The following is a 144,179-nucleotide window of genomic DNA, read 5'->3' on the forward strand; positions in this document are numbered from 1 at the left end:
CTCTCCCTCAAGACAAAGAAACGGATTGTGGACTACAGGAAAAGGTGGGACGAACAGGCCCCCATTAACATCGACGAGGCTGTAGTGGAGCAGGTCGAGAGTTTCAAGTTCCTCTGTGTCAACATCACCAACGAACTATCATGGTCCAAACACATCAAGACACATTTTGTCCCCTCAGGAGACTGAAAAGATTTGGCATGGATCCCCAGATCCTCAAAAAGTTCTACAGCTGCACCATCGAGAGCATCTTGACCGGTTGCATCACCGCCTGGTATGACAACTGCTCGGCATCTGACTGTAAGGTGCTACAGAGGGTAGTGCATACGGCCCAGTACATCACTGGGGCCAAGCTTCCTGCCATCCAGGACCTATATACTAGACGGTGTCAGAGGAAAGCCCAAAACATTGTCAAAGACTCCAGTAGCCCAAGTCATAGACTGTTCTCTTTGCTACCGCACGGCAAGCGGTATCGGAGCGCCAAGTCTAGGACCAAAAGGCTCCTTAACAGCTTCTACCCCCAAGCCAAAAGAGTGCTGAATCAAATGGCCACCCGGACTATTTACATTTACAGTCTCCATGGAATTTCCAAACACATATCCTTTGTGTGTGCATTGTTTGTACTCAACATGTCAAGGTTATTTATGTGTTTATTTATCATCCCATAAATTCTTTGTAAATTCTCATTCTTTTGGGGTTAAGGCTGAACTATTATGACTGCAACCTGGACTCAGGGGTAGATATAACATAGTAAATACAAATCTGGACACCCAAATTAGCATGATATATTACGTTTGGTATGGTTTGTATTAATTGGGGATGTCCATCATCCATTTCATATGATATGTTACAAATTACAATTCATAATATGTTATTGCAATTACAATTAGTTGTTGCTAACGTTAGCTAAGTGGCTAATGCTAACATTAGCTAGGTGGCTAACGTTAGCTAGGCTAGGGGTTAAACGTCCAAATCAGTAGAAATCCACTTTTCTGAGCTGAAAGACGATGGCCAGAGCCTACCCATGATGTTGCACTACGATTTAAGTCAATAAGTCATTGTTTAATCAAAGTAGAATATATTTGTGCTTGAATGCCAAACCCGAACTGCCCAATTCGTGCAAATCCGTGTGAATGCCGTATCTTTCCCTATGATATGACATACAAATAGTTTTCAGCCTATATTTAGTTTCAGGTCTGGGTTTTATTTGAATGTTACCACCCACCAGCGTTGTTTATTAATCAGAAACAGCTGCAAAGTTCTTCCTCTTTGTGACTGAGATGAGCCAAACAGCCTTGTGTCCTGGCATGAGCCAGGGAGCAAATAAAAATAAGGTGTGGTTTTTGCACCTCCTGTTTTTAACCAGAAAATTACAATAATTAATTGGATAATTTGTACATTTTCACTTATTTTTAAGGTAGTCTGTAAAAAAAAAAATATATATATATATATATACACACAGTATCTGTCAAAAGTTTGTAAATGTTTCAAATGTATTTATTTTACCTTTATTTAACTAGGCAAGTCAGTTAAGAACAAATTCTTATTTACAATGACGGCCTACCCCGGCCAAACCCAGACAATGCTAGGCCAATTGTGCGCCGCCCTATGGGACTCCCAATCACGGCCTAGTCCCAATCATGTGATTCAGCCTGGATTCAAACCAGGTACTGTAGTGACGCCTCTTGCACTGAGATGCAGTGCCTTAGACCGCTGCGCCACTCGGGAGCCAGCTAGACTGACATACATTGTAGAATAATAGTGAATCTAGAGGCGAAATAAACACACACCTATTTAGGCGAGGTGCTGGCTAGCGGAGTAGAACACTGAAAAAAATATTATAATAGTGAAGACATCAAAATTATGAAATAACACATATGGAATCATCTAGTAACCAAAAAAGTGTTAAACAAATCCAAATATATTTTATATTTGAGATTCTTCAAAGTAGCCATCCTTTGCGTTGATGACAGCTTTGCACACTCATAGCTTTCTCTCAACCAGCTTCACCTGGAATGCTTTTCCAACAGTCTTGAAGGAGTTCCCACATATGCTAAGCACTTGTTGGCTGCTTTTCCTTCACTCTGCGTTCCAACTTATCCCAAACCATCTCAATTGGGTTGAGGTTGGGTGATTGTGGAGGCCAGGTCATCTGATGCAGCACTCCATCACTCTCATCCTTGGTCAAATAGCCCTTACACAGACTGGAGGTGTGTTGGGTCATTGTCCTTTTGAAAATGAAATGATAGTCCCACTAAGCGCAAACCAGATGGGATGGTGTATCGCTGCAGACTGCTCAAGTGTGCCTTGAATTCTAAATAAATCAAAGACAGGGTCAACAGCAAAGCACCCCCACACTATCACACCTCCTCCTTCATGCTTCACGGTGGGAACCACACATGAGGAGATTATCCGTTCACCTACTCTGCGTCTCACAAAGACACGGCGGTTGTAACCAAAAATCTAAAATTTGGACTCATCAGACCAAAGGATAGACTTCCCACCGGTCTAATGTCCATTGCTCATGTTTCTTGGCCCAAGCAAGTCTCTTCTTCTTATTGGTGTCCTTTCGTAGTGGTTTCTTTGTAGCAATTCAACCATGAAGGCCTGATTTACGCAGTCTCCTCTGAACAGTTGATGTTGAGATGTGTCTTTTACTTGAACTCTGTGAAGCATTTATTTAGTCTGCAATTTCTGAGGCTGGTAACTCTACTGAACTTATGCTCTGCAGCAAAGGTAACTCTGGGTCTTCCTTTCCTGTGGCAGTCCTCATGAGAGCCAGTTTGATGATTTTTGCAACTGCACTTGATTCTTGAAAACTTTCCAGATTGATTGACCTTCATGTCTTAAAGTAATGATGGACTGTCGTTTCTCTTTGCTTATTTGAGCTATTCTTACCATAATATAGACTTGGTCTTTTACCAAATAGGGCTATCTTCTCTATACCAACCCTACCTTGTCACAAATGCATTAAGAAGGAAAGAAATTCCACAAATTAACTTTTAACAATGCACACCTGTTAATTGAAATGCATTCCACGTGACTACCTCATGAAGCTGGTTGAGAGAATGCCAAGAGTGTGCAAAACTGTCATCAAAGCAAAGGGTGGCTACTTTGAAGAATATAAAATATATTTTGATTTGTTTCACTTTCTTGGTTACTACATGATTCCATATGTATTATTTCATAGTTTTGATGTCTTCACTATTGATCTACAATGTAGAAAATAGCAAAGATAAAGAAAAACCCTTGAATGAGTAGGTGTGTCTAAAATGTTGACTGGTACTGTGTATATATATATACACTGCTCAAAAAAATAAAGGGAACACTAAAATAACACATCCTAGATCTAAATGAATGAAATATTCTTATTAAATACTTTTTTCTTTACATAGTTGAATGTGCTGACAACAAAATCACACAAAAATTATCAATGGAAATCAAATTTATCAACCCATGGAGGTCTGGATTTGGAGTCACACTCAAGATTAAAGTGGAAAACCACACTACAGGCTGATCCAACTTTGATGTAATGTCCTTAAAACAAGTCAAAATGAGGCTCAGTAGTGTGTGTGGCCTCCACGTGCCTGTATGACCTCCCTACAACGCCTGGGCATGCTCCTGATGAGGTGGCGGATGGTCTCCTGAGGGATCTCCTCCCAGACCTGGACTAAAGCATCCGCCAACTCCTGGACAGTCTGTGGTGCAACGTGGCGTTGGTGGATGGAGCGAGACATGATGTCCCAGATGTGCTCAATTGGATTCAGGTCTGGGGAACGGGCGGGCCAGTCCATAGCATCAATGCCTTCCTCTTGCAGGAACTGCTGACACACTCCAGCCACATGAGGTCTAGCATTGTCTTGCATTAGGAGGAACCCAGGGCCAACCGCACCAGCATATGGTCTCACAAGGGGTCTGAGGATCTCATCTCGGTACCTAATGGCAGTCAGGCTACCTCTGGCGAGCACATGGAGGGCTGTGCGGCCCCCCAAAGAAATGCCACCCCACACCATGACTGACCCATCGCCAAACCGGTCATGCTGGAGGATGTTGCAGGCAGCAGAACGTTCTCCACGGCATCTCCAGACTCTGTCACGTCTGTCACATGTGCTCATGTGCTCAGTGTGAACCTGCTTTCATCTGTGAAGAGCACAGGGCGCCAGTGGCGAATTTGCCAATCTTGGTGTTCTCTGGCAAATGCCAAACGTCCTGCACGGTGTTGGGCTGTAAGCACAACCCCCACCTGTGGACGTCAGGCCCTCATACCACCCTCATGGAGTCTGTTTCTGACCGTTTGAGCAGACACATGCACATTTGTGGCCTGCTGGAGGTCATTTTGCAGGGCTCTGGCAGTGCTCCTCCTTGCACAAAGGCGGAGGTAGCGGTCCTGCTGCTGGGTTGTTGCCCTCCTACGGCCTCCTCCACGTCTCCTGATGTACTGGCCTGTCTCCTGGTAGCGCCTCCATGCTCTGGACACTACGCTGACAGACACAGCAAACCTTCTTGCCACAGCTCGCATTGATGTGCCATCCTGGATGAGCTGCACTACCTGAGCCACTTGTGTGGGTTGTAGACTCCGTCTCCTGCTACCACTAGAGTGAAAGCACCGCCAGCATTCAAAAGTGACCAAAACATCAGCCAGGAAGCATAGGAACTGAGAAGTGGTCTGTGGTCACTACCTGCAGAACCACTCCTTTATTGGGGGTGTCTTGCTAATTGCCTATAATTTCCACCTGTTGTCTATTCCATTTGCACAACAGCATGTGAAATTTATTGTCAGTCAGTGTTGCTTCCTAAGTGGACAGTTTGATTTCACAGAAGTGTGATTGACTTGGAGTTACATTGTGTTGTTTATGTGTTCCCTTTATTGTTTTGAGCAGTGTATATACTACCATTCAAAAGTTTGGGGTCACTTAGAGATGTCCTTGTTTTTGAAAGAAAAGCACATTTTTTGTCCATTGAAATAACATAAAATTGATCAGAAATACAGTGTAGATGTTGTTAACGTTGTAAATGACTATTGTAGCTGGAAATGGCAGATTTTGTATGGAATATCTACATAGGAGTACAGAGGCTCATTATCAGCAACCATCACTCCTGTGTTGGAATGGCATGTTGTGTTAGTTAATCCAATTTATAATTTTAAAAGGCTAATTGATCATTAGAAACCCATTTTGCAATTATGTTAGCACAGCTGAAAACTGTTGTTCTGATTAAAGAAGCAATAAAACTTCTTTAGACTAATTGAGTATCTGGAGCATCAGCATTTGTGGGTTCGATTACAGGCTCAAAATGGTTAGAAACAAAGAACTTTCTTCTGAAACTCGTCAGTCTATTCTTGTTCTGAGAAATGAAGGCTATTCCATGCGAGAAATTGCCAAGAAACTGAAGATCTCGTACAACGCTGTGTACTACTCCCTTCACAGAACAGCGCAAACTGGCTCTGACCAGAATAGAAAGAGGAGTGGGAGGTCCCGGTGCACAACTGAGCAAGAGGACAAGTATATTAGAGTGTCTAGTTTGAGAAACAGACACCTCACAAGTCCTCAACTGGCAGCTTCATTAAATAGTACCTGCAAAACACCAGTCTCAACATCAACAGTGAAGAGGTGACTCCGGGATGCTGGCTTTCTAGGCAGAGTTGCAAAGAAAAAGCCATATCTCAGACTGGCCAATAGAAATAAAAGATTAAGATGGGCAGAAGAACACAGACACTGGACAGAGGAACTCTGCTTAGAAGGCCAGCATCCAGGAGTCGCCTCTTCACTGTTGACATTGAGACTGGTCTTTTGCGGGTAAAATGGTATAATTCCATGATATGATAGCATTGCCAACCCACTCCCCCCATTGCCCCAAGATGAATGGCTTTGGCCACTAAAGTATTTCTTCATTACACACTTCACTGCTTTGTTTGGTGTAACGTTAGCTAGAAACCACAAGTGTCTATCCAGATAATGTAAAGGCGCCCACACAAGAAAATTCAAGGAACTTATAGTTGCAAGTCATTTGCGGCGTGCATGATCGTGAGCAAAGTCATTGTAGGCTATCATTTCACTTCCCATGTGAGAACTATGAGCACAGGCTGGCTTTGATGTACCGAAGCCTGCCAGCAGCCTAGCTACCAAAGGTTACACTGTGTCCATTACAATGTTGAAAAACGCATATCAGCTATCTTTCAACAGTTATCCATATTACCGTAGCATCATCTCATAGAAATAGATCATCATCATCTATTTCTATGGCAGATTCGTGGCCGCAATTAATGGAAGATACCAAAACTTTGGATATAACAGTAGATGGTGACGTCTAAAATAGGCCAGTGGTTTCCATCTGTTTAAATCCAGCTCCAGAACCAGCCATAGAGCCAGCTGTCTAATCTTTTGAATACGGTGTAGTAAAAAAAATATTAAAAAAATAAAAAAAGATAGGTTAGCAAGATAGCTAGCTAGATAAGGTTAGCATGCTAGCTAGCTACACTGACAGCTGTCAGTGGCCTATTTGTTGATGTTAATCAATTCCACGTGGAAATTTTCACACCCGATTTGTGAATATGTATAAGTAGCCTTCGTCATTCTTCGGAGGGGGAACCTAAATGTGCGTTTCCTCACTATGACAGGAAATTACATCAAAATAGAGATGACAACTTCCTCTGCGGGGAGTCCTTTAAGGTTAGGGTTAGGAGTTAGGTTAAATGGTTAGGGCTAGGGGAAGGGTTAACTAACATGCTAATTAGTTGCAAAGTATCTCAAAAGTAGTTTCAAAGTTGCTAATTAGCTCAAATGCTAAAGTTGTCCTTGATGAGATTCAAACACGCAAGCATTGGTTTGCTAGACATTCATGTTATTTGTCATAAGTAACCTTCTGTCTTATGTAACCGTACCAAACGTAACATATCATACTAATTTCAGTGTCCCAGATTTTCATTTACTATGTTATGTCTAGTCTATGAGACCAGGCTGGTGATTTACAATAGCAGGCTTTGGTCTTTCATGACTGCACTTTTTAGAACTGGCTTTTTACTCTCTGCCATTCTTGATTTGGTGCCATTGTGGTTAGCCTCTGGGCGGAGTGGCACCACTTGATTGATGATGCTGACAGAACGTTTGTACCAATAGACAGAGAGGGCCCTAACAGCTACTAATCGTTGTTGATGTCCCTATATCCAACTACTGTCCTTCATTCTGTAAATTCATTGGAATTGATCTAGACTTAAAAATATAACTACTTTCAACACATTAAATCATTTCAATGTCAGATATGATACCACAAATTGTTCAACCAAGTGTGAAATAAGGGAATCATTTTACAGTAAAGCAAGCAGAGAGATCACTGTAACATCAAAGCTGTTCTCCAATAAAGTCTAAAAACATTCATTTACTTTTTTAATAAAAAAATAAATATATTATTTAACCTTTATTTTATTTAACTAGGCAAGTCAGTTAAGAACAAATTCTTATTTACAATGATGGCCTACACCGGCCAAACCCGGACGACGCTGGGCCAATTGTGCGCCACCCTATGGGACTCCCAATCACGGCCGGTTGTGATACAGCCTGGATTAGACAGCTAAATTAGACAGCTTGAATTATTTGCCTTCTGCTAATGGAAACTATTTAACAAGACATGATATACAGGCAGATGTGGAGTTCCCTTACAGAAAGGAGATCAAATTAGTCCTGCTCTGGCTCTTTGATAGCAAGCTTGTTGGTATTAAACACTAAAATGGCCTACTTATGACATGATTAAAGACCAGAATACTTTTATGGTGTTTTTTCTTAAAGGGTACATCTGTATGATTCTAAATAACTTTATTACCTTTCCTAAGAAATTTACTGTCACTGCATTATATGAAAAACAAAACACTGAAGGCAGACCACAGAGAACAATTTGTCAATCCAAGGCCCTTAAAACTACACTAGATGAATGGGCCTCAAAGTAGGGTTTGGGGGTTGGCTAACAACAACAACACCACTCTTGCCTAAAAAGAATGTGAAAGAATGTCTTTAGCCCCCGCTGTAGTCCCTGGAGAAACTTCATGGTTTCACTCACACAATGATTAACCTAAAATACCCCCAGGAGCTTAACTTACACAAGCATATAGAACATACATGGCAACTATGATGGCTAGTGAAAGTTGAGTGTTCTTAATGGGGCTACTGTAGGAGGAAGACTTGTAATGCCGCAAGACCTACAATGCCGTGAAAAAGTATTTGCCCCCTTTCTGATTTTCTCTATTTTTGATACTGAATGTTATCAGATCTTCAACCAAATCCTAATATTAGATAAAGGGAACCTGAGTTTACAAAGAATAAAAACAAAGTATACTTATTTTATTTATTTAATTAACACAGTTATGCAACACCCAATTCCCCTGTGTGAAAAAGTAATTGCCCCCTTACACTCAATAAGTGGTTGTTATTCCTGTAGTTGTTGATCAGTCTCTCACATCGTTGTGAGGGGAATTTCAGCCCACTCTTGCATGCAGAACTGCTTTAACTCAGTGACATTTGTGGGTTTTCAAGCATGGACTTCTCGTTTCATGTCCTGCCACAACATCTTGGGATTAGGTCTGGACTTTGACTAGGCCATTCCAAAAATTCTAAATTGAATTGTTGCTTTTTAGCCATTTTCATGTAAACTTGATTGTGTGTTTTGGATCATTGTCTTGCTGTATGACCCAGCTGCCCTTCAGCTTCAGCTCACAGATGAATAGCTGATATTCTCCTGTAGAATTATCTGATACAGAGCAGAATTCATGGTTCCTTCTATTAAGGCAAGTCGTCCAGGTCCTGAGGCAGCAAAGCATCCCCAAACCATCAGACTACCACCACCATGCTTGACCGTTGGTATGAGGTTCTTACTGTGGAATGCAATGTTTGGTTTTCCACAGGAAAAATGGGACCCATGTCATCCAAAAAGTTATACTTTTGACTCATCTGTCCATAGAACATTCTTCCAAGAGTATTGGTGATCTTCTAGGTGTTTTTTTAGCTAAATTTAGTCAACTTTTTGGACAAGGGTCCCATTATGCCTGGCGAAAACCAAACACTGCATTCCACAGTAAGAACCTCATACCAACGGTCACGCATGGTGGTGGCAGTGTGATAATTTGGGGATGCTTTGCTGCCTCAGGACCTGGACAACTTGCCTTAATAGAAGGAACCATGAATTCTGCTCTGTATCAGAGAATTCTACAGGAGAATGTCAGGCCATCCGTTTTCCGCCGCCCTCAACATCCCCCATCAAACATGATCCTAGTTTTTGGTCATGATTCCATTTTTGATTATATCTTGAAGACAGTAATACAACTTTATTTCAATGCCAAACACTATGCTTTGTAGGGTTTGTGCAGTCTTTGTTTGGTCAACACACAATTTCTTTAAGCTAGTGCATGCAATGCACTTGCAGAGAAATGACAATTTTTATTCAATCTTTGTGCCTCCATGAGAAGGCCATTTTGTTCTCTGCAGAGAGGGGTATTTATAGAGGCAAGATATTCAGCGAAGGAGCTTGATCCGCTCTGTGTTCTCACTCCTGTGGAGCAGACAATTTCACTTTGCAGCACCATCCGCAGCTCCAGCCATACCATTCCATCAGCATAAATGCCTCAAAAACACTTACACACAAAGTATACAGGTGAGAAAAACACTACTTCAGTGGGACTAGGAATGTTTTTTTTTTGTTTTTTTGTGCTCCTGAATTGTGACTTCTATTTTCTTTTCAGAATTTAATATAAATAAAGACCTCTGTGAAGACTATTCGAATGGAAATTGTTTTGGTTTAGTTGTTGCGTTTTCCCGGTCATTCAGTAGAATGGCGACACAGAGGAATTATTACAAAAACAGCCTTCAGGCATACCTAAGTCTAATGATAATGGCACTCTCATTAATAATGGGGTGCACATTTATAAGCAGTCTCTTTAAATACAGAACATCTCAGAATATCAGGACTAACCATGGAGAGGAAAGGTTCATTCAAACAATTTCACCTGACCAATTCTCTTGTATGAAATAATCAATATCCCACACTTAGGCCTCTACAATAAGAATCGCTTTACAGATACAATTATGGTTGTCCTCTCTCTGCCAGAGCCACTGTCAACTGTGTCTTTTAATTCTGTAATCAGTTGCCAGCAGGACCCACTATCGCCGTCTGCAACCCGCACGCCAGTCAATACAGACATCCCCAAACACACACAGGCTGGTTTTTGTCAAATGTTTTATTGAGTATAGACATCTGGGCTACTGTAAAACATGCATTATCTCTGGAAGGGGGAGAGGAGCAGGTCGCATTGTCCCTGCTGTCAGCTGTGTCAGGCATGGCACCAGTGATGGAGATTAATGAAGTATCAAGAGAGTAATACGCTTCTTCAAATGCTCCTACCAAAAGCTGTCAACGTTTAGTGGACCTGTTCTTTGGCAAGGGGGACTGTATGGAATTCTCCTGAACCAAAAACAAACAGGGATAATGTGGCAGAGTGGGCAGTAGGTAGGACTGAGCCGACCTGGCAGGTATCAATCACAATCTCCAGCTTCATTCTGTCTAAAACAAAGAAGACGAATTATCTAACGGCACAGTCCATTCTGGTAGCCAACAGACTGTGACTGAGTCACTTCTTAGTCTTGGGCTGGTTCGGCGTGTTGAATTTGAAAAAGATGACGTCTCCGTCCTCCACAACGTAGGTTTTTCCCTGTTGTCTGTATTTCCCCGCTGCCTGTAAAACAGAGAAACACAACACCTAATTAATGACAGTAATGAAAAACAAGAAATAGCTATAAATAGCAAATTAGCAATGAACACACGTGATCATCTCACTCTTTCCTGAAAACAGCATACACACACACAGTCATGTTTTATTCATGGGGTGACTAGATTCCCACTGAGTGAATAACCCTCTTCGCTGTCAATTTCCATTCATATGTACAAGTAAAATGTTAATAACGCTCTTCATTATAGCAACCTCAAACTTCTCAAGGAAACAAAATAAGTTCCAACATTTCTTTTGTATACATTAGATCTGTTTGTTCCCCTTCCCGGGCAAACTCAAAATAATTGACTTGAAGTGCTAATACGGACGGGTTTATGCATTCTGGTTCTGCACAAGGCACAATTAATTAGAAGAATCAATGTCCCTTTAAAGGCTCAGGAGACCATTTAATCCAGACTCTATAGCACCAGAAACACTGCTTGGAGAGGGAGACAGGGGGGGGGGGGGGGGGGGGGGGAATCAATGGCTATTTGTGATTCCAGAGTATGTATTAAACCAGACACGTCTAACTGGTTCATTTGCACTTGAAAGCAGCCATCTGGAGGAGCAGGCTTGGCTTAAGCAGATATGATTCCTAATAATGTGATATCCCTGTACGCTGGCCTATTCAAACAGCCCGTTCCCACAACTGACATGAACTAGCATTGGCCTTAATGCTGCAGTCAAAAATGCTCCGTGTCCATATATACACGAGGGAACGGGGATTGGAAAGAGAGCATGCAACAGGACCTGAGGCTCTGATGTCAGGCTTCTATAACAATCATGTTCAAACCCCTAGAGCCCTGCACATTTCACCCTCTACTGACACTTTAGGAACTAGTAACCAGCAATACATGACAGAGGATTTATACACATTTTACAAAGAGTTGAGGTGAAATATTATTGAATTATTCAAATGTTTTGGTCATTTCCAGATCCCTATAGGGCTAGTAATGTAGTGCATGAATATCTGCCAGACAGAGGATTTGGAGATCTACTGGGTGACATTAGGAGTCAGTATGCCAAGCTCTCACTACTTGCCAGTGCTAATCACACATCTCCTGCACGGGATTTAGGAGGGATTACTGTCTGATACTCATCTAGAAACTCTGTGATCTCCACATTGTCCACATCCCTAATTGTTTAATCCATATATTCCATTGGTGAAACAAATACTTACTGTTACTTTTAGACCTGCTGCATTTTAAACAGAACCCAGGCCAATTTCAGGTTAAAAAGTATCCAATTACCACATGGTTTGATGTCATCAACAGCTATTGGCTGGTGGTCAAGTTTGATCGTGTTTGAAGCTTAAGTACCACGACTATCTACATAATAGGACTGTGAAGGGCTTTGTACCCACTAATAACAGATGCCAGTCAAGGTTCTGGAGGTAAACCAATAGAGGCACTTCCTCCAGACACGTGCTAACCACTGACACGGACAGATTCATGTCCTGCTGTGTCAAGGGCAGGACCATACAAGACAAACCAACAGCATCAGACACACTAGTCACGGTGGGTGTCGGGAAATTGCTACAATCCATTGTGTGACATGGAACACTTTGGAATGTTGTTCCTTGCCCCGAGCTTTCTTCTGAAAAAAGAAAACGCAAGACCCAATAGCATTAACTCAACCAGGCGGATGAGAGGTGTTGTAGATGAGGCCAATGTCTTACAGTTACCCTGAGCATTTCCACACACTCATAGACTGAGAATAAAAACGTTTAAAGATCCAATGCAGCCATTTTTATCTCAATATCAAATCATTTCTGGGTAACAATTAAGTATCTTACTGTGATTGTTTTCAATTAAAATGGACAAAAAGAAACAAAAATAGCTAGGACTGTTGGGGAGTGGTCTGAGTGGGGAGGGGCAAACTCAAAACTAGCTGTTATTGGCAGAGAGATTTGGAACTCTTTCTTATTGGTCTATTAACCAATTTACCGCCTGGTGATGTTACCAGGCAGGCCAAAACTCAATCCTAACAAAACAGGCTGAGATTTCAGGCAGTCTTTTCAAACAGCTCTTACACTAAAAGGGCATTATCATCATTTTCACAGTATTATTCCAACCTCATAGTGTGGAAGTATATACAACCACAGGCAAATCAAGTTTTTGACTGCACTGGGCCTTTATGCGCTCAGCGACATAACCTGCTGTATTTATCGCAGAGCTATTGTCTTCACAAATTCACCATGAAGTACAGTGATTATATTTGACAGAGCAGAGCCCATTTAAAAGCCACATTCCAGTAAAAAGGTCAAAACAAACATTGGCAGTTATAAAAGAAGATATGCAGGCCACACTTATGTGCTGTTCATCCGTGAAACAGTCCTTATGTAAAAAATGTCACACTTTATTTAACTTGCCCCTTTATATCGCTGTAACAGTGCTGCTACAGTGGCTTGGGGATTTGGCGGCAAAGAGTGTAAAGCTAACGGTCCGCTCTATAGATGTGGCTGGTTAACGCCTGGTGGGGTACAGAGAGCTTCCTCTGAGCCGCTGGTCTGAGGTATAAGAAAGGCCTACCATGAGCCTGTTAGAGCAGATTGGGATAAAGATATGCGCAGCAGGAGTAGAATTGCAGTGTTTAGAGACGGAATCAGTTGGCTTGTCAGGTGCGCTGGCGGAGTGTGTGCAGTAATTTCTTCCCCTGAGTAAAGGTGAAGAGCATTTGCAGTGCGAGCAGTGTGGTGACTGTCAGCTCCACTGATCACAGGAGACTTCCCTCATCTCCTGGCGCACCCCGACGGCTCACCTTGACAGCGTTCTCACTGCCTCCCTCTTTAAAATCCTCAAATTTCATTACTTCAGCCATAATGAAGCCCTTCTCAAAGTCCGTGTGGATCTTGCCGGCTGCCTGTGGAGCCTTGGTTCCTTTCTGTCAGGAGGAAGAAAGAGAAAGGACACACAAGGTAAATTAATTGTTTTGGAGAAGATGGATTACAGCACAGGACTGACATGCTGTTTGATAGGGGGATGGTGTAGTGAGCATGGCTAGGGGGTGTGTTGGGGGTTATTCTTACCTCGCTCCTGATTTTTGGATAGCACTACACACAGTTGTGCATTGGTAGAGCAGCCTTGAGGCCGATAAGGAGTCAGAGCTGCTATCAATGCCCACCAGCAATTTCTGATTCCCATTCCAGGGTGCTATTGATTTCTGTCCAAGCAATCTTGCCTCATTGTGGGTTGCTACTCTGGCCTCAGGTCATCAGAGAGCGAGAGAGGCCGTGTTGCAGTGGGAGAGACACTATATTGACCTGGCTGTATCATACCTGACCATTTTGAAATAGAAACGTTCACTATATTTTATATACAGTGTATACTATCTGCATATGTATTTGTAGAATATTATACCGTCCTCCCCTTTGTCGTGTTTGAACTTCTTCAAAATGTTTTCATAGCACAGCAGATGATTGAAAGGAAATGTAAAAGTTCCCTTTATGGAATATACATTTGAATTTAAACGGAACTTACATTATAATGGAATAACCATGGAAAATATCAAATTGGTTGTTTTAGATGTCCATTCCGAGAACCAAAAACAACTGTTTTCCCTAACTGTTTTATAAATTCTTTCTACATTAAATCCCATTTAGCACTAGAAGTCACAACTGTCTCTGATAAAATACGCAATTTATATGCATTGAAATAAAGCTGGGGGAAATTGACAAATGACCCAAATAAGTGACATCCCTGCTCTGCATCATTATGACTTGTGCCTGTCGACCTGCTCTCCCTCTCTCTCTCTGCTCTGTAGCACTGTGCCTCGAAACTGTTGAGCACCTTTAATTATGTATATAATCAGGTTGGGGTCAACATATTTCATGCCAAAAGAATGATGTGTATTTAATGACTCCAATACATTACCATCCCTATGCAATCTCATTGACGGAGTGCTTGTAAGTTTAACTACCATTAATCAGCATCAAGGTTTGTCTAGGTGGAGAAAAATAGATTAGGGGATGATTTTGTCCTATGCCACACTACAAGAGGTACACATCATAGTAGTTAACAGCTATGCAGAGCAGCCTGATAGATAATGGTCACCTCGAGGCTGCCTAATAAAGCATGCTAAAGGGCTTAGCAGCACCACGTTACAGAGTGTAGTTTTTACAATGTAAGATGTATTGGGTTAATATAGCTACTCACTGATGCTTACCAGACTAAATGCCTCTCACACACAATCAAGGCTAGCTGTAATCAGTTATGTCAAAAGAGACAAGCCCATAGGAGAGAAAGGCTTGGAGGACTTCTGTTACTTTCCTAAACACACTGAGGACATCACTCATGGCTGGGAGGAGGTGGCTCATATATTTAACCACTATGTCTCCCAAATAAAATGTTGCGTTTATTGTCCATCTAAAACTTTAAGCTCAAAGTGGTCTTTTTCTTAAGAACATACTGTACATACTTTCAGTTGAGTTAGTTGTCTTAAATACTGCTCACGTTACTTACATGTGATTAGGATTGACCAATGCATCGGTATGCTACTCCTGAGAGGTAGAATACATTATTAGGACGGCCCTTAATCCTTTTATTCCCTCTAAAACATTTGCACAATACCAGTGTGCCGAGCCAACATCTGTATCGATGTCAATCCTCCTGTGATTCAGTGTCACCCAGGCTCTCGGCGGGCTCAGTAAACTGAGACACAGGGAGGAGGAGCCCCCAGTAGGGCCCACAAATGGTCAAATGAAAAGCCACATCAATTTCAGCACAGACAACCCCGTCACACAGATTAGGCAGGCACAATGCTAGGGCCCCTTATCTCCCGCGGCAGGAGGAGGGCAGGCAGATCTGCGCTGGATGGAAACATTCTCAGGACGTAATGGGCAAAATCAATTGTTGCCCTCCTCAATCAATGTAGCCCCCCACTTTCACTGTTCAGCAGCTCACCAGTAATTGAAGTTATCCTTGGCCTGTAATGACTAGCTAAAGCAGGACCATGACAAAGTTGAAAGTGGCTGATATCAGGCTGGATGCCAGCAGGGTGGAACGGTGCGCGGCGCGGCCAGCCGCTGGGACAGGGTCTTACCCGGATGGTCCACGCACGGACCTCGTCTGGTCCAGCTGTGAAGAAGTACTCCAACTGTAGGGCTCCATAGCCAGCCTTGATGATCCTTGTCAGAACGCTGTCAGAATAAGCAGGGTGAAAGCAATATCAATTTTCATGTTGTTCACGGTGCTGTAAATGCTAGGTCATTTAGGGTATTTTAGTATTGCTTTGATTCGTAGCCACCTCTCTGGCAAGACCACATCAATCCCAGCATATAAACTCATTAAATAAATAAAATAGGATCACTTCGTTTAACATAGAGCATTTAATTCTCCAGTGATTTTTTGGGGATTAATTGGCACGCTTGCCGTCTCATTTAGCACCTTTAAGAATTCATCCCAACGTCTCTCAGAGCTCGGGAGAAAAAAAAATCTGCTGTCACAATTTCTCTTCCTCCATAGAGGTTTCCACATACGAACAATACACCCAAAATGCCCAAGTTATAATTATACCTGTAGATGACAGATGACAGTTAAAAACTTAATTTAGAAGAAAACCCTTTGACTGAGTTGTTCCCGTTAAGAGAGGGATCCTTGCTTTATAATGGTAATTACTCTCCCATTTATTATTCTATCAGCGCATGCAATTAAAGGAGTGCGTGGAGGGCACAGTTGATAATAAAGTGTGGGGAGACTGAATGCTAATTAACCTCTGAGCCTTGTGCTCGGTGCAGTACTTCTGAATCTCCTCTTCACTCATGTCCTGCAGGACACTCTCCACTCCTCCGCTGAAGGGGATGACCAGCGCCCCGGGGTCGTGACTGTCCACCCACTCCTTGATTTTCACCAACCTGGATGGTAGACACAACAACAACACAGGCAGGATGGAGCTTCGTGGTGTTGGTGTTGACTGACAGAACAGAGTAGCGTTTGTTATCCGTCGGCTGGCCTATGCATATTCATGAGAGAACAGCCCGGCCTGTTTACCATGCCGTTTCGGAACATTGCCCTGCCAAGGTCGCCCTGCGATTGCACAGTTTCACTTTGTTGCTAAGTTTCGGTTATTAACAAGTTCCCAGTTCAGGACTACATTTATGTGACATGTCATGTGTAGGTATGAAAGAATACATGCAATGACATCCCATTAAGAAAAAGCAGATTGTTGACAATTATATAGTTAAAATGGCAATGCTTTACCCCAAATCCATCCTTACTGTAGGTTGAATCTTTACTGTAAAGGACAAGTAGATTTATTTCAAACCGTTAGCACCCAGTCCAATAATTGCTCTAAGGCCTGGAGGATGGATGTAAGTATAGTGTTCCCACTTATGAACGTCTTAGTCATTCACTTCCCTTAAAGCCCTTTTAAGAGGTTTTTCTGCCCTGTGACTCAGCGGGACACCTGACATTGCAGGACAAAGATATCCTCACAGTTAATGGTAACTCTCTGCCAGAACAATGTGTGGGGAGGGGGGTCGGATAATTATGAGATTAGCCCCACATGCTTTCAGCCTGGCCTGGGATTGGACGAAACCCAACGAGCAGCATCACACAGACCCATTTTCACACATCGGGCCCGACAGAGAGAGCTCCCAGGCTTCTGGATTGATTCTAAAGGCCCGTCATTATCTGTAATCCTACTTTCCTGTTTAAAAACCTATAAGAAATCAAAGGCAGGGAGTTACCGCACAACCTCAATGCCACAGCTATTCCAATAACAATGTCAACCGTTTATCATCTAGCTATTGGATCACTGGTTCAGTCAATCAAATCTAGTGTATTTCTACCGCTTACAGCTGAACAATACAATCAATGCTAAATATGGGAAAAGAATGACAACTTCAGGGAAATGTCATAGCAGCGTCATAGCGGCGGTTGCTTGGATGCTTTTTTGATCATTTGATTTATCTTACTGAGTGATGCCAAAAGCGCTTCTTACACCATCAATGGATTCTCTCTGCAGTAAACATAACTATCTATCTAGAACCATCGCCTAATATTTCCCTTCCTGCTAAGAGTGAGGCTGTGATGCGCTTAAACTAGAGTTGAGGATTTGACAGCCGCCACTATGAGCTGGCCACCACTTCTCATGAAGGGAAAGAAATAACATTTAGTGGAAACCTCCAGCTTGAAAGCCAAGGAGATGACTGCCTCTCCAAGAGGGGAAAAGAATCCAATCTGGGATAATAACAGCTGTAGCCTGTCACTTTTAGGAGCCCAGCCGTCTATTCGCTGGCAGATTATTTGCATTCCTCAGGTATCGCATTCTCTACAGGCAGCCGAATAATGATTCACAAATCACTCTCCCCACACCAGTCAAGGGCTGTGATCCTGTGAATAGACCATTGTACCTGCGACTGTAATTGGTGAAGACTTGACAGAAGCGAGCTTCGCCAGCCAAGTAACAAAGAGGCTCTTGGTGGAGCGCTGAGGGATGATTTTAATAATGCGGATGCCGAGATGGAGAATGTGAGCGCCAAATGAGCACGAGGGTCCCTGGGTCCTCGCATCGAGTGACACAGGAGCAGACAAACACCTTGCCACAGGAACAAGGTACACCCCCTTCTCCCAACAGAGGCAACGCAGCACTGTCAATTAAGAGATTTGATGTTCTGTCAACATGACTTCTCCAACCAATTTCAGGAACTTCACCACTGTCTAGTCACGCCACTTTACAGTAGTATTTACATCCTCTCCAATTATTTGTGTGAGAACGCATCTTGACAAATGAATCGGGTAAATGTTCATGCCAAAACATCAAAAATATTGCTTCTCTCCAAGAGGATATTCCATCACGCATACATTGGTAAATAATGACGTACAAAGTGTCATGTGATGTCAGTCCGTCATGTCAAAGTCGGACCATGCAGTTAATAAGTGAAAAGTCGTCTGCACTCAGATGGGTCTATGTCCTGTATCTTAATGTGCTGACAATTTGATACTGAGTCTGGGCCATCTGTCTCAACTATGCATTCTACAATCTAAGCAATGCCGAGCTTAATTCATCAGAAACTGGCAAATAAAATGTATATTCTGTTGTCGAAATGTTTCACTTTCAGTATACAGTTTACACAATGTTGACTCAATCCAAGAATGCTTCAAAGTACCCGTACTATTTGAGAAAAAAATATGTTCCTTAACATGCTGTGCAATTGAGAGTTCAAATGTGTTGTTTGTAAAAGCAGGGTGACCACTGTCAAAGATGCCAAAATATCAAAGTAGATACAATACATTACTGGGAGAGAGAACAAAAGACTATGAAAGAAAAGACACTGTGTGTGTGTGTGTGTGTGTGTGCGTGCGTGCGTGCGTGCGTGCGTGCGTGCGTGCGTGCGTGCGTGCGTGCGTGCGTGCGTGCGTGCTTGTGTGTGTCTTGTCACTGTCCCATTATGCCTCAGTATAGAGTGCCATCTCTCACAGCTCTGCTAATAGAAAGATTCAGCACTTTCAAATCTAGATCTCCTTCTCTGAACAAATGACGCCTGAAATTTTTATTCTTTTTATAATGGAATTTCAATGGCCTTCGCTGCAAATCTAGTGGAAATTTTTGCATATCAAGTAGGAAAAATTAAATGTTAACCACGTTTTAATATGATTAAGGGTGACAGGGACATTATTTCTGCTAATCACTCACCGGCCTAAAAGCCTCAAAGAAGACTGGGGAACGAGCCAGGTTTCTGCTGCTTTTCCTGCTAGTCTCCTAAAAAAAGTATGTATATATATCCAGTATATAATCATTTAAAAGCAAATATAATATATCAATATTTTCTTTAAAACCGGCCTCTTCAACGATTTCTATTTCTAAATGTATTTATTTTAATCTCTATTCAACCTAATATATATATTCATCAAATGATGCATATTTCTGGTATGTCTTCATAATACTCTAACGGTAATTTCTTGCGGTCATGGTGTTTAGATTATTCAAAACAACCACATCCTAAACATGCTGTTATTCGATACCCTAATAGCCTTTTTGTGTCGCCTACATATTTTATTCCACAATAAGCCAACAATACCTACACCTACATTAACACAGGTTATTAGCTCTACAATACATGCCTGCAGCAATTACAATACGTCTGTCTATTCAACGGAACAACCTATGGTAAAGTAATGACAACCTACTAAAAACAAAAGAACTTCCAACACACAGTAGGCTGGAATGAACACTTCCCACAGGGGTGCCTTGTCTATTTGTCTTGTTCTGTGAGAGAATCCTGAAGGGGGAATAATTCCTGTGTTTCCGCCTGCCTGGGGCTGCCCTGGGCTTTGTCACAGCTTTGATCTGCTTAAACGACTCAGGAGGGAGGACACAATGGGAGCTCCTAAAGTACAGGTGCAGCTACCTGGGCCTGTGACCTGGGCCTGTGTCTGCCGTGCATTCATACGGACCGGATTCATTATCACTGCTTAGTCAGGTAAGCCTGTAAAAGGTGGGGACAAAGGGACCCAGCACCTAGGCCCAGAGTGCCTCCTTTCAGATGCAATTGAATGCTGACAGGACTGAGAAGTAATCCTCTAACAATCTCTCCCTCTCCACTACTTCATTACTGACCCACCCACAGGTGGACAGACACACAGCCAAACAAAGCTCCTCAGCACTTGAACCTGGATATCACGCACACACGCACGCACGCAGGCACACACACACACACACACACACACACACACACACACACACACACACACACACACACACACACACACACACACACACACACACACACACACACACACACACACACACACACACACACACACACACACACACACACACGTGCTGCTGAAGGATTCCCCATCTGTCTGCTGTTGCCGCTGCTGGCTTGCATGCCATGCACCAACTAATACAATAACAACCCAGAGGCTTTATCCCCCCCTCTCTGTTTCCCAGTTCCCGCTGAACGCTCGGGAGCACACAGCATCTCGACCAGCTCTCCACCCCTCCTCCCTCAGTGGAGGGGGGAAATGAGAGGTATGAGCTCACGGTGCCGTTTGAGGCTGGGAAGTCAGGGGCTCTGTGGGACGCTTTTCATCTTCCCAGTGGTGCGCTCCTGTGAGGACATGAGTGCAGAAGCTCTCTGCTCCTCGTGGCCACGGCTGGATGAAGAGGCGAAGAGAGGCAATACATACAGTCCTGAGAGGCAAGCAGCCAGCACAGAACCTCAGCCTCTCTCACTACTTTCCTCACATCACAGCCAATATTGTGAACTTGTTTCCCTCTTCACGGCTAAGGGAAGCAGAGCGGTACCGGTACAATGGGAAGAGGCTTAATTAAGAGCATCCTCTTGCTCTCTTTTCTCAAGCTGCACAACAAGGCCATGCTAACAACAGGCTTTTTTGATTGTTTCTTCGCTAACAACTTTCCTTCGTGAAGTACAAATACTTGAAAACAAACATAGATGAAATCCATAGTGAATTTGGCTTTATTGAATGAACAAACACTCAATTAAAAAAAAACACGAATATCACGATCAGAAATTCAAACAGTAACTCCCAGGAGTACATACTACATCACCCTAAATAATTCTCTATACGGGACAGCAGGGCTGTCATTCATTGCAATTGACTGCGAGCAAGAACACGAGGGGGGAGAAAGTCATCAAGATGTGACAATTGTGACAAGAGCAGGCAGCAGAATGTAAAGCGGTGGATTTCTCCATCTCTCCCTCTCTCTTCCTGGATGACAGCTTAATGTGTACCACATGCAATATTTATTCTCATCTTGTGTCAGACTGTCTACCCGTCCAAGGGAGTACAAAGAATGGCACTTATTAGAATAAAAGCAGAGGGAAGGTAATCAAGGACATATGGAACATCAGCCAATCATGCCCCCCCATCCTTTTTTCCCCCTCCGTTTCCTTTTTCCATTCATAACAGTTCAACAATCACTCTGATAACAAGCTTTCAGGAGCTGTATGTGGCAACACTAAATTCATTAATTTATCTCATTAAAGCTGCCAAGCTGCAGGACACTTGCTGTGACATGTGTGTTTTGTTTTAAACCTTATCGCAAAGATAATAAACAGCACAACTTGCCACAGCCAAAGCTATCAAAATATATCATTAGCCTGACTTAAAACACACAGAGATTCTTATGCTCTCAATAGCACAAAGAATGCTTCCGAGGGCTTCTTTTTTTCCCACCACAGAGCTGCATCTGAATGCTTTGGAAGAGGTTAGCATATTGTGTTACAACAGAAATGGCTGTTCTTATCAAAAGAACAGGGACTGAACTGAATGAGGGTGTGATGATGTATTATATGCTGACACACGGATTCAAACCAAATCCAGTGTTGTCACAACAGTTGATCTAGTTAGTAACACAGAAAGTATGGCAAAAAGTAGTGACACAATAATCATTATGTGTCCTATGAGCGGGTCAAGAGCAAGAGGTAAGCGAGCTTTACTCAGTTAAATGGGACTTCTGATCAGTATCTAACCTGAAGCTATTCCCTCTGGTCAAGTATGTAGCCCGGTTCACCCACTTGGCATTGTCCCAATCTTTATTACACAAGGGGACCGTTTTGGGGAACAAGTCGCTGTCTTGTGAGGTCAACAGAGAACAAATGAGTGTCTGCTTTGTTCCTATGGCCAGGAAGGAAGGCTGTGACACTCACCGTTAGGATCTCATTAGTGATAACAACAACCGAACAGAGCCGTCCCTGCCTGCATGTCTTCCCCAACAAGCCCCATCAGACCTCACCAGACCAGACCACAACAAAGGCAGCCAGGCTACCCAATGTCTTCTACTAATCCAACATGGTGAACAACAACAGTGTGATAGACCAGGCAGACAGACCAGGGACGGTCAATAACAAAGCCAAGTGAACTGATGCTCCGGGACCTTTATTAAAGACCATCTGGATATGGTTTACTCCTCTCCGAGCCTCTCAAAGTCATCCACACTCATTAAAAAGCCTAACTGAAGGCTTCCACTAGGAGTGTGTATTTTCAGCAGGGTACATGTCTTCCTACCACGGGAACGCGTTTTTTTTCTCCAGGATCCCACAGTACATAAGGGGAGAGAGGATGGCTGTGGACAGAGTGAAAGCGGACCCACTGGTCATATATCTCCCACATCGCTTTTGAAAGGCAAACCGTGACTCCCTAGACAGCAGTTCCTTAAAACTTGGATGGAGCCAGTGGTTTAGCACTCAATAAACGTTAAATTCTGTTTACGGGAATTATGGTTTGGCGTAGCAGAAGTGGGCTGCTGCCACCGCTTTCCTGTAACGGTTCTCAGCAGACCACAACAATGCCTTCCCTCGGTGACAGTCTGCCTCAAAATCTCATGGAGACCAAGATGTGCTCGCTTGCCAGTTCATTAACAAGTCCTCTAACATTATAGAAAATGTACAGTTATCATTACTCTGCACCAAAATAAAAGTTAAACATAAAGTCAATCCTGAAATCAAATGAATAGAAGACCTGAACAAAACATGGATGAGTAGGTTGTAGAGAGAAACCGAGGGACAAACGGAGCACATCCTCTCAGACAGTGGGATCTTAAAAGTAAACGTGGCTAGACCATCACCCTGCTGCGATTCACTGCAGAGGTACCTTTACTTTAATTGTCAAAGCACCATCTACAGGCTAGCTGGGGTAGTCCACTAAGCAAACATACCTGCTGGTTCACTTTCCATATCAAGAGAGAAATGAAGAGACAGTCAGTAAGAACAAAGTAACATGTCTGGAGACACACAACATAAGCAGGAAGAAAGCAATAAACATACGACCAATCCACAGACAGACACGTGCCAGACACACACACGCAGACAGAGACAGACAGACCCCTTGCATGTAAAAGCCCCCTGTGAAGAGCCGTACTACCCTGACATTCCTCTCCCCGCTCACGGTACAAACGCTGCACACTCAGAGAGGTCACGCTTTCCGGTTTTCTTAAAGGTCAACACACCTACTTAAGAGGCTCCAATTTACTTTAAAGCACATTATGAGATAAAAAAAAAAACTCTTCAGCAAAACAGGCTGGCTCTCAAGTGGAGCTTTGCGTTTACTAAATGCGATGGCAGTTGGTTGTCTGCTAAGGACCTTGGATTAAATATCTGATAATATTGAGGCTAATGAAAATATTAAAAAGGTTGAAAACTCCACTGACCAGGAGCTTTTAAATTACCAGCTTGTGCCTTGACAAGTGAAAACATACAAACAGCAGACAAACACCCACATTATAAACTGAGGAGTAATGACCCTCTCTAATACACAAACTATGTGACACAGACAAAAGTGTTCCAGGCAGCCTACTGACGCCGAGGGAAGAGAAAGCCTCTTGGTAGACTCTTGTAGATGCCATTCCCTATCACGCAATGCCTCTCAGTCATAAACACATGACAAATGCAGCCTTAATCATTTTTTACGAGCGGGGATGTGCAGGGGGCAGCGCATGGCTGGAGGGGAGAGGGGAGCGGCGCGAGCAGCAGGCAGCCCCCGCTCCACAGAGGAGAGGGCCGCGTGGTAAAGGCTCCTCTGGAACATCACTCGGCCAGCCGGCCTTTGATCTCCACACCGCAATTACGCCAAAATCCAAATGAGCATGGAGTCGCCTCGGCAACAGACTTCAAACATGCACATGTACACATTCTCATACACATGCACTGTACTGTACTGTATGGAATTATACCCACGTGCTCCTCTCTACAGTAAATGATGTACCGTCTCCAGCAGAGAACCTGGGGATGAAAGGGGGCCCTGTTCCCTCTCTGATCCCACCATTAATGATGGCTGCTTGCTAACGCTAATACGGTTTACTCTTGTTGAAATGAGGTCAGCTTGGTATGTAGAGGTTACAACACTGCACTCCAAACAGGGTGCAAACAGGGATGGTCTAGCAAATGGACGTGTTTTCCTCTGGTAGAATTCTTTCCCTACGTTATATAACATGGAAGTATTTCGCTGATGTAAAGACACACCATTACAATAGTAGGCCTATATATGTCAGGGCCGTGCACAGACCTTTCGGGGGGCAGGTCCAAAACGCTTACTTTCCTAATTCATTACTCGGAATTCATAAAATACAAATTGTCTCTGTATCAGAACATTTATATTATGGCCTATTTATTTTCTGCAATATCACATTCGTCACTCATTGTAAGCAAGCTAGAGCCAATGACTCCTAGTAGGCTACTAACTAGAGATGAGATGAGTGACATCAGAAAAGTGTCTACCAGCTGACCATAATGGATGATGATGTAAATCTGCTGGTTAGCTAGCTAGTTAGCGATGTTGTCAAAACAAACAATTTTACTTGATGTCAGTTTGTTCTGCTGATGACATTTGCTTATTACTACCAAACACTTGAATTGGCCCATTCTCTGTCCATAACAGTGAGAGACACACATAACAGGTCCAACTCAAAAGTAGCCTACCAGTAGGCCTTTTCAAACTATCCACCCGGCGCCCGTAGCAAGCACAGTGCACTTCATGCAAAAGTCAGGCGAGTGCACGCTTGATGCGGGAGGGCTGGGGAGGATTTATGAGCTAGTTTGATTTGCAATTCGTTACATACATTTTTTTTTAGATAAAATTCAAAATAAAATAATTCCACCTAGCTGCGAAAGCACTTTCTCATAGGAGGGCAAAAGGGCAGGTGCTCGAGCACTGGTTGAGCCCTATCTGTGCACGTGCCTGTCTGTTCCTCAACAAAAGGCCTTTCCATTTGCAACGCTATCTGAGCATGGTGATCAAACAGGAAATGATTGAAAAGGAAAGTGTGTAGACAAAACGTATGCTTGTGACAAAAATATGAGAACATACCATCAACAATAACAACTGAAAAGTCTGCCTGAAAGTGAATATGTGATTAACAGACATTGCAAACACTGTACTATGTAAATGAACACCCTTCTACCGCGCTCCTCTTTCTTCTCTGTTCACATTAAAAACTGAGATTACAATTTGTCTTGCTGTTTGCTTTGAATAGTCTTTAACCGTATCATCATCTCAACTGTTCTGGGGGAAAACAAGGGAGCATGGCGACAGCCAAATGGCAGTCTGGCGTCGCCACAGCAGACTGCCTGCTATTAGGGCTGAGAGCAGCATTTAGTATACATTTAGGGGCAGCTAAATCTACCTGTAATCATCTCCGTACAGGTGTGGGCTCCACTCTGGACAAGGGAAGTGGCCCATCACTTGTCAATCAGAAACACTTTGATGTCTGCATTGTTCCACGCTGAGCCCTCAGGACACAACGGCACTACTGTTTGCCCATTTGAAAACGCCCGAGATTTATTGCATTTCTCACAGTAACAAAAAATCCTGCACATGACTGATGTTCCACAACGTCATGATTCATCAGATTTATGTGTTTCTGTTGCAGCGTTCCCTCCTCCCGCCGCCAGACAGACAGACAGACTGTTATGTCAGGAACATTTTGAACAGACAGTCATCAGTTGAACAACTTCCCTCCGAATCGAACGTGTCTGCCAAGCGAAGCAGAGATAAACAAACGCAGGAACAAACTGTTTGACACCAAATCCTAGAGTGCAATTGAAAAAGTGCGATACCAATCCACAGGTGAGCGGTTATTGACAGTATGTGACTGTTGCGTAGATAAGACAAGTATCCCTTTCACCTGTAATGGCCATCTCCCACTCTGCTCTCCCTGTGGCCAGGGAAGCTCCACTCTCCTCAAGGTGCTCAAGTGAAAAAGCCCGCTCTCATCATCCCTATGGACACACTAGCACTCTGCAACAGGCCACGGCTATACCATATGGCCCATATATCAGGTACTGCATGAATGGGACATGGAGAACACTGTTTACCAGACCAGAGCTAAACAAATAAATGTGGAAACATTCTGACACAATCTCATTTAGTATGAGTTCACCTCTAGAGTTTATGAGACAGAGATAAGTCAGGCAGGGCTTGAGATGACAAGTCAAATAGAACCGCCTGATTACACCAAGAACCCCACTGACCTGTTTACTAGGAAATAAATACAGTAGTTGAAAGCACATGTTTGTGAGTCACTGTGTCATTCTGATCTCACTTGAATTCCATGTAAAATATGTATTTGGAGATGGCGACTCAACCCAGTAAGACATAAAGTATTCATATTTTCGAAGAAGAGCAAACACATGTAAACAGTGAACTCTTCAGACAAAACCAAACATTTGGGGGAAAACAATTGTAGACATCATAATATTTAAAGAGAACCATCCTTGTGATTTATTGGCCCTCTCCATACGACATTCATTGCTATTTTGGCTATGAGTCTATGAATGTTCATTTTTGTTGTCATTTAAAGCCTTTCCCCCTTTGATATCGTATGGAAATGTGCCATTTCTCATGGAAAATGGAAACCAGATGGTCTTAATACTTAACGAAGTGCAGAGTTTGGGGGCTGCTTTGGTTTTGCAGGGTTGACTGTGACTGGAGTGTCAGAGCGGGCTGAGTGCCACCCCCAGGCAAGTCCTGTCACAGAGAGACTATCTTATTGGTCTGGAGTCAGTAGAGCAGCGTGGGTACTGTAGTAGTAGACAAACCAACTCCACAGTGACTGAGGGATCACTTTAGCATGGGGAGAATAAAGAAGCTTCACAATAGGACTTTACTCTGAGCACTGTAGGCCTATTGTATCTAACATCACTCATAACTATCTGCAGTTACTGGTTAGAAGGGGAACACGCTTTAAAACTGTTATTGAATATTGGAAATTGACAATGGAAGTTCCTTGGAAAACATTGGTTAAATGTCACAGTTTGAGCTGATATCACATAAACTGAAAATAAGAATCATCAATTCATGGTTATGGATGGGTGAGATGTAAGGGAGTCAACAATTAATAGGAAAATACACATTTTGTAAAAGGGAAGGTCCATGGTTGTCCATGCTGGATGTAAAGTCAGTGGGGTTCCTCCCTATTTCTGAGCACTGACTCACCATTTGTTCTTTCTTCTGATGTAGTCTTTCTCTGAGAGGTTAATGAGGTAAATCATTGGCTTGGATGTCAAAAACAAGTATTTGTTCAACACTTCGATCTGTGAAAGAAAGAGAGAGAGAGGACAAGAACTGAGGATCCAAACTTTCCAAAGTAGCCTTTGAGCAGGATGCGGAATAAAAAGTGAAGCCAAATCAAATTAGGATCTTGTCTGGACTCTGCAGGGAGCCTCTATAAAGCGTTTAGATCATTAGTTTGTTAAAAAAGTAATATAGAAATACCCCCCAAAAAGACAGCATGCACATTCAATTGTGATTTGCATATCAGACCCATTTGGCTCAAAAGCAGGAGTCTGACTTTCAGGCCAGATGAAAAGATAAAGCTGATAAATGGCACTAATACATTTGAGTGTAACATCAAAGTCTTACCTCCTTCTCAGTCCAATCGCGACAGTAGCGGACATGTTTCTTTTCATCCGCTACCCAGTTCTTGATTTTGAGCATTACGTCCTGTTCGGGATTAAAAAAGAATGAACAAGAAGCCATTAAAGGAGATGAAAAAGAATATAAACCCAGCAGGGTACAGGGTAATTATTTCCTAAATGCATGGCATCCTGATGACCAAATGAACAATGCCTGCTCGTATTGAAACAGGAGAGGCTGGGCTTTGACAAGGATGGCACGCACAAGGCCCCCCCTTCGCTCTCTTAAAACAGAATAAAATGCCCTCTAGTGAGTCGCACTAAGTTCACCTGTTTGGCACACGCTATATTCAATAAGGACCATCCAATAATAAAAGTATGAAGAGAGAAAGAAAGGGTAAGAAAGAGAGAAAAGGTAAGGCTAGTTGGTTAGTAATGTGTGTGTTATTTTAAATCCCTCTGGCTCTCTGCAGTGAGCAGTCATTGAATATGCACTAGTCAGGTACTAATTACACACTGTTCCTCCTGGAGAAAATATTAGGCTTTTCCAGCAATGTTTGCCATATTCATTACTGAAGCAGTTGTTGGTTGAGAACCCACAGGCAAGACTGGGCCATGACAGGATCTGGGAGCGGGAATGGGTGGGAACATGGGAGGGAGGCAGTTATAAAAATTTGTAATAAAGAAATTGAGCCTATTATTGTTGATCCGGCCCCCACAGAAATTAGCGGAACACATTCTTTTTGTTCCTTTCAACTTAACCTCCCCCTTCATATAAAAACTCCTCCACCCCCTGCAACACTCCCCCTACCTCCTCTTTCCTCCCCAAACCCTCGCAGCACTTCACAATCACACAACCCTTTAAAGAACAGAGGAAAAGAGCTTGCCAGAGCCTCAATTACACAATGGCAGAAAAAGCTCCACACACTGACCCCCAGGCAGCTGCATTCACACTCTGCACATCTCTCTCCGCAGGAATTCTAAAGGCCTTTTAGTCAGGCAGCCAGAGTGCAGCCAGCAGGAGAGAGAGCAGGAAGAGCACCGCACAGTCCGCCCGCGTCAGCCCAAGTCTTCACAGAGAGATTAATCATGTGTGAAATGGAAACAGCAAACGGCCAGTGACATAGGCTGAAGCCGCTCCAGGTTTCCCTCATCAGCTCTGGGCCTCCGTGCAGCGCTCCTCTAACAGGCAGGTGTTAATAAAAGGCATATGGGTCCCACAGGGGTCAAACACATACGCCTGCCACCAGGAAACACTGCTGGGGGTCCTAGCTGCTGAATATTATTGTTTGTTACGGACAGGGAATTCTGGGATGAAACATTGCCCTTGTTCAATGTACATTATGATCTCAAATGGATTGAAGTGATCATAACAACAATCTTTTAATATGAGTTCGAATAGCCCATTATGTTGCAACATAAGGCCTATACAGTGTTTCACAATATACAAAGACATATTTGCTTGTGAACCCACAATCAGCCAGTTGAATTCATGCTGAATAAATACCTGCATGGTTCAATTGGCCGAGTATTCTCAGAAAAAGGCAGATGGCATGGTTTCAATCACTTTTGAACAAGTGCAGATATCATGTCTATTTTATAACAGGAATAATCAGCATCAGTTATAAAACACCCCATGTTTGTCTCAGACCTATCAATACCCAACACATGTAGGTAGCTATAGAATATTGAGTAACATCATCATTTTGTATAGAAACGTGTATAATATGTCACACTACAGAAATGTAAATATCTGTATTTAAATGCGTGTTAATTCAGTATTCAGGCGTATTTTCGAAAGAGAGAGGACTAAGTGAGGAGCTCTGGGAAAACACGCTGCAGCTACAGAAATCAGTGCTTCATTCTACGTTCTCGTTAATTACTCAGTAAGTGCTAATTATTACCGTTTAAATTCAAATACATGGTATTTACCTGGTTATTTTATGGTACTCAAGGCACTATAAAAGGACGTACTGCTAAACCATTTATTTATTTACATTAAGGAGAATCATGGTATACGGTGGCAGAGGTACTGCCTACCCTAAACCTGGACATAAACAGAAGGACGAAGGATGCTCTCAGTAAAACAAAATAAAACTCAGCTGAACGTGTCAAATACCAAATTCAGCCTGTAAGAAATGCAGCCTTTGATAAGGACCATTCTCTCACTTCTAAAGGAGCTTTCTATAGATTTCACTTGGCAAGGCATACACAACCTTTGACAAGTAATGTAAATTATTTTTATTCATTGCCTAAAATTGTCAGCAATTATGTGCGTCAGCGGCCACCTGCCTGGCCTGAATGGCTGCCCGTCTGCCGGGCTGCTAAGGGGGATTACTCTGAGGGGGACCGACCGGCCGGGGCCCCTGCAGCAGGTGAAATGGCCCCGCTCGTTAGTGTAATGAGCGGTCAGAGGCTCCATGTGCAGGGGTTCTGAAATTGAGCACGTCGCTCCCTCTGAAAGGCCAGATTACCTCGCTTACTCGCCCATTCTGCATTGGGTCACACTCCCTCTGCCCTGCACAGAGCACATCATGCAATCACAACTGAAGCAGAACTACTGCAGTAAATACTGCAAAGCTTCATTATATATCAATATGATTACTTAGGTTTGGGCCCCGCATGCATTTCCACATGATATACAGTATATTTCGACGCCCTCTAATCTGACACAGTCTATTCTGTGTATCACTGCGGAGAACCGAAGAATGTTCTGTCAAAGCACATTTATTGTATTCATAGCTGGATGTGGGATTGTGGGTCACCCATTGTATGGCCTCACCCAATTTCCAGAAACTGCCGTGGGTGCGAGAGCGAGCTAGCGAGAGCTGTGCTGTGATTTGAGTATTACTTCAGATGAAAAGAGGCTTGTGAAAACACTTTCATTAGCCCAGCACTGTGACCCAGGGTTAGCAGCTGAATACCTAACTCTCTATTCATGATTTCAACAGCAGAAAACCCCTGACCCCCGATCACTTTCAATCTCAGAAAAAGAGAGAGAATGGCGCGAAGAGAGGAAGGAGACCCTATGGGGGGGGAGAACAGAAAAATACATTTTTCCTCATTGACACTGTGTGTGGAACGCTGGGTTATTATTTGTGCTCACGTGCTGTGTGGGAGCTGCATTGGACATGCTGGGACATTGACTCACGTATTCAGGTTTGAGTTTCTTGTCGCTTCCCCTCACGGCCACCTTCTCCAGCTTCTCCATAATGGGCCCGATCATCTCCTCATCCTTCAGCCTCAGCTCCTCATGGATGATCTCAATGTCCCTCACTGGGTCCACGTTCCCCTCCACGTGGACAATGTCCTCATCCTCAAACGCACCTAGAACACAGCAACAGGATCACATCACTGTAACACACTACCACATACACAAGTACTTGAACCTTTGCTGTAGGTACAGAAATACACACAAGCACACATCACAGGAGGTTGGTGGCACCTTAATTGTGGAGAACGGGCTCGTGGTAATGACTGGAGCGGAATCAGTGGAATGTTATCAAATACATCAAACATATGGTTTCCATGTGTTTGATGCCATTCCATTTGCTCTGTTCTGGCCATTATTATGAGCCGTTCTCCCCTCCGCAGCCTCCACTGATACATGCACACACACACACACACACACACACACACACACACACACACACACACACACACACACACACGCGCACGCACACACGCGCACGCACACACACACACACACCATCATCAGGATCAATGGCATCGACTGTTCCTCAGGTCACAAGTTGTACTATGAGTACTGAGATCACCAACAATGATTACATTCTCAGGGGAAAATTGGAAAAAATAAATGCATCCACTTCAAAAAGCACAGTGGGAGAAAACCATGGTAAATGTAATAGCCAAATCACAATACATTTGACTATTCTACAAAATACATACCGTAAGCAAGCACACGTTTTGTAAGCACCACTATGAATCTTCAACTTGCAGTGTCATGGTAAATTCCTCTAACAGTTGTGGGCTCCCCCTTTTACTTACATGGAAAACCTGAACTCTTTGCCAACTTTGGTACCACAATATGTGAGTTTAGCCAAAGGCGTTTCTATTTTTTATTGTGCTGAGAAACAAGACAACTTTCTGTACCTGTGCCTGTGCCAGAATGTACATCTGTATGGTGTGTAGCTAGTTAATTTCTAAGAGGCTGTCTGGCACAGCCTCTTAAAATGGTGAGGTATAAACCAAACACAAAGAGTTAAATAATGCCCACCTGGAAATAAAATGTATTCATACGTAAAATGTTACGGTAAATATGAATACATAAAAACAGGGCCTTCCCTCTGCTAATCAATGGCCTAGTTGCAATGGTCTTGATGGTGATTAGATAATGAAGCACTTAACCACACAATTTAGCCAGCCACTGATGATGTCCTCCTCCTGATTCTGGAGAAGGGCTCAGGGTTCCGGCCACGGGGCAGGAATGGAGGGGTAGTGGGGTGTGGGAGGCATCTGTCAGACAGGGACTGATATCCTTTAACACCAGTCATGGCCATCTCTCTGGCCCACTATCTACTATGTCATTAACTAGTGTCAGCACAGTGATCAATAACATTCACCCAACTGGCAGGTGACAAGAATCAATTATGGCTTCTAGGACATCCGGCTGATATTTTAACTTGTTTTCTGAAACTTTTACTTTCTTTTAAGCCACGAGTAAAACACCATGTAACTAAACACAAAGATGTTGTTTCTATGTATGTTTAAGCTCATTAGCAGCATACCCTACACATCTTCTACCTGACAAGCATTAACAATGAGTTTTTTGAAAATCCTGACATCATCAGTTGAAACACTGACATCATCAGTTGAAACACTGACATCATCAGTTGAAACACTGACATCATCAGTTGCACTTAAACCTTACATGTTCACGATAAAGGAAGCTTTATCATCCACCTGTGTAGCAGGGTTGCGCTAAATTCAAAATTTAATTGAGAAAGCCTCGGAAATTCCAATTAAATTCTAGAAGTTTAATTAAATTTGTCGTAAACAGGATACAGAATTGCAATTTGAATTTGAATGAAAGGAAATAGAATTTAATTTAGTGAAATAAAATAAAACTCAAATGCCTCTCCTATTCTGTATTAGGTGTAATCTATAACAATATACACATTGTACATAAAACGTGTCGTTATATACATGCATCGCTCATCCATATATTTATATGTACATGTTCTTATTCATTCCTTTACACTTGTGTGTATAAGGTAGTTGTAAAATTGTTAGATTTCTTTTTAGATATTACTGCATGGTCAGAACTAGAAGCACAAGCATTTCTCTACACTCGCATTAACATCTGCTAACCATGTGTATGTGACCAATAAAATTTGATTTGATGAAACAATAGATTTTCAGGACAAACTCTTGAATGATGATTAAAATGAATGATTAATGAAAACAAAACCTATATGCGAATATTCAAAGTTATTATTTTTCATTAATCACAACAACCAAAAATATGGGGGAAATACTACGTTTCCCAGGATCCATTACTTTAATCCTCAAGTTGGCCCTAAAGCTTTTAAAAAAACGCCAAACAAATTAAATGATTCGTTGCCATAAAATTGCTTATTCTAAGCACTAACGTTAAAAGAGTACAGTATATAAACATTGTTTCCAGAGAAAAGTGATATACTATTTGTTATCTAGTGACCTGTCAGATTCAATGAAACTCATGTTCTATGACTGAGTGGAATTTATTTGAATTGCACTGAATTAAATTCTAAATCATGTGGGGTTTGGCCAATTCAATTTGAATTTTAAATCGTGAGTTGAATGGGAGTCAATTCCAAAATTCTGAATTGAGCACAACCCTGCAGTGTAGTGTCTGTCAGGACATTGAAGCTCAGGTTAAAGCATTGCTGTGTTAATGGATGATGCATGATACATTTGGCATCTGCGTGTTTTGGCGATGAGTTACTTTATTCGAACAGCACTCCCGCTTGAAGTGTTAACACCTCAGTGGAGAGGAGTGTTGACAGTTGAGGCCCAGTGAGGAAAGTACATCATTTGATTGATTCATGCCACTTATCATGGCTGTCATACTTCTGATTTAGAACAAGTTTCAACTATGATTCATGTTGGAAATATTGATGATTCATGGCGTGGACGGGTGTTTTAACAGGTATTACAACAACACTGCAGTTTCCTGAGACTTCCTCTCCCCTGGTTAACTAATTGAGTTATGTGCTGTGTTATATTTAAGCAATAAGGCCCAAGGGTGGCCAATATATGTCAAATATATCACGGCTAAGGGCTGTTCTGAAGCACGATGCAATGCGGAGTGCCTGAATACAGCCGTTAGCCGTGGTACTGTATATTGGCTATATAACACAAACCCCAGAGGTGCCTTATTGCTATTATAAACTGGCAACCAAAGTAATTAGAAAGTAAAAAGTATTTTTTGGTCATACCCCTGGTATACGGTCTGATATACACTACCGTTCAAAGAATTTGGATACTCAACTAGTCTAAAGAAGACCAGTTTTATTGCTTCTTTAAATCAGAACAACTGTTTTCAGCTGTGCTAACATAATTGCAAAAGGGGTTTCTCATGATCAATTAGCCTTTATAAATGATAAACTTGGATTAGCTATCACAACGTGCCATTGGAACACAGGAGTGATGGTTGCTGATAATGGGCCTCTGTACACCTATGTAGATATTCCATTAAAAAATCTGCCGTTTCCAGCTACAATAGTCATTTACAACATTAACAATGTCTACACTGTATTTCTGATCAATTTGATGTTATTTTAATGGACAAAAAATGTGCTTTCTTTAAAAAAACAAGGACATTTCTAAGTGACCCCAAACCTTTGAATGGTAGTATATATATATATATATATATATAAAATTTGATTTGATGAAACAATAGATTTTCAGGACAAACTCTTGAATGATGATTAAAATGAATGATTAATGAAAACAAAACCTATATGCGAATATTCAAAGTTATTATTTTTCATTAATCACAACAACCAAAAATATGGGGGAAATACTACGTTTCCCAGGATCCATTACTTTAATCCTCAAGTTGGCCCTAAAGCTTTTAAAAATAATATATATATTATTCTTTATGTGCATGTTACACTGGCTTCTTCTTCTTCTGACATTACACAAAAAACAAGCAATCTATGGAAATCCAACTGCTTACGTCACCATTCAATCATTTTGAACTCTGATAGCGTGATGAGATCAACAACAAAATGACAGATTAACATGAAATCAAATTTGCCAGTCTCATTCGAGTCAACAGAAGCTCTACACCTTGGTGCAAGCTGTCATGATCATGCGTGTCGTTGTCATACTCATGGTAAAATGAACTTATCCAATTACACTTTGCCTAATCAGGCTGTTTTGGTTCCTCTCCTCTTCCAGAGGTACTCCACAGTATAAACAGTTCACTTACGCCACACAGAAAGAGGCCAATCAGTGGAATTATTGTTTTGCTGCTCCAATTTGCCAGCTCCCAGTTCTACACTGATTGGAATGAAAATGTGCTATTGTGTGCACGGTCCCTTCATGAACTTAAAGTGAAAATAGCGCAATGTGAATCATCTGTGAGAGGCATAAATGTATATACTGACAAAGGATTGTCATTCTTTTTTGGGATAGATAAAACAAGAATGTGTGTGAGGGTTAATTGTTCTATAGGCTATATCTCTAATATATATTCGTTGGAAAGGCTGGACATAACAATAAGTCATATTTTGACATTGTTAATCTTCTAAATAACAGCCCACCCAACAAACGGATAACTCACTATTACACACACAGAATTGAGAAGTGGATTGTGAGGAAGAAGCTGTACCTCTAGGCTGAGGAACAGCTGATCCACCACCCCTTCAGTGATCTACCAACAGGCTTTACTGAACACTACATTCCAAAGTCATTTACTTTCATTTCCTCTAATTTCACATTTACACCACACCAGGCCCATTCAGGCCTTTTAGTAACTGGGCTACTATCTATGCATGAGGAGAAAGAGGGAAGAAGAAGAAAAAACGGAGGAGGTAAATCTCCACAATTAGGCCTTTAACGACTGGGTCTGGGTAGGCCTCTGTGAAGACGGCACTTATGAGACTGCGGCGCCACACAAAGCCACAAGGAAGACAGTAAAAAAAAAAGAAGAGGGGGGGGAAGAGAGCCTGGTTTCAGGAGTCAAGTCTATCTTACAATTAACATTTTACTGCTTTGTTTCAAATACGGTATGTTTTGAAGAGACCATTAGCAGGTGTTCCTTTATTGACAGAACAAAGGGCTTTATCTTTTAAGGGCCCGAGTGGCACAACAATGCTCTGACCAGAGGATGGCCGTAAGGAGTGGAGTCTGGGGAAGCCTTGCCTCAGCAAAGTCATGGGATAGGACTCTTACGTTAGACCACCAGTGAGAGCACCAGTAGCAGCACCAATGAGAGCACCAGTGGGAGCACCAGTGGGAGCACCAGTGGGAGCACCAGTAGCAGCACCAGTGGGAGCTAGGGACTAGGGAAACAGAGCAACAGTGCCTATCTCTCTAACATGCACTGCCTTCTCTTTTGTTAGCATGTCTCAATAGATTGACTTTGCCTTTTACAGCATCTGCAATGTAGAATTCCATTCCCATAGTAAATATAATACAATTCACAGAAAATAAATTACAAATAGGTACTGAACAAGGTCTGTTACGTCTCTAGTTCAAATCATTTGGCACAATAATGGGCTCATTGATTGTTTTTGGTTTTACAGCTTGTTCCTCCTCTGGGGTGCTGACATGTGAGCTTTCAATGAACCAGGGTGACAACTGTTTCAAGAGGCCATATATTTTCAGTTCGTAGAAGTGAAACACTTGAAAACATGCAGCTAGTTTAAAGGGGCTGATGTCATTACTTTTCTGTCAAGTACAAAGACAAGGAGAGACAGGAGAAACATGTCACAAGTAAATACTGATCAAACTGACTCCTCTAGGCCTCCCTGAGTGGCGCAGCGGTTTAAGGCACTGCATCACAGTGCTAGAGGCATCACTACAGACCAGGGTTCGATCCCTGGCTGTTTCACAATCCCGGCCATGATCGGGAGTCCCATAGGGATTGGCCCAGCGTCGTCCGGGTTTGGCCGGGGGGGCTTTATAAGTAGGCTGTCAATGTAAATAAAAATCTGACTTGCCAAGCTAAATAAAGGTTAAATAAAAAAATTATAAATAATGTTGCTACCTGGAGAGGCTATGTGGTCAGCATAATTCAGTCAAATTACAATCATCGCTGGGGCCGAGCTCCCTGCCGCTCGTACACCAGGCAGTGTCAGAGGAAGGTCCATAGAATTGTGTTAATAATATTTATTTTTTTGCGTTGTTTGTAACTTATTTTTTTACTTATTTTGTACATAATGTTGCTGCTACCGTCTCTTGTGACCGAAAATAACTTCTGGACATCAGAACAGCGATTACTCACCACGAACTGGTAGAAGCTTTTCCTTTAACGAGTCCGACGAGAAGGATATACTGCATTCCCGGGAACAGGCCCAAATCCACGTCATTTGCGTGAAGAGAAGACAGAGAAAAAGGGGGTGGAGGTCGGGCTGCCTTCTGAGAATTCGTAGGCGAGCGAGTAAAACCCCAGTGCCATCCGTTCTATTGACAAACATGCAATCATTGGAAAATAAAATAAATGACCTAAAAGCAAGACTAAACTGCCAACGGGACATTAAAAATGAATATCTTATGTTTCACCTAGTCGTGGCTGAACGACGACATGAACATCATACAGCTGACGGTTTCTACACTGTATCGGCAGGATAGAACAGCAGCCTCTGGTAAGACAAGAGGGGGCGGTCTAAGTATATTTGTAAACAACAGCTGGTGCATGATATCTATGGAAGTCTCGATGTTTTGCTCGCCTGAGGTAGAGTATCTCATGATAAGCTGTAGACCACACTATCTACCGAGAGAGTTTTCATCTGAATTTTTCGTAGCTGAATACATACCACCACAGACCGATGCAGGCACTAAGACCACACTCAATGAGCTGTATACCCCCATAAGCAAACAGGAAAATGTTAATCCAGAGGCGGTGCTCCTAGTGGCTGGGGACTTTAATGCAGGTAAACTTAAATCCGTTTATCCAAATTTCCACCAGCATGTTAAATGTGCAACCAGAGGGGAAAAGAACTCTAGACCGCCTTTACCCCACACACAACACGTACAAAGCTCTCCCTCGCCCTCCATTTGGCAAATCTGACCATAATTCTATCCTCCTCATCAAACAGGCAAAGCGTCAATATAAGACTAAGATCGAATCGTACTACACCGGCTCCGACGCTCGTCGGATGTGGCAGGGCTTGCAAACTATTACAGACTACAAAGGGAAGCACATCCCAACACACACATACAGATGTAGGATTCAAATTTGAGCCAGTTTGGTACAGCAGGAGAATAATCCTGCAGCAACAGGAAATGTGAATTATTATGTGGATTATAATTAATGGACATTTTTCATTCGGTCAAATCGAGTCTGAAATTTTAAAACTCAAATACACTAAAAGTTCGCATTTCTCAGCAACAAAAGAGCGATCAAATTAAGATCCTACATCTGTACACACACTACATATGCCCGCACATACATAGCAGGTGCACACATGCATACTGACTCCACACACACTCATTCACACGTACCACATACGCTGCTGCTACTGTCTATTATCTATCCTGTTGCCTAATCACTTTACCCCTACCTACATGTATATAGCTACTTCAATTACCTCGTACCCCTGCACATCGACTTCGGTACTGGTACTTCCTGTATATAGCCACGTTACTTTAAGTCGTTATAGTTATTCACTATGTATTTATTCCTCGTGACACTATTTCTATATTTTTTAAATCTTTATTGTTACCTCTGCATTGTTGGAAAGGGACCCGTAAGTAAGCATTTCACTATTAGTCTACCACGGTTGTTTAAGAAGCATGTGACAAATAACAGTTTATTGATTTGATTTGATTCACTGGCTGCTAACTTCCTGTGCATGTTTTCACATGCGAGAGGGGGAAGAGCAGATCTAAAGCGCTTGCATTCCTGGCTCCGCTTTTAAGATGTTCTATACAAATCTAATACCGCAATTCTCCTGGTATTCAAAGCAGTAAAACTACTTTATGAGTTTGTCAGGAAAAGCCCATTATGGCCATCTTCCCTGCATCAAAACACTGGCAATGTAGACAGGATTATTTATGTTGAGCTCTTTTTATATATATCATGAAGAAAAAAAATGTTGATAGCAGACTTACATGTAGGACTCATCTCACTTGTTTTGGGTTATTTAGTTTCTCAACGGATTGAAAAAATGGAAAATACATCTGTATCTAAAAATAAATGTTTAAAGACATCAGAAATTGTATGTTTGTATATCTAAAAGGACATCCTCATGTTTCCGGCAAGATACCATATTTCCGAATTGATTGTAAAGAAATGACAGTGTTTCATCCTATGAATATCAGTCGGCTACCTCAAGGTATCTCCCATTCCAATATAATCTCAAGCCAATTGCAGTACTTCCAAACAAACCGATGTATCAAATGTGTATCCTTTCAGCAATATTTTTGTCACTGAAAATAGGTGCCAAAGTGAAGAGCTGACATCTGACTGGGAAGATAACCTCTCAGTCTAGTTGGATATTTATGCAGTTGAAGAATGAATGTACTGGGGAGGCTCCAGTTTTCATTAACTCTGATAGACAATAATGGTGTTCATTCCCTTTTCATTTAAGTCCCCTCTGTCATTTTTTTTAAGCCAGTGGGTCCGAGAGCGCCTTGATTGAAAGGAACCATCATATGCACATCACTGTTGTCCCACATCATTCAGAGAACAAACCTTTTTAGATTCTTAACTACCATAGCGGTGCTGATTGCATAGGCACCAGCAATTTCCTAACCAACCGCAACCTGAACAATGATGTGTTCGGCTTTCAGACCCTCCAGCCTTTCAAAGGTGAATCATTTTACAGTTTGGAAAGGGATCACCATAGCAACTCCTCTTTGAGGGGTTTAGAATCACCGTCCAATAATTCTATGATCATCGGGCCCAGCCATTCCCAATGGTTCTTTTCACAGCAGACAGGGAAGGGGGGCAGGAGGAGGAAGCAGACAAATTCTACAGTCTATTTCAGGCAATTCATCCGCCAGCCCCATTAGAATTCAAAATATTTCGACCTTCAATCACCAAGCATGTTATCTGGAGCTGCTGTGATCTCCAGTCAAGATGGGTAGACGTTTTAGTCTAATCACCCACGATGAGTGGAGGCTGACAAAAACTCTTCATTCTGCCAGAATCCAAATGCTCATTTAAACGGTGAGACAGTATATATCAACACAGGCCACAAACACGCTGGAGGAGGATTCATGGTCTCCACCGGTAAATAGAGCAAAATGCCGTGGATCCGCTCTGTGTCTCTAGGAAATCACATCACTCTGTAAGACAGCAGATGATATAATTGCAGGAGCACACACACACACACACACACACACACACACACACACACACACACACACACACACACACACACACACACACACACACACACACACACACACACACACACACACACACACACAACAGCACATAGGCTGCATTTCTAAAAAATAAATGATTGCGCTCTTACAGAACATAAATAGGAAGTAACTTATCCCATCGTTTCTTTGCTCTGCCGACTAAATGCAACTATGGAAATGCTGTAATAATTGAATATACATACATAGAATACTTGGAAATGGGGCTGGGGTCATTTCAGATACTATTTCTCTGAATACTGGAAATAGTTTGGAGTATGTTGTAATGACTAGTGAGTACAAATCACACCATGTTCAAACTGCTCAACAAAGCAGTGACACATACAAAACATGAGTTTAGACTAGTTCAACATGAAGTGCCTCTCTAGTAACGGAAACAAAGGTAAAACACAACGATTTGTGCATTTCGTGGCTATCCAACTGAACAATAATATCTGTGAATGCAGTGTGACTAGCTACAAGCATTTCACTACGCAACAAGCATTTCGCTACACCCGCAATAACATCTGCTAAATATGTCTTTGTGACCAACACATTTTGATTTGATTTACTAGGACGCTACAGAGTGCTGCCAATTCATTATTCTTTCATCACAGTCGTTTCCTTTCCATCACAAACAGTATTTTACAATGTTACCAGTGGATGATTCTGTCAGTCATATTTTTACCCAGGGGACACAGACACTAGAAGTGCCTGAAGGTCAGAAGTGGGGAACAGGGTGAGTTGTCATCACCAGAGGTTCCTGTCTACAACTTCTCTGTGAGTCACATGATCACCCTCCAAACCAACACCAGAGGGGCCTCCACACAGGAAGGCCAGCATTCAGTCTCATTCCCAGACTCCCTTTGACGTAATTTGGCAGATAAATCAATGCAATAGGTAAATACTACCAGTATCTGGGTTGTTGACTGGCAATTTCTTAAGTTCACATGTTCAAGTTCAACGTTTTTATTTATCAAATTACAGACAGCAAGCACTCCCTGAAATACTTGATATTACTGTTAAAGATTCAATACTCTCTCAATATGTCCACATGTAAGATATAGTATAGTAATGCTTTGCTCTGCCTTTTTCCGCTGGTTTAAGAAGAATCTTGGTTAAACGTAGTAGTATGCAGGTGCTCAAGGCATTCGAGTGAGAAGAGCGGGAGACAAGAAAAACTGCTGTTTTCCAATTGATTGACCACATCCAGTCTTTGTGGATGAATGTACTACATTGTCTGCTACTTCTTTGGCTACGCACATTGAGCAATTAATACACATGGATGAGAACGACTCACAACTATGTACAGTATCAGGCTATGGCGACAGATTCATACGCATAAGATTTCTGATACTGCCTTTGGCCTGCTCATGCAGCTACTAGGGACTAGTCTGTGAGCATCCTGTTTCTTCAATAAATAGTTGGAGATCAAACCAGTGTGAATTAGGCCATGTGAGGAAGCATATGGTTGCTGGTGAGGGACACAGAACAGCCGAGCTAGAACGTGTCCGTGTCTGAGGAAGAGGATCCAACGGTGTTCCAGTCACTGTAGAAGCACTGGGAGCACATACCCTTCAAACCATTCCCTTATGAAATATGGGAAACTAAGGCATTCAATAGAATCAGCTTTCAGGATGCCAAAATGCCCCTTAATAGTTTTTGGAAGGTTACGTTAAAAGCAAATTCACTGTTTATACCATTTTTTTTTTTAAACCATAGGGGTTGAAAAATGTTCATAACATGCACACTACTGGGAGAATTGAGCAACTTGGTCTGACTTGACTTCAAAGTTCCAACACCAGGCTGAAAAGCCTGTTTGACAACTGTCTGGCTTCAATAAGGCTCCAGCTGAGGTATGTAAAGTCGGAGAATGCACTGTTTAGAATATAATCATGCACTTCATCAATATGCCAACAAGTTAATGATACAAATATACATAAACAAGAGAGTGTTGTTTGACTATAAAACAAATCATAATAGGAACCTATCACCCTTGACAATAATTGAATTGAAATGCGGAGGGAAAAGTAGTGTCTAGTGTCATTCAAGGAAAATGAATGAAACAATAGCACATAGGCCTACATTTACAAAGGGTTTCCATAATGGTAATTGGGAATAAATCGAAAGTAAAAGGGTTCAGTTTTACAGCTGATCTAGTGTACAGTATGGCTGAGGTTTCACAAACCTCCACCTCATTGGATCAGAATCAGGTCAACCAGTCCTCCAGTTTGGCACAGGCACAGGCACATGCACTAACAAGCACTTCACTGACACTCAGCTAGTGCTCTGCTCTGTAAGATGTTTGGAGAAACACGTTTCTAATTTTCAGACAAACATACTGTTCCAGACAAGAAAAAGTGTGCTCACCCCAACCGTATAATCAAGCAATATAAAAGAAGTGCCTGGAATATTGCAGCCTGTACTGTAATTGCAAAACAAAACCAGCAATGTTTTATGGTTAACTTGTGGAACATACCGCTTAGTCTCTAAGGAGTCCACAGAGGGAAAACAATGGTATGTCAAAACAGATAGTCGTAAAGTCCCAGTAAAAGCATCCACATAATTTCATCCCTATTTAGAAAGACTGTTTTCTACACACAGAAACAACAGAACTGGTTTTGGTTTGAGGATCTGCTTCCTTCTTTGTGTCAATAAAAAAGCAAGCACATACAGTGTCTAGTGAAAGCCTACACATCCCTGGCAAAGCTTTCACATTTTGCTGCCTTAAAATTAAATAAACATTTATTTTTTAAATTGGGGAGTTTCCGAGCGATCTGCATAACCTACTCCACACTTTCAAAGTGAAAGAAAAATGATAATAATGGTCCAAATTAATACAAATAAAAAAACGAAGTCTTGATCGTGCATGTCCTCACACCCCAGAGGTACTACTTGGTGGAAGCGCTTTTGGCAGCCATTACAGTTCTGAATAATTTTGAATACGATTTTTCCAACTTCTCAACACCTCTTGGAAAGCCATTCTGGTATGTGTTTTGCATTCACATGTGTGTAATTGTCCTGCTGAAAAATATAACTCCATCCCAGGGTTAGGTATTCAGAAGACAGAGGCAGGGTTTCCTCTAACTTTTTACTGAGGCTTTCATTTTTATTTTGATCCTGACAAACTCCCCAGTCCCTTGTCAATGACAAGCATACTCATAACATGATGCTGCCACCACAATACTTAAATACAGAGGATCAACATTGCATTCACTCCACATTACTGGCCTGTATGGCAAAGTGAAAAGAAGCCGGTGTTAAAAAATCTATTCCAAACCATCCATTATATTTGCAACAAGCCCATTAAGTAATACTGCAAAACAACACAGCAAAATGCACTTTTTGGCCTAAATTAAAAACGAAAGGTTTGGTTAAAATCCAATACAACACAACAGAGTGAAACCCTCTGTATTTCCAAGTATTGTGGTTGCAGCATCATGTTATGGATATGTTTGTCACTGGCAGGGACTGGGGAGTTTGTCAAGATCAAAGAACATATAAAAGGAGCAAAGCCCAGGTAAAAAGTTAGAGGAAAACCTGCCTCAGTCTTCTGAAAACTCAAGGACAATTACACACATTTTAATGGCAAAGACACACCAGAATGGCTTTCCAAGAGGTGTTGAGTGTTCCTGAGTGGTCCAGTCTCAGTTCTGGCTTACATTTGTTTGAAATCTGAGAAAATGTTTGAATATTGCTGTCCATCAATGATTATCGACAAAATTGACTGAGCTTGAAAAACTTTGACAAAAACAGTGCATGGGCCTATATGTTGCTACGCAATGCTCCTCAGCTCGGCAACAAAAACAATAACAATGGTGGTGGGGTGGTCAGTGGCGCTGTTACCCCCTACTGCGGATTCCATCTCTGAGGCAGCAAAATGTGAAGACTGTGCAAGGTGTGTGTAGACTTTCACTAGCGGCTGTACGTAAGCACATATCATTTGACGCAAAACCGAATAATAACATCTTGGAAATACATTTCAATGCATCCATAAGTACAATGTCAAAACAAAATCATTCAGGTAGATATAAATATAAGCCTCTGGGAAGCCTCTAAACAGTGTTTAGAAACAATATTAACATGGTTGCTTCTCCCTGAGGCCACTGCAGACAGAAGACAGTATCACAGGAAACATACTGTACCTGTATCTTTAGTCAGAATAGAAAGGGAGAGGGAGAGGGGGATACCTAGTCAGTTGTACAACTGAATGCCTTCAACTGAAATGTGTCTTCCTTCCTTAATCGACATCCACGTCTTCGGCGCCCGGGGACACATTTATCTAGTGATGTCACGTCTATATAGTACATGTTATACCTGTTAAAAACAGTACAACCTCACTAGAACAGGGATTTCCCAGAGAGAGTCCACAAAAGTAATGGTTACCTCCGTAGGCAAATCTCATCTAACATGACTTTGTCCTAGTGAGTAAATCATTGCTATAGCTTAGTTACAGTGGGTGGTCCTCAATTGCATCAACAAAAGCAGACAACCTCCTCTCAGACCAGTGGTCTAAGGGAACTATATCCTTCCATACACAACACACCCTTTCATGAAAGTAATTTAATGTACACTGGCGCAGCCTCCACTTGATACTGTACAGTATATTTCAATGGTTTGTTATAATAGCTAGGAAAGGAGGCTGCATTGTGATGTGTTTCTGTATATTTGAAGAGAATATAACCTAATGCCTTCTTCATACCTTCTTAATCACAGGAGAAATAGTAACCATGTAGAAAGCAAATGGCAGCGGGATATCCGTTCCACAGCTGTGAAGAAATATGAAAATGTCACAAGCTACACATTTGAGATATTCATCAGAGTCCTGAGGTAGTTCACGACGTACAGTCTGTCACACAAAGTCAGTTGAAAGGCTATTGGAAAATGGCCTCGGATCTGAAATGACACACTTATACTGTCCACCAAGAAATCCCTTGCAGAGATGACCTGGGAACAATATGAGAAAATGGTCTGTATTTTAACCCTGTCCATTTGACTGCTCTCTGCCTGCCACAGCCTAGTCACTAATCAGAGCTCTTTTCATATAATGGCAAAGTCAATAGCTGCATACAATCAGTAAACAAATTCAGCAATTTTTATTATAGCCTCCATCCACATTTATGTAGCAGCAATTTAAATTATTCTAGCGTGTAACACTTTAATTATGTAAGACAAAGACGATGTCGAAGGCACAAAAGAACTTCAGGCGTTGACCTAGACAAGTGAGAAGTATTTTGTGGGGGTTCTTTTGCGAATGCACTCACATCTGTGTATTTACTGAGAATACAAAAGGCTGTTAGTGGGCATGATAAACCGAAAGCAACAATGCTGAATTGTACTTGTATTACAGAATGGCCTTTCAGCTTTCACTGAACAGCGCCAACTAACCCTAAAAAGCCATTTATCTGCACAAAAATTAGGGAAAACTCAGCAATGTTTCAATATATTTAGTGTGATGTAGGCTGGTATTGCATTGATTTCGCATCATCTATAGGATATTTCATATAAAACAGAAAAAAAATATTAAAGGCCCAGTGCAATCAAAAATGTGATTTTACTGTGTTTTATATACACTGGAGTAAACAAAACATTAAGAACACCTCTTTCCATTACATACTATAGATTGACCAGGTGAATTGAGGTGAGCTATGATCCCTTATTGATATCCCTTGTTAAATCCACTTCAATCAGTGTAGAGGACGGGGAGGAGACAGGTTAAAGAAGGATTTTTAAGCCTTGAGACAATTGAGACATGGATTGGGTATGTGTGTCATTCAGAGGTTGAATGGGCAAGACAAAAGATTTAAGTGCCTTTGAACGGGGTATGCCAGGCGCACCGGTTTGTGTCTAGAACTGCACCACTGCTGGGTTTTTCACGCTCAACAGTTGTTTCTAATGTTTGGTATAGTCAGTGTATATTTCCACACTGAGGTTGGAATAATAGTGTGAAAATGTGAAAATTATGATAACGCCCTTTTGGTGTAAGAGCTGTTTGAAAAGACCACCTGAAATTTCAGTCTGTTTTGGCCTGCATGAGGCGTATCCTACGTACCTGGTTTGAGGAGTTAGCGAGGTAACTTTGGTCAACTCTGAGTTCAACTTGGGATAACCAGTCATACGAAAGTGTCTCACCTTTTAGCCAGGTAAATTTCTATGGCAATGAATCCTTCAGAACTAACCTGCACCGTGGCAGGCTAACTCACAGCTAACTCCCCTTACCCTAAATGAAATCAGATTCCCTCCCTCTTGCAAAGATTGCGTCATCATCCCCTTCATCTGAGGAAGACGACTGATTAAATATTTTATTAAATCAAATAATTTTTTTGTGTGTTAGAAAATAGTAAAATGGTAAAATACCCATCACATTATTTAGTAATGACAGAATGCATTTGAAACAAAAAAACTTTTGCATGACTTAATAACATTATTTTATCGATAGGAGTGTGATGAAAGTTGCTCATGCATTGATAAGCACATCAAAGATGGCATTAACCATAAGTAATAAAATAAAGATGGCATTTCTAAAAGCCTATTTCACACCACAGCCAGCTGAATTTGCAAATATACATTTTCCTTCTTTTTGATTTTGGCACAAGTGAAAATTTATTTTATTTTATTTATTTATTTCACCTTTATTTAACCAGGTAGGCAAATTGAGAACACGTTCTCATTTACAATTGCGACCTGGCCAAGATAAAGCAAAGCAGTTCGATACATACAACAACACATAGTTACACATGGAGTAGAACAAACATACAGTCAATAATACAGTGAAAAAAATAAGTCTATATACAATGTGAGCAAGTGAGGTGAGATAAGGGAGGTGAAGGCAAACAAAATATATATAAAAATAAATAAAAATATAAAAAGGCCATGGTGGCGAAGTAAATACAATATAGCAAGTAAAAAAAACACTGGAATGGTTGGTTTGCAGTGGAAGAAAGTGCAAAGTAGAGATAGAAATAATGGGGTGCAAAGGAGCAAAAATAAATAAATGAATACAGTAGGTAAAGAGGTAGTTGTTTGGGCTAAATTATAGATAGGCTATGTACAGGTGCAGTAATCTATGAGCTGCTCTGACAGCTGGTGCTTAAAGCTAGTGAGGGAGATAAGTGTTTCCAATTTCAGAGATTTTTGTAGTTCGTTCCAGTCATTGGCAGCAGAGAACTGGAATGAGAGGCGGCCAAAGGAAGAATTGGTTTTGGGGGTGACCAGAGAGATATACCTGCTGGAGCGCGTGCTACAGGTAGGTGCTGCTATGGTGACCAGCGAGCTGAGATAAGGGGGGACTTTACCTAGCAGGGTCTTGTAGATGACCTGGAGCCAGTGGGTTTGGCGACGAGTATGAAGCGAGGGCCAGCCAACGAGAGTGTACAGGTCGCAGTGGTGGGTAGTGTAAGGGGCTTTGGTGACAAAACGGATGGCACTGTGATAGACTGCATCCAATTTATTGAGTAGGGTATTGGAGGCTATTTTGTAAATGACATCACCGAAGTCGAGGATTGGTAGGATGGTCAGTTTTACAAGGGTATGTTTGGCAGCATGAGTGAAGGATGCTTTGTTGCGGAATAGGAAGCCAATTCTAGATTTAACTTTGGATTGGAGATGTTTGATGTGAGTCTGGAAGGAGAGTTTACAGTCTAACCAGACACCTAGGTATTTGTAGTTGTCCACATATTCTAAGTCAAAGCCGTCTAGAGTAGTGATGTTGGACAGGCGGGCAGGTGCAGGCAGCGATCGGTTGAAGAGCATGCATTTAGTTTTACTTGTATTTAAGAGCAATTGGAGGCCACGGAAGGAGAGTTGTATGGCATTGAAGCTCGCCTGGAGGGTTGTTAACACAGTGTTAAAAGAAGGGCCAGAAGTATACAGAATAGTGTCGTCTGCGTAGAGGTGGATCAGAGACTCACCAGCAGCAAGAGCGACATCATTGATGTATACAGAGAAGAGAGTCGGTCCAAGAATTGAACCCTGTGGCACCCCCATAGAGACTGCCAGAGGCCCGGACAACAGACCCTCCGATTTGACACACTGAACTCGATCAGAGAAGTAGTTGGTGAACCAGGCGAGGCAATCATTAGAGAAACCAAGGCTGTCGAGTCTGCCGATGAGGATGTGGTGATTGACAGAGTCAAAAGCCTTGGCCAGGTCAATGAATACGGCTGCACAGTATTGTTTCCTATCGATGGCGGTTAAGATATCGTTTATGACCTTGAGCGTGGCTGAGGTGCACCCATGACCAGCTCTGAAACCAGATTGCATAGCGGAGAAGGTATGGTGGGATTCGAAATGGTCGGTAATCTGTTTGTTAACTTGGCTTTCGAAGACCTTAGAAAGGCAGGGTAGGATAGATATGGGTCTGTAGCTGTTTGGGTTAAGAGTGTCCCCCCCTTTGAAGAGGGGGATAACCGCAGCTGCTTTCCAATCTTTGGGAATCTCAGACGACACGAAAGAGAGGTTGAAAAGGCTAGTAATAGGGGTGGCAACAATTTCAGCAGATAGTTTTAGAAAGAAAGGGTCCAGATTATCTAGCCCGGCTGATTTGTAAGGGTCCAGATTTTGCAGCTCTTTCAGAACATCAGCTGACTGTATTTGGGAGAAAGAGAAATGGGGAAGGCTTGGGCGAGTTGCTGTGGGGGGTGCAGTGCTGTTGACCGGGGTAGGGGTAGCCAGGTGGAAAGCATGACCAGCCGTAGAAAAATGCTTATTGAAATTCTCAATTATAGTGGATTTGTCGGTGGTGACAGTGTTTCCTATCTTCAGTGCAGTTGGAAGCTGGGAGGAGGTGTTCTTATTCTCCATGGACTTTACAGTGTCCCAGAACTTTTTTGAGTTTGTGTTGCAGGAAGCAAATTTCTGCTTGAAAAAGCTAGCCTTGGCTTTTCTAACTGCCTGTGTATATTGGTTCCTAGCTTCCCTGAAAAGTTGCATATCACGGGGGCTGTTCGATGCTAATGCAGAACGCCATAGGATGTTTTTCTGTTGGTTAAGGGCAGTCAGGTCAGGAGAGAACCAAGGGCTATATCTGTTCCTGGTTCTAAATTTCTTGAATGGGGCATGCTTATTCAAGATGGTGAGGAAGGCATTTTTTTTAAATATCCAGGCATCCTCTACTGACGGGATAAGATCAATATCCTTCCAGGATACCTCGGCCAGGTCGATTAGAAAGGCCTGCTCGCTGAAGTGTTTCAGGGAGCGTTTGACAGTGATGAGTGGAGGTCGTTTGACCGCTGACCCATTACGGATGCAGGCAATGAGGCAGTGATCGCTGAGATCTTGGTTGAAAACAGCAGAGGTGTATTTGGAGGGCAAGTTGGTTAGGATGATATCTATGAGGGTACCCGTGTTTACGGAATTGGGGTGGTACCTGGTAGGTTCATTGATAATTTGTGTGAGATTGAGGGCATCAAGCTTAGATTGTAGGATGGCTGGGGTGTTAAGCATGTTCCAATTTAGGTCGCCTAGCAGCACGAGCTCTGAAGATAGATGGGGGGCAATCAGTTCACATATGGTGTCCAGAGCACAGCTGGGGGCAGAGGGTGGTCTATAGCAGGCGGCAACGGTGAGAGACTTGTTTTTAGAGAGGTGGATTTTTAAAAGTAGAAGTTCAAATTGTTTGGGAACAGACCTGGATAGTAAAACAGAACTCTGCAGGCAATCTTTGCAGTAGATTGCAACACCGCCCCCTTTGGCCGTTCTATCTTGTCTGAAAATGTTGTAATTAGGGATGAAAATGTCAGAATTTTTGGTGGTCTTCCTAAGCCAGGATTCAGACACGGCTAAAACATCCGGGTTGGCAGAGTGTGCTAAAGCAGTGAACAAAACAAACTTAGGGAGGAGGCTTCTAATGTTAACATGCATGAAACCAAGGCTATTACGGTTACAGAAGTCATCAAAAGAGAGCGCCTGGGGAATAGGAGTGGAGCTAGGTACTGCAGGGCCTGGGTTCACCTCTACATCACCAGAGGAACAGAGGAGGAGTAGGATAAGGGTACGGCTAAAAGCTATGAGAATTGGTCGTCTAGAACGTCTAGAACAGAGAGTAAAAGGACGTTTCTGGGGGCGATAAAATAGCTTCAAGGAATAATGTACAGACAAAGGTATGGCAGGATGTGAATACAGTGGAGGTAAACCTAGGTATTGAGTGATGATGAGAGAGATATTGTCTCTAGAAACATCATTGAAACCAGGTGATGTCATCGCATATGTGGGTGGTGGAACTGAAAGGTTGGATATGGTATAGTGAACAGGGCTAGAGGCTCTACAGTGAAATAAGCCAATAAACACTAAACAGAACAGCAATGGACAAGGCATATTTACATTAAGGAGAGGCATGCTTAATCGAGTGATCATAAGGGTCCAGTGAGTAGAGGTTGGTTGGGGTCACGGCGATCCAGACAGCTGGCCGGGTAGATGGCTATCGGTAGTAAGATAGCATAGGATGGAAGTCTATTTATTTATTTTTTTTAGACACCTCGTGCGTTTCCGTCGGTAGATTAGTGGGGTTCCGTGTAGTAGAGGGGATCAATCCAATTGGCAAAATAGATATAGTGACCCAAGAAAAATTGTCCGATATACTTATTCAGATAGCAGCCGATAAGACAGCTAACGATTAGCGGGCCCCAGATGAGCGTTCAGGTAACGTTGCGACGGAGGTGCCAGTTGGATAACTCCCTCGGGCAGATAATGTCGGCAGTCAGTCGTGAAGGCCCGATGGGGCTCCGCATCTGCAGCAACAACAACAACAAACAAACAAAAAAAACCGGGTCCGGATAGGTGACTGTAGCCCAGGAATGGCTGATGGAACTCCTCAGCTGGCTAGCTTTGGAATAATTTAAGTTTGCTCCGGGATCGACGTAAGCCAATAGTCACACGGTTTGCAGCTAGCTAGCTGCGAAATCAAGGTGCAAACGTCCAGAGCCTGCGGCTGAAATCCGGGGACACTGAGAAAAATAGGCCCGGTATGCTCCGGTCCGAGTCGCGTTGCACAAAAGTGTCGATAGATTATCGAGCTGAAGGAATAGCTGAAGACCACAACGTGGGCAGCTGAAACACCAACGCTAGCCAGCAAACCGGCTAACTTCTGGGCAGCTTCAGATCAGCTACTGGCTAGCTTCTAGTTAGCTTCTGGGTAGCTTCCGGCTAGCTTCTGGCTAGTTTCGGCCGGCTTCTGGTTAGCCTCTGGCTAGCTACCACTGTGGATTTTCAGATTTGAGGTAAATAATACTTTTTTTTGTAATTGGTGAGGCGGGTTGCAGGAAAGCTTTTGTAGTTGAGTTCTTGGATAATAAAATATATAAAGATATGCGAAGAAAGGTGTAAATATATATGTATACAGGACACGACAATACGAGGACAAAAAAAGACGTCTGAACTGCTATGCCATCTTGGAACTTGTGGCCCATGGATTGACGGTTTCAACATTGTCTCAATGAAGAGTTCGGTGTTCGAACAGCGACATGCACACACAGCTACAAGCCTCCCAGAGTTAGCGGCAGGCGGACAAGCAATATCCACCATCGTAGTACGTACTGTAGTTCGGATGAATCCTGAGCTGGAATGTGATGCTAACTGAAGCTGGTTCGCTTTAGAAAAGGTTTGCTTCGCAGGATACCCCTCTGGTGACATCTCCAGGCGGTAAATTAGTTAATCGACCAATAAGAAAGAGTTCCAAACCTCTCTGCCAATAACAGCTAGTTTTTATTTTACAATCCTAGCAAAATTATTGCTTAAGAAATTGCTGTTTGCTAAGAAGCTATTTTTGTTTCTTTTTGACCATTTTAATTGAAAACAATCACAGTAAGTTATTTAATTGTTAACCCAGAAATGATTTGATATTGAGATGAAAACGGCTGCATTGGACCTTTAATCTTACTGTATTTTTGCCATATAGGCTACTTACCGTTCTTGTGCTCAACCATAATCAATTGTGACATTTCGGGATCAAGTTACAATAATCTGTGGTCACAGGACGCCACTAAAGACATCCCTCTGAGTCAAGTTTTATTTCCCAACCTCAGAGTATGCTACCGATTGTGTGCAGTGAGTCTACCAAACCAGACACGGCTCCTTTCATTCCCTTTTCTCTGATTCCAATTCAGGGAAAAACTCTGGATAGGAATGTGAGTTTTGAGTCTGGCTTCACCTGCACTATCCCTGAATTTTGTGTTTATCTTGGAACCCAGCAGACAGAACCATATAGGCCTCAGTAGAAAAGCTCTGTCAACTGCTTTCAACAACATCCTACAGGGAGGTATGAAGTACATTTTCAGTAATTGTTCTTTAACCAGATGAAAAGCGGGTCATTTTACAGAGTGATATGCAGTGTTCTATAGTCTGACAGGTGGGACTCACGTGTCATGTGGAAGATGCCATCGCAGGCACTGATGTGAGAGAGGAAGGCGTTGCCCAGGCCCTGGCCAGCATGAGCTCCCTTCACCAGTCCTGCTATGTCCACCACATTCAGAAAGGCTGGCACCTTGCTGCAGAACAGGCAGTGGGGTTAAGGCAGTGGAAAGGAAACAGGGGTTATATAAGTCAGCTAATGTCTAACGTCTAGTATAACATAATACAGAGACAAGCCCACAGTTTGTGAATCAGTCTTTCTTACGTTTTTGGATATGGATCAACACTACCAGGGTAGATTATTGGTGGTCAAACAGTTTCTAAGATTTCTATGAAAAATACACAACATACATAACAATAAAAAAAAATGTTTTTTTTTAAATTCTCTGGCTACTGGGTATTAGCTATCTATCAGAATAAGTGGTAGCCCTTGAGCCTCATGTCTCTATCAGCCTTCCCACTCAATGTGGATAAATGAGAATAAAACCCAGCAGAAGCCTGTACACTAAGACTGTTTCTACACCTCGCGATTATACTTCTACTACAACAACAGAGGTCGGTAGTGGTGCCATACCTTGATTTCATCATCAGGCACCTATACCCTGGAATGTATGGTTTGAGACACAAGAGCTATGACTAAAGGGTGATGGTGTTTATGTCATACTGCTCATGGAAAAGTCGTAGCAGAGTCATAATGAAACGTTTCACATTGTTCAGCGCTGAACATGTTATATTGCACTACCGTCAACCCCAGAGACAGCGAGACATTGGTTCACTGCTGTGATTTATGAGTCTCTCACATTAAACCAATAGGCTGGTCTAACCTCGCTCATAATGGAATACGATAGGCAGCCACTGACACATAAATGCCATGGCCTCTTACTTAAAAAAAAACAAATAACACGAAAAACTGCAGTTATCATTATATGTAGAGTAAAGGACTGGCAACTTAATGTCAACAACATTTCTGTATCTTCTCATGTCGCTGAGGTGTATACTTGCGGTGGCCTATACATATTTGGCAGAGATCCCAAGTCTGAAGTGTGAATAATACGTGAACAGTGAGACCCCATACCTGACGGGCTTGTGGAATTGGCACAGGAAATCGTAGCGTTCATCTGGAATGGGCACTCTGCTTTCATTTGGGTCAATGGTGCAGAAGGGGAAATTCTCAGCTGCAGCTTGACTCTTTGTCAGTACGTTGAAAAAGGTTGACTTCCTAGAAATAAAAACAGCACAGAGGTCAACGCATCCCAGAAACTGTTGGTGGATCCTGATGGGTTGAGAGTATGATGTTGGTTTATTCAAAGACCTAAGCAAAGCCTGCAAGGCCGAAAGACCATTTCATTCTCCACTATGAGAAAGAAGTCAATCTAATATATTGAACGTTTGATCTTCAGAATCATAAACGGCCTGATTGTGAAACACTAAGCCCAATTACAAGGTCAGATAATCCCATAATAGATCAATTGTGCTTGGAATCCAGGGGAAAATTACGTTCCTGACAGATCTGAGCTGTTGATCGGGTACAGCCAAACATAGCCCCATGTCGTGCTCACTGAGAGGTTTCTGTTCCACAGCACAAGCACCTCAAGAGTGCTTCAGGTTGCACTGACTACTCAATGAATGCAAGTGTAATAATGGCAAGGCAGTTAAATATAATCCTGGACGTTTCTATCTTTATCCCTCACCTGGTGCGCTCCACATTTCAAGGATTGGTTGGTTTAGACTCCAAAACCTACAGGACTGGAATTGCCCGGATATTGCTGTGATACAGCATGGATTCATCTTATAATCGCAGGATTGTTCCGTTATCATATATTTCAAGGATGTTTTAGATCACCCTCAGAAAAATACAATCTGCTTTAGATTTACATTTGTTATTCTGCCTACAGTGGTGGACAAAAACATGTCACTTCAATCAGCTCTCATGTCGCTATTCATCAGCCTGTCACAGTGCATGAGGCCAGGTCAACAGCAGTGGGGGCTATGCAGGGTGGGGAGCAGGGTGAGGACAGTGATCATGTTGAAGCCACACGCCTGCTATTATTTCATACGGGAGAAATGATCTCCAAAGAACACTCATGCTACCATCCTGATCCCTGTACAGTGGAAATGACAGGAAATAGCAGAACACCATAGTGTGAGAGCTGTTGCTGCTTGGTAGGCTTTCGGATTATACACCATGGTATCATTTGTTGTATGTCTTTATCTGAGTAGGATCTTATAATTCCCATGTATCAATCCAAAGCATTTTGTGTCTGTTTGTTCTAATCTTTTACGTTTGAGAGTGAGTCAATATTATGATTTATTGAATGACATTAGGCAAATTAAATGACTGGTGCAGCGTTTGCGACCTTTAGCTTCACGTGTACAGTGAATTGCATGAACTCCACGACCTGTGTCCACTAGTCTAGTGAAAGCCTAATGGCATGTGGCCTGTAATGAACTAGTCAATGAATGACCAGAATACATTTACACTGGCTCATGGGAGCCATATGAATACATTTAGTACTGTACTTAAAAATGCATAGGCCATGTTGTTAAGCAGTCAAATGTATATTTCCAGTTTACATGTTACGACTATAGACATACCCTACATTGGGCAATCCGACGATTCCTATTTTCAAAGAAGTCCCAAACCGTCCAATCAGTGGTGGTGGCTGCTGTCCATCACCTCCCTTCTGCTAACAAAAACAACGTGTCAATGTCCATAGCGAGTCAGACCTCGTGGCATTATGTAATCGAGGCTACACATTCAGCTTTGGCCTGAGCTACTATAGTATACACAAAACACACCTTCTTGGGAGCCATGTCCTTTTCTTCAGTTTTCACTGCCTACTAAATCTACTCACAACTTAGAGTGAAAAAAAAACATATATTGCTGGTAATGTAAGCTCTAGAGAAGAAGCTAATAGCGGTCTAGCTAACAGCAAGTTCAGTCGACCTCACTCACACTACTGGCTAACGCCTCACTCTCAAACTAGGACATGCGTCTGGTCTAAATGAAAGATGACACTGGTAGCTGACCCATGTTTCTAAATTTAGCAGACACTTGTTAATGTTAGGCCTACTGTACTTGTGAGCTGAGCCAAGCTTCACCACAGAACATAGACAACATATGTACAAGCCAATATCGGTAACTATAGGAGTTATTACAGGTGCCTATGCAAGTGTCAGGCATGTAACCAAAATGACAGTCCCTCACACACAATATGACAGTGGCAGGGAGTGCTGGTTAGGCTGCACCTCTTATCAGGGAGGGTTAAATCAGTGCAAGTAAGCAGCTGTGGGATTATAGTGCCTTTAACAAGGCGAACAGGGGCAGAGCGGCCATCTGGCATTTTGGGCAAATGCCAGATGTGCTAGTCCATTTTGTGGGGACCTCAAGGGAAAAAAATGGGCTGGTGTGTTTGACATGTCAGGGCCGATTTCTGGTTCCATTCCGCCCCTGAAGGTGAATCTTCTAGGCTACTCCTTGCAACAGACTGGATTGTCGCTCCGGTTTATCTCTCTCCCCAATAAAATTATATTTCATACTGAACAGGAATTTAATTCTATATCTTCCTGTTATGCACCATTATATAGTGAATACAAGTCTTCCCGCATATGTTTTTTTTTTACTCCCTTGACAACCAGAAAAATTACAAACATCGGATGCAAAATGTAAAAGGTGTCCAACAATACTTACTGTGCAAGAGCCGGGCAGACACGGCTGAGGAACAGGTTGAATACTGTACATTGACAATTAATGGAAAACAGCATGGCATGCAAGTCTTTGCATACGCAAAATAGACTCACGTCGATGATCTCGTGCGTTAGTCTACAAATCTTATAAAAAGAGATATGTTATAGTTTTTACAATATAATAAAAACGCGAGTTAATGAGAAAATATAGTTTTCTATCTTAGAGGCTACCAATCACCATGACCCAAACAAGCTTGTAGGCTAGGCCTACTTGATTGAACATTTCTGTCGGATTTAATAGACTATCATACACCTGTTTTCAGATAATGATATCAATTAACATATAAAACTACTTAGAATTGAAGCATGACATCATTGCCCCTAAATTGTTTCCCCTCTTAGACAGAAACAGGTGTAGGCCTGTGGACCTCCACCACTCTCGACCATGAGATTACACCGATTAGTTAATTGTTCACAAATAAACTTTCCTCAAAGCCAAAGCAAATAAATCCCTGCAGGGACCAACACGAAAACTTGGTCTAATCCAGCACCCTGAGTCGTTTAACATGCAGAAAACGAGCCTCTAATAATCTAGATTTGAAGCAAGTCAAAGGCCTTTTGTATCAAGAGTTTAAATGAATAGGTTTGGATTAATCATTTATCTTTTGTCGTTGAACGCCTTGATGGATGCACCGTCACTTAGCCTCACCACAATAGATGCACAGCGTTTTGTTCTACCAAATAAATCATTCTCATTGTTTAAGGTACATTGATCAATCTAATGACTTGTAATAGGCTCCTAATTGCCACAGAAAAGTGCTCTCGGGTGGAGTCCTGCATGCGAGATTCAACTCCAAATTCCCACTTGAATGACACTGTTCAAATATTTTTAATGACAAGATTTCGTCAAGGATGCTGGCATTGGGTAGGCCTACTACCAACTATTACGCAGGCTATCACATTGTTATTATGGTAGGCCTACATGATGAAATTCCAATTTACAATGGCATTCAAAAAGACTAAAAAGTCGACACAATTGAAAATGAGTATTGGCAATCATATGTGAACCAACACCTGTCATTTTGAAAGATAATCTAATCCTATTTTTTTTCGTGCTCTTTTGTTACTATCTGCCTGCACCTCTAAAGTTTTTGTTCGTTATACATTTCCTTACTTATTTTATTTTCAGAAGTGTTTCAATAATCAGTTAGATGTTGAATAATGTGGGGATAAACACTCTAATTAAAAACGAGCACTCCATCGAGGGCCTTATCTTCGCCTTGTTCATTGATAAATCATTTATCTTTATTTTCGAACCAATAAAATAGAAATAAAACACGAAGAGACAGATAATACCAGAATACCATTACACATAGCAAAATAATCAAAATAAAAATCAACAATGAATGACATGGTACTCATTTTAACCAAAGGTGCATTACACTACAAAACATTTAGAACTGTAGTTGAAAAAAAAGAAAAATATAAAAGAATAATTACACGCTCACGCTGTTCGAGACACTTTGGCATTGCAATCAAATTTGTTAATGCAGAATCGACATTTAATAGTGCTAATAGCACACCACTAAAATTGCAATGATTGCAAAAATGAAGCACTTTTCTTGGCTCCGTTCGTTGGATTTGATGAAATTGTTTTATATTCACCGTTCAAAAGGTGGGGATTTAAAGCAGAGAAAGCCTTTGAACAAATTGCGCTTGGTTGACTGGCAGAATTCAAGCTCAATAATGGTGCATTATTCGCCCGTTTTGAATACTGTAATACACAGCTTTTGGCGAAGCCTTTCTATGGAAAATTGCTTTAACTTTTTAAGGGATGATGAGTCACACCAAAGCAGGCCATTGTTACATTATGTCATTACCCCTAAATGTTTAACAAGCTGTGAAACACGTTGACATATATTGCATTGCGATCTTTAAAAAATTTATAAATTCCAGAGGAAGAAAAAATATATAGTAATTTGGCGGAAAAAAAGGTTAACGTTGATGCGCTCCACATGTTTTTTCAATGGTTCAATTGAATCTCCAAACGTTATATTCAGTTAGCCTAAATCTTTAGTGTGGAATGCTCTATGGTTTCATTGTGCCATATTAAAACAGCCTGCATCGTTGAATGAAATGCATTCACCAGGCTGACATGAGGGAAACAACATCTCGTGATTATGACTGCAATATTTTTGTAATATTTTTAGTTTCCAGGCTGTAGCAATTAGAACACCAACCACTCATCGAGTTAATTGTCACTTTTTAATTAACCAAAAAATCCCCACTGTACAGCCTCAACACACGCGCGTAAATTGGCACAGACAGGCAGGGGGACGGGCGCGAGCGCACTCCACGCACACGCGCACACACACACACACAGATTAAAAACAAGTCCCCAATAGCCTCTGAAACGCACACATGGCAACACCGCTTGAGCCTATGGAAACTTTTAAGATAATTCACCTGTTGTATGACATACCTTGTATTGTAAGCGTCTTCACTTTAGTCAGCCATTATTTATTGATAATGGGTCGGCTTATTGCACTTCTGGCCCCCTGGTGAGTGTATGGGAACTTCTGCTTAACTTCATGGATGGTGTAAGCAAGCACATGCCCTGCGCCTATGAAGACGTCTCCATTCCTGTAAGTGCATGACATCTTTAGTTTTGACAAATATGAAGGCACCGCAATTCGTAAAGATATATATTTTTTAAATAATCACCAATCCCCTCATGTCATGACATGAAACAAAAAACAATTTGGGACTCCACGAGGGATAAAAGCAGAGGCAGCTATACATCAGAACATTATATTTTACAATTATGTCTATATAGGCCTAGAGAAACCAAGAACCTGCAGTTGAAAAAAATGACAATTGGTCAGAAAGCTTTATGAAATGCAACAGAAACAAAATACCTCTAAATAAATCAGATCAAATTCTTACCTCTTGCAGAGAACTAGCTTAAACCAAAATGATCTCGATTCTACAATAAAGAGCACATTGAGCCTTGATGGGAGAATACATAACATGTATAAAAATACCAAATCGTATCTTGCTTGACAGTCAAATCCGCACAAGAGTTATTGATTGACATGAAGCTTTAGCGTTTCTGTCCTTAGTCGAATCTCTCATTGGCTGACGTCGTCCTCTTGCCAAGAATCCAGCGCTTAGATTGGCTGCTTCCTCTTGCCAGCTGTACTTCAAAGAACGCGCTCTCTACAACTAGGTAGTGTAGGAGCTCCGAGCCAAGAGAGAAATCGTGTGACTACGGAAAAGCAAAGTGTCTGAGTCGAATTGGAAAAGTACACTATTGCAGAATTGTGACCAATTCAACATAGCAAAGACCCTGGATATGGCTACGTCTATACTTGGGGTAAGCCGACAAAATATTGGTTTTCATGTGTGAAGTAGGCTTTATACGTTCACACTTACTAAATTGTATAGGCTACTTTTCGGTCATTGTTCTCTTATTGTTAGGCTTTGTTGTTACTGTAGGTATTGAAAGTGCTTGTTTAGATGTTGTAATTTTCCTCAATCAAAATAATCTTTGCTTTTGCCAACTTTCATAATAGGCTACCCACATGAGCAAACTTTCGAGACCTGCAGTAAACTATCTACTGAGTGACGTTACTGTATTTCCTCCATGATTGTGTCTGTTTATTTGGTTCAGTGGATATTTAGTTCACATTTCGATACATTCTTTATGAATGAACATTTTCACTAAATGTATGTTTGAATCCAATACGGTAAATAATTGTGTAGCCTATGCACTAATTGCTATCCAAACAAGCACAACAACCGAACGGTTGGACGACCACATAGGCAGACGCAAATCATACTTACAGCAAATGCATGCATCTTATTTACAGAAAGAAAATGGTAAATGTTGCTTGCAATGTTCTAAAGTACAGTGATTTATCTCTTTGCAGGAAGAACCACGATTCGGAACTACACCTCTAGCTATGCTGGCTGCTACTTGTAACAAAATTGGCAATACCAGTCCCCTTACCACTCTACCTGATTCCAGTGCTTTTTCAAAAGGCGGATTTCATCCTTGGAAAAGATCCTCTAGTTGCAACTTGGGATCCAGTCTCCCTGGATTCACTGTAGCAACAAGCCGCGGATCGACCGGACTAACATCAACTACTGGCACAGGCAACAGCGCGTTCTGCTTAGCCTCCACTTCCCCGACCACCTCTGCGTTTTCCACAGAGTACAGCAGTCTGTTTTCCAACTCAGCGAGCATTTCGTCTCAAGAGTCTGGGCAATCAGCCTTCATTTCCAAAGTCCACACATCAGCAGAAACCTTGTACCCGAGGGTAGGGATGGCACATCCGTATGAGTCGTGGTACAAGTCTGGTTTCCATTCAACCATCTCGGGCGATGTTACTAATGGGGCGTCCGCGTGGTGGGACGTTCATACCAACCCTGGCTCATGGCTCGAGGTCCAAAACCCTGCAAGCTCGCTGCAGACCTCCCTGCACTCCGGGACCCCCCAAGCCATACACTCTCAGCTCAGTGGCTATAACCCTGACTTCTCCACTTTGACACACTCGGCATTCAGCTCAACCGGTATAAGTCCCACGGCATCGCATCTCCTATCAACTAGCCAACACCTGTTAACACAAGAGGGATTCAAAACAGTCATTCCAACATACACGGACGCCTCTGCCGCTAACGCTATGATTTCAGGTTCCAGTTCTGGTTCCTCAAGGTCATCCAGGAGGTACTCCGGCAGAGCCACGTGCGACTGTCCGAACTGTCAGGAGGCTGAGCGGCTGGGGCCTGCAGGGGCCAGCCTCCGGAGGAAAGGACTTCACAGTTGTCACATTCCAGGCTGCGGTAAGGTGTATGGCAAAACCTCTCACCTTAAAGCCCATTTGAGATGGCATACTGGCGAGCGGCCATTTGTCTGCAATTGGCTTTTTTGTGGCAAAAGATTTACAAGATCAGATGAACTTCAGAGACACCTCCGTACCCACACCGGTGAGAAAAGGTTTGCTTGCCCAGTATGCAACAAGCGCTTTATGAGGAGCGACCATTTGAGCAAGCACATTAAAACCCACACTGCCGGTGGTGGTGAAGGCAAAAAGGGAAGCGACAGTGACACCGACACCAGTAACCTGGAGACCCCCAGGTCCGAGTCCCCAGAACTCATTTTAGACGGGGTAAACCCCAGAATCAAGGATCCATCTCCTCATGACGAGCACTGAATGGCTGTTATTTGAATGACCTTGAAACTAACTTTATAAAGCAAATTACCAGTAGGTTATCAAAACTGGTACATGTATTAAAAACGGGTCTGGTTTTGAGAGATAGTATTGGAGGAAAATACGATTTTACGCAAAGCATTTGAAAACAAAAAATAATTAAAACTTAACACCATCTTGATTGAATATGTTCAACTCGTTATTCACCATCAAACGAAAAGCAGAATTATTCTATATTATGTGAAAATGACATAACTATAAAGCTGTCAACTTAAAAATTAACCGCGGGGTACTTTTTACGATCAGTGCTTAAAAGGGGCGAGCTAACCCAAATGAACTTGGTTGGCCCATGTGAGTCGCCATCATATTGTACATACTGACAACAAACAACGTGTTATTTTGATGTAAATGTGAATTATGATTGTTTTATTCGTGTTTGGGATCCTGAAATTCAGGCAGTTTACTTTCAACGCACTTTGTGGATATGTATGTACACAGCTTTTTAAATTCAGTTAACCATTTCATTTCTTTGCTAAAAAAATATATAAATGTTTACTTGTATAAAGTCACACGTATAAGACTTTCATTTTGTCATAATTAAAACGATCTAAAATCTGAGGCAGTAGTCGTGTGAATGGGAATGTTTCACTATATTGGGTCCCATACTTGTTTTCATTATGCGAAATGAAAATAAATGATGAACCAAGGTATTTTATGTGATGGTATAAATGGTAAAAATGAACGATTGCCAAACGTAAAATGTAGATAGGCAAGAGTGTTCCTTTACATAAAATCAATCATACATTGCTGATATAGGCAATCGCACATTGACGTGCATTCTCTCTGAGGAATAAATCAATAGTTAATGCCTCGGAAAAGACATTTCATGCCCAAATGAAAATCTTGTTAAATGGTATTAATTATGACTTGGAGCACATCGCAACCCCATGTGTCTTGTATTTGCGATTAGGGATTCGTGTCTTATCAAATATCTAATTAATCTCCGAGACATCATTTGTTCAGCTTTACTTTATCTGGGGGCTTCCAGGGGGTTTTGATGACAAAGGCCCCCTGAATATTTATTTTAATTGTCCAAATTAACTGCTTTAATTTGCATGTCAAACGGAAAGATGGCAGTCCAAGAATAAGGATAAAGCATCTCTAAGCTTTCCTTGAAACTCTACACTTGATTTGATGTTATGGGAACTGTTTCTAAACTTTTGAAAAGGAAAAGGGGTAAAAAGCCATATGCAAATGATGAATTTGAAATGCTCTTGTCGCGGCGCAGTCAAATGGTTCCTGCATGTTATTTGAATATCAGTGGCCCCGTATTGAAAGGGTTCAAGGATGCTCTCTGACTTCTTTGTGCTTACCCAGTGCAGCGTCCGATCTCAAAGAAAAACCCGGGGAATAATTACAGCGTGAGCCCAGGCCTGGGAATATGTTAGGGACAGGCATCTCATCTAGATAACCTCTTTCTGAAGAGGAAGTTAAATTGACCAGAAGGCAATAGAGGAAAATTATTTTCATTTCCTTTTGTGTGGCTGGCTTTGAGATCACGAAAATAACGATAAAAAATAAAATGTAAATTTTTCTATAACCACGAATTCGAGTTTAAGAATAAACAGCTTAGAAAAGACAACGTATTATAGCCTATATTTTGCATTTAATATGTGAACTTTTAAATGAAGCCAACAGGCAAAATAAAACAGGGCTATTATTATATAACCGAACGTTCATGATAAATTAATACAACCTTCAGTTAAAAGTGTATGTTTATTTTTTTATAAAATGGCGGTTTATTTGCAGTGACTTTATGTTCTTTTTTTTCTTCAGAAAAAATGTTTTAGTTATTTTGCCGCATAGGCACACTAAGTAAATGACAGTTCTCTTGTGGGTAAATATAATATTTTCATTACACTTTAGTGAATTTGAAATTCGATCCATTTTCATAACGACGGAAATAACTATTAATCTGTAATTCATGAGCATAGTGTGCTATTTTATGGCTACAAAATGGCGTTAAATTCAACACGAGTTAAGTGTGTCAAAATGCTTCGGGAAGAGAGACGCTTGGGGTTGCGGACAGTAAAGTGCTGCCATTTATCGCTTTGTTACTTTTCCATGGAATGCCCTCTCGCTGAGCATTAGGCAGAAGTCATCTTTGTTTTCAAGCCACAATCAAAGAGAACCAGTGAGACTTTACGGGACACGGAAAACATCTCACTGCTCAAGGCCTCGGGCGACTCTCTTCTTGTCTCCAGGATTTAAAAAAATGTCCATCACTCACTATGGAAGGTCACAAAAAATACTTGTATTGTGATAATGATAAAATAACAATGAATCAAACCAATTGGCATAGGTCTACAGTATTTAGGTGCACACCTCGCTGCATCATTGCAAAAGGTTAAATGGTCTGTCTATACAGAACATACAAATCTGAAGCGACTGAAATAAAATAAAACATGCAAGAAATTCTCGATTTTAATTTTCCTGATCAGGAATTCTTAACAAATCATATCGACACAGGAGTTATTGTTATTTCTTTGCCATAAAATATATGGCTCCAAAACAAATAGGAAGTCGTATGTTACACAGTTCAATATGTCAAATGAACCCCGATGACCTCATCGTTTCTTCTGTTTTGTCCATCATGACGATAATGTCATGCAAGTAATGCAACAAGTAATCTCTAAAGGCCGATAGGCGCGCAATGTTGCGTAAATCATGCACTGGGTTTTGCAGAAAGAGTACAGTTCCATGCATTGATCTCGATTCAGAATTAAGTATTCATTATTAAATATTTGAAACAAACTTGATGTCTCCACACTAATCACTTACGCAGACATAATCGTATGCATGGCATAATGAACAATCATAGATTGATTGTCATTAGTCAACCATGCTCCCGCTTAGGCCACTTCCAGAAGACCACTTTGAAACAAGCCTACATAATTAAGCTAGACTTGTAACACATTTAATGAAGAACGGTCACAACCATGTGAGCACAGTTTACTATTTTTAAAGTTCGAGTTGCAATAATATTTTTTTATAGTATTGTGAAGAGGGTTCTCTGGAGTAAAGTGACAACCATGAATAATAGTGCATGCAAGACATTCATTTGTTCAATAATCTGAGAAATGCAAAATATTTCTGTGGTTCAAGTTATTTTAGGTCTACTGCTGCCCTCTAGTGGATGAAAATAAGAACTATTTGAGGAGCAGGGGTGTAATCACTAGTCCTAACAGTAGCAAAATGGAACATTTTGAAAAATTTCTATTGGTCAAATTCAGCTAGGCCCCTTCCCGTTTCATTCCGTTTGCTTCTGCTCAACATTTTGCAACAGAATCGGCATAATGAATACGCCCCTGCACTCACTTTACCGTGGCAGCCAACTAGCAAGCAACACCAAAACATGGTGTTACTAAAACTTTGGTTTCTATGTGTTTGTTTAATAAGTGGGCCCACCAAGAAAAATGTACATATTAACAATAGCATCATAAAACCTTCAAAACATTACACTTTCGTGTCAAAAATGTTTACATCAGCAAAATAAAATGGTATCACTGGCCCACTTTGTAAGATTGTCTACTCTCACAGTTCAGTGCTTTTTCTCAGATCTCCCTCTGGCTCTTTTCTCATTCTCCCTCCCTCTGCTCCTGCCTTTGCCTCCCCTCTCTCCCCCTCCCTCCATCTAGGATCCTACTCCTCCCTTTGCCTCCCCTCTCTCCCCTCCCTCCATCTAGGATCCTACTCCTCCCTTTGCCTCCCCTCTCTCCCCCTCCCTCCATCTAGGATCCTACTCCCTTTGCCTCCCCTCTCTCTCCCTCCCTCCATAGAGGATCCTACTCCTCCCTTTGCCTCCCCTCTCTCCCCCATCTAGGATCCTACTCCTCCCTTTGCCTCCCCTCTCTCTCCCTCCCTCCATAGAGGATCCTACTCCTCGCTTTGCGGCTGCTTTATTCTTTGCTCCATCTCTGCTAGTACTTCTATCCATCTCTCTTCTACCGTTTGCCTCATCTCTACTGTGAACCTTGTCTTTATATCTCTCTCCTTCTGCTTCTGTCTGGGCCAGGCTGGGAGCTGCTGCTGGTTCTCTGCCTCTCCCTGCTGTCGTGTCTCATCTCTACTGTTTCTTTCTCCTCTCTGGTATCATCTTTGTGCTGTTTCTGTCTGGAGGTTGGGCCTGGTCTTACTCTTGACTCATCCATCACTCTCAGTGTTGTCATCACGACAGGAGTCCTTTCTCTTGCCCTTCTTCTTTCTCTTCTGACTCTTAGTCACTGCTGCTGCTACTTTCACTGGAGCTGTCAGTCAGTCACTGCTGCTACTTTCACTGAAGCTGTCAGTCAGTCACTGCTGCTACTTTCACTGGAGCTGTCAGTCAGTCACTGCTGCTACTTTCACTGGAGCTGTCAGTCAGTCACTGCTGCTACTTTCACTGGAGCTGTCAGTCAGTCACTGCTGCTACTTTCACTGGAGCTGTCAGTCAGTCACTGCTGCTACTTTCACTGAAGCTGTCAGTCAGTCACTGCTGCTACTTTCACTAGAGCTGTCAGTCTGTCACTGCTGCTACTTTCACTAGAGCTGTCAGTCAGTCACTGCTGCTACTTTCACTAGAGCTGTCAGTCTGAGTCACTGCTGCTATTTTCACTAGAGCTGTCAGTCAGTCACTGCTGCTACTTTCACTAGAGCTGTCAGTCAGTCACTGCTGCTACTTTCACTAGAGCTGTCAGTCTGAGTCACTGCTGCTACTTTCACTAGAGCTGTCAGTCTGAGTCACTGCTGCTACTTTCACTAGAGCTGTCAGTCAGTCACTGCTGCTACTTTCACTAGAGCTGTCAGTCTGAGTCACTGCTGCTACTTTCACTAGAGCTGTCAGTCTGAGTCACTGCTGCTACTTTCACTAGAGCTGTCAGTCAGTCACTGCTGCTACTTTCACTAGAGCTGTCACTACTATCACAGTTCTTCTTCTGATTCCCTTCACTCTTCTTTTGTAGACGGTCAAGTTTCCTTTAAAATGAAAACAATTTGTTATATTCGTAGTTCATGTTTATTTTTTTGCAAGAATCATCTTTTGTCTTATTTTACAATAAGCATATTATATTCAAAACAACTAAACGTATGAATGGTGGTGCTCTCCTACCTGAGGAGCTTCTCTTTCTGTTTAGTGGTCAACGACTTCAGGAATTCAACCTCAGGATCCTCCTCTTCTTCATTGACAACATACTCCTATAGCATAAAAACAATTAGTAATAAATCAAACAATGAACATTTTAAAAAGCATGCATCAAACGCTAACAAAACATGAATAAAGACATCACAAATGGTTAGAAGTGAAGCAAGTAAGAGCAGAATAACCTCTGATTTCTGTTTGAGGGGAGATTATTGGGGGGGGGGGGGGGGGGGGGGGGGGGGTTAAACTATATACTGCTACATCTGGTGTTGCAACACTCCTATAATTTTAGCAGTTAGTCTCATCACATCTGCCCAATTGACTAAACTTGCAGCGACTGGAAGAGCTCGGTGGTTTACTCTGATAATTGGCCATTTTGCAGCAATCACATTTAGACCGGGGATCTGCCATGGATATTGTTGGTCTTTTTCTTCATGCGGGGAAGAAGAACAGAAGATTACCTGCGATGGATCACAAACAGTAGAATTTCTTCCAAGGACACATTTCTTCAGGGCAAACCCACTGTTTCACATCTCTGCCATTAACTCGGAGGGGTGCATCGACGGACCTGTTAACACAAATCATAGCCTCAAAGTCCCATTGACGTCTGTCCACATCCGCCACTGCTTCCACAGTGGGGAATTCAGGGCCGGCTTTGTTAACAGAAAGGGACACCAAATCAACTCACTCGTCTTCAGGCTGAGCAAATCATACAATATCATTCTCCCAAAGCAGTGGTTAGGGGAATCAGAATACACAATAAATGCATTTTTCTCCCAGCACAGGAGGGGCTCCATTATCGCCCTCCACCATCAACTCCATGCGCAGGACTCTCCCTCTGTAAACATTACTTTACTACTTCACTTCCTGATTGTAGGAGTCAGAACCAGCTCTACTCTGGAAGTTCTACAGGACACCAGGAGTGATGGCAACTACTGCTACAAGTATAGAGTTACCACAAATATCCAATGTAATACTGAATGCCCATTCTATTGGGACACATTATTATTGCAATTTGTCTGCAATAGCTGCATCATAAGTTCTTTATTCATATTATTTCAAAGTCAGTGCAAAAATAAAAAGGAGGATTTTATGGTTGAGAATGAAAATATGAAGAAAAAAAACTTGATAACATTTAGTTTAAAATAAACCATTAGCTACATCTGTGAAATATTATTTTGAATTACCATTCGACTTTTTTCCTCTATTCATCCAGGTAGGTCAGATTGTTATTTGTACCTGCTTTCTCTGTGGGCGCAGCGCTGGCATTGATCCCAGACAGGCCACTGTCTGTATTCACATGGCCCTATTTGTGACACATGATGCATCTCACATTGCGCACCTGAGAATCACAGGTCATTAGACTGGACTTAAATCCATTCATTCCATCACTTATAACACCTCCCATACAACCTAATTGCGATGACAACAAGCAATGCATATATACTACCCAGACACCTGCCATAATGTAAATAAACACATCGTTATCCCGAGTTAGAGATCATCCTTTGACTATAGCACCACCAAGTGTCAAATGCCAACACATGTATTATCAATATTTAGCACATGTATTATCAATAATTAGCCTAGCAATGAGGGTAATCACAAGTAACAGTAGATTGTCATGAATAGGTATGTCATAAGTTAATTCAACATAAATGGGAAAAATGCACAATATTAATTTACGCAAAAGTTTACTAGCCATGACATCCTTGGCATACCTAAAAAGATGAAAGCATCACCAAATGCAAAGGTAACCTCTAATAGTAGGACTCAAGTCATCTGAATATTTATGTTGATCAACACAATTAGCTACTTACTTCGAGGGGACGTCTTTTGCCACTCAAACTTGTATTCTGATTCTCCTTCCTGTAAAATAATATAAAAATGTAACATTTTGAACAATAATAAACTAACACATGCCTTTCAATCTACAACATTTACCAAACTAGCAATGCTTGCTTTGAGAAACAAGTATGCAACTGTGAACAAGAGAGGGACTCTTATTAAACATTGTACCTCCTTGGTCTCCCCTTCTCAGTAGACTGCAGAGTGTGGGTGGAAGGAGTGCAGTATTATGGTTTGATTTGTATTATTCAGTATGGTAAAGATGCAGAACCAAGATGGATGTAGTTACCTTTGTCTGCCCCAGATGGAGCTTCATACATGAAGTTGAGACCATTCTTCACACGATCATCTCCCATCAACAGTCCATGAGAAAGGTTTTAACAACACAAAAGCCAGACAATGGTTATATCTGTTATATGATACATTAGAGTTGTGATTTTACACACGACAAAATATATGGTCGAAGCACGGGACATGCGTTCGCGTTCGGAGGAGGCAGTGTAGCAATCCTAGTTAATTATATTTTAGCAATAAGGCCCGAAGGGGTGTGGTATATGGCCAATATACCACGGCCAAGGGCTGTTCTTATGCAACACGCAAAACGGAGTACCTGGACACAGCCCTTAGCCGTGGTATATTGGCCATATATCACAAACCCCAGAGGTGCCTTATTGCTATTATAAAACTGTTTACCAACGTAATTAGAGCAGTAAAAATAAGTGTTTTGTCATACCCGTGGTATACGTTCTGATATACTACGGCTGTCAGGCAATTAGAATTCAGGGCTCGAACCACCCAGTTTATAATATACATTATTATTCCCAACAAGTGGGTTAACCCAGCTTAAATGGCGCGATGCGTTGGGTGTTTGCCTTTTACTCCTGCGACCCGAGTTTGCCTCCTTTCGCTACAATATCTTTCAGTGGGGAAATAATGAGAGACGAATAAAAAGTCCTATGTAAAGGCATAAATGGAACAATGGAGATCAAATGTATCTGGAACATCTGCAACCAACTGTTAGCTAGCTAAACTAGCTACTGTAGATTTCTTCCCATACTCTCTGCCCCACACAAACAAACACTTGACCATACACTGGACATTGCTTAACTGAGATTTCAATCCGAAATAATCTGTTGACTTCAGTTTGTGAGGAAGGCTAGGCTTGAACAAATATTTAGCCACCCACTTTTTTTATATTTAACTTCGATGCGGGATGGAAAATCTTTCATGCACTTACAATTAGTAAATTACTTCCCAATGGCTGAAGAATGATTAGTTAGGGGATTCAAAGCGAAATGTTGGCTAGCTGGCGCTGACAAAAACAAAACAACGTGGTTCAAATCTTTTTCCGGGTCAGCTCTGTGCGTGACCTCTGACGTACCACCAACAACACTGAAGCGTTCACAACATTCATTAATTGCGCACTTGTGAATTCTGGTAAATAACTAAATAAACTGAAAGTAAAAACGAACGGGGGGACATGTAAAAAATATATTGTCGTCTACAATTTGTGATCCAGTACTTGGCTGCAGCGACAGGTAACAAGCACCAAACTGAAATCAACAGATTATTTCGGATTGAAATCTCAGTTAAGCAATGTCCAGTGTATGGTCATGTGTTTGTTTGTGTGGGGCAGAGAGTATGGGAAGAGAGTGCCGAGGACGAGGAGGCCCTTGGCATGGATTTTGACAAGTGAATATCTGCCAGCTGAGCTCCAAAAGTATTGGGATAGTGATTTTTGTTGTTGTTTTGGCTCTGTACTTCAGCACTTTGGATTTGAAATGATACAATGACTATGAGGAGCTAAAGGACAGACTGTCAGATTTAATTTGAGGATATTTTCATACATATCGGGTGAACCGTTTAGAAATTACAACACTTTTTGTGCATAGTCCCCCCATTTTAGGGGACCAAAAGTATTGGGGCAAATTGACTTACATGTGTGTTAAAGTAGTCAAAAGTTTAGTATTTGGTCCCATATTCATAGCACCCAAAAATTACATCAAGCTTGTGACTATATTTTTTGTTGGATGCATTTGCTGTTTGTTTTGGTTGTGTTTCAGATTATTTTGTTCCCAATAGAAAGTAATGGTAAATAATGTACTGTGTCACTTTTATTTTAAAATAAAAATAGAATATGTTTCTAAACACTTCTACATTTATGTGGATTCTGCCATGATTACGAATAATCCTGAATGAATTGTGAATAATGATGAGTGAGAGAGTTACAGACAAATATCATACCCTCAGGACACGGTAACCTCTTTACCATTACAATATTTTTTTAATATATATTTTTTTATTTAACCTTTATTTTAACCAGGTAGGACAGTTGAGAACAAGTTCTCATTTACAACTGCGACCTGGCCAAGATAAAGCAAAGCAGTGCGACACAAACAACAATACAGAGTTACACATGAAACAATAACAGGGGATGTTAACATTTTTTTCGGGGGGGGTATGGTATTTCTGCATCTGTAACTTTCTGCATCTGTAACTTTCTTCATCATTCACGATTCATTCAGGATGATCAGTAATCATGGTTACATCCACATGAATGTAGCAGTGTTTAGAAACATATTCTATTCTTATTTACAATAAAAGCGACTTCAAAATGCCACAATACATTATTAACCATTCATTTCTATTGGGCACAAAATAATCTGAAACACAACCAAAAGAAACAGCAAATGCATCCAACAAATTAGTAGTCACAAGCTTGATGTAGTTATTGCGTGCTATGAAATGAGACCAAATATTAACCTTTTGACTACTGTAATACACATTTAAGTGAATTTGTCCCAATACTTTTGGTCCCCTAAAATGGGGTGACTATGTACAAAAAGTGCTGTAATTGCTAAACAGTTCACCCGATATGGATGAAAACACCCTCAAATGAAAGCTGCTTGTCTGCACTTTAACCTGTCCCGTGTGAATCAGTTGGTAGAGCATGGCATTTGCAACACCAAGGTTGTGGGTTCGATTCCCACAGGGGACCAGTATGGAAAACAACAATGAAAATGTATGCAATTGCTCTGGATAAGAGCATCTGCTAAATTACTAAAGTGTAAATGTAACCTCATAGTCATGATCATTTCAGTGTTGGGAGTACAGAGCCAAAACAACAACACAAATACGGTGCAGTGTATGTTCCTGTCTGTAGTTGTCATTTTTCAACTAAGTATTGCTCCGGTATTTGTTAATTATTGCTTGTAAAATAAAAATGCATTGCACTATGAAGCAAATAATGGGGACAAGGTTGCAAAGAATGAGGACTCATCAATGTGATGGGTATGTCTTTGCACACTTGGTCTGGAGAGAGCTGAGACTGCTCAGAAGGCTGAGCTGCTGGAGAAATTGCATGGAGGAAACCGCATGGACGACCAGTCTGGCTTTGCCTACCACAATAGCTTCCTCATCTAAGACAAGACTGAGGCCTGGATGATTGAGATGTCTGGGAAGTACTGGGCAGCAGAGAGAGTGGAAGGTTATTAGCTATCAGGGTTTGAGTTTTCCCAACTTGAAAACTTGCAGACTGAGCAATAAGAGTTTTGTTGTTGATAATATGTTGTATCCTTTATATCGTAATATCTCCAATCAGTACTCAATAACAACCAAGATAGACAAGGAACACCCTGGGAGTATGTCAAGAGCCAAGGCTGGTGGGATGGGAAGGCCCAGTTCAGTTTCGCTGAGACGTACTCTTTCATGACTACAGCCAGAAGAGACCTCTGGCAGCCCTTACTGCGAAGTGCAGAACCTACTGGAGAAAAGTAAAGGTTAGTTGGTTAAATATGAAGATTATGTACGTCTTTAGGTTTAGTTGTTTGAGTCAAGCGTAGAAGAATTGAGTTTGATGAGATAATTTGAAACAGCATTGAATCCATATAGCTTGCGAACTATTGATAATGAATCTGAGTATTTAGGACATATCACTGCTGAGACAATGATGGATATCCTAAGGGACAAGGAGAGTGGCATAAACATGGAGGATATTGTCATGACAACAGGAAGCATGGTGTCTGTCGTACTAACAGACCCCAACCTGCCGGGGGTGCACAGCATCACTGGAACTCCTGACCCTGAGAGGTACAGTATGGAGCTGGCCACACACCCTACCTAGCAATGTTATTGTACCATTTCAAGTTTATGCAAATGTATGTAAATTAAAGATCCTTTCTCACCATGACGTTAGCTAATATGGTGACTACAATGTAGGCTGTGTGTAGTGGTTATGATATGAAGGTTGGTCTTGGAAAGTTTTTTTTGCCTGGTCACATGTGTTGTGTATGGAAGTCCACAAGAAAGGGAAAAGGTGGGAGGTAGAGAGCGCATAGACGCGAGAAGAAATTATTCTGTTTGTATGTGGCTGCTATAACATTGAACTGTGTTTGCATGTGATCAGGGGTGTATTCATTCCACTGAAAAACCTTTCTTAAATGGAAGCAAACGGAACGGGATAAACATAACTGTATACAGTTGAAGTCGGAAGTTTACATACACTTAGGTTGGAGTCATTAAAACTCGTTTTTCAACCACACCACACATTTCTTGTTAACAAACTATAATTTTGGCAAGTCGGTTAGGACATCTACTTTGTGCATGACACAAGTAATTTTTCCAACAATTGTTTACAGACAGATTATTTCACTTATAACTCACTTAATCACAATTCCAGTGGGTCAGAAGTTTACATACACTAAGTTGACTGTGCCTTTAAACAGCTTGGAAAATTCCAGAAAATGATGTCATGGCTTTAGAAGCTTCTGATAGGCTAATTGACATCATTTGAGTCAATCGGAGGTGTACCTGTGGATGTATTTCAAGGCCTACCTTCAAACTCAGTGCGTCTTTGCTTGACATCATGGGAAAATCTAAAGAAATCAGCCAAGACCTCAGAAAAAAATTGTAGACCATTACAAGTCTGGTTCATCCTTGGGAGCAATTTCCAAACGCCTGAAGGTACCTTGTGAAGATGCTGGAGGAAACAGGTACAAAAGTATCTATATCCACAGTAAAACAAGTCCTATATCGACATAACCTGAAAGGCCGCTCAGCAAGGAAGAAGCTACTGCTCCAAAACCACCATAAAAAAGCCAGACTACGGTTTGCAACTGCACATGGGGACAAAGATCGTACTTTTTGGAGAAATGTCCTCTGGTCTGATGAAACAAAAATAGAATTGTTTGGACATAATGACCATTGTTATGTTTGGAGGAAAAAGGGGGAGGCTTGCAAGTCGAAGAACACCATCCCAACCGTGAAGCACGGGGGTGGCAGCATCATGTTGTGGGGGTGCTTTGCTGCAGGAGGGACTGGTGCACTTCACAAAATAGATGGCATCATGAGGGAGGAAATTCTGTGGATATATTGAAGCAACATCTCAAGACATCAGTCAGGAAGTTAAAGCTTGGTCGCAAATGGGTCTTCCAAATGGACAATAACCCCAAGCATACTTCCAAAGTTGTGGCAAAATGGCTTAAGGACAACAAAGTCAAGGTATTGGAGTGGCCATCACAAAGACCTGACCTCATTCCTATAGAAAATGTGTGGGAAGAACTGAAAAAGCATGTGCGAGCAATGAGGCCTACAAACCTGACTCAGTTACACCAGCTCTGTCAGGAGGAATGGGCCAAAATTCACCCAACTTATTGTGGGAAGCTTGTGGAAGGCTACCCAACACATTTGACCCAAGTTAAACAATTTAAAGGCAATGCTACCAAATACTAATTGAGTGTATGTAAACTTCTGACCCACTGGGAATCTGATGAAAGAAATAAAAGCTGAAATAAATCATTCTCTCTACTATTATTCTGACATTTCACATTCTTAAAATAAAGTGGTGATCCTAACTGACCTAAGACAGGGAATTTATACTAGGATTAAATGTCAGGAATTGTGAAAAACTGAGTTTAATGTATTTGGCTAAGGTGTATGTAAACTTCCGACTTCAACTGTATGTCCAATATAAACTCTCATTTGCAACTGTTGGACTAACAATTAAACCCTAGATCAGCGAGATGCAGGCAAGAGTGTGCAAGGCTGTATTGAATGTGTCATTGTCACCTTGATTACTCACATTTGTTGTCTGGACCTGTGCACTTACGTTGTAAACTTTCATTCATAAGCTAGGTTGTAGCAACCTCATGTTGAGTATTGGGAAAATGAGTGTCATGTCGTAACCTAAACCTATCAATGTTATATTTAGCTGGGTGAATGGAATATGAATGAGTCATCCAATATGCTGTGATATAAATAAGGCCACGATCATAAAAAAATTGTCATCTCTGATCTTAAACGACACCGACCGCCACTGGTTTACAGTTAAGATCGGTCTTTAATATCTAAAATGGCCAGTGGTTGTTTCAAGACCAACTCCTGCATGTCCCACTATGCAAAATAATACACTTAGTATACGAAACATTAGTAGTGGAGGGAAGAGCTTGGCCTTGTTTAACCATTGAGCAATTTACTGAGTGATTTGTATAGGTTTATTTGAAGTAAAAAGACAGGACATCTTTTCATTGTCAAAATCTGTCTTCAGGCATCCTGTTCCACCCTGAAAGGCCCTGCAGGAAGAGCCACACACACACTTTACCACAACATGTATCCATCAGTTCTGTTTTAACCCAGTATAAAAGGAATCGAATAAGCCAGAGGTGCAATACAGCAGTTTATTTGTAAAAAAAAAACAGGCTGGGAATCATAGAAGAACATGCCGCATTAGTTAGCTTCAAAGTGCATGATACCGTACATTCTCTTTTAGTCAAGTGACATGAAAAAATGTAAAGACAAACCATCATTCAAACATTCATAATGCCAAACAAGGTGAATACATGGCTCAATTACCGTAATAAGCACAATCCCATTAAGGAAAAAGTAACTTGACTCCAAAATAACTCCAGTAATAAAGAATATTGCATTTCATCTGGCACATTCGGTTTTGTACTCTTTTTCTCTCAACAAACCTAAAACCAAAACAAACTGGAATTATAGTTGTGTATTAAAAAAATATATATATATTCTTTGAGCCAAGAATCATTAAAATAAGTTAACAAGGCATCAGTAAACATGTTGTCCCCCATGAATGATGCAGAAATAAAAAAATATTGAATGGGCGGAGCTTATAAACGTAAACTTTTTCAGGACCCGGTCTTTCAAAGATAATTCGTAAAAATCCAAATAACTTCACAGATCTTCATTGTAAAGGGTTTAAACACTGTTTCCCATGCTTGTTCAATGAACCATAAACAAATAAATGAACATGCACCTGTGGAACGGTCGTTAAGACACTAACAGCTTACAGACGGTAGGCAATTAAGGTCACAGTTATGAAAACTAAGGACACTAAAAAGAGGCCTTTCTACTGACTCTGAAAAACACCAAAAGAAAGATGCCCAGGGTCCCTGCTCATCTGCGTGAACGTGCCTTAGGCATGCTGCAAGGAGGCATGAGGACTGCAGATGTGGCCAGGGCAATAAATTACAATGTCGGTACTGTGAGACGCCTAAGACAGTGCTACAGGGAAACAGAACAGACAGCTGATCGTCCTCGTAGTGGCAGACCACGTGTAACAACACATGCAAAGGATCGTTACATCCGAACATCACACCTGCGGGACAGGTACAGGATGGCAACAACAACTGCCCGAGTTACACCAGGAACACACCAGGAACGCACAATCGCTCCATCAGTGCTCAGACTGTCCGCAATAGGCTGAGAGAGGCTGGACTGAGGGCTTGTAGGCCTGTTGTAAGGGAGGTCCTCACCAGACATCACCGGCAACAACGTTGCCTACGGGCACAAACCCACTGTCGCTGGACCAGACAGGACTGGCAAAAAGTGGTCTTCACTGACGAGTCGCGGTTTTGTCTCAGGGGTGATGGTCAGATTTGCGTTTATCATCGAAGGAATGAGCGTTACGTCGAGGCCTGTACTCTGGAGCGGGATCAATTTGGAGGTGGAGGGGCCGTCATGGTCTGGGGCGGTGTGTCTCAGCATCATCGGACTGAGCTTGTTGTCATTGCAGGCAATCTCAACGCTGTGTGTTACAGGGAAGACTTCCTCCTTCCTCATGTGGTACCCTTCCTGCAGGCTCATCCTGACATGACCCTCCAGCATGACAATGCCACCAGCCATACTGCTCGTTCTGTGCGTGATTTCCTGCAAGACAGGAATGTCAGTGTTCTGCCATGGCCAGCGAAGAGCCCGGATCTCAATCCCATTGAGCACGTCTGGGACCTGTTGAATCAGAGGGTGAGGGCTAGGGCCATTCCTCCCCAGAAATGTCCGGGAACTTGCAGGTGCCTTGGTGGAAGAGTGGGGTAACAACTCACAGCAAGAACTGGCAAATCTTGTACAGTCCACGAGGAGATGCACTGCAGTACTTAATGCAGCTGGTGGCCACACCAGATACGAACTGTTACTTTTGATTTTTTGTTCAGGGACACATTATTCAATGTCTGTGGAACTTGTTCATTTTATGGTCTCAGTTGTTGAATCTTGTTAAGTTTGCTGAAAATAAACGCAGTTGACAGTGAGAGGACATTTATTTTTTTGCTGAGTTTAGGTCTTTACGGGAAACGTGTTGCTCATGAGGGTCTGCATAAACAGTGCCTTCAGAAAGTATTCAGACCCCTTGACTTTTTCCACATTTTGTTACGTTACAGCCTTATTCTAAAATTGTGAAGTAGTTCTTTCCCCCTCAATCAATCTACAGACAATACCCCATAATGACAAATAAAAAAAACTGTTTAGAAATGTTTGCTAATTTATAAAAAATAAAACCCTTAAATATAATTTAAATAAGTATTCAGACCCTTTACTCAATACTTTGTTGAAGCACCTATGGCAGCGATTACAGCCTAAAGTATTTTTGGGTATGACACTACAAGCTTGGCACACCTGTATTTGGAGAGTTTCTCTGAGTCTTCTCTGCAGATCCTCTCAAGCTCTGTCAGGTTGGATGGGGAGCGTTGCAGTACAGCTATTTTCAGGTCTCTAAAGTGATGTTCGATCGGGTTCAAGTCCAGGCTCTGGCTGGGCTACTCAAGGACATTCAGAGACTTGTCCCGAAGCCACTCCTGCATTGTCTTGGTTGAGTGCTTAGGGTCATTGTCCTGTTGGAAGGTGAACCTTCAACCCAGTCAGATGTCCTGGAGCAGGTTTCATCAAGGATTTCTCTGTACTTTGCTCCGTTCATCTTTGCCTCGATCCTGACTAGTCTCCCAGTCCCTGCCGCTGAAAAATATCCCCACAGCATGATGCTGCCACCACCATGCTTCACCGTAGGGATGGTGGTAGGTTTCTTCCAGACGTGACGCTTGGCATTCAGGCCAAAGAGTTCAATCATGGTTTCCTTCTGACCAGAGAATATTGTTTCTCATGGTCTGAGAGTCCTTTAGGTGCCTTTTGGCAAACTCTTAAGCGGGTTGTCATGTGTCTTTTACTGAGGAGTGGCTTCCGTCTGGCCACTCTACCATAAAGGCCTGATTGGTGGAGTGCTGCAGAGACGGTTGTCCTTCTGGAAGGTTCTCCCATCTCCACAGAGGAACTCTAGAGCTCTGTCAGTGACCATTGGGTTATTGGTCACCTCCCTGACCAAGGCCCTTCTCCCCCTATTGCTCAGTTTGCTCTGACATGCACTGTCAACTGTGGGACCTTATATAGACAGGTGTATGTATTTCCAAATCATGTCCAATCAATTGAATTTACCACAGGTGGACTCCGATCAAGTTGTAGAAGTATCTCAAGGATGAACAATAGAAACAGGATGCATCTGAGCTCAATTTCGAGTCTGATAGCAAAGGGTCTAAATACTTATGTAAATAAGGTATTTGTTTAATTTGAATACATTTTCAAAAAATAACTGTTTTTGCTTAGTCATTATGGGGTACTGTGTGTAGATTGCTGAGGAAATTGTTTTATTTAGTTCATTGTAGAATAAGGCTGTAACTTAACAAAATGTGGAAAAAATCAAGGGGTCTGAATACTTTCCGAAGGCACTGCATGTACAAAATGACGGGACAGGAGATATGCTTGTTCAAAGTTCTCAGTTAATGACTACAGCTCCCCCCTTGGGCCAATTAGTGTAATTTTGTAAACGCTGGGTCTCTATGGCAAGATGCATCATTCATCCAAGTTTCGTCAAAATCACCCAATAGTGTCCGAGATATCGCGTGTGACTAATAATGTCCGAACGGACGGAGATATCAAACAATACAATTCTGCGTCCCTAAAATTTGACATTATTCAAATATATTAAAAATAGATCTAGCTGCCATATGTATTTTAAGTTATAAATTATGGCCAAATTAAGGGTATTTATAATACACAGCAGCATGCATTTACATGTTTTATTTAACTAGACAAGTCAGTTAAGAACAAATTCTTATTTACAATGACGGCCCACTTGTAAAGCCCCCCCGGCCAAACTCCCCCCTAACCCGGACGACGCTGGGCCAATTGTGCGCCGCCCTATGGGACTCCCGATCACGGCCGGTTATGATAGAGCCCGGGATCGAACCCGGGTCTGTAGTGACACCTCTAGCACTGTAATGCAGTGCATTAGAACTCTGCGCCACTCGAGAGGCCCATTACAGACTTACATTTTCAATACCTGACAAATACCATTCTTGTGATCCAAACTAAATAAATAAAAATCTGAGCCTTACGGTATACGAGTGTCATCAAGGGGATACAAGCTGGTCTGTATAACATGAGACGATAACGCAAGCTATTTGACATCCATGATTTGGGCCGATCATTATTACCTCTGCCTCTTTGACAACTGTTAAATCTCGTTATGCATACAGTACCATACAAAACCCACAAAAAATAGGCAGTTTAAAAGAAAACTAACAAGTGCTCAATGCTTGTTATGATGCATATTTCCATGTGCAAAACAAAACAATATATATATTTTTTTAATCAGCAGACTCTTCAAGTCAACCAATACTGCTAGTGCTATGTAGGTAGCGACCTGGATTCAGGTCTGGTAGATAGCTGATCTCTTTTTCATCCTGTGCCTCTGGAAAACAGAGACTGGGCCTAACCAGGGCCCACCTTATGCTGTGAAGCAGTAGTGCAGGTTGTCATCTTTGAAGCCATACTCCTGGGTGATGTGCTGGAGCACCCCACCCTGCTGCAGCCGGATCCCGTAGAGCAGCGCCTCTCCTCGGTCCTGTGACAGACCCACCTGCAACAGCCACTCTACCAGCTCACTGCCAAGAAAAGTGTTCGCCACTGTCCTCTCCCCACACCTGTGTGTCAGAGGAAGGATTCACCAACGGGCCAGTTAGGCACTCCCCACAGCTGACAGGTCCAAGAGGAATGAGAGAGAGAGAGAGAGGGAGCAGATAGAGTGCCTTCAGAAAGTATTCACACACCCTTTCACATTTTGTTGTATTAAAATGGGATTCAAATTGATTTTGTCATTTTCTGTCAAGATCGACACAAAATACTAAAATGTCAAAGTGGAATTTGTAAAACAATTAATGCAAAATAAAACACTATCTTGATTAGATAAGTATTAAGGATTTTGCCTGTGCTTAGTGCCATTCAGTTTATTTTTTATCCTGAAAGAAATCCAGAGTCCTAAATGATTACAAGCAAATCCATAACATGATGCAGCCACCACTATGCTTGAAAATATGGAGAGTGGTACTAAGTACGGTAATCTGTTGTATTGTATTTGTCCAAGACATAACACTTTGTATTCAGGACAAAAAGTTAATTGCTTTGCCACACTTTTTGCAGTATTACTTTAGTGCCTTGTTGCAAACAGGATGCATGTTTTTGAATATTTTTTATTCTGTACAGGCTTCCTTCTTTTCACTTTGTCATTTAGGTTAGTATTGTGGAGTAACTACAATGTTGTTGATCCATCCTCAGTTCTCCTGTCAAAGCCATTAAACTAACTGTTTTAAAGTCAACATTGGCCTCATGGTGAAATTGCTGAGCGGTTTTCTTCCTCTCCGGCAACTGAGTTAGGAAGGACACCTGAATCTTTGTAGTTCACCATCCTCAAAGGGATATTCAATGTCTGCTTCTTTTTTCTTTCTTTTTTACCCATTTACCAATAGGTGCCCTTCTTTGCAGGGCATTGGAAAACCTTCCTGGTCTTTGTGGTTGAACCTGTGTTTGAAATTCACTGCTCGACAGGGACCTTAATAATTGTATGTGTGGGGTACAGCGATGAGGTAGTAATTTAAAAATCATGTTAAACACTATTATTGCACACAGAGTGAGTCCATGCAACTTATGTAACTTGTTAAGCAGATGTTCACTCCTGAACTTATTTAGGCTTTCCATAAAAGGGTTTGAATACTTATTGACTCAAGACATTATCTTTTTTAATTAATAAATGTAATACTAAAATTTCACCTTGACATTATGGGGTCTTGGGGTGTAGACCAGTGACAAAAAAACCAAATCTCAATATAATCCATTTTACATTCAGGCTGTAACAAAACAAAATGTGGAAAAAGGGATGTGAAATGTGAATACTTTCTATAGGAACTGTAGCTAGGATGGCACACCGAAACAAACGCAAGAGAGAAGTGCTCAACACAACCCATGCAAAAAAAATATTCATATTAGGGATGATCAATGGGTATAATGCAGTTGTTACACAAACTGTGTCAGACTGTCAAATCGTAAGCAAAGTTGTGAATTACTGCATAATATGGGAGGTTTCATATATACTGTGAGCCGTTTTAGGAAATGCACAGTGGGTGCACAGTAAAAGCAGGGGGTCTATTGAATCCCTGAACAGAGCAGCCCTGTAAGGTGACTAATTGACCCCTCACCTCTTATTCTGGACAATGTCCCGGACACACTGCTCTTTGTGGTATCTGATGAACTGAGTGCAGGTCATCATGATGTCATCAGATACAACCAGTTGAGGCTGCTCCTCTGGCTTCCTTCTATGCCACAGACAGGATATCCTGGGCACAGGTCCAAAAAAAGTATTCTCAAGGCTTCTTATTCAATACACAGCTCACTACTCGATCATATGAAATGCATGTCAGTGAGCCTCTTACTTCTTTTTAAATGGCAGTATTATCAAATGTTTGTCCAGCCCAAAAAGCCCGAACGAGATGAAGCCCTGAGAACAGCAAAACACAGATATGTAAACACCACCACCATTGAGTAAATACAGTGGCTCCAAATCCCAATGTGTCTATGGAGACCTATATGTACGGTACCTGTCCATAGTTGACCACAGCACAGAAGAACTGCAGCTCTAAGTAAAGTCTCCCAGGAACTCGACTAAAGAGCCACCACAGGCAGCTGGACAGGTTCTAAAACAGGGGAGAGAGATTGAAACAGGGATTGTCACACTCGCCCAAAACTGAAGGACAGGACAGCCGTAAAACAACTCAACATACAGGTTCTGTCGCACAAGGCCATTTCCATGTAAAAGGACCCATGAGCACCAACATGTGAAGTTCATAGGAGCACAACAAATTTGGTGTCAAATGAGGATGTTTTTGAGAAATGAAGGCATATACATTTTCCAACCATTCATCCTAAATAAAGGTTAAAAAAAGTTAAAAATTAAAGGTCCGGCAAAGCAAAAACCTGATCAAAAATGAATTTATATGATTGCTCTTAAGTACAGAAATTGTTTGGTCAGTGGGAAATTAATATCAAACTAGTCAATGACAACTGTGTGGAGATTGGAGTTCGTGACAGCAACTATGTGAGCTTATTACAGTATTACAGACACTGTCCTTGGATTTCCTATGATCTTCTAGAAGAACCCCATAGCTTCTGATGACTCTTGTGTAGCTTGATTGTTATAGAGTAAAATACATGCGTGTTTGAGAGCCTCAGCTTTTCATAGATAGCTTTTAATAAATTTGTATCTGAAACCATTCGGACTCTACAAACATTTTTGTAATAAAAAAATCACAGATTAATGGATGAATCCAAATTGTACAACCAAGAAGTCTGTAGTTCTAACACCCAATGTTTAAAAGGGGTTAGAAGTCCAAATCGTGTTGGCATGGCAGTGGGACTCATTGGGTTAATGTCACCTGTCCCGGCTCTTACTGACACACATCCACGAGGCCCCTCGCTTTCCATTTACTGTAACCAGCGTCCTCACCCACTGAGCACAGACGGACACCGGATGTCCATGGACGTCAAAAAGTAGTTGACATTTTGTCAGTCCAAATCTGAACCAATCAAAGACCTCTCTGTTTCACAAAATTGAACAGCACATTACAGTAAAGAAGATTAGAGGTCAGTAAAGTACAGTACAATAGGGTTTAGTAACAGTCTCAGCGTCATTCTGTAATAGTGAGTCAGTCACTCACAGCTAGTAGGCTGACGGTCAGTAGCAGGCATAAGAGCACATGGCGGGCCACCTGTCTGTCTGCCACCTGCCTCTGCTGTTCCTCCTGGGCCAGTAGACAGCCTGGCGACTCACAGCCAGTCTCACACTGACCTGAGGGAGACCACAGAGCAGACACACTGTTAGTGACCCACAGGGTGATGACTGATAACAAAAGTATGTGGACACCTGTATGTGGTATGTGGTTACTGGCCCGACGCTCTAACCACTAGGCTACCTGCCGCCCCACAGGCCACCACATTGCTGCGGGGACTTGCTTCCATTCAGCCACAAGAGCATTAGTGAGGTCAGGCACTGCTGTTGGGCGATTAGGCCTGGCTCGCAGTCGTTGTTCCAATTCATCCCAAAAGTGTTCGATGGTGTTGAGGTCAGGGCCCTGTGCAGGCCAGTCAAGTTCTTCCACACCGATTACGACAAATCAATTATGTATGGACCTCGCTTTGTGCACAGGGGCATGCTGAAACAGGAAAGGGCCATCCTCAAACTGTTGCCACAAAGTTGGAAGCACAGAATCGTGTATGCTGTAGCTGGAACTAAGGGGCCTTGCCCAAACCATGAAAAACACCCCCAGACCATTATTCCTCCACCAAACTTTCAAGCTGGCACTATGGTAGTGTTCTCCTTGTATCCGCAAACCCAGATTCGTCTGTCGGACTGCCACATGGTGAAGCATGATTAATCACTCCAGAGAAAGTATTTCCACTGATCCAGAGTCCAATGGTGGCGAGCTTTACACCACTCAAGCCGACACTTGGCATTGCGCATGGTGATCATAGACTTGTGTGCGGCAGCTTGGCCACGGAAACCCATTTCATGAAGCTCCCGACAAACAGTTCTTGTGCTGACGTTACTTCCAGAGGCATTATGGAACTTGGTAGTGAGGGTTGCAACCGAGGGCAGACGATTTTTACGCGCCGAGCGCTTCAGCTGTCCCGTTCTGTGAGCTTGTCTGGCCTACCACTTCGCCTCTGAGCTGTTGTTGCTCCTAGACGTTTCCACTTCATAATAACAGCACTTACAGTTGACCAGGGCCGCTCTAGCAGGGCAGAAATTTGACTAACAGACTTTTTGGAAAGGTGTCATCCTATAACGATACCACTTTGAAAGTCACCGAGCTCTTCAGTAAGGCCATTCTACTGCCAATGTTTGTCTATGCAGATCGCATGGCGGTGTGCTCGATTTTATACACCTGTCAGCAACGGGTGTGGATGAAATAGCCAAATCCTCTAATTTGAAGGGGTGTCCACATACTTTTGTATTTACAGTGCATTCGGAAAGTATTCAGACCACTTCCCTTTTCCACATTTTTGTTACGTTACAGCCTTATACTAAAATTGATTAACTAAAAATGTTCCTCATCAATCTACACACAATACCCCATAAGAAAAAATGTAATCCGCATCATACACTTGATTAACTAGTATTATATACACATGACATAAATCCAGCTAACATATACCTATGTTGATGCTTCCAGTTCCGGCTGACTCAAACATGTCACGGATATCTGGGATAGTTTGGGTATCTGGGCCAGTCTGGGGCCTCAGATCCTCAGTAGTGCCTAGCATAGAGTCTCTCTCCAGGACATGGTACTTTGAGTCCCACGTGCCTCGACGGAGGCCCACCAAAGAGCAACCGCCCAGCACTATGCTGAAGGCAAGCACAACTGAGGTGCAGATGATCTGCAGAAAACACAAAGACAGAAGGTCAGGATGATGAGGTCAAGTTCTATGAGAGACGCCGTCTTCTTTCCTCAGTCTGTCTCACCTGGGGTCTTCCATAAAAGAAAGCCGAATCGATGGTGTCAGGCATCCTCTCCCCAGTTACGAGGAGCACTGCTGCCACAAGGGCTGGGACTCTGTTGACATAAGATACGAACTGTGTTTGAGCAGCAGATTCAACAAAAAAGGTCCCTTGGTTTCCAATAATTCAATTATTCAGTGGAAAGCTCATGACTCACCCCCAGCCTGCAATCACCAGGAAGCCTGGCGCAACCTTCAGCTCACCACCTCTCTTCATCAACACAAGGGAAAGTGCTATCAGACCTAAAACAAAGCAACATGGACTCTATGGTGAGAGAATCATTGCTAGACACCACACCATTCACATTTTAAAAATCACAGTATGTTAACATACTTTATACATACAACACAAAAGCATACTATAAGAGAAAATGGTGGTATTATAAATGCTGATGGTTGTGTGTGTGACAGACATACCTGGCCATACATAAGTACTGTACAGTGAGCCGTACAACAGTGTGAATGTCAACACGTGTCCAATGAAGCGGTCTTGTCTCACGACAAAGTTCCACATGATCATGCTAACACAAGCTAGAATCTGGACGCACGGAGAGGCAAAACGTCAATAGACAGCAGCAAGCGATCCTAAAACGACATTTAGACAGTGATATTGCTAATTTGGCTTTGTACTATGGACAATATGATATGTACAACATTATTCAATGGACATACTGATACAATATGCATATGGGATGGATGTTTTGTGAAAACTAACAGATATTCAAAAAGGCAAGCCTTGCCTGTGCCAAGAACAGGTTGACAGTGAACATGTGAGGTAGTCTCTTAAATTTCTTACTCAGGAACATGACAGTAACTGTCCAAGCCTGTAACAAAGAGATAAGAGATCTCAACATTAGATATGCTTGTCTACACATACCATACAGAAAAGGATAGCATACTTATGTAAACTGCAATGGCAATTTCATCATATCCGGTCCCAATAAACACCACATGCATTCTAGAGCAGTAACATTCAGTGAAACTACATCACAGGTTATAAGAAAGGTCATATGACCAGTCTAGACTGTCAAAAAATGGGCATCCTAGAGAGAACAAGAGAAAATAAACCATCCTAAATGAAAAGCTGCTCTCTGTGTTTTACTCGCGTTGTGTTGCCTTGAAGTTAAACTGAGGCAACATTATAGGAGGAAGTAAGCCTCAAGTATCATATCATTGGCACCAGACAGAGACATCCTGCTTATGACTTTGAACTGCCTGGTTGCAAGTCATATCTCCACCCCTACTGTTCATAGACTTCCTGCTCTAAGCTTTTCAATATCATTGTTTCCATTTTCAATACTGAATCAACGTAGCCTAGTCTAGACAGTATCATCTAACAGTATCACCTGATACCCCCCCTCAACTACTGTCCCCAAAACTGCCCCCAAATAACACAATATGAATGGGATAATGTGAATAGAAGCTTTAGTACAATAAACACCTGCTTGTAGGTTATAATTTCCTGACGTCCGACCACCCTGCCTGAAATAAAATAAATAACCAGCACAAAGCCAGTTGAAAAGTAAAGATTACAGTTAATAATAGTTCTTTGATAATGATGGGAGGCAGGGGGAAAACTCACCAGTGCAACTAAGCTGATGATGCTGACATTAAAGCTGACATTCTGCAGAGAATCCATCAATGGCTTAGGGTCCATCCATGGTATTGTCAGCAACCAAGCAGAAACATACATAATGGGAGCTGAGAGAAATGTGCTTACTACCATCCCTGAGGTAACCTGTTAGAAAACAATACACAAAAAAAATGTGACACTGTCCATGTCTTCATATGACATACACTTCTATCCATATAGGAGAGAGTAGATGACTTACAACTTGTAGCTCCATGTTATAGTGAGCAGCATAGATGGCCACACTGGGGGCACTAGGGAAGACACCATAGAGGAAGGCATAGTTGGAGAGGCTGGAGTGTTCGAGATTAGAGCTGGTGTTGTCAGCGTCCAGCAGCTCCACCGTCTCTCGACAGATCAACGGCATCACCAACCTCCGGAAGATCAAACACGTAAAGTTTCATTGTAATGTTGCGGTTGCGAAATGTTACAAGATAAATGCCTGATTCATTCACAAGGAATCATCAGGTAAGAAGGAAGAGACTATATTTTCAAGGGTCTGGCTCGTAGCCTGGTCCCAGATCTATTTGTGCTTTAGCCTACTCCATTGTCATGGACTTGAGGCTTACTTCCTCCTATAATGTTGCCTCAGTTTAACGTCTTCAAGGCATCACGATGCTAGTAAAACACAGAGAGCAGCTTTTCATTTAGGACTGTTTATTTTCTCTTGTTCTCTTTAGGCTGCCCATTTTGAGACAGTCTAGACATCCCTCAGCCGTTTACCAAAACAGTGGTGGGGTTTCCGCTTTGTTACCGTTTGAAATGCAGATTCCCCCTTCAAGATTGCATGAGAATAAATAAAGGTTTCAAGGTCAAAAATACTGAAACGTGGATGTATTCAAGAATGTTTGTATTACACAAAACAAAAATGGTAGTCATGTGCCAAGGTTGCCTGGTGTGCAGCAGACCAATACGAGTCCACAGTTAGCTCGGAGTCAATAACAGTACACAGAACACCTAACACTTAATTACAAGGAGATGTGGTCTCATGTCCTGACACTATGTCTACAGTGTGTTTTTATGTGCAGTATGAATGTGTATGAAGTGTAGGTCATTATTAATATTAAATAATAGAAGCCTACATGTATAATAATCTAACTTAACATTCTTAAACTCAAAACAATCCATCATAAATCCCCGTAAACACTCACAGTTTTGCTGTGATGAGCAGGATAAGGGCTACAACCGTGGACCTGGTGAGCTTCCCCAACTGGCCCACCATGGAGAGGCCCAAGTAGAACAGAGCTGCTCCTCCAAAAGAGTTGGCCAGGCCATCCACAAACTGCTCCATGAAAGCAGGGATCTTCTGATCCAGGATGAAGTGGAAGATAATGCCAATAACAACCATGAAGACCATGGGGTTCTTCAGAACCTGCAGGATGACCACACCCACTATCTGGAGTTTGCGCTGCTGCCGGTCTCTCTGATCCCTCCACTTCTGGATCTCACAGAAGGCAAACCCAATGGGGTTGAGAAGCATGAGGGACACTGGTGCTACCAGGTAAATGTACTGTAGATACTCTGGGTGTGTGTTCTTGTACAAGGCCTCAACTGTGAAGAAAGGTACAGTTCAGGAAGTTCCCTTTTAGGGAGGAGAGCAGAGTGAATCAAACTTTTTGTCACAAACCAACAAGATTTTAAAGAATGACATAAAGACATATTTCCTTTGTTCTGAGATTCTGCCAGGAGGTTATCAATTTTAAAAGGACTGAAACTGAAAGGATGGAAAGACTAATACAACACTCACCAATCGGGTATCCCAAAGCAAAGTCATTGCTTTGAGTAGCAAAGATGGAGAATAGGCCAGCTTTGCTGAAGCGAGTGTCAGGACTGGCAACCAGTAGTGTAATCACACACACAATGAAAAACACAGACACCTTGGCGATGAGAATACTCCACAAAAATGGCCAGATGACATTCCCAAAGTCCAAGAGTACCATGTTCTTAAAGAGCAATGCTGGGAGGGCAAACTTGGACACAAAGTTCCCCAATCCTTTGGCCTGTGTGGATGTGATGATGTTTGCTCGACCAGCAATATAGCCACACAAGATGATCCCAAAACACTCCAAGAGTGCTGGGAAGAGCTTGTCAATGGACATGGTGGGAGGGGTGTCAGAGGGATCCAAGTCCCCATTTGAAAGGTTGAGGTTGTTACTGATGGCAGGGACCTCCATTGTGGCGCTGGTGGTTTAAATCCTCAGATATCAGCTCTCATGCCTGGCCACGCTGATGGGGTTGCTGGTGTCACTACCAGTTACTGAAAATCTATACTTGGAGAACAGTCAAACTACAATTTCAATTTGGCGTCTCTAAAACTGCATCGTTGGAAAAGGGCTCGTAACTTAGTAAGCACTGTTGTATTCGGCACATGTGACAAACAACATTTGATTAGATTTCGATTTGAACCATTTATACATGGTAGTTACATAGGTAAACCTTTCAGCCCAATGAATGTCCCAACAGACTCACGAAGTTGAGTCCTGAAGCGAAGTTATAACCACCATTTACAGTTTTTTTTTTTGCTGTAACGTCAATATTAGGCACACTCGTAAACAGTCTATTACAGTAGCTACTTTGTAGCGATATATCCTTCTCACAATGTAAAATGTTAGATACAACGTATCAATTACAAAAAAATAATAATCGATCAACTGTTCTATAATACACGTTAGTGAAAATATTGATAAACATGCATGCACCCAGCAATCTGAGCTAATTAATGTATGGTTAAAAAAAATGGCTAGCATTGCTATTAGCTTGATGAAAAATAGAGCGCCATTCTTTAAAAAGACAACTAACGTAGCTAGCTACCAGTACCTACAGACAATCAAGGCATGGAGTTCGAGAGGGTTGGCTAACTAAATTACCTAGCTAGCTAGCCAATTCACCTAACTCTAGCCAGTTAGTACGTGCGATATTTATAAATAGGTGACAACATGACACGCTAGTTTGCCAAATGCCAATATACGGGGTGCTATTTAGACTAGTCGACAAGTGACTGTAAAAAAAGACAAGACAACTTACCGGTATCTCTCTATGTCACAACACCCCGCAATTTCCTTCTTGTTCTGACAGCAAACTACTTCACCAATCACATTAGACTACATGGGGGGCCGGGGGGAAACAATTTAGCCGAATTTTGCACATGGGCCTATCACGTGGTCAAAATTCAGTCTTTTGTAGTATTCAGACCTCAACGTTCCACAATGTTTCACATGCAGCAGTACTGTTGAGATACTATTTCATTTTTGATAGCATTGATTGTTCTTTCACTTGTCAATAAGGATTTTCTTTTTTCCAAAATATGCACAAAATTCAACTTAGTAAACAGATATAGAAAATTGACTACCAGGGTCAAGTATAAACTTTATTTAAATACTGAATTATAGATTAATGAAAACATATAACAAAATACATTGAGGAACTAGAACTTGATTACAATAAACTTGATTAGAATGTGGATCAACTGCTCTATAATTAATACACATTAGTGAAAATATGGATAAACATGCATGCACCCAGCAATCTGAGCTAATTGTATGTTTCAGGTAAGACCCAGATGCAGACAAAGTCGAAGTAACAACAGTTTATTAATAGAACAGGGGCAGTCAAAAGGCAGGTCAAGGGCAGGCAGAGGTCAGTAATCCAGATAGGTGGGGCAAAGATACAGGACGGCAGGCAGGGTCAGGGTCAGGGCAGGCAGAATGGTCAACACCGGGAAAACTAGGAAACAGGAACAATCGAGAGACAGGAGCAGAGGGAAAACCGCTGGTAAGCTTGACAAAACAAAACAAACTGGCAACAGACAAACAGAGAACACAGGTATAAGACAATCACAAAGACAGGTGAAACAGATCAGGGTGTGACAAATTGCAAACCACCCAATAATAATTAATGTTTATACTGTTAACATGAGGGTCAAAAACAGCAGCAAGCAAGTCTTCACACAGCAATATTTGACTTTTAGAGTCACTTGGGCCCAGAGTTTTTCCTGGTCAGGTCAATAAAAACGTCTGGCACTATACATGACACACCGCAGACCTCTAGGGTGTCATGCTCAGCTCAATGAGACGGCCTGCGAACACCCCCAGTGTGCCAATGATACACACTGCCATGAACACACACAGCAGAATGTGATCCAGCACCATGGCTACAAACTTCCACTCTTCAGCAGCCTGGGAAAAGAGGAGAACAATTAGAAACACGTAAACGGATATCTTTAAGGAGAAATCTGTGGGAAGGATGGAAATTAATTCCAGAGTCTTACACTGTTGGACTCCTCATCAGATTTCATGGTCTCAGCGATGTACTTCACCCCCTCAATAGCACTGCGTACGTCTGGGTTCTTGGTGATGGGGGACTGGTAGGTGACTGCAGTAGGGGTGGGCTTGCCTGAGATGTCTGAGATGTCAAAGTCAGCACCATAGATGTTTTTATCCTGTCTCTCCTTTGCAGGACGTTTCATTGTTGAGAAAAACATGAGGTTGGGAATGGTGTCAATGAAAATCTGTGAAGAAAAAATAAGAACAGAAGTTATACTGAGACAGGTAAAATACCTACAATGTGCCAAATTCAGACACTTATCTGGCTCCTCAATTTAACAATATCATGGTCAAATCAGAAAATACAGTCAACTATACAGTTATACAGTAAACAACTTCAGTCATCTATATTCTGTCACTAGATGGCAGTACTGGGGAGGGCACTTTTTTTTGTTGGTACTATTATGAAGACTTGATACCACAGTGTGTCTGCCATGTTGTTTCATGACCAATTTGTGAATACTGTATGCTTAAAAATAGATACATTTCTAAACTCTCACACACTCATAAGATTCACAAATCGGATGCACAAGTCATCCTTTGGCTGTGTCATGCCATTTACACATTGCAAATGAACCCAAATGTTATTGTTAGCAAAGCACCATGCTATTCAAACTTATTATTTACATTTTAGTCATTTAGCAGACGCTCTTATCCATTTAACTTAAGACACTCTAAGACCGTTCATATGTTTTTTAGATTTCAAAAACGAATTGTTAGAAATGTACCAGCTGTTCCCACCTTGCGAACCCATGGGGACATGGTGTGAGTGCTGGGGGAACGGTGGTGGGTGTTGATGACGATGACAGTGATGATGATGGAGGCAATGACGAAAACCATGGTGAAGAGCATGTACTTCCCGATGAGCGGCACAGCACTGGATGTGGAGGGGATGAGCTCAACGATGACCAGCAGGAACACAGTCAGAGACAGCAGGACAGAGATACTCAGAGTCATCTTCTCACCTGAGGACACACATGTTCACAACACTCAGGTCTGCAAAAGCAGACGCATACAGAAGCATTCATCTATGAAGAAAGGCACAATTGGAGTTTGCGATGAATGCAAACTATGTTCCGTTGTGACATAAGGTTATCATTTTCACAATTACAATTGTCACATACTAAATCAGTCATTCATACAGCACGCAGACAGCTTTGAACAGTTCAGTGGAGAATCCAGGCTCATAACAGAGACTGAACATATGCTCATAGGGAGACAACTGAGCTTCATAACATCTAACTGTTGTTGAACACTGTGAGAGCAGTTAATAACGAGGTAACAATGGGTAAAGCAAATACTACAGTCACAGCATTGCTCCAGTGCAACTCAACTGTGACACCCTTTACAATTTAATTGAAAAAAAAAAATCAATAAATAGTCATTTGGTCTCAGGATTCGGGGAGCTAATCCCTCCTCTGGTTGGTCGCCTTCTCTCAGATTAATTACAAGAGGGTGTGAAGTGAGTGAAGTGATCATTATGATAATTGATCTTCTGCATCGCTGCACACTGCAGCTTCAGAGAGAGACTGATAGCAAGAGACTGTCAGTGGCATCACACCCTTTAGGGCACTAACTCATTCTGACCACAGGGAGGAGTAGCCTCTGTCACAACTCTTATAGGCTTGGTCCAATTGAGCTCCTCCAACCTCTCTTTCAGTCCTCCACTAGATGGGTAGGAATTCTGCTTATAAAAAAGAACTGTGAGTTGGAGCCTGAACAATATTGCCTATACCATAGCTGCAAGCAGGAGTAAAGCAATTAGTTGTTTAATTTGTCCCATCCCATGTAGCCTTCCTTACACATAGGCTTACACACAAACAACCTCAGGTAAGCAAACAGAAACACAGGCACACAGACAATAGAATTTCTAGTATGTGTTATTTTTTAGTTGAGCACCTTCACAACCAGAAGCCAATTTCCTGCTATTCTTCACACGTCTGCTGGGGTGTGTGTCCAAAACTTATTCACAGAGATTCTACTGTGGAATGTGAACTATGTGTTGTTTTTGCTGTTCAGTCAAATCAGTAAACCAAGAGGATTTCCATTTTGCATCTCAGCCCCTCCACTGCATCATACTGTAGCAGCAGCCCTATCCGAGTTAGGCAGCCGGAGATGTATTATACATTAAAGGAAAGGCCTGCTCACGGACATGGCAGCACACAGGGTCTCTGGGTAATGAGGCAGGCCTCAACACTGGGAACAGGGCCAGATGCTAGCTGAGACACATCACTGTTACAGCTAATGTAGCTACTAGGAACTTCTGACGCCCAGAGACAGTTAGGAGGACAAGGGTGTAGTTGTACCAGCTGATACAGGTACTTCACAACCACTACATAAATTATCAATGTCGCAGCTATGATGACAACATGTATTTCAGCTCATCTTCAGCCACTTGAAATATAAAAGAGATTTAGAACTGAAATGATTGAAGTGATGCAATACCAACCAGAGTCAGTGGGCAGATAGAAGACGAGGCCAGTGAGGAATGAGAAGAGCATGCAGGGGATGATGACGTTGACGATGAAGTAGAGGGGCAGCCGCAGCATCAGGAAGTGGTAGGTGATGTCCAGGTAGGGCGTGTCTGGGCAGCAGGCATAGTACACCCAGTGTTTCCAGCTGCGGTAGTCCTTCATCACCCACTCTCCACTCTCCATGAAGTTACTCAGGTCAGGACGGTCGCTGTCCTGGTGGAGACAGGTAATAAAAATGTAATAAGGAAGCAACTGACCAGAGACGGCACAACCTTATTGGAAGGTTTTAGGACGTGGGGTGTTTTGTATTGGGACTTAGAACAATATGTAAAATCAGCACTGGGCTGTATGTGTATACACAGCTGTATCACAGGAGATACACAGGGGATCAATTAGAGAAATATGACAAAATAGTGATTATGATTATTACGGGATTGACGACAACCAAGTTGCCATCATAGGTCCAGGTACCCAGCTTCATGCTGCAGTTCTGCAGGTCGAAGGGGAAGTGCAATACGATGATCTCACAGTAGCTCCTGAAGATGGCAGGGGGGTTCCACGTGATCATGCCAGTGTGCTCCAGCAGCACTTTGGTCTCGTGAACGATGGCAAAGTCACCATCAGCACTGTGGGCACACACAAACACGGGCATCAGCACGGGAGATAATGTTAACACAGAGTGACGTCACTGCCTAGGGCTTGGCATGGCCCTGCCATCACAGCATCCACACAGGCCAACCAACCAGAGCTGAGACTGGTACAGGTTGCTGTGGCATAGGAGCTGGTTGTCAGGGAGAAACAGCAGTGTGTCAGACGCAGCATATGGTGTGGGGGGAACCTGTGATATAGAAGCCAGATTTAGCCCGATGCTATGTGAGCTCTTACCCACTATGCACAGGGAAAGATGGGAAACATCATAACATCCAGTCTGTCTGTCTGGTGACATTTTATCACAGTGGAAGAATGGTAAAAAAGAAAGACATTTGATGCAAATATGGCCCGAATCTTACTTGTTATAGAGAACGAGGTCAGGACGCCAAATGTCAGTGGAAGGCACTCTTATCTTTTTGATTCCACCATAATCCTCAGGATTCCATTGCAAGTTCACGTCCTTCCATTGCTGGAAAATGACAGTGCAAGGTACAAAGAGCATACAAAGAAAATTTCAGATAGACTATTTGAAGTTCCTGAAATTAAGTCTGATTCAGATGAAATTGACAAAGAGTGATCATTTCAACATGGAATTTTTCCAGATAATGTTTTGTTACAATTTCTTTAAAATTGATATAAATCAACGGTTTATAGGGATTGTTTACTGTTTCTTATGAAATAATTCTGGAATTCCTTCTATTAATTACCCATACTTACAACTTCCTTATCATTACTCTCTTACAAAATAGCCAGAAAGAAAAATACTTTAATCTCATATTTATATTGCTGTGTTGATACAGGAAATGGCAGAAACAAACCTGTTTCAGTCGAACGTTGCTGTTAACAATCTGGTTGACCTCATCCTGCAGAGAAATTTTATTGATTTTAGTTTCTACATAGTGTTTGACAGTGATGTGAATTGCATGATAAATATTGATTGATATGGGATGGTATGATATCTTTCTTACCACACTGATGAGTTGAATGAGCTGCAGGCCAACTGTAACCACCACTGGGTCCTTGAAGTGAGCGACAGGACGCACCACCTTGTTGTAGCCAGTGAACAGGGTTTTCACCAGACGGGTCTCATCCTCAGAGCCCCAGGCAGAACCTACAAGGAACACAGAGACAGCTTGGCGTACGGCTCGCATGGTACAGTTTGGGGTTTACAGCCTCAGAAGACTGATAGGCAGTGGTTAATGTAAGTGCAAATAGTATATTTATTATTAAAGGGCTTCCCTCCTTCCTTCCCTCATTCCTTCCTTCCTTAATTACTTTGAATCATACACTGTTATAGACCAGTGGTATACTATCATCGTGGGATGCTGGAGGTGATAGAGATGAGAGCTCTGTCAATACAGATAGTGTTTCAGACATGACATCCGCTATTTCCGCTACATATTTGACCCATGCCGGAGCGGTATCCCATTTCATTTTCCTGCCTGCCCTTGAAATTAAACCTATTTTGCGCAAGAACATACCCCGAGAGCTTGAAAGACGTTTTGAGATATTCAAAACGGTAAATCTATGAAAATTGGCTACAAATATACAGTGTATTTCACAAAACAATCGACTTGTGGAGCCAAACACAGATAGATAGAGCACACATGCCCCTGTCAATCAACAGAGTCTAATGCGGGATGCCTTTTAAACTATTCCAGCATATCCAACAGTCACTATCGTAGCTAAGATATACCTCAAGTAAGATTTGAAATCTTATAGTTAACTAAAGGATAAAGCATTACCAAGAATCAATGAGAAATTATCTGATGTAGATATCCCATGAATGAACTAGATTTGTGAGATATTCAAATATTGGTTTAGGATAGATTACCACCTAAAATATCCTGGCAAAGGTATGTTATAGTCGACAGAAGAACAGTCAGTCAGCCAACAGGCATGGTTAGAATATGCCTTACCTGCCAGAATGATAAGAAGATGAGAAACAAAAAGCAGGCGATTCATTTTTGTGTTATTTTCCCATCAAATCTGGGGTATCCAATGTCCTGAGTCTTCGAATAGAGGGTAAGCAGCTAGTAAAGTGACAACATTGATTTCTGTCTACTTTAAAACGTGGTCTAATTAATGGCAACGCTGACTTGCTGCTTCATGTTCTGTAATGGGGAACAGTATTGTTGTTCGCTGACACCACATGTTATGAGCCACCACCAATAGCTGTCATTTGAGAGGGTCACATTCTTTGTCATCCTTCACATGTTATAAGCTCTACATGGCTGGCTAATCTGGCACTGAAATATCTCACAGTGCAATACTTCCCATATTATTAGACAGTAATAGCATATGGCTGCTTTCCTAAATCATGCCATTTGTTGTGATATATTGACAATCAGGCTATCAGGATATTTGATACGGGTCCCACTGGTTAACTTGTGTTACATTATAATGTCCTTTCCAGAATAATTATTTGGGAATCCTATACGATTAGTTTGAGAAAAACACAATGATTTTACATGTCAAATACAGTAATCAAACTGTCACCAAAATTGTCCTGTTTGATCTCTAATAAAGAGGTTTTGTCTCCCTCTGAGGCTAATGTTGGACCAACATATCCACAACATCGACCCCATCTAGCTACTGCAATGAGTTTCCAGATGGCCAAGCATCACACCCCAACACCCCACCTCCGCTGTACACCTGCCCCTCCCCACCAAGGCAATGATGGGACCAGGCAAATCCATTTCCCTACAGCCTCCACCTGTTCAATCAGCCAGTCACTCAACCAGCCGCATCATTCATCTTATTTAGTGGCAAATTGCAATTTTGTCAATGTCTGAATCAAGAGAGATCTGTCTCTCTCGCCCCTCCACCCTCCCCATACCAATCATAGACCACCTGAATCCTACAACCTCTAAGTACCTCCTGCCTGGACCCAACCCATGTGACCCTGGAGAAACCCATTGAATCTGCTCATTCAACCTCACCGTGATCAGGCAGTGGGACTGTGTCATCCTATCATTGCGGTTGAGAACCAGTTCATTCTTTCAGCAGGAGTCGGCCCTTATATAGCCCGGCGGGAGTTTCTCTCAGTCAGACCTCTTTTAGTCTCTTTTCTACATGTGATTAAAACACTCTCTTAATCTGAATAATAGTCATGTGGTGTCTGTGGAACATCTGCTCGGCATGGCAGTGCATTGAGCATCTCCCGCTGCCTGTTTCTGCTCCCTACGAGATTATGTGGATTACACTTTCCATGGAGTGTGTTACTGGGATATTTTGACACAATATTTAACCCAAAAAATAGCAGTTTAGTTTTACGTGTATTGTTTATGTTCTGAAGATAAATTATATTTACAATCAATGTATTCTATAATTTAACATGAATTACAATTAAAGATATTCTAAGAGCTCTTTGATGTTGTAAGGGTATTTTACAGTAGGTCAATTGTTTCATGTACATTTTGTTTTATGGGTATGATGGGTGGGGGAAGGGTTGCAATGGCTGTATAGTACGGGATATTTGTATTTGGTGATGCAATTTTATTTAATGTAGGCCTATGCAATTTAAAAATGTCCCCAAATTTCTACAATATGATAGTGACATAGGCTATAGAAAAATATAGTAAATGTCCACATTGAGAACTCAATATACGACTACCGTATCTGGGACAAGCATTACATACATTTTCACTTCACATGGCTGAACTCAATATTTCAGCATATTTTAGCATTTGGAAATGTAGGTCAGCCTATGCAGGACAAAATGTCACACAGCTTCATCCAATCAACAGAGAGAAGACAGTTATCTCATGGATCAGAAGCACTAAAACACTTAGATTCATTAATGTGAATATGAATCAGCCATCCCATGGTATATTTAGCAAATTCTATTTGATCTGCATGAAGCTAGGTCTGTCATAACATTATCACAGCAGTAGTCTGAACATTTACATGGGTTTCTTGGTTTGGTCTACTACTGGCTGCAGCTAATAGAGATGCATAATAAATAGCTGAAATTAAATAGAATAACAAGAAATTACAATTTTGTTGACCAAAACTAGAGCTGCATTATTTCACCATTAATTCAAACCTAATGTAAATGATAAACCCCAGCGATAAAGATGTCAAGAATTCCTGAACAGGTATAGATCATACTGAAGCATGAATACAGTAGCCACAAAGATTTGAGTACAAAATGGGAAAGAATAAAAAAGCATGAGGTGCTAAACACAGAAAAGCTTGGGGCAGGTTCAATTTGATCGTTTTAAATAATCCAACCTAAAAGCGTAGTGTTTCCACTACGAGAACAATGGCAGAGCATTTAATGGGATTTCACATCATGGGATTTCAAATGGGATTTCATATGCTGTCATTCAGGATGGCTGTGGTTCTCCACCAAGAAACCATGGCCAGTGAGATCTCCTTAGGGGTATACTACAAAGCAGGATCAAGGAATTAGCCAGCTAACTTGACTAAATATTTTCGAATGAACTTTTACTTTTAAAGAAAGTTAAGCTTAAAATGGGCATGCTCTAATTGACTCAACAACCAAAAACTCATATATAGTCAGGTCCATAATTATTGGCACCCTTGATAAAGATGAGCAATAATTACTTTATAAAATAAATAATATAAATACTGAGGAATATTGAATGCAAAAATTGTTTGGGAAATTATATTATTTTATACTAATACAATTGCTCTGTGAAAGAAGATTTGTTTAACAAGTAATAAATAATGTGCTAAAAGAGATAGGTGTCAAAATTATTGGCACCCCTGTTTTCAATACTCTAGCACCCTTCCCTTGCAAGGATAACGACACTGAGCCTTTTTCTGAAATGCTTTATGAGATTGGAGAACACGTTGGGAGGGATGTTAGACCATTCCTCTATACAGAATATTTCCAGATCCTTGATATCCATCGTCTGGTCTTATGGACTGCCCTCATCAATTCAAACCACCCCATCAATTCAATGGGGTTCAAGCTCAGTGACTGAGAGGGCCATTGTAAAATGTTGATTTTGTGGTCAATTAACCATTTCTTTGTGGATTTTGATTAGCGCTTGGGGTTATTGTCTTGCTGGAAGAACCACTTGCAGCCAAGTGTCAGCCTCCTGGCAGAGGCACCAGGTTTTTGGCAAAAATGTCCTGTTACTTAGTAAAGTTGACATTAACAATGGCCCCATAACATCAAAGATCCACCACCATATTTTACTGTAGGTATGAGATACTTTTCTTCATATGCTTCTATTTTTCAACGCCAAACCCACCACTGGTGTGCATGGCCAAAGAGCTCTAATTTCATGCCGCTTTTTTTGCATACAATATAGCTCGGTATTTGTATAATTTATTTTATACAGTCATTTTTGTACATCTTTATCAAGGTTGCCAATAATCATGGACCTGACTGTTTAGCCTTCTTAATTAGCCAGAAAATCAAAGGTTTTTTATGGTTGCTTATTAAAGTTAGCTGGCTAACTCATTGATCCTATTTTATAGTATACCCCTCAGCGGAAAGTGTTGGAAACTCAATCAGGAAAAACACATGAACCAAAATAACAACAGCTTTAGTTCACTGGCAGCACAAATGCAAGGGTACACTTTGATCTTATAATGAGCCGCGGGTAAGGAAGATAAGACATCACTGGCTTTTGGAAAATGTGTGGAAAGAAATTGCTTGTGGGTTAATTAAACCTAAAATGCATAAACCCCAAGTGACAATGTTTGCATATGTATCCAGCAATTAAAAATCTGGATGGAGAGAAGGCCGTGCCTAAAGGTATTGTGGGTTTTGTTTTAATCTCAGAGCGAATCATTGTGATTGACGCATAGTTTGAGGGGACGCTGCACACGGTCATGTGGGCCCTGGGCCGTCTATAGCACTGCCTGTTCATTTCAATATGCAGATTGAGAGGAACAGCCCCCTTTATCAAGGTCATTTTGCAAATGTAGCATGCCATGTACCTCAATGTCTGGTGTCTGGACATATTTTACCATATTCTAAAATGAACATGCACTGCAATAAATGCTTATTCAACAGCTTCATTGTTACTGGAACAATTGAGATGACTCAGGCCATACCAGTGCATTTTCAGAAAGCAAGGTTTAATAAATAAAAATGTACATGAGCAAATTAAGTAAACAAATATTACAATAAAAAAACATTAACTGCACAAATGTAGTAGTTTGAATGCAATAAAGTTTTGACTGTTAGGAAATGTAACAGAACACTTAAAAGTACACTGATTACTTGTTTTCTGATTGAAAGAGGCTTTGAATTTCCCCTAAAGAAGACTTGCATATAAAACAGCTGAAAATGCAAAAAAGACAGGATCAGTCAAAGATCATTACAAAGGTTCAGAGAAGATACAGTAGTCTATTTCACATCCAGGTATACAATGTTCACAAAAACAATTGCCTAATAGGCAACCGGGCGGGAGATACTGTAAATCTACAGGACAAATAATAGCAGAGTAACAATGTTTCACAATCTTTACCACATGCTGGGTTACTTCTACAAAGCTATACAAAATAAAGACACGGCCAAGTCTGGTCCATCAGTGTTCTACACAAGCCCCGACAAAAATGGGGAGACAGACATGCAAGTTTAAGGTACATCATCATCCACACCCGTTACAGGGGAAGAAAAAGTGTGGTTCAGCACTAATCCACTAGAAGTGGAAATGGATATATAACAAATGTAATACAAAGATTCCTTACTATTCAAGTCCTGGCACAAAAAAAGTGATTAGGCAGCATCAAGCTGTTTTACAAAAAAATGTGGCTCTTTCCTTCCATATCTCAGCAGAATGGATGTATGTTTTCAGAAGAGGATGTCTTCATTTTTTATGAGGAACTCCACCACCCGCCGTTGGTAACGGATGTCGTTGAGTGCCGTCATGGCATCCAGGTTTGGGGCACGCAGGAGGGTGGGCCCGAAAACAATGCCCAGGTTCTCGGCATTCATCAGGTTGTCCTTCTCATTCAACGTTACCCTGTAGAAGAGGCACATCAAGGAGAGGCAATTAACAATCTGAGCATTCAATTATAACCATGTGTCTCAGATAAACAAACATGCTCTTACAAATCACCAGGGTAACGAATTGCTTTGTAGAGAAGCTAGATGGTGTCAATAACTCACCTCTTTAAATGGACCATGAGGTACCTCAGGGTTTCACTGTGTGCTGCAGGCAGCAGTTCCAGAGCCTCACGGAAGGCCTCTTGCTGCTTCTCTGGGTCTTCCAGCTCTGAGAAGCAAACAGAAGCACGGGGTCAAAGCAGAGCAGTCTCTCTGTCTACAGACTCTCACAAGACACTCTCAAAACCTCCCATAGAAATATCCGTGCTCAATGGTTCTCACTGAAATTATTTACTATCATGTGGGTCGTTCCACCTCAAAACGCACAAGAAAGACGATTTTGAAACTCACCATCTCAGATTGTTCTGAAATTGTTTCTGTAGTTAGAAACAGATAAGATAAGCATTCCTGAAATATAATTTTGCTGAAATATAATTTGATCTCTGAGAAATTAAGCTAATTGATTGCACCCAAATTGGCCATTTGAATTTATAGCTGAAGCTGTGGCTCTATATGTATTGTGATTAGTGACATTTACCATTAAACCCAACGCAACCCAATTCCATTACAATTGCAAAACACTATACAGTGTGTGTTTGGGCCTTTTACCATTGACGACTATTAGAGACCATAACATTGAAATCATTAGAACTGCTGTAGCCTAATGGTTTGCTTGTTCACCCAGGAATGGTCTAACAGTAACTAATCCAGACCTTTTTTGAAGGGGCCATTTCCTGGACACAGGTTAAAGCTTAAAAGAAGAACAAACTGATTTGCTTTCATGGAGGACTGGCTTGAATTGTGAGGATGACCACACAATTTATTTTAATCATGAGCCAAATCTATTGGTTTTCTACCCAAAGTTGCAAAGGCAATGTTGTGAACTATTGAATAAAACAAATGAGACCAGTATTTGGATAAAAGAGTGTGGTGGTATAGCAGGTACAGTGGCATCTAGTGGTCAAAACCTGGTATTTTCACACTACTTTATGGTAAATAATGCGAGTGAATTCAATTACTAATTTCTCTGAACAAGGGAAAAAAACATCACCAGATTCACAGAGAATACATTTCATAGTATGGAGAAGCAATACTCCAAACCGCGGCTTTATACTACTTGTCAAACATAGAGAACTGATACTGTATACTGGTTGTTGGGGTGGGGTTGGCGTGGGGTGTGGGCGTCAGTGGGTGGCTTTTGACTATTATTTTGGATTCATCGTGTGTTACTCATTGGTAGGAAGAAGTTTGGTCCAAATCTGATGTTGGGTACTATATTTATTGAATATTATCTGAATCATATAAATAAAAATGGCCAATTTGGGTGCAATCAATTAGCTTAATTTCTCTGAGATAACGTTTCATTTCAACAAAAGAATGTTTCAGGAATGTGAATCTTACCTGTTTCTAACTACAGAAAGAATTTCAGAACAATCTGAGTTGGTGGGTGTCATGGCTTGGCGAAATGACATGGAACGAGGGTTTTCCCCTTCACATCAGAGTGCACTCAAGACTGACTACCACACAAGAGTCATTTTCTAAAACAGAACCATAACAACTGCAAAGGGAGAGAAGCACCTGATGCTCATTTGATGTGGACTGCATGAAAGTACATTACATTCTCCACTGAATGCCCAGGATTGTTAATAATGATACATAATTAGTGGACATTCAGTAAAGCACAACAACGAAAACTCAAAAACATCATGATCTATTTTGCAGAATCATTTCTGAACACTCACAGAGCAAAAAGGAAGACCTGAATAAATGTTCACTGAATGCATCATGGCTTTAATGTTGAGGGATTTACATAATTCAACCACAGATATGAAAAGGCACACCAATGGTAGTTCTTGCATGGTACATTTTCCATGGTGCTGGTGCGTGACTGAAACAATTATACATCGTTTTAACCAGCAGAGAAGAGGAAAAAGCTGCTTTTGTTGAACTCACTTGCAACCTCAATGAACCTGGGGTAGGCGTCGTATGAGATGACAGGAATGGGTAAATCCCTGAGGTACAGTTTAAGTGCTCCCGTGATGATGTTGATATCTTCATAAGCGTTTGCAGAGATGTCTGTCTTCTCACCATCTGTGAAGAGATATAACACATTTGTTAGAAAAGAGGGAAAAACTGTCTGGATGTGCATAAGACATTGCATTACATTTGTCTTGCTGATTGAACTCAAGGAAATTGAGTTCAATCAGCATGGTGTGCTTGTGGTGTAGTGTAAGGTGAGGACTAAAGGGATTGTGTCACTGTGGGGGATGAAATCTAGGCTGGTCCTCTGCTTTGACTCGCCTGGCCTGCTTTACTCCGACTGTTCCTGAGTCCTACACAGTATCCAGAGCAGGCCATGGCCTAATTCTGAGGGTCTACATATCACAGTGTTGTGAGCTGGAATGACACTCTTGTCATAGGTGATCTCCCATACACTGGTCTAGCTAAGGTTTAGCCCATAGCTCCAGGGTTCCCCCCAATCCATTTCTAAACTCATTCTGCACTGGGCAGAGAACGAGGCGGACTAACTACCTCTTTAACTGGAGTAGATAAATGAAGTTGGAGGTTTAATACTACGGTGAATTACATTTCGGTCAGCTACAGCCTTTGGACTAGTCCAATAACGGCCTTTGGACTAGTCCAATAATTTGCCATCCCCAGAGCTGGCCCATGGCCCTGTCTGTAAATCCTGTGAGTGGACCGTGTCAGGACAAGCCATGCTCTCCAGATGGAGATTAATCCCTCCGCAAATGTGTCACTTTCCCATTAATCACAAATATGCAAACACATCGCATTGCCAACATTTAACTCAAAGATTAGTTAAATTTAACCCATCACATTGAACACACATGGAGGCGCTAAGAGCTGACAAGAATGCTACTGTGAGAGGCACCCGAGGGGTTTGTTAACACCCGAACAGAAGGATAGGGTGTCAAAAGAAGACATACCTCTGTCAAATGCCGACTTGACATCTTCGACTGAATCGCTGAATCCAGACATTCTGTAGAGCCCTTCAGACTTCAGACCTATGACAGAGGGATAGAGAGGGATTCATGAAAAATTCTGCATTTACATAACATAACACTGAAGCGGGCATCCAAGAGCAAAATAAATAGAGGCAAATTCACCTTCAGCGGTCACCTTGGGCAACATAGAGAATGTCATTAACAGCTCTTCAATATGCATGAGAAATTAATAATGTCTACAATAGCACACAGGGAATAACATGGGCAGATGCAAATAGTTTTCCGCACCATTGGACAAAATAATAAAGACATAAATCAAACATAGCATTAGTTACAGACGTAGATTACCGGGCTAGACAATGAGGTAGAAATGAGGGTTTTACATCGTTGAGTGATTCAACTGGAATGCAATCAACTGAGGCAGCAGCAGCAACACAGTAAACTATTCTCCATTACACATGTACAATTACCAGGCCTCCCATCAGCTCTCCAAGTCATATTAATGGATAGGACCAACATTACAATCATTAGTCCTTCACCTTCTACTACCTACACTGAATTGGGTTTGTGTGCAAGTCCATCACATTACATTACAATTCCTTTACAATTCTCAAAATATAACATTTCCTGAAAAGGAAAGAGGGAGTGAATGGTGTAATTTCAAAGTATTTTCATAGAGCCATGGCCATCTATCTTCTGCCCACCTCTTGATTCAATTTCCTGTATGCACATGTCCACTACCATGGGTCGCTTGGTGTTGTGAGCTTTCACCAGAGTTGTGAGCTCACAGCTGTATACTTTCTTGACATGTTTCAGGTCTGGCACGCAGTTGCAGGGTACCATAGTGGAGCACTGCTTGTGGACGTTCAAACCACAATCTGAAAGAAAAGAGGAAGAGGAGAGTCAGAGTGGACGACCCTAAGAGGGATATCTTCCAATGATACTATCTTCCAGAGAAATAATAGACCTGATTGAGCATTGAAGTGTACCAAAATGATTAGCCTGCACCCCCCAAATTGCTCATTTCATTTTAGTTGACTGGCTTGTTTTGTTTTTGCTTGCTAAGGCCAACATCTTCTTGATCAATATTTGCCGTCAGCAAGTCATTGGACCACTGGAGAATTCTGTTCTATTGTTGACTTCACTCACTGGTCAGCTGCCAGGGGTGTTATTGGAGTCACCTTGAGCACCGGAGTGGAACACAGGTCCACAAACAATCCCTCATTCAGACAGTGTGCCATTCATGCATAAAAATTATTCATAACAAATTCCACAAAGTTTGATCTTATAGCTAACACATTTATAGCTAACAAATTTATTCTAGATTTTCCTATGTGGCTTGGTTTGTTTTGTCATTTTTACACACAAAAATAATTTGTAGCTCAACATGCTCCTCATTTATGCTCTTCTAAGCAGTGAATATGTAGTTTTAATGAGCATCCCACGCTGCTTTGGTCTTCAGTACTAGTGATTGGGGCCTGAGGTGCAACTGCCTGCCTCAGAATCAGAGCAGGTTTCAGGTTGTAGGGAGCACAGCACACTGAGCACAGCACAGCAGCCTACAGAGAACAGACGCAGAGCGACCCCTGCGCCGCTTTGTAACAGAGGCTCTTAGAAGGAATTAGATGCCACTGAAAACAACGTGGCCTGGAGGAGGGAGAGTCGGACATGCATGCTCCATTCTCCTCCAGAATCTGGGCTCGCACACAATGGCCGTGCAGGCAGAAATTCAGCCGCAGCGGACAACATCAGACCTAGATTCAGAGGAAATATGTCATCATTTTTGCTCCTCAAATATCAATAATTTAAAAATCACAAAAAGACTATGATCTACTGGTATAACTATACATATTTTGATTAATATGGGCCCAGGCTTTAATATTTAACCAGGCTTTATTCATGTGCATTGATGCAGAAATGTAATTACCTTTAAGAGATGATTCTCTTAAGGGTATGAGACAGGCAGTGTAATAGAGGGCAGCCTCTCACCAGGCACAAGGCTGCTGAACTGGTGTTGTGCATGTGAGCACACACACACGCACACACACACACACACACACACACACACACACACACACACACACACACACACACACACACACACACACACACACACACACACACACACACACAATGATGTGGTGGGAGAGCCCCAAGGGAGCCTAGGAGCCTGCAGAAAGACGCTGCTTTACTGCAAAGTCAGCTCTGTTGCCATGGCAAGGAGAAGACACTCCAGTGAGGATAAGCTCTGCTCTGATATGGCTAAAAGGGTTTGACACTGGAGGTGGGGAAAGAGGTAAGGGGCCAGTCCCGCTGGTAGCCAATCAACACATTATCATGTAGTTTAACCTTTACCGTGCCTGGGATCCCCAATGGTTCTCTATCTCACGATCTCTAATGCCACAGCATAATACACCATCTCTAATGGCAGCAGCATAATACACCATCTCTAATGCCACAGCATAATACACCATCTCTAATGACAGCAGCATAATACACCATCTCTAATGCCACAGCATAATACACCATCTCTAGTGGCAGCAGCATATATAATACTATATGTAGTTTTCCATCATCAAATCAAATTTTATTTGTCACATGCGCCAAATACAACAGGTGTTGACCTTACAGTGAAATGCTGACTTACAAGCTCTTAACCAACAATGCAGTTTTAAGAAAATACCAAAAAGAAATGTTAAAAAAATAGTAAGAGCAGCAGTAAATAACAATAGCGAGGCTATATACAGGGCGTACCGGTACAGAGTCAATGTCAATGTGTGAGGGCACCGGTGTCGAGGTAATATGTACATGTATGTAGAGTTATTAAAGGGACTATGCATAAATAATAACTGAGAGTAGCAGCAGCGTTCGGGGGGGGGGGGGGGGGGGGGGGGGGGGCAATGCAAATAGTCTGGGTAGCCATTTGATTACCTATTCTGGAGACTTATGGCTTAGGGTAGAAGCTATTTAGGAGCCTCTTGGACCTAGACTTGGCGCTTCCGGTACAGCTTGCCATGGGGTAACAGAGAGAACAGTCTATGGCTAGGGTGGCTGGGGTCTTTGACAATTTTTAGGGCCTTCCTCTGACACCGCATGGTATGGAGGTCCTGGATGGCACGAAGCTTGGCCCCAGTGATGCACTGGGCCGTACGCACTAACCTCTGTAGTGCCTTGCGGTCGGAGGCCGAACAGTTGCCGTACTAGGTAGTAATGCAACCCGTCAGGATGCTCTCGATGGTGCAGCTGTAAAACCTTTTGAGGATGCCAAATCTTTTCAGTCTCCTGCGGGAGAATAGGTTTTGTCGTGCCCTCTTCACGACTGTCTTGGTGTGCTTGGACCATGTTAGTTTGTTGGTGATGTGGACGCCAAGCTCTCAACCTGCTCCACTACAGCCCCGTCGGTGAGAATGGTGGCATGCTCGGTCCTCCTTTTCCTGTAGTCCACAATCATCTCCTTTGTCTTGATCATGTTGAGCGAGAGGTTGTTGTCCTCGCACCACACGGTCAGGTCTCTGACCTCCTCCCTATAGACTGTCTCATCGTTGTCGGTGATCAGGCCTACCACTGTTGTGTCATCAGCAAACTTAAATGATGGTGTTGGAGTCGTGCCTGGCCATGCAGTCATGAGTGAACAGGGAGTACAGGAGGGGGCTGAGCACGCACCCCTGAGGGGCCCTCGTGTTGAGGATCAGCGTGGCGGATGTGTTGTTACCTACCCTTACCACCTGGGAGCGGCCCGTCAGGAAGTCTAGGATCTAGTTGCAGAGAGAGGTGTTTAGTCCTAGGGTCCTTAGCTTAGTGTTGAGCTTTGAGAGCACTATGGTGTTGAACGCTGAGCTGTAGTCAATGAATAGCATTCTCACATAGGTGTTCCTTTTGTCCATGTGGGAAAGGGCAGTGTGGAGTGCAATAGAGATTGCATCATCTGTGGATCTGTTGGTGCGGTATGCAAATTGGAGTAGGTCTAGGGTTTCTGGGATAATGATGTTGATGTGAGCCATGACCAGCCTTTCAAAGCATTTCATGGCTACAGACGTGAGTGCTACGGGTCAGTAGTCATTTAGGCAGGTTGCCTTAGTGTTCTTGGGCACAGGGACTTTGGTGGTCTGCTTGAAACATGTTGGTATTATAAGAATCCCGGAACATATTCCAGTCTGTGCTAGCAAGGCAGTCCTGTAGTTTAGCATCTGCTTCATCTGACCACTTTTTTATAGACCGAGTCACTGGTGCTTCCGGCTTTAATTTTGGCTTATAAGCAGGAATCAGGAGGATAGATTTATGATTTGCCAAATGGAGAGCAAGGGAGAGCTTTGTACGTGTTTCTGTGTGTGGAGTAAAGGTGGTCAAGAATTTGTTTTCCTCTGGTTGCACATTTAACATGCTGGTTTAAATTAGGTAAAACTGATTTAAGTTTCCCTGCATTAAAGTTCTCGGCCACTTGGAGCGCCGCCTCTGGATGAGCGTTTTCCTGTTTGCTTATGGCGGTATACAGCTCATTGAGCGCGGTTTTAGTGCCATCTGTCTGTGGTGGTACATAGACAGCTACGAAAAATACAGATGAAGACTCTCTAGGTAGATAGTGTGGCCTACAGCTTATCATGGGATACTCTACCTCAGGCGAGCAAAACCATCGAGACTTCCTTAGATATCGTGCACCAGCTGTTGTTCACATATATGCATAGGCCCCCGCCCCGTGTCTTACCAGAGTCTGCTGTTCTGTCCTGCCGATGGAGTGTATAACCCACCAGCTGTATGTTCTTAATTTCGTCGTTCAGCCACAACTCGGTGAAACATAAGATATTACAGTTTTTAATGTCCCGTTGGTAGGATATACGTGCTTTCAGCTAGTCCCATTTGTTTTCCAGCGATTGAACACTAGCTAGCAGGACAGAAGGCAAGGGCAGATTAGCCACTCGTTGCCTGATCCTCGCAAGGCACCCTGATCTCTTTCCGTGAAATCTGCGTTTCCTTCTCCAGTGAATAACGGGGATCTGGGCCTGGTCGGGTGTCTGTATTATATCCCTCCCGTCCGACTCATTGAAGAAGAACTCTTTGTCCAGTTTGAGGTGAGCAATCGCAGTTCTGATTTTTGGCCATAAGAGACGGTAGCAGCAACATTATGTACAAAACAAGTTACGAACAACGCGAAAAAACAAACAAAATAGCATGCTTGGTTAAGAGCCGATAAGACGGCAGCCCTCCCCTCCGGCGCCATTGTAGTTGCATAGATTGGGGATGAATAGAGAATGGGCTGTGTGACCTAGCTCTCTGGTTTTTAATGCGGGTGGAAATGGAGTTCCTTCCCAGTGCTCAGAGCCCAGAGCTTTGTTTTCTTCATGGGCATGATGGTATGAGACTGGGGGGCGTCCTCTGATGAGGAAATGTGGCACAACAAGCACTGGCAGGGTCTGGCTTCCTGGCGCTTGCCCAAAAACACATACAGAAAGAAAGGGGGAGCACATTTTTGGAATGCAAATTCAAACGTCACATAAGACTTCACTGTCCTAGATTCTGGTCGCCATGGGTTTAGTCTGAAGGAATGGCAAAAAACTCTATAGAGAATCTACAAAAATAGGCGCTTTTCATTCGATTGTCAGCTGCTTTCTAAGGCAGCGCATAAATTATTCATGGCTCAGCTTCCACAGACATATGTGTGGCTCACTGTGACCCATCAATAATATATTAAACACACACATCAGTCCACGTTAATACCTTATTGAGGAATTATCAACACCTGGGATCTTCTGTTTATCAAAAAACAATGCAAAAAAAATCCCATACAAAAAAAGAAATGACTTAGTTTCGTACATGTGAAATCAGACACATGGTTTTCGGACACGTGAATTTCTCACTTGTTTTCTCCCCACATTACATTCATTTTTCACATGATTATGTTCACCACTTCCAGCTACATCTGGTCTCCCATCCAGGGACCAACCAGAACCAACGCTGCTTAGCTTCAGAGGCAAACCAGAAGTGGGATGCAGGGTGATATGTTGCTGGAATGAATGTGCCAAAACTTCAAAAAGGCAGCGAAAGCAAAAGCCAGGGTAACAACAAAAAATTGCAGAAAAGAGGGAGGCGTTATATTTAATTGCGTTATCATTATAATTTTTTTAATTATCACTGAATACTATTTTTTTACCCTCGCATTTAAAAAGGATTTCCTTGCAATATTTGGTTTTGCTATTAATACTTTGGGGTTTATGTTTTGCTTTCAATATCATTATTTTTGTTGGCAATTCGAAGAATGTTGTTCTCGACTTCAGAAGTTTTGCTTGATATTAATGGCGCAAAAGTAACTCACTTAATAGAGGATTACACCATATAATGACACAATTACTCTATTGAAGGTGTTTAAAGCCGCAATCCTTAATTTAAACATTAACAAAGTGTACTCCTCACCACAGTTTCGGTAAAAAGCTGAGGGATGGGGCTGGAGAAATGCAACCACTCTTAAATCCATAGATTATGCTAAGAATGCATGGACTAACCATCCATGATATCAACATTTTCGTTTTAAACATGTTTGTTTAAACAAATGTCAAGTTTGTTTAAACAAATGTCAAGTGTCAAGTTTTCTTACATGTGAAACAATCACGTGAAAGTTTTTCACATATGAAACTGCAAATTAGATTTTTACATGTGATTGTTTTTCACATGTGAAACTGCATATCCAATTCCCACATGAAAGTTAACATGTGAAACCACAAATGTTATGCGAAACTGCAATTCGCAATTCCTCACATGTTAAAAGGTGGTGTTAACATGTGAACTCTAAACGTAATACATATGAAAATATGGTTTCACAAATGAAGGAAGTTTAAGCTCAACATGTGAAAACAGATACTGTATTTCATATGTGAAAGTGCGATTTCACATGTGAAAATACGATTTCCACATGTGAAACTGCAAATTTGACATGTTTTGTTTTTTTGTAAGGGTGGTGTGTTCCAAAAACTTTTGCTCTCAAGCTAATTAGTTAATCCTTTTTAGGGACCTTTACAATGGCAAAGTATGCATTCACTGCAGAAATATGATCCCATTTTTTACACGACATTCATGGGATGCCACAATTATGCCACATTTTTACGTTATCCTAGCATTATAAAATGGCTTGTTACCTAATATCCTGTGATATTAAAAATGATATGAAATCACTATAATACATTCAAAAAACATTTTTAAAACACTTAGATGGCAACAAAGGAATCTCATGACTATACTGTACATCTTGTAAATGGCTCCAAAACATCAGCTACTGGTTATTGTTCAAAAGGAAGCAAAATCACTCAACTAGTAATATCAACCCTGATTGGATAAATAGGCCTAGGCGTACACGTGTTAGAACATTGTGAATCTATTCAGAGACCATCAAGTGAGTATTTCCGCATGAATCCACAGAGGCATTCTCAACCCCCCACTTCCCCTGCAACTGGAGCACAGAGAGAGAGAGAGAGAGAGCGAGAGCGCGAAGAGAGAAGGGAGAGAGGGCGAGAGAGAGAGAGACAGTCTGAGTCCGAACGCCACTGTACATTATGATAATGGACTGATCAATATGACAGGATATAGAGTGCATATAGAGTGCATATAAGTACACTATTAGTCTGACGTTGAGTGGAAAACAACTGCTTTGAACATTACGTGAGAATATGGGAATATTTTCATTATAGCTTGTCATTTGAACAGTGGAATGGTAGCCATAAGCAAACTCATCAACTTGACCTCTCATTCATTAGTACAGTAACACACAATCTGCTCTTAAAGCACGGCTTTCACATTAGTGGGAGTATGGATTACATCACACTGAGTAAATGCTTGATATTGAGTTCTTATTTCACTCTATTATACAAGGTTATACTTACAAACACTCACATTAAAAACCAGGTTACCCACATACTGCGGGTGAGAACATCAAAGTCCATTATAAATAGAGAACAGCGTGTTGTTAAGTAAGAGCAGCCAGGAGCAGCAGCTGTATAGTGGCTGTCTACTGTTAAGTATAGCACAGTACGTACCTGCACACTTGACTCCCTGAGCCTTCAGCCCCCACATGAAGTTGGCACAGTATTCACACCAGTGAGGTCCCCGGAACGTGTGGACCTGGAGGATAGAAAGAGAGAGAGAGAGCGAGAAAGAGAGCGAGAGAGAGAGAAAGAGAGCTGGCAGTCAGAAGCTGCAGTCATGTACTGCACAGGTACCATACCTTCCCCAGGTTGCCACGGAGAAAACCACAATGCCGGCGTCTTAAACTAGTTAAATAAAGGGATTATCTGTGCGTGTGTTGTAGATTAGGGGTGTTTAGAGCCCAGTCAAATCTGACAGGATGTCTAGTCCATGCTAACCATTAATGAGTGGCCAGGCTGAATAGTGGTGGTGGTGATGTGATGGTGATGCAGAACGGGGGAGGATGGGTGGGCACCGTTGACCCGGTGCCAGTTTGAGGAGGGAATGTTGTCATGGAAATGTGCTACGGCAACGGTTAAAGGATTCTCACGCAGGGAAGGGAGCTCCCACTCCGCCAGGCAACATAACAACAGCTCAGCCAATCAGGAGTGCCTGATCCAGACCTCTGGGGAGGAGGCAGTGCTGCCACCCTCTGAGGTGTTTTCCTACACAACGGAGGCAATAACGGCCCCTTTGATATGAGGTGAGAGCGCCCTCACCAATACACTGTGTAAACTCACTATGGGAGCAGGGAAAGCATGAGAGGATTAGCAGTAAAACAATCCGCCACGGTATACAATGGTGAAGATGATATCAAGTCTGATGAACTGAGTTCATCAGACTATACTATTTGCAGGATGGTTAGAATCTATTTTGTGATCCATGGTTTAGAGGGAAAGAAAACCTTATTCTATTTGGTTGGAATACCTGAGCTGACAAGGTGGAAAATCTGTCGATGTGCCCTTGAGCAAGGCACTTCAGCCTAATTTGCTCCAGGGGCACCGTACTACTATGGCAGACCCTGTAAAACAACACATCTCACTGCACCTATCTGGTGTATGTGACAATAAAACACGTTTTTTTTTGTGTGTGTGTGGAAAAACCAGAACATTTAATTAACCCATAAAACTTACCACTGGTTGTTATGTCTGGCCTATTTGGTTAAATTTGTCTCCAATGTTCATTTTTTTAAATCATATTTTGTAATCATAACTTCAAAGAGATATCTTGGTTGTACAGAAGGTTTAGGATGATTATTCATTTTAATGCTCTGTCAATAACTATTACACCCTAACCATATCAGCCCAGACTGCTTCCTGTTGTGAAGGGATCTTGAAACAGTTAAATGTGTGACAGACCCTTCAAATGATTTAACGGCGCATTCAGCATGGACTGCATGGCAGAGTAATAAATAAATAAGGGAAGAGGGAAGCAGGAGTCCTGTAAGTGTCAGCAGTTCTAGAACCTTTGAGGGAATGTTTCTCCCCCAGCTCCCAACTTCATTAACTAACCCAAACAGTCAGAGCAGAGCAGGGGCTAAGTCTGCTGACTGGAGCCTAATGGGGATACCACTCTTCCACTCTTCCACCCCCCCTTCCATCGCCTAATCTCCCCATCTGGTGCCCGAACCCACAACAGTGGACTACAGACCGCCCAACAGATTTCCTTTTGAAAAACACTCAGTGGACAGATCCAAAAACAGTCCTGTTTTCTCAGGCTTTCTCTTGCCCCATAACCCCCCAAACAGACCTTCTGGTGGCCAACTGCCACCACAGCAGCATACTACAAAAAAACACAGCCTGTCTACAACATGCTGAAATACAAGCCATATTTTAGAGTGGAATGGTATGAAGAGGTGCAACAGAACTACTGTTCCTGTGGCGATCTGTCTCACCTTGAAGTTGTGGACTTTTTCGTACTTGTGTGGCAGGCTGTTGTCCTTCAGCGTGGCTTTGCGGACCAGCGAGGTGAGCTGTGAATAGGCAAACAGTTTGAGAGGCTGCCAGATTGTGGCTGGAGGTTTCTGGGGTCCTGAGATCCTCATCCCCAGAGCAGCTGCCAGTATGTCCTGCTGGTTGGCCTCTTGCTTGGCCTTCTGCACCAGGGACTTCTCTCCCTTCCGGACCTCGTAAGACTCCCTGGATGGCATTCTGACACTCAGGTTGGCCAAATCAGATGAACAAGCAGCAAACCTTCTAGCGCAGTCCAAAAAGTTAGAGGCCCCCTGGAAAAAACTGGATGCTTAGAGCTAGTTTAAACGATGTAATATTAATTGCATTGTTCCAATTTGACAATTTTCAACTAAGTGAACAAAAACAGCACACACAAATCGCAAAATCCAATACGCAAAAAATGTGTCCTCCTTTAAATCCTCTCACCACAGTAAGAATTGCATGAACGATGCTCCAACGACGAGAGTCTCAAGTCCTGTGATGGTTGGAGTTGGATAGAAAAGAGAAGAAGCCTTGGGTGCTCATTTGTTCCCTGAATGTTTACGCAGATGAGCTGATGTTGTGTTAATCCTCTCCTCCCTGTGCAGAACTGATATATTCTCTCTGGAACAGAGACAGCACAGTGTGTACTGTGGATGGATGCTGCCAGCATTACCAGAGTGAGGGGAAAGAGGAGTAGTCACAACAGATTAGATGGATCGCACTGGCCAATCACAGTGAGGCAGGAGGCTGCTTATGCTTCATCGTTGCCGTTTCCCCGCCCTCTACAATCCCCCTTTCAGATCCAAAGCAGGAGAGCTTGTGTCGGAAGAGTCAGAGTGAGCGTGGGCTGATAATGAGCAATGAATGAGTCACGCATCATCAATGAGCTGCCACTGCTCACAGCTAACGACAGAGGTGGGCTGTTGGAGAAAGGGTTATTTTCAAAATCTGGTTACCAACCATTTCCTGTTCCAGGGACCACAGAGACCTGTCCCCACACTCCAAAATGATATACAGGAAAAACAAATAAACATCTCATATTTTCAGCTAGAATCTTTTTCGATACATGTTTAAACCACATGAATTTATAGCACATGAAACATTTAAAACACATGCATTTTCACTAAATAAAATTCACAAAAAATATGAATAATTTAGTTGGAAACGCTATGAATAGGGAGAGGTGATGCAAGGCCATGTTTTTCAACTGCAATAGTCTGCCTGCAAGCTTATATTTCAGTCACCATGCAGACAACCCAGAGAGAATTAACCCAGATGTGCCCATCCCACACAATTACAAGCTCCTTGGGGTACCTTCGAGCTTTGTTTTGTTTCCTGGCTTCAAATACATAAACAGATTAAAGTAATATGTCAATAAATGAAATCATGAAATACTTTCATCGAAATTCTGTTGAAGAGCAATATCGTTTATTTTTCAAATATCGGCTATGGAAAAATAATGCGCTGAATATTGAAACATTAATCACAGAATTATACTGAAAAAATGTACATTTCTCTAATACCAAAATTCATAGATACTGTAGTCTAGTTTTTCATTTTTTATAAAATAAAAAAAATCTGACGACTTGTATGATATTTCTTAATTACTATAATGAGAAATGGAAGAGGAAAACATTAATTGAGTCTCTCTGTCAGTAGGATTCTGTCTGAAATTGTGCTCATTTATTCTATTACTGATGCCAGCACGGATGGTATGCAAATCCTGCATCACATACAGAGCACAATTAAAGTGCCACGTTGGAATGATCTGAAACCTGCTACAATCCACACAGCGAGTCAAATGTGATTATACTCCCCAATCCCAGAGGCTGGTTTGGGCTCAGTTGTTAGTTAGAAAGCCAACCTAACACCTCTTAAAAGAGACTGGAGGTGGAGTAGCCCAGTATGAGTGCACATAGACTCACTCTTCATGCAATCAATAAAGGAAGAGCTTATTGATGGTGTGTGTATCCCCCAACACAGAGAGATGGGGCAAAATGAGAGCTGCTAGAGACGAGCTGGCTTTGAAGATCACTGCAGGTATGATGGCATTGCATAACTGCTGTGTGCATAACTGAAAGGGACTTAGGTTGGACATGAAACAGAGACTTCCAATGGAGAGCTCCTCTTCCACACTGTGGAACCTTCTCTCTTCAGGAGGTAGATAGTTACATGTAAGAGGCGGATGAAAGGCAGCCCTTTCATATGCAGCCGTCCACACTCACAGACCCTGGGTTCTTTAGGAGGCTGTGCACAGTAATTATGTAGCCTGCTGTTAGGTATGGAGAGAGCATCTGACACCCAGGATGTGGCCTTACTTTGAACGCTCCTCTAATTGACACTGATTGACGGGACTTGTTTCTCAAACATGTCCCAAGTTGGACCTCTTCAAGAAAGGATGGATGCAAAAGCAGTTACCTTAATACCTTTTGCTTCTCCACCTAGACACGTGTCCATCTGGGCAAGTTTGGGCATCTGGGTTCATTTGTCTCCCAATGCACCTGCCATGTCTCTGATGTGTCCTAGACAAGATTTCTTTACAACCATCCAACAACAAGCATTTTGTGTGGAGTTTCTAGAAATACATTTCACGCAAATAGAAAATACATTTCTGTTGCATTGAAACTCTTTTGGAATTTCTGTTGCACTAATACAAATGTACAGACAAACATGTTTCTTAATCTTATCTTTCGTAATATTCTCTTCACAAAATGAGGGCTAAATTATTTGCGAGTTGGGATAGAGGTTCAGTAATAAAAGTAATATGTGGCGGACAGCAAGATTGTCATATAATGTAATGTTTTCTTAATGCATTTCTATGGCCTAGCACCATCACAAATTGGCCATTAAAGTGGACAGGGTTTCTCTCTCATGTTCAGGTCATAAACTCTTACTGGGTACAACTACATAGACTATAAACTGGGAAATAAATGTCTTACTTTGGGAGTATAGATTAGGGGTTAACTCCATTGCTAAAAAAAATATCATTTTAGCAGAGTTAATATTCTAGATACTTGTTAAGTATGTTCTTAAAAAAAGGTATTACTGTATGTAAATGAGGAGGAGGAGTGGTGCTGGCAGTAGAAGGATGGATTCACACTAGGGGGAGGCTGATACAAGGAGGAGGCTGAGAGAACAATTGTACATCTCTTCTCAGCCTTGAACAGAACCAAAGATCATTCGGAGCGTTACATAACAGATGACTTAATCTGTGATACATAATCATGTTCTAATCAGAAGAGCAGGATCATTCTAATAATGGATTGTGAAAAGGCTCTTTGTGAGGTCAGTAGATTGATCCCATAATAACTAGGGCAGTCCAGAATTTCCCAAATGTCCAAAAAATAAAAAGAAGAGGCTCAACATTTAAAGGAGGTCCTGACAACCCAAAGGGAGTGGATGTCTGATAGTCCACAGTTCTCAATACAGTGTTTCATAAAGAGCTGTACCACTCTGGCCTGGGAACCCAACCTGGTCTCGGAGCATTTCTGTCACGTAGACGCAGAGTGTCATGAAGCAAATGTGGTTAGTGAGTTTAATGACGAAGAACATTGAACGATACAAAACAAGAACAGCGTCTGAACATGGAAACACAAACAATATTGCCTGGTGGGTGATAACGACAGAGTGCTATACGGTGCATTCGGAAAGTATTCAGACCCCTTGACTTTTTCCACATTTGGTTACTTTACAGACTTTTTCTAAAATGTATTAAATTGTTTTTTTTTCTCATAAACCTACACAATACCCCATAACGACAAAGCAAAAACAGGTTTTTATACATTTTTGCTAATTTATTTAAATAAAACTTAAATATGACATTTACATAAGTATTCAGACCCTTTACTCAGTACTTTGTTGAAGCACCTTTGGCTGTGAACCTTCACCCCAGTCTGAGGTCCTGAGCGCTCTGGGGCAGGTTTTCATCAAGGATCTCTCTGTACTTCGCTCCATTCATCTTTGCCTCGATCCTGACTAGTCTCCCAGTCCCTGCTGCTGAAAACATCCACACAGCATGATGCTGCCACCACCATGCTTCACCGTAGGTATGGTGCCAGGTTTCCTCCAGACGTGACGCTTGGCATTCAGGTCAAAGAGTTCAATCTTGATTTCATCAGACCAGAGAATCTTGTTTCTCATGGTCTGTGACTCTTTAGGTGCCTTTTGGCAAACTCCAAGCGGGCTGTCATGCACCTTTTACTGAGGATTGGCTTCCGTCTGGACACTACCATAAAAGCCTGAATGGTGGAGTGCTGCAGAGATGGTTGTCCTTCTGGAATGTTCTCCCATCTCCACAGAGGAACTCTAGAGCTCTGTCAGAGTGACCATCGGGTTCTTGGTCGCCTCCCTGACCAAGGCCTTTCTCCCCCAATTGCTCAGTTTGGCCGAGCGGCCAAATCTAGGAAGAGTCTTGGTGGTTCCAAACTTCTTCCATTTATGAATGATGAAGGCCAATGTGTTCTTGGGGACCTTCAATGCTGCAGACATTTTTTGGTACCCTTCCCCAGATCTGTGCCTCGACACAATCCTGTCTCTGAGCTCTACAGACAATTCCTTTGACCTCATGGCTTGGTTTTTGCTCTGACATGCACTGTCAACTGTGGGACCTTATATAGACAGGTGTGTGCCTTTCCAAATCATGTCCAATCAATTGCATTTACCACAGGTTTACTCCAATCAAGTTGTAGAAACAACTCAAGGATGATCAATGGAAACAGGATGCACCTGAGCTTCATTTTGAGTCTCATAGCAAAGGGTCTGAATACTTATGTAAACAAGGTATTTCTTTCATTCTTTCTAAATTTGCAAAAATTTCTAAAAACCTGTTTTCGCTTTTTCATTATAGGGTGTAGATTTCTGAGATGTAACAACATGTAGAAAAAGTATTTCCGAAGGCACTGTATAAAGGGGAAGTAATCAGGGAGGTGATGAAGTCCTAATGAGGCGCAGGTCTGCGTAATGAAGCTTGCCAGGTGTGCATCAGGATGGGTTGCCAGGACAGTGGTTAGTAGACCAGCAACATCGATTGCTGGAGGGGGAGTGGGAGTGGACGTGACAACTTCGTATTATTTAGTACGTAAATCCCAGACACTCCATTTAGTATGATATGTTAAGTTTTGTATGGCATGTATTAATTTGTGGATGTCTATCATAATTTTTCATATGATACAGTATGTTACTAGTTGTATTATAGTTTAGGAAATTGCTAAACATACAATATGTAAAACGTACAATATGTTATGAATTTGCTAAACGTATGATATGTTACGAATTCTAGCTATGTGGCTAGGTTGACAACATTAGCTAGGCTAGGTGTTGGGGTTAGGGTTAAGGTTAGGCTTAAGTTCAGGAGTTAGGTTAAAGGGTTAAGGTGAGATAACATGCTAAGTAGTTGCTAATTTGCTAAAGTTGTCTGATGAGATTTGAACTACCAACTTTTCCGTTGCTTGACGTTAGTGTTATATGCCCACCCATCCACCCCGACCAACGACCTTACTTTCATTTTTGCCTTAAGTAACCATACTTGTATGTCTTAGGTAACCATACCAAACGTAACATATCATACTAATTTGAGTGTCCGTGATTTACATTTACTATGTTATGTCTAGTCTATGAGACCAGGCTGGGGGAACAGTCTGTTTAGGTAACATTCCACTCCTTGTACTCCATGTGATATGTTGGGCTTCTGAGTGGCGCAGCGGTCTAAGGCACTGCATCTCAGTGCTAGACGTGTCACTACAGACCCTGGTTTGATTCCAGGCTGTATCACAACCGGCTGTGATTGGGAGTCCCATAGGGCAGTGCACAATTGGCCCAGCGCCGTCTGGGTTAGGGTTTGGCCGGGGTAGGCCGTCATTGTAAATAAGAATTTGTTCTTAAATGACATGCCTAGCTAAATTAAATATGGCAAAGAGTGTTAATCATGACATGAGTGCAATGATAGCTAAACAGACTCTAAATTGGGGCTTATCAATTTTTTCATAACTAATGTCCTCATAGGAACTGTGATGGCTGGAATCAACTATGGCCTAATGGCTAATTGACTGAGGGGCAAGAGAACAATCCACTGAAATCTGGCAACAGAATGGTACCATCCCTACTGTACCTGCTCATTACGCATCCCTCCACATGTCATTGAGAACTTCCATAGAGGGGAAGACTACAGTTTATTGATATTATTACAGCTGTGGCTTGGGCAACCTTTCCCCGGGAAATGGTACTGTTGCTGAAAATCTCACAATTTTTGCTTGCCTAGCAAAAAAGAGAAACCATTCACACCGTATTTCTCCGAGACAAAAACATTACCTGGCTGTGATTTTGGCTGTTGCCTCGACAGTGATGTATGCTGTGCTGCTATCCCACTTTGCCATCCACAGTGGATTCCACACAGGAGGGTTATACAAGGACACATCCACGCAGCTTATGGGATGCATAGGTACTGTACTGTGTGTTAATCCACACTACACTGGTATGTGGGGTATAGGGTAATACAGTATCTCTCTCCTGAACAAACGATGACCTTTCATCAACTCGAAACACATGCTCATTTAGCTATATTAGAGAAACTGTACCAGTCAACCTTGATAAGAATGACTTGTCGATCTCATTAAATATGTTAAATAACCAGCAAATGTAAACTCAGACTGACCATTCTCTGGTTAAACGTCTACTATCTTTATCCATGTCTAATATTAGGACAACGATGCTCTGTCTCTGACTGAACAACGGATGACGATCAGCATACGCTAGCAACATTAATCCTCTCCAAAAAGCAATCAAATACATTGTCCACAGATTTACACTTATCTAATCCCAGTTATCAGATAAACTCTCCTGCCTTTTGATTTCTCTTCATGAAACTGATGAAGGATAGCAGGGAGGGATTACAGAGAGCGTTGGTTGAGAAGTTCACAGATCATACAGCACACAGCGGCCTAGTATTAATACCTGCATTTGTTGCGACCACTCTGTCCATCTCTCTCAGTGTTCTGTGGTTATGCAACCTTGCTACCTCTGTAACACTCCCCCGCATGACCAGAGAGAAGTCCTCACAGCTGCAGCTCCCTGCGCATTAAAGTTACAAGAAATGTTTCATAAGCGGAATATTTCATAAGCGATAGCGCTGACAGTGCTTCTGTAGGCTGCATGGCCATTTTCACATAAAGACAAAGATGTGCATTTAATTGTAAAGAATCAGAAAGCTCACCAACTCAAAGCTAGGAAGGGACGGGATGAATCAGGGGATGTCCATGTAAAAGGACCCATGAGCACCAAGTAATTTCCATGTAAAAGGACCCATGAGAACCAACATGTGAAGTTCATAGGAGCACATCAAATTTGGTGTCAAATGAAAGCTAAGAGGATATATCTATTTTTTTTTTTAAATTAAATTAATGCATATATACATTTTTCAAACATTATCTATGCTAAAAATGAGGAATAAGCAAATGCTTTGATTTCTGGTCAAACAGATGGAAAAGGAGTCTTAGACAATTGTAACGATGTGCGCTGAGAGTCGGGAAGCAAGTTCAGGGAGTGAGTGTTTTAATAAAATAAACGGAACTTAATACAAAACAAGAAACACTAACAGCACACACACACATGAAACAGAAACAATGACGCATGGGGAAGAAACCAAAGGGAGTGACATATATAGGGCAGGTAATCAAGGAGGTGAGTGTCATAATGCACGTAACGATGGTGACAGGTGTGCACAATAACGAGCAGCCTGGTGACCTAGAGGCCGGAGAGGGAGCACATGTGACAACAATACTTACCAGAAAAAGTCTTAAACAGTATTAGAAGTACATCAAAACACAATAATGTTGAAGTAAAGTAAAACAAATCTGTAACATAATTACTGCAATTGAATTTGCTACAATGGGAAATCATAGTAGTAACAAACAGTTGGGTCACAGTTGGGTCACCTGCTACTGTCCTCCCTTCCACTTACATACTGTTATGTTCAGCTCATAACTGTTTTTTTCTCTCTTTCTGTCGTCTGGTCTTCAAAGCAAGAGTGTGAAAACAGTCTGGACAACTCCTCCCTCTCACTCTCCCTCTTCCTCTTCTGCCCGCTCTTTCTTCTCTCTCTCTCTCCAATTAATGTCACTTCTCCTGGCTCTTACTGACACCTACCATCTACACTCTTTCCATTTACTGTAACAAGCATCCTCACCCACTAAGCACCGACCGACACCAGACGTTGTGTTGTCCATGGACGTTGAGACTTAGTTTAAATTTGGTCAGTCCGCCCTGGCCGGACCAAATCTGAATCAATCAAAGACGTCTATGTTTCACAAGTTTAGACAGCATGGTACAGTACAGTAGAGAACACTATAGTACAGTACAGAACAGTACAATTAAGTAGAGTACAGTACAGTATTATATTGTACTGTACAGTAGAGTTCAGTACAGTAGAGCACTCAAGAGTACAGTATAATGTACTATATTGTACTCTACTGTACTCTACATATCTGAACTCTACTGTGCTGTACTGTACTCTATTGTGCTTTACTGTGCTGTACTGCTCTGTGAAATATAGACGTCTAGGATTGTTTCAGATTTGGTCTGGCCTGGACCAACCAAATGTTGTCTTGTTTGGGGGCGGAGAGCATTACAATAATAGCCAGTGTGTAGAATAATACCCAAACATGCAAAAGAAGGATATTGCATATTTCTACCTTTGTGTATCTATTCAGGATACATCACCATGAATAGAATGATATTCATATCCATCATTATTCATTTCTGTGTAGTACAGATCAGGGACCCATGATGGGCTTCAGGTAGCCTTGTGGTTAGAGCGTTGGGCCAGTAACCGGAAGGTTGCTCTGATTCAGAGGGGTTGGGTTAAATGCGGAAGACACATTTCAGTTGAATACATTCAGTTGGACAACTGACTAGGTATCCCCCTTTCTGTTATCGTAATTCCGTTACCGGATTTAAATCCACTTCACCTACTGTAGTTCAATAACCAAAATAGATTTTTGTCATGTCATAGCTGACACCCGATTCTTTCTGCAGACATCTTTGAATCTTAATTTGGAGCAGAGTTTTTGGAAAACGTGTTCACATAAAAAAGGGAATGAAATTTTACTGTAATTCTGTTACCAAACTTTGCATCTGCACATTTCTTCCAGTAAATGTGTTTCTGTGAAATTTTCGGTGTACATTTCAGTAGTCCTTGAGCATAGAGTTGTATGGTTTGTCAAACTTTTAAATCAATGTTTTTTGTTTGGCATATATTTTAAAGTGAAAAATCAGAGTCAAAGCCTAATTCCGTTACCCTGGAATTGCCCATCACTATATAATCTATAATCACAATAAATATATATATAGTACACTTGTAACGGCTGTCCTCGCTGACAGAAGGAGAGGACCAAAACGCAGAGTGGTTAGTGTTCATTATTTAATGAAAGTCAACAAAACACTTCAAAATACAAAACAACCAACAAACGTGACAAAACCGAAACAGTCCTGTGTGGCACAAACACTGACACAGGAACAAACACCCACAAAACACACGTGAAACCCCGGCTACCTTAGTATGATTCTCAATCAGGGACAACGATTGACAGCTGCCTCTGATTGAGAATCATACCAGGCCGAACACAAAATCCCAACATAGAAAATCACACATAGACAAACCCACCCAACTCACGCCCTGACCAACTAAATAAATACAAGACAAAAGAAAACAGGTCAGGAACGTGACATAACCCCCCCCCTTAAGGTGCGAACTCCGGGCGCACCAGCATAAACTCTAGGGGAGGGTCTGGGTGGGCGTCTGTCCACGGTGGCGGCTCTGGCGCTGGTCGTGGTCCCCACCCCACCATAGTCAATCCCCTCTTCCGTAGCCTCCTCCAAATTAACCCCACTAGATTAAGGGGCAGCACCGGACTAAGGGGCAGCACCGGACTAAGGGGCAACACCGGAATGAGGGGCAACACCGGAATGAGGGGCAACACCGGAATGAGGGGCAACACCGGAATGAGGGGCAACACCGGAATGAGGGGCAGCACCGGAATGAGGGGCAGCACCGGACTGAGGGGCAGCACCGGACTGAGGGACGGATCCTGGCTGGCTGGCTCTGGCGGATCCTGGCTGGCTGGCTCTGGCGGATCCTGGCTGGACGGCTCTGGCGGATCCTGGCTGGACGGCTCTGGCGGATCCTGGCTGGACGGCTCTGGCGGATCCTGGCTGGACGGCTCTGGCGGATCCTGGCTGGACGGCTCTGGCGGATCCTGGCTGGCTGGCTCTGGCGGATCCTGGCTGGCCGGCTCTGGCGGATCCTGGCTGGCCGGCTCTGGCGGATCCTGGCTGGACGGCTCTGGCGGGTCCTGGCTGGACGGCTCTGGCTGCTCCTGTCTGGCGGACGGCTCTGGCTGCTCCTGTCTGGCGGACGGCTCTGGCTGCTCCTGTCTGGCGGACGGCTCTGGCTGCTCCTGTCTGGCGGACGGCTCTGGCTGCTCCTGTCTGGCGGACGGCTCTGGCTGCTCGGGACAGACGGGAAGCTCTGACGGCTCGGGACAGACGGGCAGCTCTGACGGCTCGGGACAGACGGGCAGCTCTGACGGCTCGGGACAGACGGACAGCTCTGACGGCTCGGGACAGACGGACAGCTCTGACGGCTCGGGACAGACGGACAGCTCTGACGGCTCGGGACAGACGGACAGCTCGGGACAGACGGACAGCTCTGACGGCTCGGGACAGACGGACAGCTCTGACGGTGCTGTGCAGGCAGGCAGCTCAGACAGCGCTGGGCAGGCAGACAGTTCAGATAGCGCTGGGCAGGCAGGCAGCTCAGACACTGGCTGCGCTGGAGAGGAGGAAGGCTCTGACAGCGCTGGACAGGTGGGAGCAACTGGAGAGAGAAGACGGAGAGACAGCCTGGTGCGGGGGGCTGCCACCGGAGGACTGGTACGTGGAGGTGGCACCGGAATTACCGGACCGTGAAGGAGGACACGCGCTCTTGAGCACCGAGCCTGCCCAACCTTACCAGGTTGAATGGTCCCCGTAGCCCTGCCAGTGTGGCGAGGTGGAATAGCCCGCACTGGGCTATGCTGGCGAACCGGGGACACCATTTGTAAGGCTGGTGCCATGTACGCCGGCCCGAGGAGACGCACTGAAGGCCAGATGCGTTGGGCCGGCTTCATGACACCCGGCTCGATGCCCAACCTAGCCCTACCAGTGCGGCGAGGTGGAATAGCCCGCACTGGGCTAAGCACGCATACTGGGGACACCGTGCGCTCCACCGCATAACACGGTGTCTGACCAGTACGACGCCCTCTCACTCCACGGTAAGCACGGGGAGTTGGCTCAGGTCTCCCACCCGGCTTTGCCACACTCCGCGTGTGCCCCCCCCCCCCCCCCCCCAAGACATTTTGGGTCTGACTCTCGGGCTTCCGTGCTAGCCGCGTACCTTCATACCGCCGGTTCCTCTCTCCGGTTGCCTCTGCTCTCCGAGCTGCCTCCAGCTGTTCCCATGGGAGGCGATCCTTTCCAGCCAGGATCTCCTCCCATGTGTAGCAACCCTTGCCGTCCAAAACGTCCTCCCATGTCCAATTCTCCCTTTTGCGCTGCTGCTGCTGCTGTCACTGCCCTTTTCCACTCTGCTTGGTCCTTTGGTGATGGGTGTTTCTGTAACGGCTGTCCTCGCTGACAGAAGGAGAGGACCAAAACGCAGAGTGGTTAGTGTTCATTATTTAATGAAAGTCAACAAAACACTTCAAAATACAAAACAACCAACAAACGTGACAAAACCGAAACAGTCCTGTGTGGCACAAACACTGACACAGGAACAAACACCCACAAAACACACGTGAAACCCCGGCTGCCTTAGTATGATTCTCAATCAGGGACAACGATTGACAGCTGCCTCTGATTGAGAATCATACCAGGCCGAACACAAAATCCCAACATAGAAAATCACACATAGACAAACCCACCCAACTCACGCCCTGACCAACTAAATAAATACAAGACAAAAGAAAACAGGTCAGGAACGTGACAACACTACCGTTCAAAAGATTGGGGTCACTAAGAAATGTCCTTGTTTTCCATGAAAACATACATGAAATGAGTTGCAAAATGAATAGGAAATATAGTCAAGATGTTGACAAGGTTATAAATAATGATTTTTAATTGAAATAATAATTGTGTCGTTCAAACTTTGCTTTCGTCAAAGTATTCTCCATTTGCAGCAATTACAGCCATGCAGACCTTTGGCATTCTAGTTGTCAATTTGTTGAGGTAATCTGAAGAGATTTCACCCCATGCCTCCTGAAGCACCTCCCACAAATTAGACTGGCTTGATGGGAACTTCTTACATACCATACGGTCATGCTGCTCCCACAACAGCTCAATAGGGTTGAGATCCGGTGACTGTGCTGGCCACTCCATTATAGACAGAATACCAGCTGACTGCTTCTTCCCTAAATAGTTATTGCATAGTTTGGAGCTGTGCAGACCTGAGTACGGGCGTTTCCTGTTTTAGTTTCTGTCTATAGGCTGGGAGCAACTAAATGGAGTCGTGGTCAGATTTTCCGAAAGGAGGGCGGGGGAGGGCTTTGTATGCGTCGCGGAAATTAGAGTAACAATAATCCAGGTTTTTGCCAGCCCGGGTCGCGCATTCGATATGCTGATAAAATTTAGGGAGCCTTGTTTTCAGATTAGCCTTGTTAAAATCCCCAGCTACAATAAATGCAGCCTCAGGATATGTGGTTTCCAGTTTACATAGTCCAATGAAGTTGTTTCAGGGCCGTCGATGTGTCTGCTTGGGGGGGGGGGGTGGGGGATATACACGACTGTGATTATAATCGAAGAGAATTATCTTGGTAGATAATGCGGTCGGCATTTGATTGTAAGGAATTCTAGGTCAGGTGAACAAAAGGACTTGAGTTCCTGTATGTTGTTATGATCACACCACGTCTGTTTATCATAAGGCATACACCCCCACCCTTCTTCTTACCAGAGAGATGTTTGTTTCTGTCGGCGCGATGCGTGAAGAAACCAGGTGGCTGTACCAACTCTGATAACGTATCCCGAGTGAGCCATGTTTCCGTGAAACAAATAACGTTACAATCTCTGATGTCTCTCTGGAAGGCAACCCTTGCTCGGATTTTGTCTACCTTTTTGTCAAGAGACTGGACATTGGCGAGTAGTATACTCGGGAGTGGTACGCGATGTGCCCGTCTACGGAGCCTGACCAGAAGACTGCTCCATCTGCCCCTTCTGCGACGCCGTTGTTTTGGGTCGCCGGCTGGGATCCGATCCATTGTCCTGGGTGGTTGACCAAACAGAGGATCCGGTTCAGGAAAGTCGTATTCCTGGTCGTAATGTTGGTAAGTTGACATTGCTCTTATATCCAATAGTTCCTCCCGGCTGTATGTAATAAAACTTAAGATTACCTGGGGTAACAATGTAAGAAATAATACATAAAGAAACTAAATACTGCATAGTTTCCAAGGAACGCGAAGCGAGGCGGCCATCTCTGTCGGCGCCGGAAGCCTAAAAACCAGTCTGCTGTTCCCACATGCTTCAAGAGGGCCACCATTGTTCCTGTTCCCAAGAAAGCTAAGGTAACTGAGCTAAATGACTATCGCCCCGTAGCACTCACTTCCGTCATCATGAAGTGCTTTGAGAGACTAGTCAAGGACCATATCACCTCCACCCTACCTGACACCCTAGACCCACTCCAATTTGCTTACCGCCCCAATAGGTCCACAGACGACGCAATCGCAATCACACTGCACACTGCCCTAACTCATCTGGGCAAGAGGAATACCTATGTAAGAATGCTGTTCATTGACTACAGCTCAGCATTTAACACCACAGTACCCTCCAAACTCGAGACCCTGGGTCTCGACCCCGCCCTGTGCAACTGGGTCCTGGACTTCCTGACGGGCCACCCCCAGGGGGTGAGGGTAGTAAACAACATCTCCACCCCGCTGATCCTCAACACTGGGGCCCCACAAGGGTGCGTTCTGAGCCCTCTCCTGTACTCCCTGTTCACCCATGACTGCATGGCCATGCACGCCTCCAACTCAATCATCAAGTTTGCAGACGACACTACAGTGGTAGGCTTGATTACCAACAATGACGAGATGGCCTACAGGGAGGAGGTGAGGGCCCTCGGAGTGTGGTGTCAGGAAAATAACCTCACACTCAATGTCAACAAAACAAAGGAGATGATCATGGACTTCAGGAAACAGCAGAGGGAGCAGCCCCCTATCCACATCGACGGGACAGTAGTGGAGAAGGTGGAAAGTTTTAAGTTCCTCGGCGTACACATCACGGACAAACTGAAATGGTCCACCCACACAGACAGTGTGGTGAAGAAGGCGCAGCAGTGCCTCTTCAACCTCAAGAGGCTGAAGAAATTTGGCTTGTCACCAAAAACACTCAAACTTTTACAGATGCACAATCGAGAGCATCCTGTCGGGCTGTATCACCGCCTGGTACGGCAACTGCTCCGCCCACAACCGTAATGCTCTCCAGAGGGTAGTGAGGTCTGCACAACGCATCACCGGGGGCAAACTACCTGCCCTCCAGGACACCTACACCACCTGATGTCACAGGAAGGCCAAAAAGATCATCAAGGACAACAACCACCCGAGCCACTGCCTGTTCACCCCGCTATCATCCAGAAGGCGAGGTCAGTACAGGTGCATTAAATCTGGGACCGAGAGACTGAAAACATCTTCTATCTCAAGGCCATCAGACTGTTAAACAACATTGAGTGGCTGCTGCCAACATAGTGACTCAAATCTCTAGCCACTTTAATAATTAAAAATTGGATGTAATAAATGTATCACGAGCCACTTTAAACAATGACACTTTATATAATGTTTACATACCCTACATTATTCATCTCATATGTATATACTGTACTCTATACCATCTACTGCATCTTGCCTATGCCGTTCGGCCATCGCTCATCCATATATTTTGATGTACATATTCTTATTCATTCCTTTACACTTGTGTGTATACCAGTTGTTGTGAAGTTGTTAGATTACTTGTTAGATATTACTGCATGGTCGGAACTAGAAGCACAAGTATTTCGCTACACTCGCATTAACATCTGCTAACCATGTGTATGTGACAAATAAAATGTGATTTGATTTGAATTGCTTTGTGTCATTGTCCTGTTGTAGGTGGAAATCGGCTCCAATTAAGCGCCATCCACAGGGTATGGCATGGCGTTGCAAAATGGAGTGATAGCCGTCCTTCTTTAAGATCCATTTTACCCTGTACAAATCTCACACTTTACTACCAACAAAGCACCCCCAGACCATCACATTGCCTCCAACATGCTTGACAGATAGCGTCAAGCACTCCTCCAGCATCTTTTCATTTTTTCTGCGTCTCACGAATGTTTTTCTTTGTGATCCGAACACCTAAAACTTAGATTTGTCTGTCCATAACACTTTTCCCCAATCTTCCTCTGTCCAGTGTCTGTGTTATTTTTCCCATCTTAATATTTTCGTTTTATTGGCCAGTCTGAGATATGGACTATTCTTTTTCTTTTTCTCAGTCGCCTCTTCACTGTTGACGTTGAGACTGGTGTTTTGCGGGTACTATTTAATGAAGCTGCCAGTTGAGGACTTGTGAGGCGTCTGTTTCCCAAACTAGACACTCTAATGTACTTGTCCTCTTGCTCAGTTGTGCACCGGGGCCTCCCACTCCTCTTTCTATTCTGGTTAGGGCCAGTTTGTGCTGTTCTGTGAAGGGAGTAGTACACAGCGTTGTACGAGATCTTCAGTTTCTTGGCGATTTCTCGCATGGAATAGCCTACATTTCTCAGAACAAGAATAAACTGACGAGTTTCAGAAGAAAGTTTTTTGTTTCTGGCCATTTTGAACCTGTAATCGAACCCACAAATGCTGATGCTCCAGATACTCAACTAGTCTAAAGAAGGCCAGTTTTATTGCTTTTTTAATCAAAACAAAAATGTTCAGCTGTGCTAACATAATTGAAAAAGGTTTTTTTAATGATCAATTAGCCTTTTAAAATGATAAACTTGGATTAGCTAACACAACCTGCCATTGGAACACATGAGTGATGGTTGCTGATAATGGGCCTCCACGCCTATGTAGATATTCCATAAAACATCCGCCGTTTCCAGCTACAATAGTAATTTACAACATTAACAATGTCTTCACTGTATTTCTGATCAATTTTATGTTATTTTAATGGACAAAATAATTTGCTTTTCTTTAAAAAACAAGGACATTTCCAAGTGACCCCCAATCTTTTGAACGGTAGTGTATGTTGAGTTCACATTCTTTAGATAATATTCAAACAAAGACCATTTCAAAATGTATGAAATTAATAAAATACTGCCTTTTGAAACAGCCTGAATACTCTGTCTGTGCAGTACAGGATATACATATGTGGAGTACTGTACTGGCCATATTGTGGTTTATCACGTTTGGTTGGCTGTAACAACATCTGTTCAGGAGTAGAAGGTTCCCATGGGAACAGCACTGGTGTTTCTCCACTTCCGCCATACACCAGCGCTTATCTTGTTTGCTGAAATAAGCCTGCCAGTCCCGCGAGGGGACAAAGTTAATGTACGCTTCAGAGCTACTAATGTTTGAATAATTCAATATGTGAATTTCATACACTGAACGGATATTACATCCTCAGCAACAGAAACACTTGAGTGAATTTGTGTAACGCAAGTATGCCTCACACTCGCAAAGCCCTAGTCTATTCCTGGAGGAGAACAAAGCATCATTACTTATTCAAAGATGAATCAAGCACAGTAAATATTAGTGCCATTATCACCATTGATATGCAATAAACAAGCAATCTACTGCAAGCATGCAGCTAGCATCGAAGAAGTGGCATCCATTGTTGTTTATCAGTGGCACCCGTTGCTGTTGAGAATACATATGGAACTACTGGGAGACCTGTATGTGTTGTTTGGCTTGAGGCAGTGTTCCAACCAACAGGCACCAGGCCAGGAATATCAAATCATTCAGATTGACAAATAACAGACCGGCTGGTGGACATCTGGCCATCTCATGTCTAAGGATGATGATGCCTCCATGTTGTCTGCTTGTTAGCATATCCAAGGCAGAATGGCAACCAGCTACGCTAACACGCCATAAGGAGAAGGGAAAAAAACGACCAACGTGTTTCAGAAAAACAGATTGTCCTATTCCTCCATGTTCAATACAATCTGGTAGAGGGAATAAACTGGTGTGTGAGAATGAGATGGAATGGAAAGGCAGACATTTTCCAGAAACACAAGTATTTGAGAATTCCCAGCCTCCCTGTCCACAACAGAGAGAAACTATATCTGTCCTTCTCAGCTCTCTACTAATGTCAGCCTGGTTGACCTAACTAGCCGTCAGGCCCTACAACCAACTGGATGATCGAGAAAGTATGGGCAATACACAGTACAATTTCATACAACCCAATCAGAAACATCACCCATGTTCTGTAGCCAACCATTTCAAATGACCATGACTATATCTCAATGGATTTTCTAAATCAGGCAGATAGTAAAATCCCCAAAACATGACATTTTGGCTGAGACACTCATTTTTCCATGGTGGTCAATAGATAGGCATTGTGCATGGAGGCTCTATGCAGCTATAGCAAGGTTACACAACACAACACACACTGAGGCAAGTTCGCTGTAGCAGCAAGTCAGCAGTAAGGAATTTCCTGGACCTAACTCTCATCTCTCAATTGTTTTCAGAGCCATTTGCGATGGTCAGTTATGACATAATCTCATTTTGGGCTGTTAAACAAGGACAATCCCTCCGCTGTGTAATTCCGTTGCCCTGCTCCTCCTTGGCTGACAGTCAATTGTGAGAGAAATGTGTTTTTCCTTTAACTGTCTTACTGGGAGCCAGGGCTCATTTACTGTCCTTGTCTCCACTGGATGAATAACCCTATGACACAACCACTAACACACACACTGGCTTGTCCTAGCGGTCTTGTGATCTGGACCCAGCATTATTTAAAGGAGTAGTGCCTGGAGTCATTGCAATTCTGCATAATGCGAGCTAACAAAACTGTTGTTATTGTGTAACAGTTCAGACAATAACTTGTAATGCACAACTAAATGGATAACCCTTACGGAACATAAAGTTGAAGTCGGAAGTTTACATACACCTTAACCAAATACATTTAAACTCAGTTCTTCACAATTCCTGACATTTAATCCTAGTATCAATTCCCTGTCTTTGGTCAGTTAGGATCACCACCTTATTTTAAGAATGTGAAATGTCAGAATAATAGTAGAGATAATGATTTATTTCAGCTTTTATTTCTTTCATCACATTCCCAGTGGGTCAGAAGTTTACACATGCTCAATTAGTATTTGGTAGCACTGCCTTTAAATTGTTTAACTTGGGTCAAACATTTCGGGTAGCCTTCCACAAGCTTCCCACAATAAGTAGGGTGAATTTTGGCCCATTCCTCCTGACAGAACTTGTATAACTGAGTCAGGTTTGTAGGCCTCCTTGCCCGCAAACACTTTTTCAGTTCTACCCACACATTTTCTATAGGATTGAGGTCAGGGCTTTGTGATGGCCACTCCAATGCCTTGACTTTGTTGTCCTTAAGCCATTTTGCCACAACTTTGGAAGTATGCTTGGGGTCATTGTCCATTTGGAAGACCCATTTGCGACCAAGCTTTAACTTCCTGACTGATGTCTTGAGATGTTGCTTCAAAATATCCACATCATTTTCCATCCTCATGATGCCATCTATTTTGTGAATTGCACCAGTTCCTCCTGCAGCAAAGCACCCCCACAATATGATGCTGCCACCCCCGTGCTTCACGGTTGGGATGGGGTTCTTCGGCTTGCAAGCATCCCCCTTTTTCCTCCAAACATAACGATGGTCATTATGGCCAAACAGTTCTATTTTTGTTTCATCAGACCAGAGGACATTTCTCCAAAAAGTACGATCTTTGTCCCCATGTGCAGTTGCAAACCGTAGTCTGGCTTTTTTATGGTGCTTTTGGAGCAGTGGATTCTTCCTTGCTGAGCGGCCTTTCAGGTTATGTCAATATAGGACTCGTTTTACTGTGGTGTCGTGTCTTTGGCATCATTAAATTGAACTGTTATTTTATCAAATCAATTCTCTGTAATTATTATTACATGATTAAACTAATCATGTAAATGTAATTAACTAGGAAGTCGGGGGAAACCAAGGAAAATCTTCAGATTGCAAAATTATACTTTTCCTAATATAACTCTTCAGATATTATAATATCTGATCAATTAGTCTTCTAATTAATGAACTATTCTTTACCTCACGTTAGTCTCATTCCGAACGTCGGAAATCGTTGGTTATCTGCACGAACCCAGCCTTTACTATGAATCATCCATACATCAATTGTCTTAATCATTTATTTACTAACTAACTAAATAATCACAGAAATGCATAAACAAACAAACAGTAGATATGGTTACAAGGAAATTATAGGTTCCCTAGTGGGCTAAGCCGATATGACGGCTTGGTGGACAAAGGGAAGTGGGTGTGGACTGAGAAGGGCGGGAATTACAAGAGTCACTACACAGTTGATAATTATATTGATTGAAATGCTAATCCTTTGCACATGGACGCTCACTCATTCGGGAATAATTGCAATCAATACATATTTACGCTCAGTGTGTCGTCGTGATCTCTGTTGGAATCGTCCGTGATTCTGTTGGAAAGTTCATCCGCCCGTCTCTCTCTGCTCCCATGAAGTCTCTCGTTGTTAGAATGGATACTTCAGAGTCCCATTCAGAATTGTTCTTATAGAATAGATGTTTCAGCGGTTGTCGGTCTTCGCATTCATTGGTACATAATTTCTAGCTGCAGACTAGTACTTAGTATCGAAGAGTTGCTCTTATTCTGTCGGATCAATAGTCTCAAGAGTTTAACCCCGTGGTATGGTTAAGAATTCAGCAACCATTACAACCTTAGCTTATACTGAGGTTTTTGTGGTCTCTACTCCAACCTGACCGATGTATGCATGGTCTCAAGTGGGTTTCTTCAGGTGGGGGTTTTATTCGGAACAGTAGAAAAGGGCTGTCCCATGAGTCAGATCATGTCTGTGTCCATGGGGGCAGGCCAATGACTTAGTTAAACTTTAAAGGGAATACAATTCTCTCACATTAACGGTTTAAAATCACATTACAAAATTTCACAAATAGTTTCATCTTTACTCATTCATTTTATACAATAATTAGACGCAACCCTCATAACGGAGGCTCCTGTATAAACAGAGTTATGGTAATGTGGCTGTATTGTCTTTCATGAGGTCACAGCCTGAAACAAAACGGACCGCGTCGGAGCAGGCTACTCCACCGACCGTTTACACATTCTCCAAAACATGGATATTGTTCAGTTCTCAAGTTCTGTGGTGTAGAAGAAGTTCCTTTGTTCTACTGTGAAACTCTCTCTCTCTCTATACTGCCTGGCCAGGGGGAGAGAGTCTCCTCCAGGAATTTCTGACCTGAGATAAAGTAGGAGAGGGAGAGAGAGGGGGAAGGTACACGCTATACCCAAAGGAGGGCCACATCATGACAGTGGATATAGATACTTTTGTACCTGTTTTCTCCAGCATCTTCACAAGGTCCTTTGCTGTTGTCCTGGGATTGATTTGCACTTTTCGCACCAAAGTACGTTCATCTCTAGGAGACAGAACGCATCTCCTTCCTGAGCAGTATGGCGGCTGCATGGTCCCATGGTGTTTATACTTGCGTACTATTGTTTGTATAGATGAACATGGTAACTTCAAGCGTTTGGAAATTGCTTCCAAGGATGAACCGGACTTGTGGAGGTCTACAATTTGTTTTCTGAGGTCTTGGCTGATTTCTTTAGATTTTCCCATGATGTCAAGCAAATAGGCACTGAGTTTGAAGGTAGGCCTTGAAATACATCTACAGGTACACCTCCATTTGACTCAAATGATGTCCATTAGCCTATCAGAAGCTTCTAAAGCCATGACATAATTTTATGGAATTTTCCAAGCTGTTTAAAGGCACAGTCAACTTAGTGTATGTAAACTTCTGACCCATTGGAATTGTGATACAGTGAATTATAAGTGAAATAATCTGTCTGTAAACAATTGTTGGAAAAATGACTTGTGTCATGCACAAAGTAGATGTCCTAACCGACATGCCAAAACTATAGTTTGTTAACAAGAAATTTGTGGAGTGGTTGAAAAACGAGTTTTAATGACTCCAACCTAAGTGTATGTAAACTTCCGACTTCAACTGTACTTAATGCCTTGTCATTTTAACATAACAGGAACATGACATATTAAAATACTTCAGAGGTATATAAGGATTACAACATGTGCCATACATGCGACATCACCTCCTGGTATGACAACTGCTCGGCATCCGACTGTAAGGCGCTACAGAGGGTTGTGCGTACGACCCAGTACATCACTGGGGCCAAACTTCCTGCTATCCAGGACCTATATACTAGACGGTATCAGAGGAAGGCCCAAAAAATTGTCAAAGACTCCAGTCACCCAAGTCATAGACTGTTCTCTCTGCTACCGCACGGCAAGCGGTACCGGCGCGCCAAGTCTAGGTCCAAAAGGCTCCTTAACAGCTTCTACCCCCAAGCCATAAGACTGCTGAACAATTAATCAAATGGCCACCCAGACTATTTACATTGACCCCTCCCTCCCCAAATTACCTCGACTAACCTGTACCCCTGCGCATTGACTCGGTACCGGTACCCCCTGTATATAGCCTCGTTATTGTTATGCAATTTTATTGTGTTACTTTTATTTTTTTTATTTTATTTTTTACATTAGTTTATTTAGTAAATATTGTATTAACTCTATTTCTTGAAATGCACTATTGGTTAAGGGCTTGTAAGTAAGCATTTCACAGCAAGGTCTAAACTTCTTGTATTCGGTCCATGTGACAAATAACTTTTGATTTGATACCTAATGGGGAAAAAATAACAAAGCAGGTTTTGTTTCATTCTGCACATAGATTCAACAAATGCACTCTATTATTCCGACCATAAAATCACTGCTGCTTTCTCACTTTTCCAATTTCCTGAAACATGGTTCCAGTTTATGGGCAAGGAGAAAGGCTTTCTAATTAATACCAATTTCTCCCAGTCCTAGGGAGCGAAGGTGCTTAACCCAGTGTGAAGCCACACAGCAGAACATGCTTCCGTACCTTCTTGTTTTTGACCTCACAAACACAGACCCTCACATGACTAACAATACAACCCAGCTCCCTTTACATTCCACCATGGGTCAGAGTTGATCACGAGAGGCCAGTCTGGAGCCTTGCCTTTATATTGTGCCTAGAAGACTATGAAATACCATGGCTTCGGCTTCTATGTGCTGTGGCGAAAAACAGAAATCTAGTCGGTGTGGTAAGCAAGACTAAGATGGACATTCACCTAATCCCGTTATTGCTTTTCTGGTCAGAACATAGTGGTGACATTTGGTCTGTTTGCAATGGACTATATTCCCAATAACCTTGTGACAATACCGGTGTGTACAGAGCCAGAGTCCCGGCCTGACAGAACTGTCAGAGACTAAAGGCCTTTATTTGAGGATTTTAATTTCTAATTACAAGGGCTTTAAAATGTTAGACTCCAGAAATACCACCTTTCTGGTCAAACCCACAGAGAGGCCATTTAATTTACACAGAAGCTTCAACAGAACATCCCTATCGTCTCACACTCACCTTGAACCACCTCACATGATCTGTGCTCCACAACAACGCCTATACAAAGTATTCCATAGAAAACATCCAAAGGAATTGACCCTTGTGACTTGTAATATCCCATCACAATATTGTACCTCTGACCATCAGAAATCTTGTATTATTAGATTCTAGATTCTATTTCGCCTTCTTTTTGGCTATATTTTCGTACTCAGTTAGGCATACGGTTTTTCAATTACTGCCTAGTCACAGCTGCAAAAGCACCATTTCTAAGAATAATGACATTGGCACCAGTTAGCTATTAAACATCTCCAATAACATTAAATGCAAATAATGCTGACACGAGGAGGATGTTTCCATGTCTCTAAATGTTTGAATAATTTCTAGAAGCAATCATTTCACTTAATGTAATGGCTGATTGTTAAAACATTGATTATTGCGTCTTTGTTTCCCTGATTTATACATTGGCAGACAGCAGACGTGAATGTGAACAGCTGCATGGCTGCTAATGAGTTGGAACAATCCACACTAGATTACAATCTTGACCACAGATTGGAGTTGGACCAATGTAGACATTAGGGAAGACAACTGGTCAATTTACTAGCCTATATGAAAGGACTAACTACCCTTACTGTCCTTGTCAGTGAAACTACGGTTTTATCTACAATAAATTCTTCCTTATAAACCGAGGAGTTTGCAGTGTGCCGAATGTAATCCTAAATGCTTATTTACCATATTGACACTGATACTTGCCATGATGGTGACTGCTGTGTGCCAAGAGATACATCTGCAGATGCATGCGATACACTAGTCATTTCTAATCCAAGCACACAATTGAAAACCAGCCACAATGACCTAGATAGTATTGCAACAAATTGCTAGAAGATTAGGCTAATTGATCCTTAACAACACTGATTCTGAAATGATTCTAAAACGTGTGCAGTAATCAAGACCGGTTCACCAAAGACAGTGACACCATCTGGATTTCATAACATGACAAACAAAGAGGGTTGCAGCACCTGGCCTACAGAGTGTAGAAGCTATCGATAACAGCAACAGTTACACAACATAGAAAAATGCTATAAATAACGTATTATCTTCTGACCTCAGATCTTTGAGTGGTAGACACACATGACCCCTTTCTGACAGAAGAAGAAGAGAAACCACCACAGAGTGACTAGTTTGCTTGTTACTTGTTATTGTCATGAGGAATCCATTCCCCCTTCAGCCTAACCTGAGAGTCATTTGATGACATGAGAAGTTTACTGAAGAGGGTTTTTCAAGATATGTCATCTTATTGACATCACTTAAAACAAAAGAGCTATTCAGAGAACAGGTAACCTTGGCGTAACCAACTCTGCAGGAACACAGAAGTATTATTGCACGTCAGCATCTGTATATAAAAATAAAGTCAACTCGATGCATACGGATAACATTCAAAAGAAATCTGCAATATACCCAACAACCAGGCAGGTTTATGTATAAAGCACCAACACTGAAAGTATGATAATAAAATGTTATAAGCAGGAAAGGGACATTTAAAGGGCAATTAGCCTTTTCCTTAATTCATTATCATTATGTAACCAGGGATGAAGTGGAGCACATACAGAAAACCTGCATCCTAATGAAACAGTATCTCGCCCTCTCCTCCAGGCCAGCCTCCTCTCTCACTGGCTCCCTCCCATCTGGGAGCTCTCTGGGTGGTCTGGGAGCTCTCTGAGTGGTCTGGGAACTCTCTGAGTGGTCTGGAACTCTCTGAGTGGTCTGGGAGCTCTCTGAGTGGTCTGGGAACTCTCTGAGTGGTCTGGGAGCTCTCTGAGTGGTCTGGGAGCTCTCTGAGTGGTCTGGGAGCTATCTGAGTGGTCTGGGAACTCTCTGAGTGGTCTGGGAACTCTCTGAGTGGTCTGGAACTCTCTGAGTGGTCTGGAACTCTCTGAGTGGTCTGGAACTCTCTGAGTGGTCTGGGAGCTATCTGAGTGGTCTGGGAACTCTCTGAGTGGTCTGGGAACTATCCGAGTGGTCTGGGAGCTGTCTGAGTGGTCTGGGAGCTCTCTGAGTGGTCTGGGAACTCTCTGAGTGGTCTGGAACTCTCTGAGTGGTCTGGGAATTCTCTGAGTGGTCTGGGAACTCTCTGAGTGGTCTGGAACTCTCTGAGTGGTCTGGAACTCTCTGAGTGGTCTGGGAACTCTCTGAGTGGTCTGGGAACTGAGTGGTCTGGGAGCTCGATGAGTGGTCTGAGAACTCTCTGAGTGGTCTGGGAGCTCTCTGAGTAGTCTGGGAGCTCTCTGAGTGGTCTGGGAGCTCTCTGAGTGGTCTGGAACTCTCTTAGTGGTCTGGGAGCTCTCTGAGTGGTCTGGAACTCTCTGAGTGGTCTGGAACTCTCTGAGTGGTCTGGGAGCTCTCTGAGTGGTCTGAGAACTCTCTGAGTGGTCTGGGAGCTCTCTGAGTGGTCTGGAACTCTCTGAGTGGTCTGGAACTCTCTGAGTGCGGGCACGTGTCTAGTGGTTAAGCGCGTTGGGCCAGTAACCGAAAGGTCGCTGGTTCGAATTCCAGTGAAAGATCTGTTGATGTGCCCTTGAGCAAAGCACTTAACCCTGATTGCTCCTGTAAGTCACTCTGGATAAGAGCGTCAGCTAAATGACTAAAATGTCAAATCTAAATGTGTCTCTTCAGCACAGCCTCCCTGTGGAGCCAAGTAGAGGCTATATGTCTCTTCAGCACAGCCTCCCTGTGGAGCCAAGTGGAGGCTATGTGTCTCTTCAGCACAGCCTCCCTGTAGAGCCAAGTGGAGGCTATATGTCTCTTTAGCACAGCCTCCCTGTGGAGCCAAGTGGAGGCTATGTGTCTCTTCAGCACAGCCTCCCTGTGGAGGCTATGTGCTAGTAGATGAGGTTGATGGGAACATGTAAGATGAGGGCCATGAGAACAGCTCTCAATAGCAGTGAAACTGAGGAATTCACCTACACAGGGAACCAGGAGAGGCACATTCCTGACAAATGCACTCAAACTGCCAAAGAGTGGCTGGTCTGAGAAGAAATGACTTGCTCTCTTTCTGAGGCCCTATGTGTGCTATCCTGTAGCTGGGGCAAATAAAAGCAAAGTGTAACACTATCCATTGGAGATTATGACAGCAGCATATACTGTAGGCCTACATCATTTTACCCTGACCATACACTCAGCCATTCTCTCTCAGAACTGATCAATATTGTGATCTAAAACCAACGTTGACTCTTGTCGTGGCAGAATCAGATTTAGCTAAGTAACATAGATAGATAAGATGTTATTTTCATCATATGCTTGTGAGATACTTGTCATTAGAATGGGGCCAGAGAGGGGAGAGGTCAGGCTTGTCTTCATATGTCAATGTATATGTTAAACCATGTGACGGGATGGAGTTATTAATTGGGGAACCAGTTAGTTATCTCATACAATGTCTGTACGCCAGTCACTCCCTACTTTTCTCATAGGGGGAAGGAGTTTGGCCGTGTTTGGAACCATTGTATGTCCCCTCTGAGGTTGCCCTTATCTTGACCTAGTATTTGACCTAAGGGGCTCACTGTCTGATTTTGAGTTTGTCCAGGTTTGGGAGTATCTAGAAATGACAATTGATATATGCCATTGGATGAGGTAATGTTTTGGTAGACAGTAAAGTATCAAGCATGAGATTTAAACCTGGTCTTGGGAGATCAAACTGAACGATGATTTATAGCTGATGCTGTCTAGCGATAGGATACTCTTCTTTCGGGTAAAGGATTCTTTGTAAGTTGAGAGGGGTGTATCTTGGCTATAAATGAAACTAAGAATTGTTTTGTAGACACTCTCAGAGAATTCATTTATAGACACTGAATTGATCTGAGAGTCATTAAAGGGCTAGAGGTGAAGCTTGTATATATATTAAAGATGGAATATATAATTTAACTCTGACTTGTGTGTGGTTGGCTCTCTCTCTCTCTTTATTTAGTAATACAGGAAATTACCACGACACTCTCCCGAGTGACGCAGCGGTCTAATGCACTGAATCACATTGCTTGAGGCGTCACTACAGACCCAAGTTCGATGCCAGGCTGTGTCCTTGTCCCATCTCGCTGTAGCGACTCCTTGTGGGGGGCCGGGAGCCTGCAAGCTGACCCGGTCGCCAGCTGGACGGTGTTTCCTCCGACACATTGGTGCAGCAGGCTTCCGGGTTAAGCGAGCAGTGTGTCAAGAAGTAGTGCGGCTTGGCAGGGTCGTGTTTCAGAGGACACTTGGCTCCCGACCTTCGCCTCTCCCAAGTCCGTAGGGAAGTTGCAGAGATGGGACTGTAACTACCAATTGGATATCACGAAATTGGGGAGAAAAGGGGGTAAAATTTGCAAAAATGTACAAAAAACTGTTTTTGCTTTGTCATTATAGTGTATTTTGTGTAGATTGATAAGGAAACAAAACAATTGAATCCATTTTAGAATAAGACTGTAACGTAACAAAATGTGGAAAAAGTCAAGGGATCTGAATACTTTCCGAACAAACTGTACACGCCATTTAGCAGACACTTTTATCCAACACGAATTACAGTCCTGCATGCATAAACTTTACGTATGGATGGTCCAGGAATCAAACCCACTACCCTAGCATTACTAGCACCATGCTCTACCAACTGAGCTACAAAATACCAAATGTTTAATTTTACACACTTATCGATCAACTTATAGTTATCGTGATAATTCCATCAATTTATCGCGATATGTATTTTTTTCCATATCGCCGCGCTCTAACTTGAACTCATGTTTATCCACTTTAGAGACCAAATCAGAGCATGGATCAAGACAGCAGTCCTCACTCTTCATTTGTGGAGAGGAGACCAACTCATCCGGCACTGCCATGGTCTCAGCGCCCTGTGGTTAAATTTACTGAATAGTATTGTATCCAATGTCTGGGTCCTCAATACCCAGGAACCAGAGCGAGATATACTTCAGGCCTAAGAGCCTATGGTTTCTAATGTGAACCCCATAACACCGTCTGGGAGCATGAGTAACATACGGCTGATTTTACTAGAGGCAGTAATAGCAGTGACCTCACGGTCCCTGGAGTCGTCTTAGGAACACACAAGTCCCGCTCCCTTCATGTGCAATGAGAGGAGCCCTCATTAAGTCAACGCTGGTATTAAAATGTGTATAGTTAAATCCTGGGTAAAGAGCCCTTTCTCTAATCCCATTAAGTCCTCCAAGCACAACCCTTAGCTTAATTGTTGGAGAAATTGGGTCTGGGACCGAGAGCTCAGCTCACCCAGACAGAACAAATTCTGTCAAATTGTGTGCATCTTGAACACATTTACAAAATACACATTAGGCTAATTCTGCTTTTAATAAACCCACTTGGCAGATTGATGGAAATCTCAAATAAAGAGACTAGTGTACAAATAAAAAAGTGGAGAATTTAATAAAAACTGCAAAAAACATTTTCAAAACAATTTTTGGGCAAATAACCCAGCAGTCTGTCCAAAACCACTGGCATTTTCAACACATGACCACCAAAAATAGAAGTGAGAGGTGGATGATGCAGTCACATACTGACTCACTCCTATGACTCACACCACATAACAACCTTTGACAAGGCTTGATATTAAACATCCCCTCCATTTAGAAAGCTGCATATTTGTCAAGCCCACATCATTTCACACGTCAAGAGGGATGTGTAACTTGTGTTGATGTGTGACGAATTACCATCTAGCCTAAATAAGATAGATGCCCTTCGCAACACTAGACAAAAAAAACATTGAACAGAACAGATTCAACTTATTCTTTTGATCAGAATGAAGGTCGGTTCTAAAGTCAATCCAGAGAATTAAACAAAAGACGATTATGTCTTCTTTTAGATTACGCTGATGTCCTCCTATCTATGAGACCATCGAGAGAACTGAATGATCACACTACCCTTATGAGCTACTGACCACACAACATTCTGATCGAAATGAGCTGAACCCGTTAACATGGAGCTGGCCAACAGGGAGGACCCAGTGAAGGAAGGAACAAAGTCGAATACTGTGAAAAAGCCCTGTACAAGAAATACTGTAGAGGTAAACTGAACAAAGAAGGATTTCAGATGAAGGCCATTGTGTTAGGATGACGAAAACAAAGCATGCAGGACCTTGCATTTAACCTTGAGATGGTTGTCTGGGTGTTGCTGTTGGTAATCAGTGAGCTCCATGAATAGAGAACAGGGATAGAGTAAAGAAGCATTAGGTCATTTGAAGATGTATTGAAAGCTGCTTGCTTGCATTCACAACAGACAACCCCTCCCCCAAGTCCATACTAGGCCCTACTGCAAACGATTAGCTAAATGAATATTGGGGGGGTTTGACTGAGCTGGTTATGGTTGATGGGATCATGGAGGGGGTTGGAACTGAGCTGCACAAACAACCCACAGGACAAACCTGCAGAAGCCTACAACAGCAGCCTCCAAATATCGAAGATACCACTATCTTTATTCATTAGATATGGGTAATATATCCTATCAGTGAAAAAAACCTATCCTTTTCTCTATCAGTCAGTTTCAGTGTGACTGTCAAAGCAACGCAGTTCTATATCTACAAAGTAATTAAAACCGGTGGATCACAAATGTGAGGGCGAGGTGTCTATCACAGCGGCCACACACAAGCACTCCCGGCATGGGCTCGATAAGAGCCCTGGACGTACAATAAGGCATGCGATGAAATGACCGAAAGGGTAATGAACAAGCTAATGAGGGGAATCAAGACTGCTGCAGGGCCAATAAATCAAAGCAACTGTGTCTGCAATGATATAGGAGCAATCTGTAACAATGGCCAGGAGCAGGGAGCAGGAGGGGCGTGAGGTGGAGCAGGAGGGGCGTGAGGTGGAGCAGGAGGGGCGTGAGGTGGAGGAGAAGGGGCATCAGCATAATGCATGTCAATGTCACGGCCATGCTGGTGGTTGTTGGCTTCTAATATAGCGCACAATCCAAGCCTTGTTTTCTGTAGGAAATGATGTCAAATGAAGACTTCAGGGCATTTCCTCTACCAAATGAAAGTGCATAAAGCAACATTTATAAAGCTGGCTCTGTCCTACTGACTAAATAAAATAGAGACTTCTCCAAAGGAGATTTGTTGACTCCTCGCAGTTTCAACCTTGAAGGATTTTACACGTGACGGATTAAATTACCAAACTGAAGCTGAATTAAAAGAGGACATAACATGCGGGCTCAACAAAATAGCTTGAGCGAATTCGTTTGAAAGAATCAATAGAACCCAGTCTTCAAGAATCAGGACACGTATCAATAATCAGAGATCTTCTAGCTCAACGTCATACTATACAAACAATGAAAATTAGTCCGCTATATATTTACAATATTCAGGGAATGTTCAAAGGAAAAATATGAGATATGGGAATAGAGATGAGAAAAACAAATACAGTGATATGTGGGGAAGAAATACAGTAATAACACCATAAAGGTTAATTGTAGGCGAGAACCAGGAGGAGAAATCCATGGGGAGGCTTGACACACAATAACCTGAAACTG

At 42.3% G+C, this 144,179-nt stretch overlaps 5 protein-coding genes and 1 pseudogene across 10 annotated transcripts; 1 reads left to right on the top strand and 5 right to left on the bottom strand.

Moving 5' to 3' along the window:
- Window positions 1-10,226: 10,226 nt before the first annotated feature.
- On the bottom strand, window positions 10,227-55,766 carry LOC120057781 (obg-like ATPase 1). Its single transcript, XM_039006248.1, has 11 exons — window positions 55,752-55,766; window positions 55,548-55,639; window positions 54,028-54,171; window positions 52,962-53,089; window positions 31,216-31,391; window positions 28,072-28,152; window positions 27,646-27,743; window positions 16,455-16,595; window positions 15,785-15,881; window positions 13,505-13,627; window positions 10,227-10,711 (listed from the first exon to the last, which is right to left on the bottom strand). The coding sequence occupies exons 1-11, from the start codon at window positions 55,764-55,766 to the stop codon at window positions 10,607-10,609; spliced, it is 1,200 nt and encodes a 399-aa protein (XP_038862176.1). The 3' UTR covers window positions 10,227-10,606.
- Window positions 55,767-59,994: 4,228 nt separating this feature from the next.
- Window positions 59,995-61,855, top strand: LOC120057782 (transcription factor Sp9-like). Its single transcript, XM_039006249.1, has 2 exons — window positions 59,995-60,015; window positions 60,572-61,855. Exons 1-2 carry the CDS (start codon window positions 59,995-59,997, stop codon window positions 61,853-61,855), a joined length of 1,305 nt encoding a protein of 434 aa, XP_038862177.1.
- Window positions 61,856-66,286: 4,431 nt separating this feature from the next.
- On the bottom strand, window positions 66,287-68,412 carry LOC120057783 (annotated as a pseudogene).
- Window positions 68,413-79,357: 10,945 nt separating this feature from the next.
- On the bottom strand, window positions 79,358-89,155 carry LOC120057871 (integral membrane protein GPR155-like). Its single transcript, XM_039006342.1, has 14 exons — window positions 88,418-89,155; window positions 87,822-88,221; window positions 86,873-87,044; window positions 86,623-86,778; window positions 85,781-85,864; window positions 85,458-85,578; window positions 85,199-85,283; window positions 85,006-85,096; window positions 84,698-84,920; window positions 83,201-83,331; window positions 82,085-82,180; window positions 81,920-81,984; window positions 81,686-81,823; window positions 79,358-80,137 (listed from the first exon to the last, which is right to left on the bottom strand). Exons 1-14 carry the CDS (start codon window positions 88,842-88,844, stop codon window positions 79,942-79,944), a joined length of 2,385 nt encoding a protein of 794 aa, XP_038862270.1. The 5' UTR covers window positions 88,845-89,155; the 3' UTR covers window positions 79,358-79,941.
- Window positions 89,156-90,713: 1,558 nt separating this feature from the next.
- LOC120057785 (acetylcholine receptor subunit alpha-like) lies at window positions 90,714-95,268 on the bottom strand. The gene is made up of 8 exons (XM_039006250.1): window positions 95,086-95,268; window positions 94,936-94,980; window positions 94,477-94,586; window positions 93,897-94,092; window positions 93,442-93,679; window positions 91,734-91,957; window positions 90,938-91,177; window positions 90,714-90,845 (listed from the first exon to the last, which is right to left on the bottom strand). The coding sequence occupies exons 1-8, from the start codon at window positions 95,266-95,268 to the stop codon at window positions 90,714-90,716; spliced, it is 1,368 nt and encodes a 455-aa protein (XP_038862178.1).
- A 5,630-nt stretch (window positions 95,269-100,898) lies between these two features.
- On the bottom strand, window positions 100,899-122,887 carry LOC120057873 (N-chimaerin-like). Of its 6 annotated transcripts, XM_039006344.1 has the most exons (9): window positions 122,869-122,887; window positions 120,107-120,123; window positions 113,961-114,176; window positions 112,138-112,222; window positions 104,824-104,997; window positions 104,102-104,179; window positions 103,107-103,244; window positions 101,217-101,322; window positions 100,899-101,070 (listed from the first exon to the last, which is right to left on the bottom strand). In XM_039006344.1, exons 1-9 carry the CDS (start codon window positions 122,885-122,887, stop codon window positions 100,899-100,901), a joined length of 1,005 nt encoding a protein of 334 aa, XP_038862272.1. The 6 variants fall into 6 exon arrangements, with proteins under 6 accessions (XP_038862272.1, XP_038862274.1, XP_038862273.1 ...); XM_039006346.1 differs by lacking the exon at window positions 104,824-104,997; XM_039006345.1 differs by lacking the exon at window positions 103,107-103,244.
- Window positions 122,888-144,179: the final 21,292 nt, after the last annotated feature.

Source organism: Salvelinus namaycush, chromosome 13 (genome assembly GCF_016432855.1).
Source record: "Salvelinus namaycush isolate Seneca chromosome 13, SaNama_1.0, whole genome shotgun sequence".
Taxonomy (NCBI): Eukaryota; Metazoa; Chordata; class Actinopteri; order Salmoniformes; family Salmonidae; genus Salvelinus; species Salvelinus namaycush.

Bases quoted from the DNA above. Each gene is read 5' to 3' on its own strand.
- LOC120057873 (XM_039006343.1), bottom strand. From the start codon at position 114,215: ATGCCATCCAGGGAGTCTTACGAGGTCCGGAAGGGAGAGAAGTCCCTG. The intron at 104,180-104,823 runs GTGGGCAGAAGA...CCTCTGTCATAG, and splicing joins ACAGGAAATTGAATCAAGAG to GTCTGAAGTCTGAAGGGCTC. The intron at 101,323-103,106 runs GTGAGTTCAACA...TTTGCTTCTCAG, and splicing joins CAGGTTCATTGAGGTTGCAA to AGCTGGAAGACCCAGAGAAG.
- LOC120057871 (XM_039006342.1), bottom strand. From the start codon at position 88,844: ATGGAGGTCCCTGCCATCAGTAACAACCTCAACCTTTCAAATGGGGAC. The intron at 85,097-85,198 runs GTGAGTCATGAG...TTATGTCAACAG, and splicing joins CTGGTGATTGCAGGCTGGGG to AGTCCCAGCCCTTGTGGCAG. The intron at 81,824-81,919 runs GTAAGAGGCTCA...ACCTGTGCCCAG, and splicing joins ATACTGCCATTTAAAAAGAA to GATATCCTGTCTGTGGCATA.
- LOC120057782 (XM_039006249.1), top strand. From the start codon at position 59,995: ATGGCTACGTCTATACTTGGG. The intron at 60,016-60,571 runs GTAAGCCGACAA...ATCTCTTTGCAG, and splicing joins TGGCTACGTCTATACTTGGG to GAAGAACCACGATTCGGAAC.
- LOC120057785 (XM_039006250.1), bottom strand. From the start codon at position 95,268: ATGCGAGCCGTACGCCAAGCTGTCTCTGTGTTCCTTGTAGGTTCTGCC. The intron at 94,981-95,085 runs GTAAGAAAGATA...ATTTCTCTGCAG, and splicing joins TCATTCAACTCATCAGTGTG to GATGAGGTCAACCAGATTGT. The intron at 91,178-91,733 runs GTGGGAACAGCT...TTTTCTTCACAG, and splicing joins TGTCCCCATGGGTTCGCAAG to ATTTTCATTGACACCATTCC.
- LOC120057781 (XM_039006248.1), bottom strand. The intron at 54,172-55,547 runs GTATGTCTATAG...TTTTATTTCTAG, and splicing joins GTCGGATTGCCCAATGTAGG to GAAGTCAACCTTTTTCAACG. The intron at 13,628-15,784 runs GTAAGACCCTGT...TCCTCCTGACAG, and splicing joins TCCGTGCGTGGACCATCCGG to AAAGGAACCAAGGCTCCACA.